The sequence below is a fragment of the Pongo pygmaeus genome, chromosome 10, assembly GCF_028885625.2.
Source record: "Pongo pygmaeus isolate AG05252 chromosome 10, NHGRI_mPonPyg2-v2.0_pri, whole genome shotgun sequence".
Taxonomy (NCBI): Eukaryota; Metazoa; Chordata; class Mammalia; order Primates; family Hominidae; genus Pongo; species Pongo pygmaeus.
In genome coordinates, this window is record NC_072383.2 from 100,876,858 (window position 1) to 101,021,036 (window position 144,179).

The 144,179-nt window shown below is 39.7% G+C and overlaps 1 protein-coding gene across 6 annotated transcripts; it reads right to left on the reverse strand.

The window, feature by feature from the left end:
- Nucleotides 1–36,073: 36,073 nt before the first annotated feature.
- IGF1 (insulin like growth factor 1) lies at nt 36,074–119,044 on the reverse strand. Of its 6 annotated transcripts, XM_054445687.2 has the most exons (5): nt 118,716–119,044; nt 114,051–114,207; nt 59,715–59,896; nt 58,158–58,209; nt 36,074–42,787 (listed from the first exon to the last, which is right to left on the reverse strand). In XM_054445687.2, exons 1-5 carry the CDS (start codon nt 118,776–118,778, stop codon nt 42,762–42,764), a joined length of 480 nt encoding a protein of 159 aa, XP_054301662.1. In that variant the 5' UTR covers nt 118,779–119,044; the 3' UTR covers nt 36,074–42,761. The 6 variants fall into 6 exon arrangements, with proteins under 6 accessions (XP_054301662.1, XP_054301663.1, XP_054301665.1 ...); XM_054445688.2 differs by lacking the exon at nt 58,158–58,209; XM_054445690.2 differs by lacking the exons at nt 58,158–58,209; nt 118,716–119,044 and adding an exon at nt 116,885–117,198.
- Between the last annotated feature and the right edge of the window lie 25,135 nt (nt 119,045–144,179).

Sequence of the window (144,179 nt, forward strand, 5' to 3'; positions counted from 1 at the left end):
AAACAGTGGAATGACTGAGGTAAGACTCAGTTATGATGCCAGCTTGAAGCTGAAATCTTGAAAGGTTGGGGTACCATTTTGGAGGTGAGACATGTTTTCCTGTGTTTGATACATGATGAAGGCTCTTGCTGAAAAGATAAATCCAGGGACCAAGGTAAGGAAATGGGAATGCCATTTCTTATGATCACATTAATGTTACACCTGTGACTCTGGACAATAAACGTATAGGATTTTAGTAGTTGGAGGAGAAATGCTTTAACCACAGGAAACAACAGATACTGCCATCCTGCTATTTCAGGCTCCTTTTACCACTTGGCAGGGAAAATATGGGTCATAGTATTGGCTGGGGTGACTGATCCTGTTAGCAAAGATTTCTGATACATGTTATGATACACAGTGGGAACAGAGAGGAATATAAATGAATCTAGAGGAACCTCTTAGGAACCCCTGTCTGGTGGTAAGTTAAGGGAAGATATAGCAATTCTCTATAGGCAGGAACCACTGAAAACTCAGATCCCTCAGGAGTCAAGTTTTGGGTCACTTCACAATAGAAACACTGGCCATCTGAAGAGAAAATAAAAGGAACATAGATGAGTAGTTGAGGGTGGAAATAATAAATTTTCACTGTGGTCTTTTTACCAGGGAAGCCATGCTTTGAGAGCAGACATGAAAAGAGCAGGACATATTTTCATTTAACCAGTTCTGTTACTGAGCACATAAAATCATAAAGCAAACCCTCCAAAGATTTTCTTCTCCAACCAGAATAAAATCCAAACTTATTTGAATTTATTCAGGCTTCCAAAATACTATGTAAATTGGCACTTGCCTACCTCTCTCACTCTATCTCATTCCACTTATCCAATTGCCTGCCATGTTTAAGCCTATGGGTAAAGCTAATTTCAGCCTCAAGGATTTGTTCTAGCTGTTCCCTCCACCTGGAATGTTTCCCCCAACATATCCAGATGGCTTAATCCCTCACTTCGTTTGGCTCTCTGTTCAAACACCTCTTGTTAGTGAAACCTTCCCTTCGCACCCTATATAAACAGCACTACCCCATGTTCTCTCTCTTCCCCTTATCCATGATTTAGTTCCCATGTTAGAACTGGTAACTGTATTACATATTAGACATATATGTGTTTCTTATCTGTCCCTCTCCAGTGGGATATAATCTCCACGAAGAGAGAGCCTTTTTGTTGGTTGTTGAATCCTCAGAGCCTAGAACAGTAGAGGTGCTCAAGTATTTGTTGAATACATGATTTAATTAATTTATGACAGAGAAAGGATTTGTTAACAGATTCTAGAAAGCCTTGGAAATCAGACTAAGATGTTTGGAACCTTAACATTTCAAATAAATTAGTAAGGAGTAAAATAGAAGCTATTTTAGAGAGTTTTTGAAATTGCTCAGGGACCTTTGCTGTCTTCCAAGTTCTTTGGTCATTCAGAATTGTGCCAATGGCTTGCTCTGTTCTGGGGATGCTTTTATGTTGATCCCTATTCTTCAATAAGTGCCCCCAACCCTCCCTGCTGGTTACCCTTGTTTCCTTTTCCAGCTAGCAACAGACCTCTCTCCCTCTTTCCCATTTTTTTGTTTAACATTTTCTTCTCTAAGTGGTATATTTTGATTATTCAGCAGCTGCTTCATGCAGATGGTGGGAAGGGGCCTTGTATATTTGTTATTGCCCGGTATCCTGATGAATGTGCCATTCGCTTCTGTGTATCAGCTTTTGAAGGCTATTCTAAAGCTTCTGCTTCGTACTTTCATTATCAGAATGTATGGGCTGCTGCTCAGATGGCTGGTTCTAGTGAAATAGATATAGTATGGAGTTAACTCTTTACTGTCCAGCAGGGCAGTTGAGGTGGCCTTCTTTTTCCACTTGTTCTGTCCAAATCATTCTGCTTCAAATCATTGCTGCTTCAAGGTTTGTCCAGAAACTCCTGCTGTTTCTTCAGGCCTTACTGGTCTTCTCCTTGAGCTCCTTTCATATGTATAGCTTATATCTCACATCTATGCCCTTAATTATGTACTGTTACACATTATTCCTTCAGGACTTCAGACATTCTTCTGCCTCCATGTAGTTATAAGTTCACACATTCCCATCATCAACACATTTCTTCATCAGTGATCATCAGTATTAGAGAGCTTGACATGCCCCACTCCATTCTATTTGAAAACCTCTGCCTATTATTTCATTTGTCTGAATTATCTTCCTCAATTAGATTGTAAATTCTTGCATCCTTGATTGTATCTCATGTTTCTATAGTATTCTTCTAGTTGTGGTTTGATGCCTAGAATAGTACTGGGCACATAATGGATGCTTTTTTCTACAAGAATTAATCGATTTTTTTTATTGAGTCCTAATTGATTTTTTTTTCACTGAAATATAGATAGTCACCGTGTATATATATTTGATGTTTTTACCTCCATTCCAAACTTTCAGGACAGCTGTACTAGTTCTAACCTGTTCTTAGATTGATCCTATGACTATGCAATGTGACTACAAGGAAAATCCAGTTTTGGTTCTGTAAGAATTAACTCCATTCCTAAGATAGCAAAGACCAGGCATACCTTCCCTGCCACCACTCAGGCCTCTTCCAGCCTGACCCCCAACATCCAAGAAAGCAGGAGTGCAGCTGAAGACAGGGTACAACCATGTGAGCAATCAATTGATTGATAATTAATGAATCAATCAATCATGCCTACATAATAAAACCCCAACAAAAACTCTGGACACTGAGCTGAGTTCCCCAAGATGGTAATACTCTGTATTGTTAAACATCAATGCTGGAAAGATAATTTGTACTGAGGACAATAGAAGCTTCTCATTTGGAATCCTAAACTCTATTCTGTGTGTCTTTTCTTTTCGCTGGTCCTAATCCTTTTCTATAATAAATCGTAGCTGTGAGTATAATAGTTTTCAGTGAGTTCTATGAATCTTTCTAAATAATTATCAAACCTGAGGTAGTTTAGGTACTTCCCCAAACTTGCAGTTAGTGTGAAAACTTAGGGCAGTCTGGGAGATTGTTCGCAGTTTGGCTAACTCCAGGTAATGAAACACCTACAACCACCCCCCCCCCCCCCGCCCTTCCTGGGTAATGACAACTTATCCAGTTGACTGGAATGACAACTTTACACTGTTGTAGCTTGAGAGAGACAGGACTGGATTTTCTTTGTGTTCTAATTTATTTTCTCACCCACTCCATTAGTGCTGGCTTCATTTCTCAGCTTCCAGACCCTCTCTGCATAATATGCCTCATCTTGTATTCATCCCTGCCTCAGCTCCAGGCTTCATGGAGGTAGGATAGAGAGGAAGACCTGCAATGCAGCTGGTGCAGCTCACTATTAAGGCTCTCTAAAAGTCAGAAGTGGCTTCCTGGGAACCAGGAATGACCCATGGCCACTGTCCCACAAACTTACAACTTCCCTCACTTCCAATCACACCTGGGACTTAGTACCACCAGGGCAGATCATTACGTGCCTGAGGATACTGGGTTTCCTCTGCATTAAAAACCTTTTCTGCCTCTTCCCCGTACTTCCTGATGTTGGCTTAGCCCCATGTATTAGTCCATTCTCATGCTGCTAATAAAGACATACCCAGGACTGGGTAATTTATAAAGGAAAAATGTTTAATTGACTCACAGTTCAGCATGTCTGGGAAGGCCTTAGGAAATGTACAATCATAGTGGAAGGAGAAGCAAACACATCCTTTTTCATGTGGTGGCAGCAAGAAGAAGTGCCCAACAAAAAGGGGGAAAATCCCCTTATAAAATTATCAGATCTCATGAGAACTCACTCACTATCACGAGAACAGCTTGGGGGTAACTGCCCCTGTGATTCAATTACCTCCCACTGGGTCCCTCCCATGACACATGGAGATTATGGGAACTCAATTCAAGATGAGGACATGGGAACTCAATTCAAGATGGGGACACAACTAAACCCTATTATTCCACCCTGGCCCCTACCAAATCTCATGGTTTCACATTTCAAAACACAATCATGCCCTTCCAACAGTCCCCCGAAGTCTTACCTCATACCAGCATTAACTCAAAATTCCAAGTCCAAAGTCTCATCTGAGACAAGGCAAGTTCCTTCCACCTGTGAGCCCGTAAAATAAAAAACAAGTTAGTTACTTCTCAGATACCGTGGGGGTACAGGCATTGGCTAAATACACCCATTCCAAATGGGAGAAATTGGCAAGAACAAAGGGGCTACAGGCCCCATGCAAGTCTGAAATCCAATAGTGAAGTCATTAAATCTTAAAGTTCCAGAACATATCCTTTGACTCCACGTCTCACAACCAGGGCATGCTGTTGCACAGGTGGGCTCCCACAGCCTTGGGCAGCTCTGCCTATGTGGCTTTGCAGGGTATAGCCCCCCTCCCTGCTGCCTTCACAACTGGTGTTGAGTGTCTGTTGCTTTTCTAGGTGCATGGTGCAAGCTGTTGGTGGATCTACATTTCTGGGGTCTGGAGGATTGTGACTGTCTTTTCACAGCTCCACTAGGCAGTGCCCCAGTGGGGACTCTGTGTTGGGGCTCTGACCTCACATTTCCCTTCTGCCTGCCCTAGCAGAGATTCTCCCTGAGGGCTCTGCCCCTACAGCAAACTTCTGCCTGGACATGCAGGTATTTCCATACATCCTCTGAAATCTAGGCAGAGATTTCCAAACCTCAGTTCTTGACTTCTGTGCACCTGCAGGCTCAACACCATATGGAAGCTGCCAAGGTTTGGAGCTTGCACTTTATGAAGCCATGGCCCGAGCTGTACCTTGGTCCCTTTTAGCCATGGCTGGAGCTGAAGCTGCTGTGACACAGGACACCAGGTCCCAAGGCTGCACAGAGGAGGGGGGCCCTGAGCCTGGCCCGTGAAACTATTTTTCCCTCCTAGGCTTCCAGGCCTGTGAAGGGAGGGGCCTTTGCAAAGGTCTTGGACATACCCTGGAGACATTTTCCCCGTTATCTTGGTGATTAACATTCTGCACCTTGTTACTTAGGCAAATTTCTCCAGCAGGCTTGAATTTCTCCCTAGAAAATGGGTTTTTCTTTTCTATCGTATTGTCAGCCTGCAAATTTTCCAAACTTTTATGCTGTGCTTTCTCTCGAATGTTTTGCCACTTAGAAATTTCTTCTGCCAGATACCCTAAGCCCTCTCTCTCAAGTTCAAAGTTTCACAGATGTCTAGGGCAGGGACAAAATGCTGCCAGTCTCTTTGCTAAAGCGTAACAACAGTTACCTTTGCTGTAGTTCCCAAGAATTTTCTCATCTCCATCTGAGATCACCCTGGACTTTGTTGTCCATATCAGTATCAGCATTTTGGTCAAAGCCATTCAACAAGCCTCCAGGAAGTTCCAAACTTTCCCACATCTTCCTGTTTTCTTAGCCCTCCAAGTTTCTAGGAAGTTCCAAACTTTCCTACATTTTTTCTATCTTTTTCTGAGCCTTCCAAATAGTTTCAACCTTTGCCTGTTACCCAGTTCTAAAATCACTTCCACATTTTTGGGTATCTTTACAGCAGCACTCCACTCTCTGTGGTACCAATTTACTGTATTAGTTTGTTCTCATGCTGCTAATAAAGACATACCCAGAACTGGGTAATTTATAAAGGAAAGAGGTTTAATTGACTCCCAATTCAACATGGCTGAGGAGGCCTCAAGAAACTTATGGTGGAAGGAAAAGCAAACACATCTTTCTTCACATGGTGGCGGCAAGGAGAAGTTCCCAGCAAAAAGGGAGAAAAGCCCCTAATAAAACCATCAGATCTTGTGAGAACTCACTTACTATCATGAGAACAGCATGAGGGTAACTGCTCCCATGATTCAATTACCTCCTACCAGAGTCCATCCCACGACATGTGGGGATTATGGGAGCTACAATTCAAGATGAGATTTGGGTGGGGACCATGGAGTCCCCACCCAAGTGGGATCATGGGATGATATGGTTTGGCTGTGTCCCCACCCAGATCTTATCTTGAATTGTAGCTCTCATAAACTCCATGTGTTATGGGAGGGACCCAGTGGGAGGTAATTGAATCATGGGGGTGGGTCTTTCCCATACTGTTCTTGTAATAATGAATAAGTCTCATGAGATCTGATGGTTTTATAAAGGGAAGTTCCCCTGCACACACTCTCTCTTGCCTGCCACCACGTAAGGCGTGACTTAGCTCCTCATTCATCTTCAGCCATGACTTGAGGCCTCCCTAGCCATGTGGAAAGGTAAATCAATTAACTTTCCGTGATAAATTACCCCGTCTCGGATATGTCTTTATTAGCAGCATGAGAACAGGCTAATACACACCATGTTTTACAAACTGCACTGATGATAAGAATCACCTGGGGCTCTTGTTAAATATTCAGATTCTCAGCATGTCTAATGGAGATTTTGATTGTAGGTCTGGGTTTTGGCTCAGGAGTCTGTTTTATTTTAATTTAAATATTAAGTGTCCCAGTTATTCTTATAATCATCTACTACATCCCTGTGCCTTAAGTTTTGCTTCATGTCCATTTCCAACTTTAAATTACCATCTTACGTATTTCCCCGTCCTTGCTGGTGTTAGAAAACAAACCTGAATCTGTTCTGCATACCCTCTGTGTTTGAGGAGTCATGCCCTAGTCCTCATCCTGGGGCGGGCAGTTCTCTTACCCTGCCTCATTATGGCCAACCCTCCTCTCTGGCACTAGGCTCTTTCCTGTGCCCCATTCCAGTGTCTGCAGTCTTGCCACATGTAGATGGACATCTGATACAGTGATCAACTCCACAAACAACTTCATTTAATTCAATAAACATTTACTGACTTGAGTTATGTCCCAGGCACTGTGCTAGGTGCTGGCGAGATGAAAAAAAGGAAAATACAGTTTAAAGGGTGTGACAGACACATAAAGAAACAGCCATAATATTGTGTGATAAATGCTTTAGCAGAAGCATGTGCAAAGTGCTATGGAAACTCAGACGAGAGCATGATTAATTCCTCCTGGGAAGGGTCAGGAAAAGTCACAGAGAAGAGTTTACATTTGGAAGGTAATCAAAAGTTCTCTCAGAGGTCAGGGAGAGGGGAGGGCATTCCAGGCAGAGAGCAAAGCCGAAACAAATCCAAGGAGAGTGAGAGTGCTTGATTTACTCCGGCAACTTGGACTGAGTCACCCAGTGGGCCAAGAGCAGTGTTTTTTCTAAGTGTGGTCGTCATGCCATCTTCATCCATAATTCCTTGGGGAGCCTATTAGAAATACACATTTCAAGATCTTAACCTCATACTTACTGATTTGTAACCTTGGGGTGCAGCCTGACAACGTTTATTTGTAACTAGCCCCCTCAGTGATTCTTTAAACTGAAAATAAAGCAGTTGTTCTCTACCTTGGTACATTATAATCATCAGGGAGCTTTAGAAAATACTGAGGCCTGATCTCATCCTCCAAGGTTCCCATTTAAGAGGTTTGGGATATAGCCTGGGCATCTCCATTTTTAAAGCTCCCCCACTGATTTTAATGCATGGAACCACTGCACCCAAGTTTGGGGACCGCAGAACGAGAGCATCAGATTCAAGAAGGCAAAGCAGGCACTTGGAGACCTGCTACAAATTATAATGGAGATGTAAAAAGTTCATGCAGAGTTTTCCATGCCATGTTGGGGAGTTTGGTTTCGATTTTGTAGATGGTGAAGAGACAATGCAGGAGGTGTCTCCCACGGGCTCATATTTCTGTTTAGGCCTCAATAAATGGTGTTAGAAAACAAGATCGAGTCTGGTTTGTACACCAATGGTGTTGAGGGAAGGGATGCTTTACTACTGCTCCATGAAGTGGGCTCAGCTGTGCCCTCAGAGTAACTGTTCTTCTTTCAGATAAAGGCTCTGAATACTCCTGTTGCTTTCTTAAGAGACACAGTGGGCACCTATCCTGTGCTCACTGTTGAAAAATCCTCAGCTGTATCCCAGGTAAATTCTGAGCCATGCAAAGCTTCATGGAGGGAAGACCTAAGGGAGATTGGTGGTGGGCATTATATATTCACGTGGTCTCCATTAGGCCCAGCAGTTACAGGTATTGACTTCAACCTTGAAGTTCAGGAATAGAAGAAAATGTGTTGCGTGGATTATTGTGCCTACAGAGCACAGAGAAGTTTTGGGATGGATTGCAATGGCATAGAAGAAGGAGAGGTGAGAGGTGAGGGGGGAAAGTATAGTTATAAGCCAATCACCACTCCACAGTGAGGTGCTGGGACTTTTGTGGACCACCTTGATTAAGATAGAACCAGATATGTTGTGGGTACAGTTGTGAAGGAAAAGGAAAGGAAGTCAGAAGTCTAATGCCGGAGCCACCTGAAGGCCCTGACTAGCAGCTAGTCACGCAGACCTCAGTGAAGTCTCTCCCTCTCATTGTCTCTTCAATTTTCTCCCCTTTCCCTCTTCTATCTTCTCAGTCTTTTCCCCTCTTCTTTAACCCTCTGCATCCTCACTACCCATAGTGCTCCCAGAAACAACAATAAAGCCTACCAGACTCCAACATTTCTTAATGGGCCCGTGAGTTAAAGCCTTTGTTGAAACTTAGAGCTAAGAAGAGTGTTGGTGATTCTTTGGTACAACCTCTTCAATTTGCGAATGGAGAAATGGAGGTCCAGAAAGGAGACATGATTGTCCACGAAAAAAAAAAAAAAGGTCATATAGCTAGTTAGCGGTAGAATTCAAACAGACCCATGTCTTCCGACTTTCTCTATTAGCCTGCATCTACCGTGCTATGCTGTGGTCACAATGGGGAATTCTCATGCTTTGCATGCTTTGAGGGGTAAATTGTACACTCTTCATGTTTGGTTCCTACAACCACTTTGTTAGAAGGCTATAACAATTAGTTCATCATGTGTGCTAAGTTCATAAAGAAGGAATGTGCTTTGCTTAAGAATGCAAGTTTCACCAGAAAGGAAGTAGAAATTTATAAAATAGGAAAATTCAGGTTTACATAATTTTAGGCCATATGAGTAGAATTTTTATATAGTAGATTCTAAAATTACTGTTTTCCATTATCATAATGTAGAGTCCCAGAACCATTACCCTAGGACAAGGAAAGACTTTGTCTGATAGTTGTGTGTTTGAGTGCAGGAAAAGACAGGATGTGGTTACATAACTTTGGTGTTTTGACCTTGGTCTTGCTTCATTTTGAAGGTTTCTAACCTTGTTTGCCGGTACCTTCATGAGTATGTGGAAGATGAGATCATTGCTTCTCTCACAAAACAGTGCAATGAGAACATTATCTGTGACATTATGGAGTCTGGGAATCCAGTGTAGCATCTGACTCAGTGCCTAGCCCAATAGCAGGCACTCATGGGTTATTTTTTGAGTTGAGTTGAGATGAGGCCTGCAGGTCTGCAGCAAATTACTATTGATGCCATCTTGAACAAGTCGTTTTCTTTCTCCAAGCTCACTCTTCTCTCTTACAAAATAACAGACAAGAACAAGACAAATTCTGACATTCCTTCCCACTCAGAGATTGGCATCCCTTTTAAAAAAAATCCCAGAAGTTTGGACTTAGGAGACCCTTTGAAGGTCAATTAGCCCAACCCACAGCTTGTTCAAGGCAGAGCCAGATTATTCAAAGAAGTAGAGATTTGGCAACTTCATGGCTTGTATAATAGTGGAAATAAGCCAAAAAGAATAATTGAGGTTAAAAAATTATTTGAGGGCCAGAATTACTCTGTTTGGTCAATATCCATCGCATTAATGAGGAATAGTTAAATCTCTATTTTGCTTTGGTTTTCTCCTTTGCTCTCTACTGATATATAACATATATACATCAGTAAAATGCACAAGTCTTACGTGTACAGTGTGAGGAATTTTTATGTATGTATCCACCCATGTAACTATCTCACAAATCAAGATACAGAACATTTTGACAACTGGAGAAAGTTTCCTCATGCCTTCACTACCCTCTCTCAAGGGATAGATCTAATTTCTATCACTGTAGGTTTGTTTTGCCTACTTTTGAACTTTATATGAAAGGAACCACAGCGTATATAACCCATTGTGCCTGACTTTTCACTCAACCTTGTGTCTAAGATTCATCCATATTGTTGCATATGTCAGGAGTCTTTTTGTTGTTGTTGCAATGTGTGAATTGTAAGACTACCACAACTTAAGAATTCATCAGTGCAGAGTATTAGCTACAGACGAGGAGAAAAAGTTAGAAGATTTGTGTCCTAATCTTATTATGAAGTAGCTACATGAACCTCTCTCTGGGCCCATTTTCCTCAACTGTGAATGAAGAGGTCAGGCTAAAGAATCACTAGCAATTTTTCTAATTCTAAAGGCCAAAGAATGTATGTGAATCACAGACCAAACAAGCATCTGGAAGATATGAAAAAAATCACATATCTGACAAAGAACTCATACTAAGAATATGTAAGTGACTCCTACAAATCAATAAGCAAAAAAGAAAAGTCAATTAAAAATGGGAAACATGAGTGTGTGCATGTGTGTGTGTGGTATTTGCTGCTGTTGTTGTTATAGTAGAGAAAAAAATTGTTCAGTGGGAAACCTTAGGGTCGTCATGATGACCGTGTAATAAATATTTTCAAATATGCAGAAATGTTGGGCCATCCACATGATGCAGAAGCTGATTTTTGAAAAAGGATCCCTTTGTATTATTTTCTGTAAGGGAGGCACCATGTTTAATTTTAGTGAATGCATGAAATACATGTAAAAGGGCTTCATAAACTGTAAAGCTCTCTGCAAATGAAAAGCATTATTATTATTATTCCAGATACAATATAAGTGCAGCTGACATCAACCACCATTTATCCCAGTTGCAGGTGTAACAACCAACAAGGGTATTTTCCTTTGTTACTTTGCCACAGCTGTGAGAGAGCATCTGAATCCAATACGTAAATAACAGCTGTGATTTTAATTGAGACTTTTGAGTGGATAAGCAAGGTGTACACTGAACGCATAGCAACAGATAGGTTTTCATTTGGGCAGCCACATTATTATTTCCTCAGACTTTGAAAAGGGAAAGTTTTAACAGGCCTCTTGGAAGTGACCCTTGTTTTTCCCCCCACCTGTTCGCAGTTACTGTCACAGAATGTGTCATCACTCTCCCACGCGCACAGTGGGAAAACAACTTTGCCATCCAGAGCAAAGGGAGTTTTTATGCTGTGTCAGGGATACAAGAGTCTGTGTATGGTTCATTGTCCATTTCCCAATTAGGCTCCCTCCCTAGGCGTTGGAGCTTCCTGCCCAGAGAGCCTGCCTGGACTCCTTATCATTTCAGCAGAAGTAAGTCAGCATGAGAAGCCACTGCAAATCAGATTTTTGCCAGAATGCTTGTGGTCTCTGCCTTGCCCTTTTTTTCCTCAAGATTTTGCAACTCTGGTCTTGTCTTAGGAGGGTGAGAAATTATCCCATCAATGTAATCAACCCAGATTGGTCAACCAAAGGGAATTTGCTTGTTGAATCACATTTGCTGCTAGTATGTTCTTGGACAAGGGTATCTCCATGTCCCTTGACTGGGGTGTCTAACTATTGGGTATTCTCTTTATTGTACTGGGCATAGATGTGTTTCAGACTTTGTATTTGCCCCTTCAAGCTGCCCTTATGATAGATTTAGCAGCTCTGTAGTAATACATACTGAAAACTAATCTAAACACTACATAGCTGTAAAGTGGAAAGAGTTTGAAAGCCCAGCAAATCTGAATTGGAATCAAAATTTATCACTATACCTGGGTGATAAGCCTCAGCTGCCTTATCTGTAAAATGGGGATTAAAATACCTCCCTAGCTCTGAAGATCATTGTAAGGTCAAGAGAGGCAATGCATGTACACCTTCCCAGAGAGGGTCTGGCCCATAGTAATTGCCTCATAATTAGTGAGTGAGATGATTGTTCCATAAACTGTACGGCTGGGGAAGATCCCCCAATGCAGACACATGGCTAGCCCAAGTTTAACAGCAGCTTAATGGCAGATCTAGGAGAAAAATTAAGATCCAGAGCTGCTTTCTACTACATCTAAGAATTGTTTCCTCAGGTTTGGGGAGGAGACAGCAAAGCTAAACACTTCAAGGTAAATTATGATGCTTTGATGATTTCTTAAGCTGAGTGGTCTATAGTTCACTGGCGTAGAAGGAAGGTTTTTGTTTTAGAAATATCATCTCTGCTTATGTTTACAGCATATCTTTCCTGTTCAGCTAGAGGCATTCATATTGCTTTGAGGAGTTAGCATTGTTAGATTAGGATAGCAAAAAGAAAGAAACTAATAAAATAGATTCTTGCACCCCACAATAGAAACATGGATTCGAATGCTAAAGTGTTGACTTGCGAGAGCCAGGTTCTTTATGAGAGAGGAAAAAGCTTGAGAATCCAAAGAGAAGGTCTTTAAGGAAGCAAGTTGTCTATGACATAAAGTTAGGTTACAAAGAGAATAGGGGAAGAACCAGGTCACCCCACCCCGTCTCTGGGCTAGTGGGTAGTTGATAGTGACCTGATTGGAGGAGGGAGAAAAGTGGTGGGCTGAGGGTTGGGATGAAGATGCCAGAGGGGACCATGGGGAGGAGACCTGGCAAGTATAAGTGGACAGTGTACCTTGCTTTGCCATTTAGGAGAGGGCCATGTTAGCTGTCTCTCTCAGCCTTTGCTGTTGAGAACCTTCTGTAAACATATGCTTACATATCAACCCATCGATTTTCAGCAGAAGTGATACCCCACAATGTCCCCAGATTTTGCTTAGGTCCGTATGAGTTATCTATTTGGATATCTCTTTTTCATTGACCAAGGTCACTAATAAATACCATGAAACATAGCATGATTTCCAGAAGATGCTTGGAGATGTGGAGCATAGGCCCTCAGCATTTGTACTGGATGCAGCAACCATCCTCATGTCCTAGGTTTAATTTTAGGAGTTAATACAGCATGGCAATTAAGAATGTGGTCTCTGGCATCAGACTGACTGCCTTAGATCCTGGTTCTCTCCTCTTATTAGCTGGGAAATTTTGAGGAAGTTTATGAAACCCTTAGATTCTTAGCTTCCTTGTCTCCCCGATCACAGTATCATAATTTCTGCAACATAGTTTGCAGTGACTAAATAAATTAATACACAGGAAGGACTTAGTTAGAACAATGCCTGCTACATAGTATAGTTTAATAATTGCTAGTTGTAGTTGTTTTTACTGCCTGTGCCCAGCCAAATTTGTGTGTGTGTGTGTGTGTGTGTGTATGGTACAGAGCTAACAATCTCTGACAGCTTTTTTTTTTTTTTTTTTTTTTTTTTGCAGTAACAAAAAGAGAAGTTATTTATTTACTATCTCACCTTTCTGGGGTTGTTAATTTGATTTTCTATTCATTCATTTGTATATGCTTTTAAGAAATATTTATGGAGCCACTTCTATGTGCCTATCAGGCACTGGGCTAACTGCTGGGGATAAAATGGCATGTAAGATAGGCGTATCCCTGCCCTCATGTAGTTTACAACTACAACTAGTCTATTCCAATAACTCTTTTCCCTTTATCTGATTTTGGGGCCTGGGCCAATCTCCTGAGCACATTTCCTAGTGCTGGCAATCAGGGTCCTGCAGCAGGCCATAAAATGCATGGTATATGGGTTTAATAATGTCAGGGGAAATTTTCAGTTAATCCCTTGGACTGTGGGTACACCCAGGATTCAAAGGCCAGACCAAAACGGCACGAAGATAAACAGAGAACTGGTAATTATCTGGTGAATTTGGGTCATGTGGAAAGCCAAACTAAATTACTTTCGCCAAGGAAAAAATGATTTTTTTTTCTCTTCAAATGAATTCGTTTTGGTAAGATTTTCATAGGGTCTTCCCTTCCTTGCTTTGCATTATTCAACCAGGTATTTCCTAGAAACCAGCACAGCGTGGGTAAAATATAAAGACAAGGACTTCGAGGGAAATGAAAACTGCTTGTCCACGGGGTATTTGGAGAGCCCTGGTCTTATTCCCAATATATAACATATCAGGGAAATTGTACTAAGTTGGCAGTGCTACCATAAATCCAGTCAGCTTGTAGGTGCTCTAATTTTGAACTAAGTCTGACAGCTTCTGTTTATTTGTGAAACAGATGTTTTAAGTTAAACGTTTCTTATGTCTTTTTGTTCGAAATTATATTATAATTTTGTATTTCTAAGGCAAAAGCTAATGAAGGGAACATGCTTAATTTTTAGGTTATGAGTAATTTATTATACTTTTAATAGAGGATTTCAATGTATTCCCCATCCAGGAAATGGTAATGGAAATTGCCTACTTCAACATGTAATCTATAAAATCTTGTTAAATAGTGTAATGAGAATTTGTCACTTTGTCACCTAGCTGACCTTTTTTTACAACCCTGAAACTCAAAGTGAAGTGACACCTCCCTCAATTCAGATGAAATGCCTGCATATTTTACTGTATTTTCACCAAGAAATCCCTTCAGCCAAAATTTCAGCTAGTCCAAGTCCATTTTTAAGCAAAGTCCATAACCAGAAATTGGCACAAACATTTACGTATCATCCTTTCCATATTCAAAAGCTGTCTGAGACTCATTTGATTAAGCATAAAAATAACTCTGTGAATGTCATTAGAAAGGCTGCTGAACATTCCATGTCTGGTCCCTTGCATTTGTATTCTGGGGATGCATTATTAAGTCACTGCTAAGTCATTTCTCTTATAAGAACCTGATCATGCTCTCTAGAGTCTGAAAAAATTATTTTCATTTTGAGTTTAGAAGGCTTAGTTTTTCTATTTCCATTCAACAGAAAGGAAACAGCTGGTAAGTTAGGGAAGGCCAGTGTATTTGGCTACTGTAATCTCCACTGCCTTCCCTGGTTAGCAGAATATCTTTATTCCAACCAGGGCTCCCTCCCTGCCAAATCTCCTTATTAAACTGAGTTGTGATTAGAAAAGAATAAATGACATTTTATTTCTTATGTGGCTCCTTTCAAACTTCCATACTCCTCTTTAAGTTTTCCTCTTACAAAACTTTTCCTTGGCCTTGGGCATTTCTTCTCCGTGGCAGACCTTCAACATTGCAAAGTTCCTGACAAGTCTTGTAGACTACTACTGAATGAAGCACCTCCTCATTTGTTCCTGTGGGATCAACTGTTATCCATGCACTGATTCATTCCATAAACATTAATTCTTACACACAAAATGGCCATGTGTATTCTAGACTCAAGTGGTCGTCTCTGAGGATCATGTATTGGTTCAAAAATGGGATGCTCTTTCTCTTTCTCAGATTTGTTTTTCTGTTAGGTGCAGGTGCTTTTTTCCAAAGTCAAGGAAGTCCAAAATGCAGGTTGCATATTGGTGGAATGGGTTCCAAATGTGGACAGATGTTGACAGAAGAAGTGTCAGTTGGGGAGCTTATTACAAATGGATATTTAGGGTCCCAGTTTCTAGAAGTTCTGAGCCAGTTGGGTGGGGCTCAGAGGTTTCTTATGTGCAGCTATATGTTGTCCCACTGATGTGTAGGGCTAGAGTGATAGCAGTGGATGTGGAGAACGAGGATGGATTGAAAAACGACCTAGGAGGCAGAGTGTGCAGGGCTTGATGGCCACAGATAGTTGTAGGAGTGAGAACAGAGGAGTTGAAGATAACCTGTGTATACATATTTGTTCTTAGTTCATTTGTAAAAACAAAAAGAATACTACTTATTTCAGCAATGGAAAATTACCCAGGATTGTTTCAACAAGGCAACACTAAAAATATTCCCCAAACAATTCTTTGGTATCAAAAAATAAATACCAGATGGAGTATACACTTTTTGATTGACTGCAAGGAATTTATTGAAGGTTGAAAGAAAGTAAAACTTAATGTTGCATTTAGCAAAGACTTTGACTTTTCTCCTTTGTACATTCAACCTGGGGCCATAGTGAAAGTCATATTGGGGATAAAGTGTCACTATATATTTGTAATTCAGAACTTCAAAAGGACCTTCTCTGTTGATGTAGTTTTCTACTAAAGTTGTCTTGCCTGCCACAATGAGCATTTTTTTTTTTTTTTCTGAGACAGGGTCCCACTCCATTGGCCAGGTGCAGTGGTGTCATAATGGCTCACTGCAGCCTTGACTTCTTGGGCTCAATAGATCCTCCTACCTCAACCTCCCAAGAAGCTTGGAGCACAGGTATGTGCCGCCACATCTGGCTAATTTTTTGTAATTTTTTTTTAAGAGACAGCATTTCACCATGTTGCCTGGGCTGGTCTCAAACTCCTGGGTTCAAGCGATCCACCCACCTCTACCTCTCAAAGTGCTGGAATTCCAGGCATAAGCCATCATGCCTGCCCCACAATGAACATTTTATACCTTTTACGCTCACTTCAAACTTCCACCCTCCAGCCCACTTCTTCGCCATTATCCTCACTTTGAGTGATGGCCTTGAACTCTACCTCATGGAGAAGGTAGACATTATCAAATAGGCACACTCTACTTTTTCTGCTAAATCTATAAACCTACTTGCAGCTGCACTTTTTTTTTCTTCTTCTCGCCCCGCCATTATCATCAAGGAAGTAACATTTCTCCTGCAAGATTCTGGATTTTATGCCTTCTCATCTTCTCAAGGACTTCATTCTTCAAGTTTTCTCTTTTCTTTCTTTTTTACCTTTAGCCTCTAACTTTATACTGGATCATTTTTTTTTAATTTCCATAGGTTTTTTGGGGAACAAGTGGCATTTGGTTACATGAGTAAGTTCTTTAGTGGTGATTTGTGAGATTTTGGTGCACCCGTCACCTGAGCAGTACACACTGAACACAATTTGTAGTCTTTTATCCCTCACCCCCTTCCCACCCTTTCCCCCTGAGTCTCCAAAGTCCATTGTGTCATTCTTATGCCTTTCCATCCTCATAGCTTAGCTCCCACTTATGAGTGAGAACATACAATGTTTGGTTTTCCATTCCTGAATTATTTCACTTAGAATAATAGTCTCCAATCCTATTCAGGTTGTTGTGAATGCCATTAATTCATTCCTTATTTATGGCTGAGTAGCATTCTATCATTTACATTTATATATATACACACATATATAAAATACATATAATACACACACACACACATATATATCTCACAGTTTCTTTATCTACTCGATTGATGAGCATTTGGGTTGGTTCCACATGTTTGCAATTGCGAATTGTGCTGCTGTCAACATACATGTGCCAGTATCTTTTTTGTACAATGACTTCTTTCCCTCTGGATAGTTACCCAGTAGTGGGATTGCTGGATCAAATGGTAAGTTCTACTTTTCATTCTTCAAATAATCTCCACAGTGTTTTCCATAGTGGTTGTAATAGTTTACATTCCCACAAGCAGTTTAGAAGTGTTCCCTTTTCACTGCATCCAAGACAACATCTATTATTTTTTGATATTTTGATTATGGCCATTCTTGAAGGAGTAAGGTGGTAACACATTGTGGTTTTGATTTGCATTTCCCTGATCATTAGTGATACTGAGCATTTTTTCACGTTTGTTGGCCATTTCTATATCTTCTTTTGAAGATGTATAGATTGTGATTTTCTCCCACTCTGTGGGTTGTCTGTTTACTCTGCTGACTGTTCCTTTTGCCATGTGAAAGCTCTTTAGTTTAACTAAGTCCAAGCTATTTATCTTTGTTTTTATTGCATTTGCTTTTGGGTTCTTGGTCATTAAATCCTTGCCTAAGCCAATGTCTAGAGGGGTTTTTCTGATGTTATCTTCTAAAATTTTTATAGTTTCAGGTCTTATATTTAAGTCTTTGATCCATCTTGAGTTGATTTTTGTATAAGGTGAGAGATGAGGATCCAGTTTCATTCTCCTACCAATTATCTTGCCAATTATCTCAGCACCATTTGTTGAATAGGATGTCTTTTCCCCACTCTATGTTTTTGTTTGCTTTGTCTAAGATCTGTTCGCTATAAGTATTTGGGTTTATTTCTGGGTTCTCTATTCTATTCCATCGATCTAGGTGCCTATTTTTATACCAGTACCATGCTGTTTTGGTGACTATGGCCTTATAGTATCATTTGAAATCAGGTAATTTAATGCCTCCAGATTTGTTCTTTTTGCTTAGTCTTGCATTGGCTATGCGGGCTCTTTTTGTTTCCATATGAATTTTAGGATTGTTTTTTCTAGTTCTGTGAAGAATGATGGTGGTATTTTGATGGGAATTGCATTGAATTTGCAGATTCCTCTTGGCAGTATGGTCATTTTCACAATATTGATGCTACCCATCCATGAACATGGGATTTGTTCAATTTGTTTGTGTCTTCTGTGATTTCTTTCAGCAGCATTTTATAGTTTTCCTTGCAGAGGTCTTTTACCTTCTTGGTTAGGTATGTTCCTAAGTATTTTATTTTATTTTTGCAGCTATTGTAAAAGGGGCTGAGTTCTTGATTTGATTCTCAGCTTGGTCGCTGTTGGTGTATAGAAGAGCTACTGATTTGTGCATATTAATTTCACATCCAGAAGCTTTGCTGAATTATTTTATCAGTTCTGGGAGCTTTCTGGCAGAGTCTTTAGGGTTTTCTAGGTAAACAATCATATCATCAGTAAACGGCGACAGTTTGACTTCCTCTTTACCAATTTGGATGCCTTTATTTCTTTATCTTGTCTGATTGCTCTAGCTAGGACTTCCAGTACTATGTTGAAGAAGAGTGGTGAGAGTGGGCATCCTTGTCTTGTTCCAGTTCTCAGAGGGAATGCTTTCAACTTTTCCCTATTCAGTATTATGTTGGTTGCGGATTTGTCATTTTACTTTGTCATTTCTGTTAACATCAATACCTTTTCTAGCATCTTCCATTAAAAAAAAAAAATCTCTTAATTCCACAGCCCTGTTTCTGTGATTCCTCCTGGTCAACATTCTTTTTAAAAGTCTTCTACACAATTTTTTCTTCATTTCCACACCTCTCACTCATTCTTTACTTCAGCCTCAAGTGATGTTTGTTCTAATTCACCAAAGCTACTCAAGAAAAGCACAAATATCCTTTACATTATAAAATACCTTACTGAATATTTTATTACCTTTCAATGCAGTAGAACACTAACTGGCTCCTTGCAACACTTTGTCATCCTGACATTAATTTGGGGAAATTCTCAGCCATTATTATTTCAAATATTTCTTTTGCTTTTTTCTCTTCTCCTTCTGGTGTTCCTATTGTACATATGTTACACCATTTGTAGTTGTCCTACAGTCCCTGGATATTTTGTACTGTTTTTATACTCAGTATTTTTTCTCTTTGTTGTTCAGTTTTTAAGTTTCTATTGCTGTATCCTCATGCTCAGAGATTCTTTCCTCAACTGTGTCCAGTCTACTAAGAAGCCCATCAAAGTCGTTCTTTATTTCTGTTATGGTGTTTTTGATGTCTAGCATTTCTATTTCATTCTTTCTTAGGATTTCCATCTGTTTGCTTACATTGTCCATGTGTTCTTGGATGCTATCTCCTTTATCCATTAGAGCCCTTGGCATGTTAATCACAGTTGTTTTAAATTCCTGGTCTGATAATTCCATTATCCCTGCCATATTTGGTTCTGATGCTTGCTCTGTCTTTTCAAATGATGTTTTTGCCTTTTGGAAGGGTTTATAATTTTTTGGCAGTTGGATGTGATGTATCAGGTAAGTAAGTCCCTTGTAACATGGGGTAAGCTGTGGGGAGCAGGCAAGCAATCTATAGTCATATACTTAGGTCTCAGTCCTTTAGTGAGTCTATGCCTTTGAACTGTGAACTTCAGAAGTATGTCTTAGTTTTTTCTTCCCTTTTAGGTGGAACAGAATGGCTAGAGTGGGATGGAGTTGGGTATTCCTTTCCCCCAGGTCAGTTAGTTTCTGATGATACCCTAGGAGGTTAGACTCTGATTAATTAGTTTATTCTGGGGAAGATCTTGTTAAGAGCAGAATTTCCTGGCCTATTTCAAAATGGTTCCCTTTACCCTCCCCCGATGGAAACATGAGGGGATTTTTCTCTTAGGCTTACTGTGGGAACTTGGTTGAGCTCCTGAGACCCCTAAAGTTTTTAATTATCTGGCTTGTCAGCACTGAGTCCCCAGTAATTAGTCAATTACAGTTCAGGTGTTCCTCCACAGCACTAGTTCCCATGGCAGTTTCTGCTCATGAGCCTGTCCTGGGAAGCCATGATTCCCTATATTTGCCTGTCTGTCTCCAGTCTTGTGGATAGCAGTTTGCCTTGTGTCTTCCCCTCTCTTATGGATCCAAAAAGAGTTGTTGATTGTTCATTCTGTTCAGCTTTTTACTTGTTTTGAGAATGGAGTGTTGACTTCTAAGATCCTTACCTGCAAGGCCAGAAACCAGAAGTTCCTGTGTTAAGAACAGACTGTAAAAGATGAAAGGACGGAGTATTATTTTTCTAGGGATGCCACAACATACTACCACAAACAGAGTGGCTTAAGCCGATAGAAATTTATTCTCTCACAATTCTGGAGGCCAGAAGTAAGACATCAAGGTGTGAGCAGGGCCACTCTCTCTCTCTGAAAGCTCTAGAGGAGAATCCTTCCTTGCCTCTTCCAGCTCTGGTGGTTTCTGGCATTCCTTGGCTTGTGGAAGCACAACTCCAGTCTCTGCCTCCCTCTTCACATGGCCTTTCCCCATGTATCAGTGTCTCTGTCCAAATCGCCCTCTCCTTTGTCTTAGAAAGACACCATTTATTGGATTTAGGATCTACCCTAGATCAAGAATGATTCAGTCATGGGATTCTTAACTAACCACATCTGCAAAGACTCTATTTCCAAACAAGGTCACATCAATAAGTGTGTGTGTGTGGGTGGTAGGGCTCAAATATATCTTTTTGAGGGATACAGTTCAACCCACTACAGCATTAAGTAACCAAATTAAATTTTAAGTGATCAGTGGCAGGGCTTATGATGACAGTGTATATATGAAGATTTGGTGTGTGCTTTTAGGAGAGAGATTATGAAATTTTCTGATGGATTTCATTTGGAGTGTGACAGAGCAGCATCAAAAATGACTTCGACTTTTGACTTGACGTAGGATGAATAGGACTTTTGACCTGACATAGGATGAATTTACTGGTCTAGAAAGATGCAAGTTTTGCGGGGAGAGGACTATGAAGACTTTCCCCAATTACTTTAATAATACAGCATAGAATTTAAGAGCAACGCCTCTGGAGGCAAATAGACCTCGGCTCACAAATAATGTTAACGTACCTTGGGGTATGTTACTTAATCTCCCTGGGTCTTGGGATTCCCATTTGCAAAATGGGTATAATAAAAATAATACCTCTCTCATAATATTATTGGAATGATTTCACATGATCATACATGTGAGCTATTAATAGTCAGTGGCAAACAGGCAGTGCTTCCCCTGTAAATCTTATCTATTCATCTCATTTTGAAAGGAGCCTACAGAGATTTGGAAGGCCCCTTCAAATGTACCATTCTTTTATTCTGACATCACTTTGGTGGATTAGGAAGACTGATGTGGCAGCAGCATATAGATTAGACTGGAGTGAGAAGAGAAGGAGGCAGGGAGCCTACTAAGTTGTCCATTGAGGGATGTCAGTGGCACGAGAATAGTGGGGAAAGAGAAAACAGAGAGGACGTTATTGAGGGAACTGCACAAGACCTGGCAAATGATGCACTGTGAGAAAAGATAAAGATGTCTGACTTTCTAACTCTGGAAAGTTGGAACACAGTAACTGATGAAAATGGCAAAGTGGAAGTGTAGAGTAACCTTGGGATGAGAAAGGGGAAGGAGAATATTCAGTTTAGACTCACCAGATTGAAGTACTGACAGTATAAGAAGTTAGGCACCAAGTAGAATCATGGCATACAGTAAGTGCTCCATATCTGAATGGTTGGTAGATCTAGGTCAGTACTGTCCAATAGACATATGAAAGCCACAAATGTAAGCCATGGGTCATTTAAATTTTCCTAGTAGCCACACTAAAAAAAGTAGAATGAAACTAATTTTGATAATATATTTTATTTAACCTAATATAGCCAAAATACTTTCATTCCAATATGTAATTGCCATAAAATATTGATTATGTTATATTCTTTTTTTCAGGCTAAGTTTCTGAAATTCCATATGTATTTTATACCCACAGCACATCCCAATTTGTACTAGCCATATCTCGAGTGCTCACTAGCTGCTGTATTGGACAGTATAATTCTATGTGGAGGTGATTGTCAGGCAGTAGATTATGATAACTGCACTTCAAAAGAGAGACATCAATCTATAATCACTTGTATGGAAGAGGAAACCAGGTAATAGGATGAACTTTGTAAGAGAGGGAATACTAAAACAGAGGGGAACCTAAGACAGAATGGGGGAACAATTCATTTTGCAAAGGTTTGGTTTTTCCATTAGATTGCCCAGCCCCTGAAAAAAGGTGAATTAGTAATAGTGATTCAATGCATGTTTTTAACATATTGACCTCTTGGTTTTTTAATTCTACTATTTGGAAGCATCTTGTTCATGTATTTGTTTATTGTCCATCTCCTCATGACCATAATGTAAATCTGTTTTGCTCACAGTTATATTTCCAGAATAACATCTGTCACACATTAGTGCTCAGTAAATGCCTGTGAGATAAAAGCCTAATCTCTACCTTCAGAAAATTTACAGTATGATGGGTAAAAAACCATTACATAGAGGAAAAATATACTAATGATAGATTCATAGAGAATTAGATTCCTGATGAATGATATTGCTAAGGTTGGGTCCAGGAGTTCAACAGAGAGAAAGAGTCATTGATTTTGGAGGAGCCTAGAAATACAGAATTGAAACATGGTCTATGCCTTAAATGATGGCTAGCCTTTGAATATTTGGGAAGCAGGGGGAAGCTTTCCAAGTAGGGTGAATGACTTATGCAAAGGTGTGGTGCATGTGAATATTTTAGTTGCAATAGCTATTAAGAAAAAGAAAGATATCAAATTGGAAATGGTGGCCACTGAAGTTTTTCATAAGGTATGCCAAACAAAACTTTAAAAATGCTATATCAAATGGATTGAGAGAGGAGCACTGGTGAGCAGCCATTGCAATTGTCCAGAAGGCAATAAGGGTTGGACTAATAAGAGTGATGCCTTTGGGGGTAGGCAGGAGGAAAGATATAAGAGATGTTTGACTAATGATCTTAGCATATTTTGATCTCTATTTTTAAAAAGAGGCTGTTATTTAGCATAAATGACCTTGAAGGATGACCTAATGAGCATTGGATGTTTGAATGTGTTGCTGAGGAAAACTCCAAGGTTCTGAACTTGGTTGACTGAATTATGGTGCCATAGACAGAAAGTTCCAAATAGCAAATTGCTTTTAGAGGTGGAGACTGAGAGAGGAAAATGGGTTGAAGTCAAAGTGTTGGAAGATATCCACGTGGAAATTTCCAGTAAGCCTTCAGATGACTAAGGGATTCAGAGAATGTAGGCTCTTTCCAAATCTTCTGGTCTTTTTGCCTATATAGAAAGTGTTTACTTTATGTGTTTCCTTGTGGCTCTGTTGATTACATTTTTATGTGTGGTTTGGAGCTCCTCTGGCTTCAGACCTGTATTTGTTTTGGGCATAGTTGGAGTAGAGTGCTAACAAGCTCAAGGTCATAGGTTTGATCCCCAAAAGGGCCAGTTAGTTTCATGGAGAGGAAAATTGCACTCCATGGTTCACAGACTTGACCCCTAATCCTGTCTGCTTGTCTCAAAACTGTCTAGCATTGGTCCCAAGGGGGACCAGTGAGAAAGTGTGAGCAGTTGTGTGTACAATCTATTTAAACTACTGGAAGAATAACTCCAAGTGGGTTTATCTAGGTTGCTTCTTCAGGAAGTTTCGTCTGCCGTCCTTCCTCAACTCTTGGGACAGAGATCACCTTTTCAGAGACAACACCATGAACAAATGCACATGAAACTGTCATGCTCATGTCTGCCTGCATCTGCATTCCTATGTTCATTTACTTCTCAAGCAAAGGGCAGTGTGAGCATCCAGGAGCATATAGTTCTTTGGTACAAGTGTCTACTTGTAAGTATTGGAGTATTATCAGTTTGACTTTGAGAATTGGCTTACCAGTGTTGTACAAAAAAGCCCTAGAGAGCATGAATGTGCCCAAAAGACTCTCTAAGCAAACCTTTCCCCAACAGATTTTCCTTATCAGACTGCTTTTGCTTGCTTCATACTTTTACTGGGAAATACAAGTCAACACAGAATTCTTGTGAATTGGTCATACAAGGATACATCATAGAATGCTCAGTGTTCTTGAGAAGAATGCCGGTATCCATAAAACAGCTCCTAAACAAACCCACAGAAGGCATCTTCCACACAAGTAGAGTTACCAGCACCTGCTGGGATGGCATCTAAAATCTATTTTTGTGGATACTGCATTTTTAAAAATCAGTCTTAGAGGTTCTCAAATTGCTTTTTCAGTTAACAGATATACCCTGGGTCCTACAAGAGTGACCCTGAAGAGGACTTGGAATAATGCTGTGCACACACTGAAAGATTCAAAATAAATCTTCATGGCTTAAAAAGGACTTGAAAATTCTTTTCAAGATCACTTCTCTTTCAGGGAATTGGAGATTGCTACACCAGGGATATTTCTCTTATTTGGCATTATGGAAAATTTTGAAGGCTGAGAAGTAAAAGACCAGACCATCAAATCTTATTTCATTGATTTCTAAGAATAATAGTGATGTCTTAAAAGAATATATTATGGAATAAATATGACTAAAAGTAAAAGGCAGAATAAAATTATATGCTGATGAATCCAGCAAAACTGGTTGAAAAATTCTTAGTGTTTGGTTTGTACACAGACAAGCAACATACTTATTTGCATTGTTCCTTCAAATTGATTACACTGAGGATAAATTATTTTAACGTTATAAAGGGACAGCCTGAAAATATCAAATAAGTAGTTAAAAATTATTACATGAAAACTTTGTATGTCTGCTGGCTGGGCTGGGCTGGAGTGAAGAAAGATAATTATGACACAGTAATAAAATGCTAGACTTGAAATTTTTACATCTGCATTGTGGTGCAAGGATCTGCACTAGCACTTTCTACCTGATTTTTCTGGTCAGAGTCAAATTAGAGGGAAATGTGGTCAGTGTCAGGAATGTTGAGGCCATGAGTTAAGAGTATATATAGAAAATGGTGTGACACACACGGGGGCCTGTCAAGGGGTAAGGGGCTGGGGGAGGGCCAGCATTAGGAGAAATACCTAATGTAGATGATGGGTTGATGGGTGCAGTAAACCGCCATGGCACGTGTATACCTATGTAACAAGCCTGCACGTTCTGCACATGTACCCCAGAACTTAAAGTATAATTAAAATAAAAAATAAAAAAAAAGAAAGAAAATGATGTGACAAAGCCAATGGAGAGAATTCTACTTTGGCTATCTTAGATCCTTAATTAATACTCTCATTCTTTTTATTTATTTATTTATTTATTATTATTATTATACTTTAGGTTTTAGGGTACATGTGCGCAATGTGCAGGTTAGTTACATATGTATACATGTGCCATGCTGGTGTGCTGCACCCACTAACTCGTCATCTAGCATTAGGTGTATCTCCCAATGCTATCCCTCCTCCCTCCCCCCACCCCACAACAGTCCCCAGAGTGTGATGTTCCCCTTCCTGTGTCCACGTGTTCTCATTGTTCAATTCCCACCTATGAGTTAGAATATGCGGTGTTTGGTTTTTTGTTCTTGCCATAGTTTACTGAGAATGATGATTTCCAATTTCATCCATGTCCCTACAAAGGACATGAACTCATCATTTTTTATGGCTGCAGAGTATTCCATGGTGTATATGTGCCACATTTTCTTAATCCAGTCTATCATTGTTGGACATTTGGGTTGGTTCCAAGTCTTTGCTATTGTGGATAATGCCGCAATAAACATACGTGTGCATGTGTCTTTATAGCAGCATGATTTATAGTCCTTTGGGTATATACCCAGTAATGGGATGGCTGGGTCAAATGGTATTTCTAGTTCTAGATCCCTGAGGAATCGCCACACTGACTTCCACAATGGTTGAACTAGTTTACAGTCCCACCAACAGTGTAAAAGTGTTCCTATTTCTCCACATCCTCTCCAGCACCTGTTGTTTCCTGACTTTTTAATGATTGCCATTCTAAGTGGTGGGAGATGGTATCTCATTGTGGTTTTGATTTGCATTTCTCTGATGGCCAGTGATGATGAGCATTTTTTCATGTGTGTTTTGGCTGCATAAATGTCTTCTTTTGAGAACTGTCTGTTCATGTCCTTTGCCCACTTTTTGATGGGGTTGTTTGTTTTTTTCTTGTAAATTTGTTTGAGTTCATTGTAGATTTTGGATATTAGCCCTTTGTCAGATGAGTAGGTTGCGAAAATTTTCTCCCATTTTGTAGGTTGCCTGTTCACTCTGATGGTAGTTTCTTTTGCTGTGCAGAAGCTCTTTAGTTTAATTAGATCCCATTTGTCAATTTTGGCTTTTGTTGCCATTGCTTTTGGTGTTTTAGTCATGAAGTCCTTGCCCATGCGTATGTCCTGAATGCTAATGCCTAGGTTTTCTTCTAGGGTTTTTATGGTTTTAGGTCTAACATTTAAGTCTTTAATCCATCTTGAATTGATTTTTGTATAAGGTGTAAGGAAGGGATCCAGTTTCAGCTTTCTACATATGGCTAGCCAGTTTTCCCAGCACCATTTATTAAATAGGGAATCCTTTCCCCATTGCTTGTTTTTGTCAGGTTTGTCAAAGATCAGATAGTTGTAGATATGCGGCGTTATTTCTGAGGGCTCTGTTCTGTTCCATTGATCTATATCTCTGTTTTGGTACCAGTACCATGCTGTTTTGGTTACTGTAGCCTTGTAGTATAGTTTGAAGTCAGGTAGTGTGATGCCTCCAGCTTTGTTCTTTTGGCTTAGGATTGACTTGGCGATGCGGGCTCTTTTTTGGTTCCATATGAACTTTAAAGTAGTTTTTTCCAATTCTGTGAAGAAAGTCATTGGTAGCTTGATGGGGATGGCGTTTAATCTGTAAATTACCTTGGGCAGTATGGCCATTTTCACGATATTGATTCTTCCTACCCATGAGCATGGAATGTTCTTCCATTTGTTTGTATCCTCTTTTATTTCCTTGAGCAGTGGTTTGTAGTTCTCCTTGAAGAGGTCCTTCACGTCCCTTGTAAGTTGGATTCCTAGGCATTTTATTTTCTTTGAAGCAATTGTGAATGGGAGTTCACTCATGATTTGGCTCTCTGTTTGTCTGTTGTTGGTGTATAAGAATGCTTGTGATTTTTGCACATTGATTGTGTATCCTGAGACTTTGCTGAAGTCGCTTATCAGCTTAAGGAGATTTTGGGCTGCGACAATGGGGTTTTCTAGATATACAATCATATCATCTGCAAACAGGGACAATTTGACTTCCTCTTTTCCTAATTGAATACCCTTTATTTCCTTCTCCTGCCTAATTGCCCTGGCCAGAACTTCCAACACTATGTTGAATAGGAGTGGTGAGAAAGGGCATCCCTGTCTTGTGCCAGTTTTCAAAGGGAATGCTTCCAGTTTTTGCCCATTCAGTATGATATTGGCTGTGGGTTTGTCATAGATAGCTCTGATTATTTTGAGATACATCCCATCAATACCTAATTTATTGAGAGTTTTTAGCATGAAGGGTTGTTGAATTTTGTCAAAGGCCTTTTCTGCATCTATTGAGATAATCATGTGGTTTTTGTCTTTGGTTCTGTTTATATGCTGGATTACATTTATTGATTTGCGTATATTGAACCAGCCTTGCATCCCAGGGATGAAGCCCACTTGATCATGGTGGATAAGCTTTTTGATGTGCTGCTGGATTTGGTTTGCCAGTATTTTATTGAGGATTTTTGGATCAATGTTCATCAAGGATTCTTTAGTTGTGTCTCTGCCCGGCTTTGGTATCAGGATGATGCTGGCCTCATAAAATGAGTTAGAGAGGATTCCTTCTTTTTCTATTGATTGGAATAGTTTCAGAAGGAATGGTACCAGTTCCTCCTTGTACCTCTGGTAGAAATCGGCTGTGAATCCATCTGGTCCTGGACTCTTTTTGGTTGGTAAGCTATTGATTATTGCCACAATTTCAGCTCCTGTTATTGGTCTATTCAGAGATTCAACTTCTTCCTGGTTTAGTCTTGGGAGAGTGTATGTGTCGAGGAATGTATCCATTTCTTCTAGATTTTCTAGTTTATTTGCATAGAGGTGTTTGTAGTATTCTCTGATGCTAGTTTGTATTTCTGTGGGATCGGTGGTGATATCCCCTTTATCATTTTTTATTGCATCTATTTGATTCTTCTCTCTTTTTTTCTTTATTAGTCTTGCTAGCGGTCTATCAATTTTGTTGATTCTTTCAAAAAACCAGCTCCTGGATTCATTAATTTTTTGAAGGGTTTTTTGTGTCTCTATTTCCTTCAGTTCTGCTCTGATTTTAGTTATTTCTTGCCTTCTGCTAGCTTTTGAATGTATTTGCTCTTGCTTTTCTAGTTCTTTTAACTGTGATGTTAGGGTGTCAATTTTGGATCTTTCCTACTTTCGCTTGTGGGCATTTAGTGCTATAAATTTCCCTCTACACACTGCTTTGAATGCATCCCAGAGATTTTGGTATGTTGTATCTTTATTCTCATTGGTTTCAAAGAACATCTTTATTTCTGCCTTCATTTCGTTATGTACCCAGTAGTCATTCAGGAGCAGGTTGTTCAGTTTCCATGTAGTTGAGCGGTTTTGAGTGAGATTCTTAATCCTGAGTTCTAGCTTGATTGCACTGTGATCTGAGAGATAGTTTGTTATAATTTCTGTTCTTTTACATTTACTGAGGAGAGCTTTACTTCCAAGTATGTGGTCAATTTTGGAATAGGTGTGGTGTGGTGCTGAAAAAAATGTATATTCTGTTGATTTGGGGTGGAGAGTTCTGTATATGTCTATTAGGTCCACTTGGTGAAGAGCTGAGTTCAATTCCTGGGTATCCTTGTTGACTTTCTGTCTCGTTGATCTGTCTAATGTTGACAGTGGGGTGTTAAAGTCTCCCATTATTAATGTGTGGGAGTCTAAGTCTCTTTGTAGGTCACTCAGGACTTGCTTTATAATCTGGGTACGTATATATTTAGGATAGTTAGCTCTTCTTGTTGAATTGATCCCTTTACCATTATGTAATGGCCTTCTTTGTCTCTTTTGATCTTTGTTGGTTTAAAGTCTGTTTTATCAGAGACTAGGATTGCAACCCCTGCCTTTTTTTGTTTTCCATTTGCTTGGTAGATCTTCCTTCATCCTTTTATTTTGAGCCTATGTGTGTCTCTGCACGTGAGATGGGGTTCCTGAATACAGCACACTCATGGGTCTTGACTCTTTATCCAATTTGCCAGTCTGTGTCTTTTAATTGGAGCATTTAGTCCATTTACATTTAAAGTTAATATTGTTATGTGTGAATTTGATCCTGTCATTATGATGTTAGCTGGCTATTTTGCTCGTTAGTTGATGCAGTCTCTTCCTAGTCTTGATGGTCTTTACATTTTGGCATGATTTTGCAGCGGCTGGTACCAGTTGTTCCTTTCCATGTTTAGTGCTTCCTTCAGGAGCTCTTGTAGGGCAGGCCTGGTGGTGAGAAAATCTCTCAACATTTGCTTGTCTGTAAAGGATTTTATTTCTCCTTCACTTATGAAGCTTAGTTTGGCTGGATATGAAATTCTGGGTTGAAAATTCTTTTCTTTAAGAATGTTGAATATTGGCCCCCACTCTCTTCTGGCTTGTAGAGTTTCTGCTGAGAGATCCGCTGTTAGTCTGATGGGCTTCCCTTTGAGGGTAACCCGACCTTTCTCTCTGGCTGCCCTTAACATTTTTTCCTTCATTTCAACTTTGGTGAATCTGACAATTGTGTGTCTTGGAGTTGCTCTTCTCGAGGAGTATCTTTGTGGCGTTCTCCGTATTTCCTGAATCTGAATGTTGGCCTGCCTTGCTAGATTGGGGAAGTTCTCCTGAAGAATATCCTGCAGAGTGTTTTCCAACTTGGTTCCATTCTCCCTGTCACTTTCAGGTACACCAATCAGACATAGATTTGTGTCTTTTCACATAGTCCCATATTTCTTGGAGGCTTTGCTCATTTCTTTTTATTCTTTTTTCTCTAAACTTCCCTTCTCGCTTCATTTTATTCGTTTCATCTTCCATCGCTGATACCCTTTCTTTCAGTTGATCGCATCGGCTCCTGAGGCTTCTGCATTCTTCACGTAGTTCTGGAGCCTTGGTTTTCAGCTCCATCAGCTCCTTTAAGCACTTCTCTGTATTGGTTATTCTAGTTATACAGTCTTCTAAATTTTTTTCAAAGTTTTCAACTTCTTTGCCTTTGGTTTGAATATCCTCCCGTAGCTCGGAGTAATTTGATCGTCTGAAGCCTTCTTCTCTCAGCTGGTCAAAGTCATTCTCCATCCAGCTTTGTTCCATTGCTGGTGAGGAACTGCGTTCCTTTGGAGGAGGAGAGGTGCTCTGCTTTTTAGAATTTCCAGTTTTTCTGCTCTGTTTTTTCCCCATCTTTGTGGTTTTATCTACTTTTGGTCTTTGATGATGGTGATGTACAGATGGGTTTTTGGTGTGGATGTCCTTTCTGTTTGTTAGTTTTCCTTCTAACAGACAGGACCCTCAGCTGCAGGTCTGTTGGAGTACCTGGCCGTGTGAGGTGTCAGTCTGCCCCTGCTGCGGGGTGCCTCCCAGTTAGGCTGCTCGGGGGTCAGGGGTCAGGGACCCACTTGAGGAGGCAGTCTGCCCGTTCTCAGATCTCCAGCTGCGTGCTGGGAGAACCACTGCTCTCTTCAAAGCTCAGATGGAAATGCAGAAATCACCCGTCTTCTGCCTCGCTCATGCTGGGAGCTGTAGACCGGAGCTGTTCCTATTCAGCCATCTTGGTTCCTCCTCCCCAATACTCTCATTCTTAATAACAGCAGAAGTAATGATAATAAAAGTAATAGTAAAAATACCAGAAACCACACAAAACAAGAGCTGATTAGCAGACTAGTGCTGGACTATGCCAGTGGTTTCATCTAGCCACAGAAAAATTAAAAAGATGAAAAAAATTAAATTAATGATGAGTTTTCTATAAAGCTTAGTTTACACAATTAAAGAATTTGCCCTTTTTTCTTAGATTATATTCTTGCTATGTTTTTAAAAAATTAAATCATTTTCAGTGATACAATGGTGATGATAGATGATTTTTTATTTCCTTATTTTAGGCAAATAAAAATTTTGACACCTTAGGTTGATTTTTCTCAATTTCTACTTTTATTTTTGGAAATTTCACTATTTTGAAAAATCTAGAAGTTTAGGAACTATTGTATGATAATGTTTAATCCTTAAATACTAATTTGAGGTAGATATTGCTGTTATTATCAAAATAAGAGGAAACTAAACCCCACAGAAGTCATTTTAATTTGTCCAAAGCACATATTAGAGCATGACACAAGCCCACATCTGCCTGATTTCAGCACTTGTTTCTTACTACTGTGTAATTCCTGTTTGTACTAGTTAGGGCCTAGTAAGGAGAGCAGAAACCCTTCTAGACCAGGCATTTTAAACAGAGAGGATTCTTTTTTTTTTTTTTTAAGATGTTTCGCTGTGTTGCCTAGACTGGGCTGGAATGCAGTGGCGTGATCACAGCTCATTGCAGCCTTGACCTGCTAGGATCAAGTGATCCTCCCACCTCAGCCTCTTGAGTAGCTGGGACTACAGGGGTGCACCATCACACCCAGCTTTTTATTTATTTATTTATTTATTTTTATTTTTAGGAGAGATAAGGTCTCACTCTGTTACCCATGCTGGTCTCCAACTCCTGGAATCAAGTGATCCTCCTGCCTTGACCCCCAAGGGTTCTGGGATTACAGGTGTGAGCCACTGTGCACAACCAACAGAGAGGATTTAATACAGGGGATGGAAGAGATGAGTAACTAAGTAAGGTAGGGGAGTCAACACAGAAAAAACAACATCCTAAAATCACTACCATCCCTATGGCTATACTCAGAGAGGGGAAAAACCATCTGCATGGATCTAGGTCCACTAGGGGAACAGAATGCTGCTTGCACTGGGAGGAAGGGGTTATGGAGCCAAGAGCTGCAAGTACTGCTGAAGACGCTGTTGGAGGCAAAGAGAAAAGGGGGATAATACCTGGCTTCTCCCTTCTTCTTGTCTTTTGTCTTTTGCTAATGCCTCCTTTTGGCCAAACTTACCCAGAAACCAGAGCTCATAGGTGCTGAGAAATGTAGCTCCTTGTGAAAATGAGCAAATCAAGGGAATGTTGGGAAATGGATATGAGAGCAGACAAGTAATCAGCCAGCACATTCTAGCACAAATCTGTATTAAATTATTCCACTGTACCTTTTACTATAGCAGTGAGGTCTAGAGATACTAGAGGACACTTTTCAATATTAACTATCTAAGAGAATCTACTTGGTGATAGTTGAGAGATGAGGATGTCTCTATTTCCAGTTCATCTTTAAAGCACACTGAGGCAGAAGAAATAAAAAGAAATTTGGCTCTGGGATAGCCTTATTTTTGAGTATTTTAGATCATATAAAGGTGGCTGAATTTGAAACTCTGAACTAAATAGGATGGAGAAGCACAATCCTGGGTCGTGTTTCTTTCTTACTGTTGTCTCCTTCCCTCTCTCCCACCTCTGTTTCCCTTTTAGAGATTTGGGTTTGGGAAAGACAGTTCCATATTCATGGGGTGGAGTGATAGCTTCAGCCATAGCATGTGTATAGGGACATTTCTATGATCCCCATTATCCCCTACATGTCCATTTGAAGGGAGAGACCCTACTCAGGGTTCTTTCTGAAGGAGGTTTGGACCTAAGCAGGAACCACTGAATTAAATAAGTGAGGTGGAGTTAGAAAATTACAGCACAGTTACTCAATTTTTAAATCTCCTCTTAAAAGGGAAACCTCCCTACCAGGCCATGTTTCCTACCTTACTTTAGTTCAAGGTCAAATTTTACTTCTGATGTACTGCTGCAATTGTCTCAAATCCAATTTACATCTGCTCCTGTTTTTAGTGATTGCTTTATTCTTTTACAAGCCATCTCATTCCATCACAGGGTGAAGAAAAGAACATTTAGAAACCAGATGTTGTATTAACTATAACCATTATCCTTTATGGGATCCCAGAGGTTTAATCTCTATCCATAAACAGGTGAGGAAGATACCAGCTTTCAGCTGAGCTTTACACTTAGGATGCTTCACTGAGAAGGGGGCAAAGGCTCTGCCATCCATCTGTCATTATGACTCGGGGAGGCTCATAATGGATGGGTGTAGCCAAGCAGTTTCAACCCTATCAGACTCAAAGCTCTCCTTTTGATAACATATATTTTATGATCTACCCTTTAATGTCCCTAAGTGAAATTCACAGATAATATCAACATACACAATTTTAACAAAAAGCAAAATGATGCCTAAACTGTACATAAAGGAGAAATAAAAGGAAAAGAGTTTGTAATAAAATAACATGCATTACAAGATAGAATGCTTAGGCACAACTCTCCTAGAAAACACACGGAAGTGGTCGGAAGTTTATACTCGTGGAGAATCACGCATGGGACAGCTGCATGTGTGGACTGATGCAGTTGTGGAGTAGAAAGATTCAAACAGCACAATTAGCATTGCCACTGATGATGTGATTTTCTAAAACAGTGAGAAAGACTTGGTAAAGTTCTACCTTTTCTTAATTTGTATGGTAATTGCATCCCTGAAGAAGTCGGTTTATGTTAAAATTGTGCAAAAACACTTCGAGTTTATAAAAATTGGAGTTATATTCCAGACTTAGGTGATTATAAACAGGATTATCTCCTACTTGAAATGTCTGGAGACCTGGTCCATACCCAGTAAATGTCAGAAATGCTCTCCCCAGTCATTGCAACAGTGCCAAATGTCTCCCAAATTATCTAGGACCAGCACCACTCCACCCTTTGGGAATGCCTGTGTGGGCTAAGACCACTTTGGAGGGCAGGGATATGGGAATGTTTGTCTCATGGAACTCTAGGCTCTAAGTCCACAGTTTTTCTCCAGAAGCCCTGATTCAACCATAGCACTTGAGACTACACTAACTTTAATAAGCTGTCAAGAGAAAAATAGTTGGACTGTTGCCAGAGGTCTTGGTAAGATTCTTTATAATCAGCTTCCAGTTTCACTTAGGTGGGAATGGTTTATTCCTGGACTGTATAAGAGCCAATACATAACCTTCTTCATGGAGATATCCTGAGATTGGCTCTATATCCCTGGGTGTTACCTGCATAGTGTGAAGCACTATCCAGAACTGAGGTGCACACGTGGAAGAATGGCAGTGGGGAATGACACATTATTAGATACATTGGTTACCGTGCAGAAATGCTTCTTTATCCAGATAAAATCATACTCAATAATAGGTCATCACTCAACGGTGCCATTAGCCATGTGTCGGCCTGTAGCGTGTAAAGCCAATTTTGAACAAGAAAGTATCAGTCAGTATTCTGAGCTGTCCTCATGCCTAGATTGGGTGTAAGTGGTGGAGTAGTAAAAGCAAATGTCTTCAGACCCAGATTTGATGTCCTCAGACCCAGATTCAAGCCTTCTCTGCTGGTCTGTGACCTTCAGTAAACTAAGTAATGTCTTTGAGCCTCCATTTCCTTATCAGTCAGTGTTTACAATAGTGCCTGATGCATAGGCTTGTTGGAAGGATGAGTGAGATAATATAGGTAAACCACTTGGCATAATGACTGACTCACAGTAAGTGCTCAGTAAATATTAACCACCATTATTGTTGGAGTGGTGGTAATTATCTCCAATAAAGATCTTACAGAAGAAAAAGATGTTCTTTTAAAAAAAGAGGCTGTTATTTGATGTAGATGACCTAGAAGGAAGATAGAATTCCTCTTAGGGATAGGATTGGTTTTTCCTTGAGGAAAGAACACCTTTTGTACATATTCAGTAATAAAAGGTGAGCCAGCCGTGCCCCCACCCCCACCACCGGCAAAGCTGGGATGGGGGAAGATTGCCCTGCATAAGAATACAATATAATTTTCTTATAAGTTCTTTCCAAAGGAGGGGATAAAGGGTTCGATAGAAAGTGGTTCCTGGGAGAGTTTGCAGAAGGGTGGAAAAGATCTTGCTAACATGACAGGAGGCACATGAGCCACCAGAAATTCCTTGGATTCATAGTAATAGTGATGTTTGCCATTGAAATGGAAGATATTTTCTGTCCTGTACTTAACTCATCCCCTTTTCATTGTCTACAAAATCTTTAGTGAAAGGCTGTGGCTAGATCACCCTAGTGTGAATGAAAGGAGAGAGGGATTGTCTGGAGTGGAGCGGGGAGAGAAGTAATACAGAACACCATGACTATAGGAGGCAAAATGCTGAGAGCATGAACAAGACATTTGGAGGAAGAAGGGGCCCGCACAATGTTAGTCCCAGGGAGATTCTTGGACATTTTGAGGGAGCAAAGGTGGGAATGAACGTGAGATGGGACACCAATGGCACGTGAGAAAATATTAAAGAAAACTTTACTATAATTTCCTTAAAACTAAGTACAAAACTTGTGAGACTTTTTTATATTTGGGTAACTTTCCAAATAGTTAATGAATTTTTAAAAAATGAAATGAGATGCTTTTAAACAAGAGGGAGATTACCAATCTTTATACCTTGTACTTCTATAAATGCTGTTGTGAGTTTGATATTCACAGTATCTATTCAGTAAAAAATTGGAACGATTTATTGAAACAAAAACTCAATGCTGAGAGGTCATATTCTTATAAATCTCTTGGTATGGGAATGTATTAGATGCCATTTATATATTATGTGCCTTATTTGATATGTTTGAACCTTCTGGCAATAGAATATTTTCCCAACCACTTTGTGTCAGGGATTATAAGTCACTGTTGGGTGACAGTGAGGGGATTTTACGTACAACTGCTTTATTGTTAATGCATATATCATACAATTCATACATCTCTTACATAGCTTTTGCAAGTCTTTTGAAACATATTTACTTTTAAATAGAATCTGTAAATTCTATGAGATATCTTCATTTTTGTGTGTGATTAGTTTTATTTTTCTGGGTATGTTTTCATGTTTATTTGTTGTAATGACCTTAATAAAAATGCGATATAACAGTAGAATTCTTAAGGAATGACACATTACACCAACATTATCCAAAAGAACTAATTAATCAAACATGACTAATTTTAATGTAATTACTAAAGAAAGATATACCATTTTATTATGACACTCTAGCCATACATTTTCAAAATATGCTTATTAAACAGTAAATGTAAGATAATGATTCAATTAGTTACATTTTTAGAAGTCATTAGGATTGATATTCCTCTGCCATAAGTGAATTGAATAATAATTTCAAATACAATCAGAATTAATTTAATAAAAAATATGCTTTTCAACTAAGACAGATGTAACGAATGGCCAGTCATTATTTTCTGGTTTCAAAGTAGCAGGGGAAATTAATTCAGTGTCTGTAAGTTTATTTATCACACTTGGCCTATAAGTGTGATAAAAATACATGAGGCAAAATACATGATGTAATCCCAATTCTCATAGTTCATTAACTCTTTTACCAAAAAGAGATCTGACATGGTATTTGGGGCCTTTATGTAAACTGAATATAAGCTGCGTGATATTTGAAAGGTTTTGATATTTTGAATAGACATTTTCATGATACATAGATGCAGATAAAAGATGTAAGTAGACAGCTTGAGGTTTCAGAGTCCCTCCTGCAGTGTGTTTAGCAGCGGGTACAAGATAAATATCCAAACAAAATCAGATTAAGGGATTAACAGAAGTGACTTTGCTATTAGTTGGTGAGTGGGGTCAATGGGTGGCTTGAAAGGGATTTTAGAGCTCTGTTTTTATTTTTCCTACTTTACATCAGTGCATTTTGGGCAAAATAAAATGAGTAATGTTTACTTTTAGGCCTCAGTAATATAAAAAAAGGCAGATTCTAAGGATTGTGGAAGGTCATGTTTTTGAAAGTGACAGGTAATTCAGCTCAGGTTATTAGGAGAAACTCTATCTCCATCTTAACTCATATTTCAGTTGAGCAGTAACATTTGGTTTTGTGTCCTCTCTTTTTTTTTTTTTTAATTTTAAAAAAGCTTGCATTTTTTTCCCCTTGAAAGACCCTATCAAAGATAGTTGAAGAATGAGGAGAGAAGGACCGTGTTTAAGATCAATGTAATCATACATTAAGAGGGAACACATGGGCAGGGTGTGGTGGCTCACGCCTGTAATCCCAGCACTTTAGGAGGCTGAGGCGGGCAAATCACAAGGTCAGGAGTTTGAGACCAACCTGGCCAACATGGTGAAACCCTGTCTCTACTAAAAATCCAAAAAATTAGCCAGGCATAGTGGTGGGTGCCTGTAATCCCAGCTACTCGGGAGGCTGAAGCAGGAGACTCGCTTAAACCCGGGAGGCAGAGGTTGCAGTGAGCCGAGATCGTACCACTGCACTCCAGCCTGGGGACAGTGCGAGACCCCATCTCACAAAAAGAAAAAAAAAAAAAAGAGGGAACACGTGAAATATACGTTTTCAATGAGGTTCCTTTAATTCTAGAGTTTCAGCTTGGTCAGCCCTCTATAAAATTCTGAGGCAGATACTAAAATAATAAAGACTGGGTTGGGATGGGGGCAGAATAAAGACAGCTTCAAAAATCCCCTGGGCCTCTGTCTTATCTGTGAGAGGTTTCTTTAAAAAACAAAAGCATTGTTCCAGATAGGAATTGGTTATTTAAATTGATATCTTTATCCTGTACCATATGCACTTAAAGCTTCTGACAGTCTTCTTTCTTTTTTAAATAGAAATTACACAAAAAAGATATCTATGTATCACTTTCTAATACCTAACAGGAAGGTCTTATAAAATATTAAAATAGCAATAAGCAAATATATACTACAGGATTAAACACTAGCATTGAAAACAAAACAAAATCCAAAACCAAGAATCAACAACATTTTCCTTTTGTTGTTGCCCCCCTACAAGATCTGGACTTTATGGTCTTTGCAAGGGAGGGGCATAAAATTCTTCTATTTTAAAATAAATGATGCCATTGCATAAATCAGATTTATCTGTTGAAAATATTGGTGGAAAGTCCATGTGATTTGTATGGAAAGATTCTTTCTTATGAGGAGAGCCAAACAGGTTCTGCTCTAATAAATTAGCACAATCTTTTAAGATTAAAAATAGCAAAATATTTTAAATAGTCTGATTATAGCTTCAACAAGTCAAACATACATTTCTATCTAGCCTATGGTTTTAAAGAGTCTATGTGGGTTTAACTTATTATTCCTCATTCCGATATAAAAAAAGAAGAAAAGAACCAAGTCATTTTGAACATTAAGAAATTCATAAAGACTGTATAAAGTAAAAAAAAAAAACCAAAAACAAAACAAAAACAAGAAACAAAAAATCTTCACAGATTGTTAGCCATCTCTTTCAACGATTTCTCATAAATTCTTTCTTTATCAGTAGATAACCCCCATCTCATAAGGAAATACTTTCCAACATTTCCCAAATGAGATCAGTGATTGCTTTTCATGAGAGCTACTGCTCTTTGAGATGTCTGGGTGAAGGGAGAATATCTTCTATAAACCAGTAAATGCCAAAGAATACCCAAGGGGGATTTGGCAGAAGCTATTTTTTGCAGGTAAATCTATGTATTTTTTCTCTTTGTTCTTATTTTCTCCACTTGCTGAATATCTGTTTTAGAGCAAAGAGCACAAAAATCAATAAGGAACTTACTTATCTTTTAAATTCTCCTATTTGCCTATAAGATCTTTTTTCCTGCATTTATTCTCCATGCTCTTGATCAAGTTCAGAAGATTGGATAATATATTGCTAATTTTGCTAAGTTTGAGAGCCAACAAAACAATGGAGCCTTCTAACTTTAAAAAATTTCCATCTCCTGCCCCTGCACCCCCAAATTCACAATTTGGTGAACAGTAAGTACACTACTTGTGAGTGATAAAAAGTTGAAAGGTGGTGGTGGCTAGATAGACCTAATGCTATTTTATTAAGCCATCTATCTATAGAATTGTTGTTTTTATACTTTAAAAAAATATGTCTATGCTTTCTTTTTTTTCTTTTTTTCTTTTTTTTTAGTCAAGTACTTTCTTAAAGAAACAATAGCACCACATTGGCATAGCTGGCCAAACAATAAATGGGAAAGCAAAATGTGCTACATCTTTTATTCTAAGCCTTCTCCCAAGTGCATAAAATAGTAACAGAAACCCTGGAGCCACAGAGCATGAGATGGTTTAATCTACGCAAACATTGACGTTCCAAGGAGAGGAAGGATTCTTAAGGGAGGACAGGCTTTTTGTTTGTTTGTTTGTTTTTTAATAAAATTTTCAAGGAAGTGATTTCTTTTCAGCATTCCATTGGATCCTTAGGGTGAATGTGTGTGTGTGTGTGTGTGTGTGTGTGTGTGTGTGTGTGTGTCTGTGTATGTAGGGTGGGTGTTAAGAGATTTTCATATCACTAGAAGAGTGGATTCTGATGGAGAGCTGCATTAACTTTTTCAGGGGAACTGCATCATCTTAAAAAGTTCAAATAATACTTTAATATTATTTGGGGAAGAGAGAACAGAAATTTGACCTAAGTATCGAGTATGGTCAATTAAATTGGAAATAAGCCTATGAGTTGAAAGCTCATTCTTACCGATGTTTACCATTCTTTTACAAATATCTTGAAATTGCCTCATTCAAGAATTGTAAAGCAATCTAATTCTGAAGCAAAGCTTGTAAAGTTTTGGGTTGTGACATTTTGGTTGCTCCTTTCTATGAAAGCCGAGTCATTCTGCTGTAGTATATAGTAATCAACTGACTTCCACGGTTTGCATCAATTTGTTTTCTAGTTTTAATTCATTAAAAAATAAAATAGTGAATTGGTATAATGAGTTATTTTCAATTTATTTATGATCCTGTTGGAGAGGATTATGTGTTGGAAAAAGTTAAGAAAGATAATATGGCAATGCATCTTTCAGCTTTCCTCCTTGGGGGATTTTTGACTGTGGATAGAATTAAGTGAAGGAAATAAGTCATAGACACTCTTAGAATTATCACATCTAACTATGACAGAAAACACGTAAGTCTGCAGAAGACTGCCTATAAAGTTTTGTTGAGAGGGAATAATTTTAAAAGGTACACACTGGGGACAAGAAATAAAAAGAAGTGCCATCTTGGGAAGAGGAGTCCAGTATCTCATTCCACAGAACCTGTATGTCTGGAAAACAGGCAGAGGGCAAAAATGATGTATAGTTTCTTTTACATCGGTCCATAGTGATTAGAACATTGCTAAGCATGCTTGAGGTGCTCAATTCAAATAATGTTGGACTGAGAGTTAAAATACTTGTTGACTGAACAGGATTGCTGGCTCCACTAAATGGGGCCTTCTTTTTGCATATATTCAGAGATCCAGGGAGTCTTTTTTTTTTTTTTTCCTGGCCTCTGATCCTTGAGGTGACCCAGTGGGAGAAAAACTGAAGATGTTATTTTTGTTTTTCATATAGACTCTCCAAGAATGTAAAATATAGAATTTGCATGAAATAATCAAGCCTCGGTACTTTTAACCAAAAAGTTCTAAGGTGAATAAAAAGATCTGAATGCTGGATAATTCATTGTTCTAATGAGAAAATCTTGATCTACAGATGGGGATCATTTTCTAGGCTATAATGGACTAGTACACTAACCAGTGGACTTTCTTGATACCAATTTTCAGTTGAATGGATAAAACACATTCACAGAGAGCTAGGGGCTACCCTTCTGAGCAGGCATGGGAAATTTCTTGTTTTGATGGAAGTTTTTGCCTTTCAACTGGAAACTCTAGTCAAGCATATTTTAACAAACTTTTAAACAAATGCATATACAGCTAAGAATAAGAGTAAAGTTTGTTAAAGAAGATAACTTTGTGACTTTTTATTAGATATTATTTTAATATTTCAAATTTTGGATCACTTTCCTTATATTGCCTAGAAAAGAAGGAATCATTGTGTTTTTCAAAATGAATAGAATATTATTTATAGTATTAAACGAGTTTTTACTAGGTATGTAGTAACTGCATAGAAGAGTCAGTGAGTGCTAACAAATAGAGTAATTAATTCCCCTTTCACTGGTAGAAATCTCTTTGTTTTTCTCCTTTTTCTTTTCCTTTCTCTCTTTTCACTTATCTTTGTATTCATAAAACCAAATGCAGAATTCAAAATCAAATTGAAAATCAAATGCTTCCCACACATTTTGAAAAGTGTTTTAAAAGAGATTGAGCTGTTAGCTTTTAACAACTAGTTGGCCAGTTATTTGGATAGCTTCACTAACAAGAACTGAGATGTCAGGAGCATTCAATTCACCAATCTCTAGCTATGCTATGAATGGGTTATTTATAGAATTCCTTGCATCTCAGCAACTCAAGTGCCCTGATGTTGCACCCTTACAGCAACCCAGGGTAAAAAAAATCTGAATCTTTATCTTTTTAAACCTTATACCACCCCTTTGAGGTAGGTAGATGACATATTGCCCCCATTTTGCAGATGAGGAAACTGAGGCACAGAGAGGTGAAGTGACTTGCCCAAGGTCACACAGTGGTGAGTCCATGACACAGCTGGCAGATGTTTATTTCTTCAGTGAGAAAAAGAAACCAGGACTGCTAAAATTCCTAGCCTTCTGCTTTTTCCATTCCACAGTTTCCTCTCTGGACTCGCCAGTCCAATTTGCATCAGTGGACTTTTGTGTCTGAAGTTCCTCTTGGAAGGCATAACTGGGGGGACTTTGCCTTCTTTCCCAAATGGATGGCGTTTTCAGTACCCTTCCCCTTGTGTCATCTTTGGCTCCAGGCTTCCCCTATTGTTTTGCTTTCACCTATTACCGTTTTGGCCAGACTCTTTCATATAACAAACTACAAAATAGCACCATTATACTAAAAAACAGAGTTTTACATACTGTTTGATATATCCTGTATAATTGATATGCTAAATTTACATAGTGCTCTATATGGAAAAAATAAAAAGAAGAAAGTTACTAATTAGGTTGCACATTAACTCATCATTTGAAGGAACTCTTTTGAGTTGAAGAAACTTTCTATGTTTAAAACATATGCCTAAAAATGATTGGCCTCAAAGTTGCAACTATTTGCATTATTCTTTTTTGTAAGCATGATGTGGAAAAATAAAGCTTTGTGTCTAAAATAAAATGCATCCAACTTATATTTGGTACAAATGCCACAGATGGAATCTTGTGGGTTAGAATTGGTGTGCTTCTTGACGACTTGCTGCTGCTTTTGAGGAGGCCAAATTCGGCAAATATAAAGGTTATGAAGGGAGGTGGTGGGTATAGACTAACAAGATTATCAGACACTGTAAAACAAACAGCCCGTGTTGTGTAGAAAGAAGTGCAAATAAGGAAACAATTCATAAACCACTTAGACAAGGTTGCTGAATGAATGGCTCCAGCAGCCAAGATTCAGAGAGGAATTTAGTGCAACTGGATCTATACAACACCCATGCATTTGTGGCTCTTGAGAGGCAGGGACTAAGATATATATATATATATATATTTTTTTTTTTTCTTTTCTATAGAACATTATTGATAAAGGATCAACAGCAATCTACCAACTCCAGGACCATTTTTGCAAGGTGCAAATCACTCCTAAAGACAATGTTGGAATGTTTACTTGTGTATTTCATTGGGGGAAACGCCCATCTTTTAAACGTTATCAAACTTATTTTTTGGTAGATGTTCCAAAGTTTAACAGGTAACTCGTGCAGAGCAAAGGATCCTGCGGTGGCATGTCACTCTTCACTCCTCAGGAGGATCTTCCTACATTCTGTAGTTCTTGTTTCCTGCACTCCCTCTACTTGTGTTCTTCAAATGTACTTCCTATAAATAAAGGAGAAAAAGTGACATTAACTTGATGAAGTTTTATGTAGCCATCTATTTCTAACATTGGGTCTCAACCTTCCATATCTTACACCTTACCAGTTGAGCTAATAGAAAGCTTGAACCTTGGTTTTCCTGAGAAGGGCGTGTATAGGTGGATAGGCCCTTAGTACTTTTGCCAAACCTCACTCAGGCATCTTCTATGTGCCCCTGGTGGCGTGAATACCACAGACAGCTTTGTAATCAAACAAAGATGAGATTTGATTCATCTGCTTCTATCACAGATTCATTGATTGAAAGGAGATCCTGAAAAATCCAGCCTTCTGGCCTCTAGATCCTTTCCTAGTAAGAAAAAAAATCAATCACATTCTGGGTTCATCCTCTGTTGTTTTATTGCAGTTTGTTCTGTTTTAATTTTTGTAAAAAAGAGATATTTATTTTTCATTGTTTTTCTTGTTTTCCTCTAGAGCAAGGCAGAGTTTTAGAAATTGAAGATTAGGAAATCTTATAATTAATTTTGAGTCTGTAAAATCATAGACATACTGGGCTGAACTCAACTCGTAGCTCTTCTATTTTCTAGCTATGTAAACTTGTATGAGTGGCAATCTCTTGTTTTTCAGTTTCTTCATCTATAAACTAGGGTAACAATAATATCTACCTTATAGGATCAAAGATTAAATAATTAATATATATAAAAGTACTTACAATAGACCTGGCATATGGTAAGCACTACATAAGTATTAGCTGCTATTATCATTATTAACTCATTTTTCCTCTTCTTAGTATTGTCATCTTTATTGGAAAGTAACCATGCCAAGACTAAAAGTCCTGGGTTCCTAGTTTGGTGTTGCCATTCACTCATCAACAAGCAATGATATTATCTTAAGGATACTGAGGGTTTTTTTTTTTTTTTTTTGGACAGGTTCTGTCTCTGTTGCCCAGGCTAGAGTGCAGTGGTGCCATCTCAGCTCACTGCAACCTCTGCCTCCCAGGCTTACACAATCCTCCTGCCTCAGCCTCCTAAGTAGCTGGGACCACAGGCACATGCCACCATGCCTTGACAATTTTTTTTTTTTTTTTTTTTTTTTTTGTAGAGACGGGGTTTTGCTATATTGCCCAGGCTGGTCTTCAACTAGTGGGCTCAGGTGATCCACCCGGCCTTGGTCTCCCAAAGTGCTGGCATTCCAGGCATGAGCCACTGCACCCGGCCTGGATATTGAGTTTTGTTTAGAATAGAAGCCCTGTGAGAGCAGAGATGTGTCTGTCTGTTTACTGTTATAGTCCCAGTGTCTAGAACAGTGTGCAGATTATTGCAGGTGCTCAATAAATATCTGTAAAATGAGTGAAATGAAGGAATGAGTGTGAGGGACCCCCTTGTGATGTGCAGAACTAAGTCATTATATTATAATACTTTTCCTACAGTTATTACTTTATCCTTGAATGTATTTAAATTGCAAAGTATGTAGACAGGAGTTTTGAAATAAAATCAAGGAGGAACTGGCATTTATATGCATAAACCTGAGGTACTCCTTTTTTTGGTTTTACCTCTAGCCAGAGAGCCCTCTACGGAAGGATGTAATGGATAATTATTGTTATAGAGTGAGGTTCATAACCAAAAACAAAAGTTCTCTCCATGAGACCTGGAATCTGTAAACTGTCTTCTGGCTAAGATAATGAACACCCACACAGTGACAATATTGTGAAGAGCTAAAGCACATTTGAGATTACGCAGACCTGAGACCTGGAGAAGGTGAGAGGTTTTAATATGAAGGCTGGGGAAAAAGATCAACTGCCACCCCTTGGGAATAATACCTATTGGCCAAGGCCTATAGGGATCTGGCAGTTTTTCTTACACATGTTTTCCAGTTCTACTTGGAACATTAGAGTTATCACCAAGTCCTTCATGAAAGGTAGCTAGCGTTTTATGAGTCGATGGTCAACATCTTGTACTGACTGAGTAGAAGGAAGATGGCATCATTGTGTAAAAACATTCATTAAAATAGCTCAGTGACCACTGCAAAAAGGAAAAAAAGATGGTAGAAAGAAACTGGGCATTTGTATAGAATAACTTGAAATGCGTTTGTTTTAAATCCTGGCACTTTCCCTCAAATATCACAAAAGACCACTTAAGATACATTTGCAAAGTAAGATACATTTACAAAGCATCTACTGCTAAGTTCCCGGTAAACTTGTGTTCTTTTTTTTTTTTTTTTTTGAGATGGAGTCTCGCTCTGTCACCCAGGCTGGAGTGCAGTGGCGCATTCTCAGCTCACTGCAACTTCTGCCTCCCGGGTTCAAGTGATTCTCCTGCCTCAGCCTCCCTAGTAGCTGGGATTACAGGCGCCTGCCACCACGCACGGCTAATTTTTGTACTTTTTAGTAGAGATGGGGTTTCACCATATTGGCCAGGTTGGTCTCGAACTTCTGACCTTGTGATCCACCCACCTTGGCCTCCCAAAGTGCTGGTATTACAGGCGTGAGCTAAACGTGTGTTCTTAATCTTACATTGGGTTCTGCTTTCTTTCTTTCTTTTTTTTTTTGAGTTGGAGTCTCACTCTGTCACCCAAGCTGGAGTGCAGTGGTGTAATCTAGGCTCACTGCAACCTTTTCCTCCCAGTTCAAGTGATTCTCATGCCTCAGCCTCCCAAGTAGCTGGGATTACAGGCACACACCATCATTCCCAGCTAATTTTTTGTATTTTTAGTAGAGATAGGGTTTCGCCATGTTGGCCAGGCTGGTCTTGAACTCCTGACCTCAGGTGATCTGCCTGCCTCAGCCTCCTGAAGTGCTGGGATTACAGGCGTGAGCCACCATGCCTGGCCGTGTTCTGCTTTCTTATAGGAGTTCTCTAGAAAAATGAGAGAAGGACACGTGGGGCCACAGAATAGCATCACTAATGTTCCCAAACTCCTTGAAATGTTTTTGTTCAATTCTCAATCAACACTGTTGATGGTCTGTAGCTCATCAAACCCCTAAAATAGATATTATTAAGGATGCCATCTCTCTGCCTAACTACTAACCAAATTAATTAACAGGCGGAGAAACACACTAATTTGAATTTTACCTTTTGTTTTTCTGTTTAAGAGGCATACCAGCTCAAAATAAGAAGATCTTTAAATATCTGCAATGCCCAAACTAAGAAAATATTCAGGAATGAAATGGGAACAAATTAAAAGAAAGCCTCATAAAGCGTTTAATCTCCATTCTTCCTCTCAAGCCAAATTAATCCCAGATTTCTACAAGAAAACATTAAGGTACCATCTATGCTTCACTCTTTAAATTAGCAGGGGGCTATAGCAAAAAGAATTGAGGTTAGATTGGCCAACCACATACATCCTACTTTTTGTCTCCAATAGAAAGATTCTTTTTCTTTTCTCTCAAAGCACAAGGTATAAAGTGTAAAGTCTGAGCGGAGGGATCCCCTGGTCTGTTTCTTCTGGGTCTGTCTCAGCATCACAGCAAAGCCATGGGCTGAAACTCACTTGAGTGAAGCAGATGCTGTGCCAAGTAGCATGATTCCCATGTACACACGTGCACGGTGGAGGCCATTCAAGCCAGCTGGGATATCGTCTGGTTTGCATTTGGCTGTCTTCCCAGGCTGTCACATGTGACTTCTTTGTTGCAGACAATGACAGTGACAAAACAAAAGCACTCAGGGACTAGGTCTCAGTTGCATCTGTTGCTTTGCTCATTGTCTTAACTTAGTTATGCCGGCCACCCTTGACAATGGGCGGCAAGCGGAGGCATGTTAGAAGCAGCCGTCATCAGAGCTGGCACCGACCTTCAGTGCACTTCTTGAAGGGTTATGAAACTGTCCCACATTCAGTCAGGCAAAAACTTTTCACTTCAGCAGCTTGTCCAATACAAACCAGCTGAAACTGTTTCTAGTATGCAACTAGACAGATTTTTAAAAGGAAAACAGTCGTGAGTAAATACTGTTTCCTACTGACACCAATGAAGGTAAGACTATTAAGAAAACATTGATCCTCCAGCTCACTGGGGTTGGTTAAAGAAGTTTACCCTTCAGAAGGAAAGGTTAACCAACACATTAGGAAATAAGTTTGCAGAGGGTTTAATTTGTGATATATGTGATTACCCATTATGGACAGACACACATATTTAGGGTGCTAGAAAAGGCCCTGAAGAGGCCATTCACCTTCTCTCATTATCTCTTGATTCTTATCCTAGCTCCAAGCTTTCCTTTGCAAAGCTATCCACAGACTTTTCAATTAAGATTACTGTGCCAGGTGTGGTGGCTCACACCTGTAATCCCAGCACTTTGGGAGGCCGAGGTGGGCAGATCACTTGAGGTCAGGAGCTGGAGACCAGCCTGGCCAACATGGTGAAACCCCGTCTCTACTAAAAATACAAAAAATTAGCCTGGTGTGGTGGTGTGTGCCTGTAGTTTCAGCTACTCAGGAGGCTGAGGCAGGCGAATTGCTTGAACCCAGGAGGCCGAGGTTGCAGTGAGCTGAGATTGTGCCACTGCATTCCAGCCTTGGCGACAGAGTGAAACTCTGTCTCCAAAAAAAAACATCACTGAGGACTAATAACAATGGGAATAATAATAATCTTGCTTAACATTTGCAAAGGCTTTACAGTTTACAAAATAATATCACTGAATCCTTACAATCACCACATGAGGTGGTGCGGTGTTATTCCTGTCAGTCCCACGTACAAGCCGAAGCTCGCTAACATTTAGTAATGTGCTTGAGGTCACAGAGGAACAAACTGATAGACAAAGGGCTAAAATAATAACAGTTCCCATTACTTGAACATTTGTTATTGCTGGGGATTGTAGTATGTATGTAAATTGCATATATTTTCTTGTTTCCTATACTTCTTTCAGGGATAAGTACTACTGTCTTGACTGTTTTATCTTTAAGAAATCTGAAACTTAGGATAAACAACTTGCCTAATTTCTTATGATGGAGATGTAATAGTGATTGGAATTTGGACCTATTCCTTCTGATTCTGGAGCTCACCAGTTAACCACTCTGCTAAACTGCCTCCCCAAGAGGTAAAAAATATCTAGCACTTTCAAGTCCAAATCACTTTCCAATAGCAATAGTTGATAATATCATGAGCTGCCCATGCTCCCAGATGGGGGTAGATGCTGGTTTAGAGGGCAAGGCTGTGCCATGGGACAGAAGACTCAATGAGGAGGATGAGTATTACCACAAGCTGGGACCCATTTGTAATGGTATTTATAGAAGTCTAGGAGCACAGTATTCAATTAGCAAAAGCAAACTCCCTAGATATTATAACCCCCTTTTTTTCCTCCCCACCTATCTTTATGAGATTTTGCCTGAGAGATAGAATCTAAAAGGATAAAAATAGGCTCTTTAAACTTCAGGGAGGAAGCAGTGATGGTTTCAATAGACTATGTTTCCATCTCCACCCACTCCAAACAAGTTAAGTATTGTATGACATGAAGTGTAGGAAAAGCCTGGCACTCTATAAAAAATACTGGGAAAATTCTGTACAGCATGGAATATCAGCAGCTTATTGTACAGCATAAAGTACTAACTCAGCATTGACCTTCTCCCAAAAAGGGCAAAATGAGAAGAAAAGAGCAGTGAATGTTTGGAAAGAGGGCTCAGATATCAGCCCTTTACCTGTTGAAAGGGATGTGCTATAGCAATTTTGCTGGCTTGGCCTGGGGACATGTGAAATGGTGGAGGATGATTTAGATGTCTCAGTATCAACTTTGATATCTCTTTACTTCAGGGAATCACAAGTTCAAATTCCAGGAGAGTTGGATCAGCCTTTCCTGTCTGGCAGCCAGGCAAAGCGAGGGTCATATGATCTACTCAGCATTTTGGGATGTGACTTTAAAACCAAAGAACAAGGTGCATATTTTGAGAAACCTGTACTCCTTATTTATGTGGCTGCTTCTTTAGCAGAGTGAGGGATATGTACTTACTGGACACAGTTTTGGTCAGCCCAGCGTCATGTTTTTTTCTGGAAACCTCACCCCACTTTTTATGTGGTTGTAGGAATTCCCCCGCCCCCTGCCAGTGCAACGGCTCTTCTTTGGCTCTAGTGGATTGGACCAGGGCAGGCCCCTCCCAAGAACCAGTGACCAAGTGTGGTGGGGACATCGAGGCAGACCTATTTCTGAGAAACACAGAAATCTGTTGGGCAACTTTATTGCCCAACTTTGGCTCAAAAACTCCATGATGACTTTGCTGAACTTTCCTTAGACCATAGACCCACCAAAAATGTTTCCAACCAATCTGCTCTCCCTCTCTCCTTCCCTTGGGGTTAGGCTTTCCTTGCAATCTGATGGCTCTGCATATCCTCCCCTATTTCTGTTCACACATTAATTCCTCCTAATAAAACCCCTGCTCATTTAACACCTTCTCATCTTCTGTTTCTTGGAGGACCTCGTCTTACGCATCTGGTTTAAATCCTAGCTCTCCCACACAGGAGTTGTGTGACCTTTGATAATCACTACATTGTGCTGTCCTCAATTTCCTCTTCTGTAAAATGAAAGTGTGGGATAAGTGCACCTACCTCAGAGTGGTGTTGTAATTGGATGTAATAACCCTCAGTCATTTACCTGGCATGCTGTATAGTTGTATGCAGGAGAGTCTACTGTTTAGAAAAAACTTGAACCTAATTGTTAGCACCATCAGTCTGTTCTGGCTTGTGTGCTGTAAGAGCCCTCTCTGGGTCTACATTTGCTCAAGCATTGATGTTCTGTAGAGTAAATTCTGCATGTTTGTCTCTCCACTAAAACATAAGTTCCTTGAGAGAAGGTAGCATATTTCCTTCACTTCTATATCCTCCCCAGACCCAAGCAAAGCGTTTGAGCAAAGTGGCAAACCAGGAAATGCTCATTAAATGGATGCGATTTCCTGCAGGAATGATGGAATGGAGTTCAGGTCAACAGCAAATATTGCATGGCTGCTTACTTTCTTCCTGTGGTATTCTCTATAAGGACAAATAGCACAGAACCCCCTGCCATCTCATACAAGTGACAGATTGTATATGGAAAATATCAACTAAGAAATGCAGGAGAGAGTGCAGTGCTTGATTAACGCACTGTGGTCTATCTATCTCGGGTTTGGATTCTGCTTGACCACTTGTTAGCTCAAGACCCTGGCGAGACACCTAGCCATACTCAGTGTGAGTTTTCCTATCTATACAATAGTGATAATTGTGGTACTCACTCTGCAAGCTTCATGTGAAGATTAAATGAGGTGATTCCCTATAGCCCTTGCCACAGGGCAAGTACCTAATCAATATCAGCTATTATGATTCTTTTTAATTTACTTTTTAATTGTTACTATTGTCAAAGCAGTTTGCATACTAGAGTGCTGCCCTTTCTCTAGCTGAATGTGGGGAAACAGTAGCTAGCTCCTTGGTTTCCAGAGCTCCCTTGAGTGCTGGGAGAGTGGACTTACAGCTCTGTTTTCTAGTGACTGGGGCATCCCTAGGAATCCCCAGGAATCAGAGGACTTTATTCCAAGATTATCTTGACTTAGCAACTTTCTTACTCTTTTAAAGACTACCACCTGACTCTATTTCAAATATTTCTGCCTGTGATGTAAAAAAATCTCTATCAAAATGGTTTAAAAGCCTGGGGAACAAAGAAAAAAAAATGCCAAGGGTAGTTTCCTTTGCTGAAAAGAGGTGTTTATGTTGCCTTTGATAGTCATGAAGGATGTTGTAAAATACTTCAGGATCAGGGCTCCCCAGACTGTTGATTTTATGGGCAGCTTGTTTAGTTAGCTCTTTGTTTGTGTTACATTTTTAAATTTAAAAAATGTTTAAGCTTACTATCTTTCGCAGAGGGAGTTGATTTTGGAATTGTTGAAAGGTTCAAATGTGGTATTTTTAAAAGTGAAACACCAGATTCTAGCAATTTTGCTGCTGTGTGCTAAAGATTCAGCACATTCGTACCTAAAAACTGGATTTGATTATTCTTTTTCTCTTAAGCCTCCAAAATGCCATTGTTTCATCTGACATACAATTTATGCTAGAGTTACTTAAACTGGTGTATGCAGTAACTCCTATTGCAGTGTTCTTGGGAGATGTGAGGCCTAGGGTTTTTACCTTTTGGTGTCATTTCAATGCAATAGTGATGAGTTCACAGGGTTAGGAGGAAAGGGTGTTGCCCTCTTTCACTCATTCCTTGTGTGTGTGACAAATCTGGGCAGAACATTCAAATGCTGTGTTCTGAATTTTCCTCCTCACTGAATTGAGAGAAATTTTGGAAGTTTGGAAGGCTCTCTTGAACTTTTAGGATGAACAAAATAACGCTATGACAAGTTAAATTGATTTGCCTCTGTTTGAGGTTGATGGGGGCCTTCAGCATATAAAAGTAAACATGCAGACTGCCAGCCAGTGCTATTCCAAGGCAGAGAATGGCTCAAGAACATTTTATGCAGGCATACAGTTTTAAAAAAATCAGAATTGTGGCATTGTGCCAAAAGCACCTCTACCGTCATCCTAGTGTTCTTTTGAAGAAGAAAACATATTGTTATTTATAGAGAGACAAATCAAAGCATTCAATAGTGACCTAGGTAAAACAATACTGACAAAATAACAGTAATTATGCATTTATTGATTCATTCATATTTTTCATTCCTTCTAGTCTTCCAGTGCCTCACGAGCTAGTCAAGCATGCCACATACTTGCACCATGACATAAACATTGCACATCCCCAACTCTACAACTGTCAGCTGATTGAGAACCTTACTCAACCGTCAACCTGCCATGGTCTTGCTCCTAATCATTTGGAACTTTTGTCTTGCCATAATTGTGAACTAAAGCTGTGAAAATAGCACACCATATTTTCACAGATGGCAGGGCTAGTTGGTCCTTGATTACTTGACCTCTTGGTGCTGGCTAGACAGAAAGCCCCAAGTGAATGTTTATACATTGTACCCAGAATTTTGTGGAAACTTTAGCCATGGATCCCAGCTTGGAAGCTTGGACCATTTGGCTGGTTTGGGTTTGATGTAAAATTTCTTGATCTTTCACTGGGAACTTTGGAGTTATTTTATGAGACAAGAGCTGCCATCACACTCAGCTTTTCATAAATCTTGCTCTTAACAGCTTATCTTCATATGGACATTTTGACCATGTCAATTAGAGAAGCCCAGGAGGACAAGGTAACCCATTGTCATCTTTTTTCCAGAGTGATCATAACAGATGCCTGCTCAAATAAATGAATGTTCCTTTTTCTGACCCAATGGGCATGAAAGCATATGACAGACTGAATAGAGGAAGTTAGAGACTAATGGTTAAGAAACAGGAAAGTGATAGAAGAGGCATTTGATGGATTTTGCCCGTAATCCCAGTCCCTAATAGAAGTAAGGGCAGGGGATGATAGAAGGAAGATTGGCTGGATGCATTGACCTTTGGTTGTAATGGGTCAATAATTAGACCTAGAAATTTCTAAAGTTGCAAATTGGTTCTATAGGAAAGTTATTGCAATCTATAGATAGGGACCTAGAGAATCCTTCTCTGTATGTTAGATGGAAAATGGTCGAAGTCCCTGGATCCTCAAAAGATACAATAAAAAGAAAACCAACTTATTTCCGCCCCTACAATAATGTCCTTTCTATTTCCTGAATAATTTTTAATTTAGGATGAGAAACAGGCTTTTGATAAGACAAAGGAATCCTGCAGTTTTTACTGAATGATGATTAGTTTTTACAGAGGAATTTACCTTCACTGAAAGAAAATCCAGGAAACTGTTCTCACCTATAATTTTGGAAAATAGTTCCCCCCAGCTCTGTAATGGGTGCAACAATGCTAGAACACAAAGGTGCACACAAACACACACGCGTGCACACACACACACACGAAGAGGAGAAACTAATCCCCTTCCCCTCGAAACTGTTTGGTATAGTTTATTACAGATTCTAAATTGCTGCCAAGGACATTTAGAATTAAAATCAGTTTGATGCACCTTTAGCATTCTTATTTCTAACCATCATACTTCCACTTTTTAAAAAGTTAGCTTCTTGACCAATGGTTCTCAAAACTATAATCATATTAGTTAAAAAAATAAAGATGGGAATTTCCAAAATGTTTTCTAGCTCCTGCTACTCATCTAACAATAGGCAATGAAAGTTATAATTGAGTTCCTGGTATGATAAGAACTTTCTTAGGGGCTGTCTGGAAGAATCAGACATGGACTCATAAACCTCTTTTCCCATAGCTCTCATCATTTCCCTGTTGTTCTCAATCTCCATTTCTCTCTTCTGGAATTTAAACATATGTTTATATTTTTAAATCATTTCTTTTGGACACTGAGTGAAAATGGGATGGCACCAAAGGCATTAAGGAGTCCCATTAAAAAAGGACCTCCAAATATGTGGGCATCAGGGAAAAGTTCTGATTCCAGTTAGGCCTTTGGGGATGACAGAAAAGCTGATTTTCACCTTGCAGGTCTGGAAGTTTTGTGGACCTGGAGAATTTTTGCTAACCTCAGCTACTCCCTCTTTAAAAACTGACCTGTCTTGCTTATGCCAAAGGAATCAGTAACTGGGCTTTAAGTATTGAGGTGAGCATACAAACTGGATATTTCAAAACTCATAAAAAGGGATTTGGATTCTGCTTCATCTAAAACTATTAATCTTTTCATTGCTCCTGAAGGCTTCCCCTTTAACTAGAGACTATCAATGTTGCCCTTGGATTAAAAGTCAACTCTGCGTTATCTAGTGAATATTGCAAAAAAGCCCTATTCTTTTCCTGTGGGCAAATAAAAAGAATAGACCTCATCTTGCCCAGTGGATGTTAATGGACTTGAGAAATTGTGGAATTTATTACCTAAGAAAACAATGTTTCCCTTTAGTGGGAAGGAGGTCGTCAAGGGATGGAGGCGAGAGAAGGGGAATTGCTCTTTGGGAGCTCATTTCTTTGCCTCCTTTTCCACCCTTACATTCGAACAGTGCACACATTAGAAGCTGTGTGAGGTTTTGTTTGTTTTCAAGAGATGTTTGAAAAAAGATGAAATGCTTGTGAAAGGCACTGGATTGGCAGCCCAAGAAACTAAAGTGTCCCGGAAGCTGTGTGAGCCCAGAAATATCCTGCATTTCTATTTATTTTGGCAATTTTACTTAAAACTACCAATAACTGGAGTTCATGCTACAATTAAATTTTCCCCAGGCACCATGAAATGAAAGCATGTATTACATTTAATTTTAACTAGTTGAGAAAAATGGTGGTTTTCTGAAAGTTCATTATATGACCCGGAAACAGAAGCAATGGCTCTCACTTGGGAGAGCCAAGCTTCCTATTTAAGTTGGAATTATTCATAGAACCAGGGGTTCTCTGGGTTGGAATGGTCCCTAGGTCATTGAGTTCTCTTATTCTCCTACCACATGCTTGAAACTCTACTACCACATCATGGAAAAGGGTTGGCAAGCTTGGGCTTGAAGTTTTTGGTGACACAAGACTGGCTTCTACTTCAGGAGACCAACTTCTTTTTCACAAAGCTCCAATTTTCAGAGGTATGTAAAATAATGTTAACTAAAACTTGAATAATGCTTACTATGTGCTAGATACCATTTTAAGCACTGTAATATGTGTCTTTGAATATACACCTCCCACTCCTTGCAGAGACACACACATGCACACACTACATTCACACACATACACACACATACACAATCTCAATAAACCCTCACAACTGAATAATGTAGCTTCAGTTGTTACCCCTATTTAACAGATGAGGAAACTGAGGCACACATAAGTTACATGATTTTCCCAAAGCCACAACGCAAGTAAGAGCCAAGATTTGAACCCAGGTAGTCTGAATCTACATTTTGTACTTTTAATGACTGTATTTTACTATTTATTTATTTTTTAATTTTTTTTTGAGACAGAGTCTCACTCTGTCACCCAAGCTGGGATGCAGTGGCAGGATCTCGGCTCACTGCAACCTCTGCCTCCCAGGTTCAAGCAATTCTCATGCCTCAGCCTCCTGAGTAGCTGGGATTACAGGTGCGTGCCACCATGCCCAGCTAATTTTTTTGTATTTTTAGTAGAGATGGGGTTTCGCTATGTTGCCCAGGCTGGTCTTGAACTCCTGAGCTCAGGCAATCTGCCTGCCTTGGCCTCCCAAAGTGCTAGGATTACAGGCATGAGCCACTGTGCCCTGCCTTAAAGACTATATTTTAGCCTCTCCAATGCTTATAACTCTTGTTCATGCCTAGTACAGAGGTTTGCACATTGTAGATGCTCAATAAAAAATACTTTTCACCAATTTTATTTCAGGATGATTATTCCATACATATTCCAATTAGTTTTACACATAATTATCAATTTGCCCTAGGAAACAATTGAAGTTGAAACACTGGAATTTTAAATGATTATTAATATTCTGCCTACTTCAAAGAAACATTAAGGGGAGTAATAGGTATATAATATTCACTATGAAATTCTTAGCCAGTTGCCACCTGTAGCAATAGGTCCTTGAACAATTTCAATTTGGCCAGCGAAGGAAATTCCAAACATGCAAGACTTGTATAAGCATAGCTCCTATGCCTTTCCTTTTTTTACTCTGTACTTGCCTCACTGTCTTATGTAGGAGAATAGGAATCATTTCATCTCAGCAGTGCCACTTGTTTTTATGGTGTGTCTTTCTACCACTATTCATCAGCCTATGTTACTCATTTGTCCATCCAACCATCCATCCATCCATCCATCCATCCATCCATCCATCCATCCATCCATCCAACATTATATGCCATGTATCACTAGATGCTTGGGTATTGATACTGGAAAGAAGGAAATGGAAAGATAATATAGATTCTTTCTGTTTTCTTGGTTCATATTATTCAGTAATCACATGTAGGCATTCAAGATCATTGCTTTAGAGTTGATAAAACTCATTCCGAAAAGAACTGTCTTATAGTACGTAGTTTGCTAGTTAAGCATTCTTTAACTAGAAAGTCTTTTTGTTCTTCCTTCTCTTTCCTTCCTTCCTTCCTTCCTTCCTTCCTTCCTTCCTTCCTTCCTTCCTTCTTTCCTTCCTTCCTTCCTTCCCTCCCTCTCTCCCTCCCTCCCTCCTTCCTTCTTCTCTCTCTCTTTGCCTTTGCTTTAGTTCTTCTTGAATGAAGTTTATGATTGGGTATAATTATAGTTTATTCAAACCTTTCCACAGGACATGAATTCTTAGTTATTCAATGGAACTGTGGTCCCTTGAAGAGCCATCTGTGTTTATATGCTACTCTAAGGTGATGGTTGTAGTAGGAATTGGCTTCTGCCTGCAGCTCGTCCCAAAGCATGGGTGTCTTAGCTGGAGAACTTAGCATCTCCTGAATAAGATGACTGGCCACTTGGGCTAAGGCACCAGCCTGGCTTCTCTCTGCTCTGATAAGCCAGGATCCACTTTGCAACCACAGCAGCAGTGGTTTGGCTCCCATGTGGAGCTTTTGCATGCTTTCAGTTTGACCTTTTCCTCCTGGATTGAGCTGTGAACATGTCCATCATATTTAAGTAATCCTGGGTTTTCAGTGAACCACTAGAAAGGGTGATCCTGGAGTAAAAAGCATGGCAGAGGCATGGAGGACCAGGCAGAAAGGAGGTTCCTTTATACCATGACATCTTCAAAATAGACTACTTAGATGAAATGCTTCACTTCTGGGTTAGTCATATTCTTACCCCAAAATGTCACCATTTGTTTGGTTGAGAACTTCTGTCTTGTACCCGTTCTCAGCTCTTCTAATTCACAAGTTGGAGGATGGCGAGACTTTTTGCTTCATTGTCTATGAAGACCCCAATCCTACTGATTAAACCAAGGGATCTGAAGGAGAAGATCTCTAAAATCTGAATTCTGTGATTCTATTTAGCTTTTCTTCACCCTCAGGGAAATCCAGCACTTTTGCTCTCATTCGCTCCCTTCATTTCTGCCCTCTCTTTTCCTTCTGGAATTCTTTCTTAGTTGACCCACTTTGATTATATGCTGTTGTCTCCTGACCAAAAGAAGAGCAGCTTAGAACCCAAGCACATCTTTACCCACTTCTGGATCTCAGTATCCTAGTCTTCAAAATAAGGGGATTTCTGAGGCCTCTTCCAGATCTAACATAGTATGTTCCTGGGGTTCTCATGGAGCAGAAACTCAGGATTTCAGATATAAAAATAGATCTGTGGTGGGGTGGTGGAGGGGAGTGTTTTCTAGGAGCTGTAATCAAAATGCAGTGGTTATCATCAGAGATCAGAAGTCTTCTGTCACTGGCTGAATTGTGTCCAAATTCATGTGTTGAAGTCGTAACTCCCAGTACGTCAAAATATGACTATATTTGGAGACAGAGTCTTTACAGAGATAATTAAGTTAAAATGAGGTCAGTGGGGTGGGCCCAAATCCAATCTGGCTGGTGTCATTTCACATAGAGGATGTTTAGACACAGAGATATGTATGGAGGGAAGATGAAGTGAAGACACAGGGGGAGAAGAAGGAGGCTACCTACAAACCGAGGAGAGGAGCCTATGACAGAGCCTTCTCTAAGGCCCTTGCAAGGGCTGATACTTTGATTTTGGACTTTCAACTCCCAGAACTATGAAAAAATCTATTTCTGTGGTTTAAACTACCCAGCCTATGATACTTTGTTATGGCAGCCCTAGCAAACTTATACATCTTTTATATCTGATTCCAAAGTGCAAAAAAGATGAAGAAAAATGCAGTGACCTCTTCTCAAAAGTTACCTCACAGACCTCACAGGGTTTTAGGCAATACCGGATGCCCTTTGGCCTAAACCCTGGACTTGACTAAGAAATGCAGTCTCCAATGACATTGCGGGAAAAGGGAATCTGGGAACTTCTATGACACAATTTAGTCTTGCTGAGCATTTGGGGCTAATATTTAACTCTGAACATATATTGACATAGGCAATTCTTCCATAACAGATTCATACAAAATTTAAAATGCATATAGAAGCCTTAATTTTTATTTAAATTCTTTTATTTAATTGTGTTTTAGAGGCAGAGAATAGTGTGTCTTTTTTGCCTCTTAAATACTTTTTATTCTTTTTTTCATTTTTGCCACTGTCTTTCTTTGGGCTTTCTAGGACATTACATTTTTCTTTTCCATTTTCTCCATGTTTCTTGGTGAGATTCTCTAAAAGGTTACTTCTATTTCCATCACATCATCATCTAGCTCCAGCAGGCCTACTTTTCTTCATTTCCTCTATTGCATTTTCTGCTTTTCATTCTTGCTGTCTGCTCCTCTCTCATCATCCTTGCCTCTGTCTGTTTAGTCCTCCTGTCCTTCATTTTCCTTTTTTGCCTCTGCATTCAGCATTTCTACTTCCAATCTCCCTCCTCTGCTCTTTCTTCTTTCCTCTGATCTGCAGACTTGCTTCTGTCCCCTCCTTCTGTTCCCCTCCTGGATGTGTCTTTGGCCCACCTTTCCTTCTCCTCTGAGACTTCGTGTTCTTGTTGGTAGATGGGGGCTGATACTGTAAACATCACAAAAATAATTGCATTGAGAACAAGTGGTTCCCATGGTGTCCCTTTGAATGAGCTCAGAATGCCCAGGCTCCATATGATGCAGGAGACAGCACTCGTGCTGGAGAGGGGTCTAGACCTCAGTCACAAGACCCACCATTCCAGAACTTTGGGACTCATCTCTTGACACCTACCCCCTCCCCAGTTAGAAACCAAGAGGTGCTGGGTCACCTGGGAAGAGAAAGAATGAATCTGCCTTTGCCCCAGCAAGCACGCTTTCCTGCCACATTCACCTAAAAGTCTTTTCTGAGATCCTTGTTTCCTGCCTGGCCAGTGGCTACTGTGTTCTGTATGTGTTGGGTCTTGCCCAGTCCCCTTCCATCCATCAGAGGGGCTCCCTGGGGTCACATCTCCAATAAGCCACCATGGTCCTCTTCCAGCCTCAGCTGAGATTTAAGACCAGGAAGCAGCGAAGGTGTCATGGTGAACTTCTTGATCTCTCATCCTGTGCTTTTGCACAATATTATTAGTTCTAGCTCCAAAGATTAAAACCACATGTTGGCATTTCTTTTTTCAGCAGAGTCCCCAAAAGACTTAAATGAGAGCTATTTCTTTCCTTACTCAACTTCCTTGGCTTCTCTTTTTCCTCCTTTACCTTCTCTTTAGTTCTTATTCTTTCTACTTAATGGCTAAAATTTTAATCTCTTATATTCATTTGTTCATTCATTCACTCATTCAAGAGAAATCGATCAAGTGACTAAATGTGCATCAGATGTTTTATGTACTTCTGATGGCATAGATGGTACCTCTGAGGTTTGTTTACAGTCTAGCTCTTAGAAAATGATGCCTGCAGATTTTGATCATTACACACTTCTAGGCATTCTTATAGCCAAACAGAAATTTCTATTTTTAATGTTTCATGTTTAATTATGCTTGCTACTGAATATGAATTTTGAATAGTTCCCATTAGCCTTTTATTTTCTTTGCGAGATTATAGAATCTCAGAACTTGAAAGGTTACAAGCTTTGTTATTAAGTACAATTATGGCAGACATTAACGATGGTCCAACAATTACTTTATGCAGGCATGTGAAAAGCATCTCAAAGTATATGCATGAGCTACTTAATTTTGACAATAAACTGATGTGGTAGATATTATTATTGTCCCAATGTTACTGATGAAACTGAGGCTTGGATACATCACATTATTTGGCAAGGGCTCTAAGCTGGTGTGTGAGAAAGCCAGGACTTCACTTTTGTCTGATACCAAAGCCCACGTTTGTTTAGCCACTGTTTTGTGACATCTTCCAATCATCACATCGTCCATAGTGGTGGGAGGGGAAATTTGCAATGCAGAGTGACCAAAGAGATGGGGATGTAATCCATCCCTTTGCCACAAAGGAGCTTTTTTGACTTGTAAGCCAGGAGACTATGGGGCAGGATTTCTGCTTGGCCCACCCACATGCACAAGAGAGAGACCACTTGAGGATGGCTGGATCCCAACCAGGTGGGCTTACCTTCTGGGTCTTGGGCATGTCGGTGTGGCGCTGGGCACGGACAGAGCGGGCTGATTTGGCAGGCTTGAGGGGTGCACAATACATCTCCAGCCTCCTCAGATCACAGCTCCGGAAGCAGCACTCATCCACGATGCCTGTCTGAGGCGCCCTCCGACTGCTGGAGCCATACCCTGTGGGCTTGTCTGCACAAATCAAACAGAGTGGCCTCATGTTAGGGTGGAATCTGCTTTCTTCAGTCTTCCACCCAGCTCCTGCCTCTTCCCACATCTAGTCAACCTACGTATTCTGCAATCTCTCAACCTCTTCTTGAAACTTCCCCAATGATTCCTGACCCCACAGATATTTCTGAATGCCAGTATGTCTCCCGGAGTCTGTACCACACTCATTAGCACTAACTCATTCACCATGGTATTTGTGATAACTCTCCCCAAGTTTTGCAACCTGTAGGCAAGGATCTTGTCTATGCACAATTCTAGTCTTTTCTTATATATTGGCTTCAGAGGATGATAGAAATATTAAAAGAAGATCATGCATTGTTTTCTTAATCTTGTTGGCAACTCTGCATTGTTTTTATAAGCAGGACAGCTCACATGTTTGCCTTTTTGTTTAACTGCTTTGACTATTTAGTCAGGTTGAACATCAAAGAGTTTTTAAGTTTGGAAAGGGCTCCTCATTTTACTAATGTGAAAACTGAGACTCAGAGGTGGCAAAGACTTGCTGAAGGTCATTCATGCAGTAAATCGTGGAGTCAAGATGCATACTCACATCTACTTGCTGCAAAGCCCAAGTGCCTCATTGAGGAGCCCAGGAGAACTGTTGTATGACTCTGGAAAAGTCACTAAGCTCTCTGGGCCTCAGTTTTCCCATTTATGTAATGGAGTTAATAATATCTTCCTTGTAAGAATTGTTTGAGGATTAAATGAAATCAAGTATGAATAATGCATAGCACAGCACCTGACGTATAGTGTAGGTCCTAAATAAATCATAGCCAGCTTTCTGTGAGTACCGTTTCCAGGATCCTATGTGGTTTGTGAAGAAGCATTGTCACTATTGACCGTGTACAGAAGTCTTGGGACTTGAAACTAATTACAATACCAATCTAGTAGGGCTCCCTCTCTTATCACCCCAAGAGGCCAGAACAATGAATTCTATTTCTTATTAACTACCAAACTGAAACAGTGAACGAAATGTCCATCTTTCATGTGATTCTGTTCTAGCTCAGGCAAGGGCAGAGGGACAGAAACTTGCTTTCTCTTCTCTTCCCTTATCTCTCCTGGTCTTCTCCACGGATGCTCAGGCTTTATGGAAGAAATTGTATAAATCATGGGCACAGAAGAATCCAATTTATTAATCTGAAATGTATTCAATCTTAATTCCTGACAGAAGAAAACATTACGTTTTAAATCACAAGTCTATCTTTGTGTAATAATGACACCATTACTTGAGGATAGGGTTTTGAAAGTCAGAATCCTCATGTATTTTGCACTCCCTCATTGGGGGAGATCAGGCCCATGGTAATGGCCTGCTACCAAACCAGTTTGGCTGCCTCCCTGCTGAAAGGGCCAGCATTCATGGCATCCTCTAAGAACCCAAATGCTTTCCTGATGCTTGGCACAGGACCCTGGTGGCTGCTTCCTCCCGTAAGGCAGGTTTATTGTCATTCTTAGGGCAGCTGGAGGTAGTAACTCAGTGAGGGTTCATTTGTGGCCTTTCTGGGCGGAGTCTGCTGTGCAGGTCTCAGAGCAGACCCTGTGGGCTCCCAATGGCTGTGGCATTTGGGAGGGACTGGGCCCTGGCAAGCCGTGCCTCAGCAGGTCCCCTGAGCAATGTAAACAATATTTTTTTGTTTTTTTGTTTTTATAATCTTTTCCTGGAACTGTAAATTAGAGGAAAGACACAAATGGGCTTACACTGTCCTTTGTAATCCACAAAGGACTTCTACATACTTTTTGCTAAGTGGCTAGCCAGTAAAGCACAGCTGATACCCTTTGGCTTCTCTCTTGCGGGTGGGGAGCAAGGAAAAGGTGACTCGGCCTATGTTGTGATCATTGTATCTTTTGCCCATTACAGGTAATGATTGCCCTTTGTTGAAACTATAAATTTCTTAATGGGATGTAATTGAGATTCATTTTGTTGATTATGAAATAGTAACTTGATGTTTGGGGGTGGGCTGGCAGGAAGAGGTCCAGAAACTTTCAAAGTTAGCCAACTCAGAAACAACTGATTTCAAAATTCCTGGTTAGCCTTTGAAGACAGACAAGGGCAGGCTTTGGGATTCCAGGACCTATTTAGTATTTCCCTTTCAGGCTCCTCTAACTTAATTCTGCTTCTGAGGTCCCACAGGTGCTGGAGCTCCTTGTCTGCTATAAGAGGAAGACATTAACCTTCATCTTGGGATGGCAGAAATAGTTTCTATGATTGTATATTCACTTCTTGGTGACTATAAACAACCATGAAACTCACCACATGTCTATTTCCTCTTGTAAAATAGAAAGTCATCATCATCACAGCAAAAAAAAAACTAGGAAATACCAGGCATCCGGTTTATCACCTTGCTTAAATGAGCTCAGAGTTTGACATGACTCAGTCAAACTCTAAGCTCATCTAAACTCTGAGCTCATGCTTTTTAGTCTGTAGATCGATGGGTTTAGGTACAGAGAATTTTAGGACTTTTCTGCAATGTTCCATAGAGAAAGTTTATCTTATGTCTACATTTGTTTTTTTAAAAAATATTGTTGAAATAGTGGTATACAGACTTAGATTTTGCCGTAAATATAATTACCAATTATCTCTAGCTACCACAATCCTAGAGAGATGTTTTTCTTTGTCTACTCATAATGTCTACAATGGACTCATTGTACGTCATTGGGAATATATGAATATAACAAGTGTTTACCTATTGCCTTTTGAAGTTTAATTCATCTTTTGAAGTGCCCTGTAAGCTTGATTTCTTCTGGCTCTACATCAAAATGTGTAACAAACAAAAAACTCATTTCTCACCAATTGAAAGATCACAGTTGAGGGTCAAAGTTTTGTTCCATATCTTCAAATGCTACATATTGTTTATTTTTCCAGAACCACAATAAAGATATTTGCTGCTATGGTCTACAGGTAGAAGCCTGATACAATGTAATTTATTAGAAAGGTAATAAAACAATTGGCTTCAGTATTTGACATTTTCCTATTTGAGATAAATAGTTATTTTTAATGACTTCTAAATTATAACTATTGTCATTTCGTCTAATTTTTAAATGAGATGGAACTAATTGTTCTCTCTTTGCCTTGAGAAACTCTTCATTAGGTGCTGTATAATTCTGTTCCAGTGGGAAGAATCAGAGCTGGTAGGTGAATGAAAAACAAATATTGGCTTAATATAAGAAAAGCATTCCTAACAATTTGAATTTACAATGTTACATATGAGACAGATTTCAATGAAAAGTAATGAACTCCCCATTGCAGGAAACAGTTAAGTAAAGGCTGTAATAAACATCTGTCAGAGATCCTAGCAGAAGATTCCTATGTTGAACACAGTGGATGACTGCTATGGTCTTTTCTATTCCAGACATTCTATAACAAGTGAAGAGATGAAGGAGAAAACTGGCTTGGGCCCAATATTCAGTATGGTTGGAAACCACTTCGAGGAAGAGGTGCAAATATATTCTAACTTAGAAGGTGAAAAGTTGTTTTCTATCTAATTGAAGTTCCCCAAGATGCTCTAAACACTTTTTAATTGTCCTTACTCGATGCTACAAAAAAAAAAAAAAAAAAAAGACAGGTGCCTGGTATAGTCCCTTCTACAGCAAGGTGTGGTCCAACAGTTCTGTTGTACTGGCATGATGAAGTGTTCATGCACTTACTCAACTGTTAGAATGAATAGGCATGTATAACATTCCACATAATTTTTCTTGCTGACAAAGTCTTGACATTAAAAATTTATATATTTATTTTGTCAGTTTTGCTTCAAAGGTTTCATAGCATGTAGACCAAAGATTGCTTACCAGACAAGTTGGCCACCACTTAACCTAGACTTTGACTCCTCCATGACTAGACATAATGTTTAGTCACAATGTACTGCCGTATCTTAAAAGTTGGCCAACAGACAGAATTCCAATGGTTAAACAGCTGGCTTCTATAATAACAGCACTTCCCTTTAAATAATGCATGGTCAGGGGAGTAATTCAATAATCTTCAGGGCAAACTTGCTAGTTACAAGGGTTTTGGGCAGAACTGTGGCATCATCAAAACCACACCAATTAGCTGAGTCTCACATTTTGTCATGGATGCAAGCAACTCACTCCCCTCCATCTCTGAAGGGAAATGTGTAATGCTGAGATTTAACCCGGGTCATCACTTCTAGAACAAAGGACTCTGGTTGTTCATCACTGGCAAAAATGGTACTACCTCCTCTACTGATGCTGCATAAGTTTGTGTTTCTTATAGATTTCTGGGAGTGCAGTTGGAACAATGTATTCAGCTTTAATTTCCTTTGAAACTTCCCATCTTGCTTATTGAGAAAGTTTTATTTTAACTATTTCAACTCTATCATTGGAAAGGGAAGACATTGATTTGAAGAGTTAGTATTTAAATAATAAAAAAATGCAAACGTTTTCAAGTTGGGAAGCAACTAGTTCTTAAGATATGCATTTGTTATTCTTTGAGTTCTAAGGAATAAAACTATTCTTTAGAAATTTGCTAACAGGAAGAGTTTCCAAAGTTGATCACTTTTTTTTTTTTGAAAGGAGGAAAAAAGAGGTAAGACAATTAACCTGGATTTTAAGGGCTATTTCTAGAAAATGCTCAATTATATGTCTGATAAAAACCACAAATGAAATTATTAGCTAATAAGAAATGAATCTGCATTTCACTTAGATTAACTAAGGATTGATTACACAACCAAATATTACAGTTAAGATCTGAAGAATCTGGAAACTTAGGTTTTTCACACCAGTTATTTATTTCAGAACTCCAGACACATTGCCAATTTAGAATAACTTGGAATGGTTAGTTTTTTAGGGCAAGATTTTCTCCCTGGGCCGCCTTATTTAATATAAATTCATTTGGTTTGCATTATTTTGCATGGGATACTAGTAGGAAAATTGTATAAGATATGAATAATCTTAAAGTAGTCTTCATTTTAGCATTTTAATTACTATTTTCATTTGTGGAAAAGGGAGAATCACCTCCCAGTATTTCCTACATCTCTGATGGCTTTATAAGGAAGACTTGAGTCCTTTCATAAATTTCTAATATAAGGAAAATTGTGATTATATTATTACCAAGACCCCAATGTAACACATCAAATGGTTGATATTTCCAGAATTCATAGGATTTGCATTTACTTTAAAACCTTTTGACAGTCAATATTTTGCCTTTAAATTTTTGTCTATTGAAATTACAACTTGAATTAAAGCAATTATTGAGTTATACATTGTCATGTGCTTAGTAAAGATATGGAAAGAAGCTTTTACTACTGTCAACTGGCCGCATGTTTTTACATTTAGAATAACATGAGTATGTATACACATATACTCAAACACATATTAGGGAATTAAGTGAATTACTGTAGTATCAAAGCTGCTGTAAAACACTTTGAAATTAGGATTTTTAAAAAAGATTTTCTAATATATCTATTGCCTGCCTTATACTTTGCTAGGAGACCCTGTACATTTCTGCTTTTCTGTGGAAGGATCTTTCCAAGTAAGATTGACCTTTGGCATCTGTAAAAGTGAACACTGAGAAAATGTTCTCTTTTCTATGAACTGCATGTCATAAACTTTTCTTGAAAACCTATCAAATTTAGGCATCGATTTCACTTTTGGCCTGTGTTAATTTTTAATTGCCAGTGTTTGCTGGTCTCACTACCTCTCAATTGGACGAGCTCATCTTTTTCTAGGAATTATGGCCCTCTATGACCTGCCCCCACCCTCACTACTCAGCAACTCTTTCTCAGCTACCAAATCCCCATAACCCAAAAGACCAAAGTCTTCCGTTACCCAATCAAGTCAATGTTTTTGTTTCTCTGAGTCTAAAAGGAATGAAGCAGAGTTCTATGGGGCTGCCCCTTTGTTGAGAGCCTCCTTTCTTTTGGAAGCCCAAGTCAAGAGCAGGTGTGAAAAGAGTGCTATTCAGCTCACCTTGGTTTCCAAGGCCAGGAAGCTAAAGTGCAAGTCCTAGGGGCAATAACAGCATGAGATTCAAAGCAGAAACATTACTGTTTTAGGACTCTTTGGAGAAATGGGCAGACAGAGTGGGAAGCAACATGATGTATTACTTTAGCCTGATACAATGCCCTGGAGGATGAGCGTCTTGCCAGGACAGCACAATTTACTAGCTTAGGTCTGATTCCAGGGCTTGGAGGAGATAGATGTAGCCAACAAAATTATACTTTGGCAAGAGAAATGCTTTGCTGGACAGAAAAATGTTGTCCTAAGGGAATGGTTTGGTTTATCAACGTCTAAGGTGAAGGATAATCAAATGCCAAGAGGTCATTTTTATGTTTGAATTATTTCAGTGGGGTCTGTTATATAAGTTAGCTACCATTTTCTAGTTATATTGTTTGTATTATTTAGAACATATTACAGAATTTGAGTATGATCTGCCTGTGACATCTGTCATACCAATGACAGAAGCAATATGCGAAGTGGCTAAAAGCACAAGTTTTGGAACCAGACAGTCTGGATTCTACCATTTCTTTACTGTTAAGCTTTCATTTGGCAAAGCACTCAATCTTCTAAGATTCAGGTCCTCATATATAAAATGGATATATAAGAGTACCTCCCAGGACTGGTATGAAGATTAAGTGAGAATGTACGCAAAGTGTTTTGCACAATGGCTGGTGTATGGTAAACTATATAAATGTTAACTATTATTATTATGGTGTTGAATTGGTTAACATAGCTAGTTGGGCAGGTATCCTCTTCCTCCATTAATCTTAAAAATGCATCTTTTCCAAAGTTTGGTTGAAGCAGATGGCCTTTCTAGATATTGTTATTCACTAAAGTAAATGAATAACTGTTCTCTTGAAAGAATATCTAAACTTTATGTTGTATAGACTGGTCTGAATAGTTTTAATCTAGAATAGACACTGTGAGAATGAATCTTTCAATCAAGTCAAATAAGGCGTATGGGCTTATCTTGACCCCTTGTTACCTTTGATTTGTCCCAAATAATCCACTGGTTAAAATCATTGGCTTTTTGGTATTAATACCAATGCTTCTTATTTTGAAACAATGCTGCAAGGCCTGGGATGAGTGTGGTGAAATACATGGTCAGAAATGGTTTCCTAATCACTTTCACCCAGCATAGTATTTCTCTCATCTCTCACTACCTCATGTCTCATCTCATTCTGTTCTCTTCTTTTTCTATTTCCTTTCCTCTTCTGCTACTGACAGCCTTTGACATTCTTTTTATTCACTGATGTACTTTTGAGCAAGGCTTATGCCACTGTGGAGTTTACAGTAGGCTAGGTATTAGCATTTCATTTCCTCCCTGGAATTACTGAAAACCAGGGCTCCCTCTCCTGCCAGCCATGCTTTGGGAATAAGCAGTTACCCAGTATACAATGTCACCAGGCCGCTTAATCACTACTCCATCTTGGACCCATGCCTGAATGAGATGAAAACAGCCAGAGAAAGAATAAGAAGGGATGTTGAGGAATCGCATACATGGGCCTTAGCTATCTCATTTTTTTTTTTTTTTTTAGAAAGACTGACAAAAACTGTAAGCTGAGACTGGCTCCAGCTTGGAGATTGTAGCTGTGCCACCAGCATTATCTCCTGTACTTACACTCTTATTGTTATTTTACTCTTTCAGATGTGGGAAGAGAGGCCTTGTAACAAAACATAAGGCATTCGTGAGTAGAGGGTAACGCCCTCTTTCTGGTGCCACAGAAAGATGAATCAGCCAAAGGGATATTAAAACACATTCTCTTTATTTTTAGTTTCTCTCTAAAGTCTTTCATTTCTTTTTTTCTTTGCAACTTGGCACCTGCCCTCTGTTCTCAGGGGCCCTGCTCCCCATTAGTCTCCTCACTCAGGAATCTGTTTTTTGCTCTGGGCACATCTGGACATTGTCCCAGGGGTGGGAGTGACATGGTCAGGATGGCAGGTGAAGGGGTGGCGGCTGCCAGGGAAGTCTGGCGTGTCTGGAGGGAGAGTGTTGGGAGGTGGACGCTCCTTAAAGAGAGGCACCCGGGCCTGCATCAGGGAGTAAACTGTTGGAAGACAGCCTCTACAGCAGCAGAAACAGCCCTTGGCACTGTCGCAGAGAAGGGAGCCGCCAGAGTCAGCGACAGATTGAACACAGGAGAGAGGGAAGGAGGGAGGGCGAGTGGGAGGAGATGGTTTGGTGTTACATGATATAAATAACTGCATGGTGCAGACTTGAGTGCCAGTTGGGTTGTGTGTGATGTCCCTTTCATGCTGGTGTATCAACAGTGTTGTTCTTGGATTGAGAGGTCCTGGGGAATGTTTCTATAGCACCTAGCACCGTGCCATATGCAGAGAGGGAATGAAAACAAGGCAATATGGTATATTGAAAACAACATTGGATTACAGCCCCAAATCCTCTGTGTGGATGCACAAGTCACCCAAATTCTCTGAGATTCAGTTTCTCATGTAAACAACCAAATATGCTAGATAATATCAAGCACCCCTTCTAAAAAGATGACCCTAAATATCCAGATGGTCATGCACGACTCACTTTGTAATCAATATTGTATATGTATATATATGGCATATTAATGTTTCTAGCTAATAATAGGGGAGTATAGTAGTGAAGAGAAGTTTGATGAGAAAACCAAGAGTTTTCTCTTTGTTAGATTTAATTTTGGATGTAAACAAAATTTATAAGCTGAATTTAAGGAAAGCAGGGATCAGTGTTGAGTTTGATGAAGGAAAATGTCTAATTTGGAGTTGGGCTTGATTAGGGGAAGGAGACAAGCCCATTTGTATGGATTACAGAAGCCCGCTCAAGGTAGGGCACAAAGAGCCCTTAAGAGAGTCATTTGAGGCAGGTGATAGAATCAAACTACATTTTGAAAACTGTAGTCCTAAGGAAAGAGAGATGGCCCTCACTTCTGTGGGCACTCAGAAATGAGAATTAGTATGAGAAGAGTCTTTCTAATAATCCTTGGGCATGGCCTTTTACTTTTATTCTTCACAAAGCCGCATCTTCATAAGGTAAACAAATGACTCTTTCGGCCCCAGGAGGACTGTTAACATTGTTGACCAGATTGCTTTATTTCCTGGTGTTCAACATAGGCCAATGTTTTATTTCACTAATTTCCTTGGTGTCTGTCAATGGTACATGAGTTCTGTATGTGATATTCACTTATTTTCAGGTGGACAGGTGCATAGTTTCCTTGGAAATGTCTAGCCATAACTACTTGTTATCTCTGATAATATGAATGGGCTTCCAGACAGGACATCATCTATGCCATTGGTACCCAACATCTGCCCAGAATATAAAATCAGAAGATAAAGATTAAACATAGTTTTTCAAACGCCATCCTCTTTTTGTGGTAAAATAAATTACTGCTAAGTTCAGTAAAATTTAAGTCTATATGAAGAGTGCTCAAGCATGTTGTGGTATTATTTTTTTCAAAATACCAAGCAAGTATGCAGACTGAGGCTGAATGGTTCATTTAGGGTGTGATAACATTATTTCAGGAATTTCAGATAAAATCTGGACTCATCAGACCATTATTTCTTTTCTTTCTGCAGGATTTTGCTGCTATTATTTCTTTCCCTTTTATTCTTAATATATTATTGCTTAAACATGACCATGAAACTGTAAGTGCCTTCCTTAAATTATTGTATTTTAGAATGCCGTATATCTTTGGATATTGTAGCAAACTCAAGGTCAACTGAAGAGGTTTCTTAGTAATCTTCTAGTCTTCACTGAGCCTGTTTTTTAGCCATTGCACTCCTCCCAATCCCCTCCCCCTGAAAACTATTTTTCTGAATTGAAGAAATGAACTATGAATAAGGAAAAAGAAAAAGAGAGGTGTGGTTAAGTTACAGTTTGTCTCCAAGCTAAATCATGTTCTCATCTTTATTTCATCTGGGACCAACATCATGCCCAGATTCCCAAACCTCCTTAAATGCGTTTTAACAAATATAATTATCCATCGAGAAAAATCTCTGATTTATTTTACTGAATTCAGCAAATAAAAATATTCTCAGCTTATGATATTGGCAGGAGAAATCATACTCTTTCTTATTTTTCTTTTTTCTTATGTACTCAAACATGCTGTGAATGGCCACATCACTCTGCTTTGGGATCCACTCTGAGGCAATGGCCTTTTGGCCTTCTGGCCAACCACTCACTTCTGTGAATTTCCTTTCTGAGAACTAGAGACTGTTGCCCCAGAAGTCATTTTCCAATTTATCACAGGACCTATCCATGGTTACAGAATTAGTTGGCCTCCTTGAGAATACGCAATGTGAGACCTAATGTGACACACAGCTGGGGAAGCTCCTTTGGTGCAGGGACAGCGGGCCAGGATAACTGCTTGTGGGCCATTTTATTTCCCTGGACACTTGCCTTCTGTCTGCTCTCTTTGTCTCACATCTGGGTTTGAGAAAGCTGTGTGGAGGCATCACTTATGCCAATACTTAGGCATAAGTAGCCCTGCCCTGCTCTAGCAGAAGTGAGGGCCTAAGTTCAGGATTTAAACATTCCTTTCTGATACACAGTCTTTCAACAGGGCAGCCTCCATTCTCTCTTCTCAGCCTTCCAGCCAACTACCTGCTACTTTGTAACCCCAATGGGAAGGCTCTTCCCTTTGGGAAAAAGGAGAATATCAAAATCCACTGACCTCTTGCTGGGTATGGTCTTTGTAATCTCCACTATGTTAACTGGATGCCTGTTTATATAAAAGCTACATTTAGTAACCTTTAGGCTGACGAATGAAATGACCCTCAAGGTATTGTAGCAGCTTCCATATGATAAGGATAGAAGGAAAGAAGTGAAACTTTTGACTCTGAGTAGTAGGGGTTCTGATAAGAGAATGTAGACAGAGCTACACACATCCTCTTAACTGAACTGTAAGTTCAAGCCATTGAAGATGACTTAAAAAAAAGAATTTTAGTAAAAAGCAGTCTGCTGGTTCAGGAATATTTTAATCTACTTCTAAAGACTTGCTAATTTATTTTTCTTCTCAGACAACTTGTTCATCTTCTCCTCCTCATCTCTCTTCCTTGCTCTGGGTCAGGAAGACACTCTGGTAAAGGTCACTTATGAAGTCCTAGCCTCCTCATGTCTTCTCATCGAGCCAGTGCTCCCACGGTCCACTGAGATCTGCCTTTGGCAGTCATTTCCCTCAGTTGGACTCTGAGCCATCATACATTCTTTGCATTTTTCAGAACATCTGTGCCTTCTTTTGCCACATCTTTTTTCTTGGTGCTCAACAGGTCACAAATCAGCCTGTACTTCTCTTTCCAGGCTGTTGATGTCTTAATACTCTCTTTTCAAACCAAATTCCTCTCTTGTGTCTGGCTGTGGCTCTTAGCTCCCCAGCCTTCTCATCTCCCCCATCTGGGTTAGTCATCTGTGGCATCACCAAGGGGTCTCTTTCTCTTAGCCTTCTATCTGGCCTGAACTTTTGCATTTCTCTAAATGTCAGAGTAACTACACATACCACACTACTAGGCTTGAAGCTTAGTTAAGTTCTTTAATGTGATTTAAACACTGGAGTGCAAAAAACACTTCCATGGAAGCATGAATGCTTGAGAAGACTCAAACTTAGAGGATACTAATTAGCTACTGAGAGAGAAGGCACTATAACAAGACCCAAAGATATAATCAAATGAAGTTGAAAACTATTCCATTAAACACAAGTTTCTCCTTGACACTTAGAAAAATCAGGGCGTTTGCAATAATACATTACCAATAGCTTCCCTTTATTGAGTGCATCCTACTAAGCTACTATTACTTTTCTTGTCTTATTTACACATGTGCAGTATCTACGTGGAGGCAGCATTATTACTACATCCATTTTACATTTTAGAAAGCTGAGGCTTAGCAAGGTTAAGTACCTTGACACAAATCATACATCTAGTAAGTTGCAAAGCCAGGTCACCTTACTTGGGGATACTTTGACAGTGAGAGAATTCCCTGGTGATGAAGAACTCTGAAGTTGATACCTTTACTGGGATTCTTGTGGGCACATGATGCTAATATCAATGAAGAATATGGGTGAAGGCATCTAAGTGGACCCACTAACCCCAGGATTTGAGTACATGCAGTGCACAGAGTTTTATCCTAGGTATTCTAGAGAATGCCAGAAGGAATGCCATGCATGGCTTTTTCCCTTGAGAGAGAAGTCTGTGCACTTCTGCAGTTTAGGACATAGCTCTTGCATGCTCACATCTTACCCAGTGCATTGTGACCCTTTCACTTTCAGATGGGGCAGTCAGCCTTGTTTCATAGCCGGCCAAGACCCTTGAATTGCATAAAGTTACAACAACTTTAGCAGAAACTGAAATAGAGAAGTTTTTACCCATAATCTTGATATCCCAGCAAATCACTTTATCTTCATTTTTCAAAATTGTTTCTGTTTCTCATCCAGATACATATATTATTTTGGCATAGCGACAGCCATAACCTAAATTTAATGCAGTATTGTATTTTTTCCCACTTAACATGACATTGTAAGCATTTCCCACATTGCTATATAGTTTTCATAATTATAATTTTAAAACTGCAGAATATTTTACTGAGTAGATATGCCATCATTTGTTTATTTAACCATTTTCCTATTACTAGGCATTTAGGCTATTTCTAGTTTTATCATCATTTTAACTAATGCAGCAATAAATGTCTTTGTACACGTAACATTCTACTACTCATAGATCATTTATAAGAATAAATTCCAAGGAATGGAATTACTGAGTCAAAGGGTATTATCAGACAATCCTATTTTGATGAAAACCCACAATTTTGCATAAGGACCAGAGGAATTTAATCAACAAAGCCGAGAATTATATCCAGATTTTCTCCTGGGATTAGAAAAGAGACAGCCAAGGTGGAGCACAGACAGGGATCTTACCTGTGTCCTGTGAGTTAGAATAAATGAACCAATTTCTGTTTTCAATTACTAGTGCAGTTTCCTTTGAAGGAAACATGGGGCATAACCAAGACTTGAGTTTGGCATCCAAAGGTTTTCTAAGTAGAAGTAAAACCAACGAAAATGAAATTGATGAGAAGAGACTCTGGTCTCTCAACTTTGAAAATCACCAAGTACTTGTATACATATGTAACTAACCTGCACGTTGTGCACATGTACCCTAAAACTTAAAGTATAATAAAAATAAATAAATACATACATACATACATACATAAACAAATAAATAAAAATAAAAAACTTAAAAAAAAGTCAGCAAGTACGTATGAGGTTTCTTCTCTAGGGTAGGGAGAGAGGTTCAACACACAGCTGCCAAGACAGCACCACACCTCAGTGTATGGGAGTGGGAGATTTCGCATCCTAAATAACAAAGGCTCTGCTCCTGTGCTCCTTCTGAACCCAGGTCCTCTCTGGAGAACTGGCTCCTCCCTAATCTGGTGTCTCTCCACCTTTGTTTGGGTCATGATATCCCTGACAATCTGCCTTCTCATCCAATCCAAAATTTGGCTGAACACTCCCGTCCTTCTTTCACCACATTATTATTCTCCTTTTTATAAACATTCGATCACATGTAAACTTGAGCACCTACTGAATTCTAGACGCTATTCTCAGTACCAGGGATAAGAAGTTAACAACACAGAAAAAAACAGGATAACAGGTCACTATCTCCTTATAATCAGGATAACTGTAACAAACTTAAAGGAAACTGCAATGCAGGCATGCTGAACTCAACAGTTCAAGGATAATTGCTCTGAGAAATTGTTGAAGTCTCGGTCTAGCAACACAAAATTTCTTCAGGCCCCCATGAGAATTCTTGTCTGATGACTTCATTCCCATTAACCTTCTAAATATGGAAAATGATTACTTTGTTTATCATAAACAAGCTCTTAACTGTGTATTAGCCTTTTTTTTCTGTTTTGTGAAGACTGGCCTATTCTTTCCTATTTGATTTTGAGCATCTTGAGGGCAGAAACTGTCATCTCATCCTTCTGTGTTTAGAAGCACAACACTGGGCATTTGGACACTTCACAAATGCTCACTGATTGGTGGATTGACAAGTTGGGTGCACAAAAAGTACAAAGAGAGAAGCAATAGAAGAAATTTGTACTTTGGAAAGAAGAAACCTAACACCAGGGCCAGTCTCAAGTCTCCATTTCCTTTCTTGTTAAAAGAGGATGATCATCGTATTTCCCTCTACAGGGTTTTTGTGATTTAAGGCACAAAGAGAGCTTGAGACAGCTTGTGGCACAGAGCAAGCACTCCCAGAATGTCATCTCACATCACCCTCCTCAGCATCATTATGAAGAACTGATTGTGACGTTGTGTGGTGAAGTGCTTAGAACACAGGCTCTGGAGGAGATTGCCTGGGTTCAGATGCTGGCTAAACCATTTCTTTTTTTATTTGAAAAACAAGTTCTTTGATTTCACATGTTTCATCATTTGAGTTCAGAGGTCATTTCAAAAGTACAGTCATTTCTCTATTTGCAGGTTCCATGTCCACAACCATGGATAGAAAATATTTGAAAGAAAATTAAAAATAACAATATAACAATTAAAAATAATACACATTTTAAAAATACAGTATAACAGGTGTTTACATAGAATTTACATTATATTAGATGTTATAAGTGATCCAGAGATGATTTTAAAGTGCACAAGAGAAAGTGCATAGGTTACATGCAAGTATTAATACCACGCCATTTTACAGAAGAGCCTTGAGCATACCATTTCTAACTATGTGATGTGAGGAAGCTCCTTAACCTCTCAGGTTGCATCCAAAAAGAGGCACATACTCACCTCACAAGGTGCTTGTGATGCATGCATGAGTGAACACTTACCCAATATTAGTTAAAATTATTCAGCAAAGACTCAGTGAATGGCCACTATCTGCCTGGGCTTAGTGCTCAGAATATAGAAGAGGACACAGGATACACAGTCTCCCCACCTCCCCCAGCATGCCTGCAGTCCATAATGTGTATTGGCATCATCAATCCATATAGCTAACTCCAGAGATTGCCTGGCAGTTCAAAAATCATTTTCACTTACATTTTGTGCATCAGCCATTTCAACAACCTTATGGTGCCAATGGAATTATTCTCACTTTTATAAATGAAAAAACTGAGAGTTTAAGTGGCTTATGAATCTGGAAGTTCCTTTGATTTCAAATGGCAAGACTTCTCCACCCACATACTTGTCCCCAAACCTCATGAAAGGATGAAATTCAGGCCCATAAATCTGTGGGGGTTCCTGAAGCAGGTAGTGCCCAAGATAACTAACACATACTAGTGGTTTTCAAACTTGAGCCTGCATCTTTATCACCTGCAGGGCTTATTAAAACACGATCAACAGGCCCCACTTTTAGAGTTGCTGTTCAAACAGGTACTGGGGTGGTGCTCAAACACTTGCATTTTCCACAAGTTCTCAGATGATGCCAATGCCTGTGTGCAATATCAACTCCTAATATGTGTGTATATAATATACGATCAAGTCCTGTGGCACTGGAGAGAAGGGAAGAACTGCAGTCCTGGGAAAGACCTCTTATACTTTCTTACACAGAAAGCCTTCATATCTCTTGTGATAATCGCCCAATAAAGGTATCTATATGCCAGTCTGGTAGCAGAACCAGTTTTATTGCAAAACAGAAAGAAAAAATATTAATACCCTTCAAAGTAACAAACTGAACTGAAACAAAAAACACATGTTGACCTTTTTCCCTTCCCTGCATTTTTTATTTGCACAGTCTGTGTCCCTCTGAATTCCAGCTAGCACCTGAAGACAACAAGCCAGGTCTCAGGGAAGGAAATTAGAGCTTCACAGATTCCCCAGCCAAATGGAAAGCGAGAAACACAAGCTAGTCTTCTGATATTGAAAGCTGCCTTTTCTAAATACCGAGTTCAATTTATTTTTAAGCTTTCCAAATTGTCAGATGGCCAGTCAAGCCAACTTGCTCAATTGTAAAATTCAGCTCAGAAGACAGACTTCCCAGGAACCCAAACCTAACCTTCCTATGCCTTTGCCCTATAACATCCTAGGGTAATGGAGAGAAGCCAAAAAGGCAGTGTGGGTTTGGGGCACCTTTAGTACCACATCATCAAAATATCTTTTCATGGATCATTCAAAATTCGTAGCAAAGGAGCGTGGAAGGGAATACACCACTGATGATTGCCCATAGAACCACGGTAATTATACAAAGCAGAGGACATTTAATTTTGGAAAAAAAAAATTATAATTTGTTATTTATCAGTTAGGTTACACCTAATCATCAGAATTTCTCAAGCAAGTGATAGAATCAATCTCACTGAGGAAACAGGGTTAATTAATCCAACTAATTCCATACATAAGTGGCAGGAAGAAGGCACATGAAGCTCTGTTTCTTTTCTGAGCCCTTCTGATGAGACTGTGTATGAGGCTCTCATAGCTTTAAATCCAACAGTGCCCGAAGGCAGGAAATCCATATTGGGAGCACTGGGATGGAAGGCAGGGGCCACTGCTGGCTTCCCAATTAGAGCATTCCTCCAGGCCCCTGTTTCCATTTTCCTTTAAATAAGAAGTTGGGTTTTTAATGATTCTCTTTCTAGTCACTTCCTTCCTGCTGCCTTGCTAGGTCATTTCAGCATATGCCTTCTCAACGAATCTATTTCTGGAAAAGACAGAGGAAGAATGACCTCATTCACTCATTGAGAAGTCAACGTGGCATCCCCAGGGCTGGCTGGTACCTCTTTGTGGAGGGGTCTCCCCAGCCTCCCTAGCAGTCTCTCATGCAACAGCCACCTCAGGACTCTGCAGAGGAACCTGGCACAGGTGCAGAAACACATATTAGCACCACTTGTGTGGTGAAGGCTGAAGGAAGCTTGAGAGGTGGTAGGATGCTTGCTTTTGTCCCCAGGAGCACACAAGCTAATCAAAAACATGGACCAAGATTGATTTTTCACTCTGTTAATTGTTCCTTTGCTGTGCAGAAGCTTTTTAGTTTGATGTAATCCCATTTGTCTATTTTTGCTTTTGTTGCTTTTGCTTTTGGGGTCTTGTCCAAACTAATGTCAAAAGACAAATACTGTATGATCTCACTTGTATATGGAATCTAAATAAGCTAATCTCATAGAAGTAGAGAGTAGAATAGTGGTTACCAGAGGCTGCAGAGCATTAGTTAGGTGGGGAGATAGAGAGAAACTGTTCAATGGGTACAAAGTTACAGTTAGACAAGAGGAATAATTTCTGGTGTTCTATTGCACAATAGGGTGACTCTGGTTAACAATATCATATTGTATATTTCAAAATAGCTAAAAAAGAGGATATTGAATTTTCTTACCACGAAGAAATGATAAAGGCATGAGATGATCAATATGCTAAATACCCTGTTAGACTTTTACACAATGTATGCATGCATCAGAACATCATGTGTACCCCATAATTATTTACAATTATTATGTGTCAATTAAAAGCAAGCATACAAACCAAAACACCAAGATGTCAATACGACCAGAGCAGAAACCTATTTGAACTTTCACACTGGACAGACAGATCCTTAGAAATCCTCCAGTTCAGAGATGCATTTTGGTAGGCGGCATATCAACCCTCTGCATGATGTATAATTATGTATGTTTGTGGATTTTCCTGGAAAGAGAACATTTAGACACTCAGAAGATTCTCAGAAGACTCCATGATCTGAGAAAACTAAAGAAGCATAGGTCACACGTGACCAGGGTCACAAGAGAAGCTGAGGCAGTCAGGAAGGACTCCCTGCCTTCCTCTGCAGTCTTCTTTCTATCACACTCTTCAGAGACATCGACGACTGGCCTGCACATTGGCTGCTGGTGATTTGGAATCACATCCCAAATGCCAAATCCTATGTCAATCCTATGTCAAAGGACACCTAAGGATCCAAGAGATCTTTTCAGCTCAGCATTCACCGAAGAGTTGTTCAAGAAGTTCCGTGCAAAAAGCTTAGGAAACGGCAGTAAACGTTATCTTATTTTGCAGAGTCTTAAAGTTCATCAGCCTATTCAAGATGGTCGGGGAACAGCCTATTCAAATTCCACAGTGAAGAAATCTGTTTCATGGTACTAAAGTCCACTTTCTCCACACAATAGACCACCGGACTCTCATTTTCCAGGAATGTCCATTAACTTCCTGAGGAGCAAAGGCGCCTGTATACTTAAATTCCTTCTTTTATCTCTTCTTTTCATTAAAGAACATGAGGGAGTCCTTTGGGAATGTAAACAATTACTGAGTAACAAGGCATTATAAACCATGAACACCCCAGAAAAATTAGTGCTGGGTCTGTCAGAAGAAAACATGAGGAAAGTGGGTTTGCTTTAGGGGATTGGTTCAGAATAACAGAACTCTGCTAAACTGAAAGGTCTTCAGGGTCTCCCTCTGAGGGGGACCTCCCCCATCCAATCCATCTAAGGCAGTACCATCCTCAGGTTCATCATCCTATGATTTCTTTCAAAACGTTTATCAAATTTGACATGGTCTTGTTTATTTGTTGCTTGACTTGTGATTTGTCTTTGTCCTGCCCCATACCCATTAGAATGTGGGATCTATGAAGCCAGTAGCCTTTTATTCCCTATTCACTGCTGTAGCCACAACACTTGCAACGGTTTTACACAGAGTAAGTGCTTAAGCAGTACATTTTGTACACGTGTAGGAACACATTAGTGAATGGATACAGAAACTGTTCATCACTGTGTGTCCAGTGTCTACCTTGTGTTCAAAAGATGTTTCATGAATAAATGAATGGAGAATGGGTGGCCTGCATTGTTTTTCATGCTCAAACCATGCTTGTGAGTATTGGGAGAAATGAGTGCTATTCAGGCCCTTCTTGGATTGATACAAAACTGAGTTTCCCTCCTCAATGGTGAGTAATAGACTAGAATGTTTTTCAGATGGCACTAAGTCAGGTAAAGAAATATTAGAAGGTAGGATTTGAATTTAAGGAGACCTTTAACACTTTAGAAACGAGAAGTCATTAAAAACAGAAGGATGTTTAAAATAGACAAAAATGGGCTCCATCTGGCAGAGACAAGTACTATAACAAAATAGCTGTGGGCCCTGAGTGAGCAGGAAAGCACTACAACAAATTGTAATATGAGGCGGGTGTATGTAGAGAATTATGAAACGAAAGCCTAGAGAGTAATCTTTCCACAAAACTTGGCATTGCTGAGGTTTTAATTAGAGTGGGAACTCAGATTTCATTCTCCTATTTTAAGGCTCATTTGGAGAACCTGGAAAAGATCCAGCTAGGAGGAAAAAAAAAAAAAAAAAAGATTAACTGGGTGGAAAATGAAGTTAAGATCTAGCCCAAAAAAGAAAAGGCTAAGAAGTGACTTAATCACCAGCACCAGGCATAAGAAGAGTGATTATTACACAGAAGATTCTTCCTCATCTCTTCTGAGGACTAGACAAGGGTAAACAGACTGGGGCCACATTGGAAGCATTTCCACTTAAACATCGGGAGGAATTTCTTGATTATAAGGGGAAACATGCTGACCCCAGGCACTGTGGGAAGCTGAGCAATTGCTACTCTAGAGATCTTTAAACGTAGGATGACAACCATCTGCCTTGGAAGGCTTAGCTAGAGGCAAGGGACCGGACCTAAGGACCTCTTGGCTTTCCTTCCATCTTTGATTCTTACGGCCACTAAGCATCCCCATTCTACAGAAATCCTCCATTCCTGTCATAAGACAGACCCCACACTGTCCAAATCCACATGGCTTCCCCTGGGAGGAGCTCGATTGTTCTCTTCTGAACGGGAAGGAAACTGATCGTGTTGCCTCAGCTGCTTCCCTTCTCCAGCCCCCACAGAGAGAGGACAGCTTTGGTCCTGATGGGCCTCCCCAAATACTGGGATGGGCCTGCTTCTCCATCTTGTGTGGGATTGGAAGATGTGGATTCAGTTGGAGACAGCCAATTTCTCCAAGAATCATGGAATGTCAGAGCTGCAAGACATTTCAGAGTGAATCCAGACCCATCTCCTTGCTACTCAAATCAGGAAACTGAGAACTTGGAAGACTAAATTATTCTTTCCGGGTAGTGTGGCTGGTTCTTTTTCCATGGGACTAAAATCCAGGCCTCTGGCTCCTTATTCTACACTGTCTCCTTGCTACCTGTGTTTCTGCTGCAGTTAGAAGGAACAATTTTAATATAGATAGAATGTCTAAAATCCTATCTTTGGTAGCTGGACTGCAGGTGAAAAATGAGCAAGGGAGAGAAGAAATTCTAACAATAGAATTTCTGGCAGCATTATTCAACTTGAGTGAACAAGGATAGGTCACTCAGACTCTCCAGCAGGTCAGTTTCCCCATATTTAAGTGAGGCATTTGGGCCAGGAACATTTTAAGGCTTAAACAAACTGCAATATGTTATGATTCTGTGATTTGAAATTTTAGCTGCAAAAATAGTAATGAATAGAAACTCATCTCCTGGTCTAAAGGAATGAGTTTTTCGGGAGATCATTTGTGATGTAATTGGATGGTGCTCAGTCCTTTTGAGACTCTAAAATGGCAATTTTCTATTTTTAAAAGTAATTTACAAATTTAATGTTGTGATGGGGAATATGCTTCAGCTATCAGCTATACAAGGAAATCTCCAAGCCTCTTCTTCTAGGCAGTCCCTTCACTGTGCTTTGGACAGGCACCCTAGTGACTCATGGGAATTATTTTCTAAAAGCTCTATTATACATCAGTATCTCTGAAACCAAAGTCAATCTTTGCCATTGACCAAAGTCAATGTCAACCAAAGTCAAGTCAACAAAGTCAAATCCTCCTCTGGACTTGCTGGTATCTGCACCATTATCTTCTTGCTTACTCAGACTCAAAATGTTACAGTCATCTTTGACTCCTCTCTACTCCTTTAACCAGGCAGGCAATATATTGCATCATGTCTTTCACTATCATAGATCTCAGGTCCTCCCACTCTTACTGCCTGCTGCTCCTGCAAAATTTCAGGCACTCGTGACTCTCCTGCTTCCAGCTTTTTCCTGCCCTTTAGATGAGCTGAAGCAAAGCAGGCAGGGAACATAGAATAATGGTTTCAGGAATGACAGGTGGGAGTGGGCCATATTTGGGAAGCAGGCTATAGAGTGAAATAACTTGAGAGAAGCATGATACGCCAAATCTTCAGAGCTCTTGGGCAGAGCATGGGCTTCCCATGGAATGTGAAAAGGGGTTGCAAGTTATTTTATGTAGATGTTGGAGAAAGGTGTGACCCAAGGAGACTGGAAAACCTGAGTGCATCTGGTTTATACATATGCTATATCATTTACCTTTTACAACAATCCTATGAGATGGACACTGTCGTCATCTTCACTTTACAGTTGAAAATATTGAGCCATAGAAAAGTTTATTTATTTGTCTCAGGTCACTCACTTATTAAATGCCCAAACCAGGATCCAAACTCAAGACTTTCTGAGCACTAAATCATTGTATTACACTGCTTCTTCTTCTTCTTCTTTTCTTCTTTTTCTTTTTTTTTTTTTCAGACAGGGTTTTGCACTGTTGCCCAGGCTGGAGTGCAGTGATGCAATCATGGCTCACTGCAGCATCAACCTCTCAGGCTCAAGAGATCCTCCCACCTCAGCCTTCCGAGTAGCTGGGACTACAGGCATGCATTACCATGTCTGGTTAATTTTTGATTATTTGTAGAGACAGGGTCTCATTATGCTGCCCAGCTGGTCTCGAACTCCTCAGCTCAAGCAATTTTCCTGCCTTGGCCTCTCAAAGTGCTGGAATTTCAGGAGTGAGCCACTGCATCTGGCAACACTGCTTCTTAACTTTAGTAGAAACTTCCTGCCTAGACAGAAGTCAATGGGAAAGCTTAGTGCATCTTAGAGTATCTTCTAAGAGAAACTTGGTGTGAAACCATGGGGAATAAAGCCTAGTACTTGACATGGGATTTTAATTCATTTACTTGATATGACATAGTGGGTGATGCAAAATAGGTACCTTTTTCTTCACCTTTTTCCACAGTGACTTTTCACTTTAGTTTGCTTGGCCTGATAAACAGAGTGAAGTGAAAATGCATGCTCTTTGCATTTTAAAAACCCCACTACCTCAACCCCTGTGATTTTAGGCTCCTTTTTAAGCTCTGCTGATTCTAATTTTCATCTCTTATGATACTGAGAAGTTTATTAATTGCTTCTGTCTTGTTTGACACCATCCAACAATAACAGGAAAAAAAGGCAAGTGAGGATAAAGACATTCTTTTGAGCAGCCGCTCATTTGCTCTAACACATCTGGCTAATGGATAGAGTATAAAATTGCTCAAGAAATATGGCCACCAGGAACTTTGTTAATGTTTTTGTGCCCAAGTTGATCTAAACTCTGGAGCCGAGCCAGTCTTATATGCAGACAGAATAGTAAAAATAAATGTTGACTAAGTATCTACCATATATGCCAGGCACTGTGCTAGGCACCACTGGTTATCTTATATCATCCTACAGGAACCTAATAGGGAGGTGTTATTGCTGTTTTTGACAGCATGGGAAATGGCTCAGAGATCACAAAGCTCATTAAGTGATGCTAACAGGACTGGCATCTAGATCTGGCTGACACTAGATCAACCATTCATTTTGTAGTGTCTTGATTTGGGGCACTCAAGTGATAGAACGTAAGTAGCTCAGGTATAGCGTCTTTGGCGGAGATTCCTAGTAATTTCCCAATAGTTATTTTCCCTCTTTCTGCAGTAATAGAAACCCTAATTTTCAGCTAACTGTATTTTCCAGCCTAACTTAGAGCTCTGTGTGGCCATGTGTTCAAGTTCTAGAAAATGAAATATAAGTGAAAGTGTCACATGAATGCTTCTGGGATCCTTCATTAAAAGACAACCAAAATGCATCCTTTGCTTTTTTTATCTTCCTGTTGGCTAGAGCATGGGTATAATGTTGAAACTCCAGCAGCCATCTTGGGCCCTGTAGATGAGGGCCACCATGCTGGGATGGTGAAATAGAAATATAGAAATTGCTGGGTCTTGAAGATTTTGTGGCACAGAACTACTTTGCACAGCAGATGGTTCAGCAGCCCTGAACTATGTATCTTGGGACTACTACATGAGAGAAACAAACTTCCATATTGTTTAAGCCAATGTAATCCTGGAACTCTGTTTCTCACAGAGTATTTTCATGATAACCTCCTCTTTAATGAACAAAACAACAGGTCACTGGCTGGCTACTAATGCCTCAAATGTCTCCATTATGGCTTCGTTCATTGAATTAAGATATATTTACACAGAGTTTCTGGAAAGGAAGGTAACAGATCACTGAGAGTACATAACTGAAGCAACAGTAGGCAAAAAACAGGCAACCTTGAGGTGCCTGTAACTTTTTATTTTTATTTTTTATTTTATTTTATTTTTTTTTGAGACAGAGTCTCACTCTGTCACCTAGGCTGGAATGTAGTGGCACACAATCTTGGCTAACTGCAACCTCCGCCTCCCGGATTCAAGTGATTCTCCTGCCTCAACCTCCTGAATAGCTGAGATTACAGGTGCCTGCCACCATGTCTGGCTAATTTTTGTATTTTAGTAAAGATAGGGTTTCACCATGTTGGCCAGGCTGGTCTCGAACTCCTGACCTCAAGTCATCCGCCTGCCCCAGCCTCCCAAAGTGCTGAGATTACAGGCGTGAGCCACCACGCCGGGCTGAAGTGCTCATAATTCTGTGGCAGGCATTGGTGCTGCTATTGGGTGTAAGGAGTCAAGAGGGAGGGGGCAGAGTGAGGTCCTCTCTGCCCTTGAAAATATGGAAAAAAGAGACCCAATTTCCTTTTTTTCCTACCTAACAGTTTTGTCCAGGGCAGTTCTTTTCTAGGAAATGTACCCCATATCTGTAATTACACAGAGCAAAAGTTCAGATTACATCAGTTTGGGATTAATGGTAATGATGACACCTTTGTATTGACAATACTAGACTGAAACAGGAGAGTTAGGATCAGGAAATTAAAGCGTTCTCCCAACACCACCTCAACTTCATGGGCAAAAAGGGGGGTACCCTCCATGAGCAGTCAGTCATTGATGTATTTACCCATAAGTTCATTCAACAAACTTATTTACAGTCTACTATGTGCCAGGAATACTTTTTATAGATTAAATATTAAGAAAATATTAAGGACATTTTAAATTTATGATGACAAAATCATATCTCATCTAGTCTTCTTGCAGAACTAAGCTGCAAGTAAATTTAAAAACAACTACTTTAAAAGCAAGCAAAACAATTGGTTACCTGATACATTGAAGGCACTGCCCTAAGTGCTGTGTAGAATGTGAAAATGAATAGGCAAGGCAAAGTTGCAACCTTCAAGGAATTTGGGACCCAGTAAGGAGATGTGTTAACTCATAAATAACTATGATATAAAGCAGAATATACTTGAGTGCCTCAGGTGGTAGAAGATACAAGGACTGTGCAGAGGACAAATTTTGCTGAGTCACTGAGGGGTGGCCTCCACTCAAGAGCCAAATGACCATCTCATAAATTGGTGTGATACCCCAACATCATTTATTAAATAGGGAATCCTTTTCCCATTGCTTGTTTTTGTCCGATTTGTCAAAGTTCAGGTGGTTGTAGATGTGTAGCGTTATTTCTGAGGCCTCTGTTCTGTTCCATTGGTCGTTATATCTGTTTAGGTACCAGTACCATGCTGTTTTGGTTACTGTAGTCTTGTAGTATAGTTTGAAGTCAGGTAGCATGACACCTCCAGCTTTGTTCCTTTTGCTTAGGATTGTCTTGGCTATACGGGCTCTTTTTTGGTTCCATATGAAATTTAAAGTGGTTTTTTCTAATTCTGTGAAGGAAGTCAATGGTACCTTGATGGGAATAGCATTGAATCTATAAATTACTTTGGGCAGTATGGCCATTTTCATGATATTGTTTCTTCCTATCCACGAACATGGAATGTTTTTCCATTTGTTTGTGTCCTCTCTGATTTCCTTGAGCAGTGGTTTGTAGTTCTCCTTGAAGAGGTCCTTCACATCCCTTGTAAGTTGGATTCTTAGGTATTTTATTCTCTTTGTAGCAATTGTGAATGGAGTTCACTCATGATTTGGCTTTCTGTTTGTCTGTTATTGGTGTATAAGAATGCTTGTGATTTTTGCACGTTGATTTTGTATCCTGAGACTTTGCTGAAGTTGCTTATCAGCTTAAGGAGATTTGGGGCTGAGATGATGGGGTTTTCTAAATATACAATCATGTCATCTGCAAACAGAGACAATTTGACTTCCTTTCTTTCTATTTGAAAACTATTTCTTTCTCTTTCCTGATTGCCCTGGCCAGAACTTCCAATGCTGTGTTGAATAGGAGTGGTGAGAGAGGGCATCCTTGTCTTGTGCTGGTTTTCAAAGGGAATGCTTCCAGCTTTTGCCCACTCAGGATGATATTGGCTGTGGGTTTGTCATGAACAGCTCTTATTATTTTGAGATATGTTCCATCAATACCTAGTTTATTGAGAGTTTTTAGCATGAAGGGCTGTTGAATTTTATCGGAGGCCTTTTCTGCATCTCTTGAGATAATCATGTGGTTTTTGTCATTGGTTCTGCTTATGTGATGAATTACATTTATTGGTTTGCCTATGTTGAACCAGCCTTGCATCCCAGGGATGATCGTCGTGGATAAGATTTAATGTGCTGCTGGATTCAGTTTGCCAGTATTTTATTGAGAATTTTCATATTGATGTTCGTCAGGGATATTGGCCTGAAATTTTCTTTTTTTGTTGTGTCTCTGCCAAGTTACGGTGTCAGGATGATGCTGACCTCATTAAATGAGTTAGGGAGGAGTCCTTCTTTTTCTCTTGTTTGGAATAGTTTCAGAAGGAATGGTACCAGCTCCTCTTTGTACCTCTGGTAGAATTCGGCTGTGAATCCATCTGGTCCTGGGTTTTTTTTTTTTTGGTTGGCAGGCTATTAATTACTGCCTCAATTTCAGAACTTGTTATTGGTCTATTCAGGGATTCGACTTCTTCCTGGTTTAGTCTTGGGAGGGTGTATGTGTCCAGGAATTTATCCGTTTCTTCTAGATTTTCTTGTTTCTTTGCATAGAGGTGTTTATAGTATTCTCTGATGGTAGTTTGTATTTCTGTGGGATCGGTGGTGATATCCCCTTTATCATTTTTTATTGCGTCTGTTTAATTCTTCTCTCTTTTCTTCTTTATTAGTCTTGCTAACAGTCTATCTATTTAGTTGATCTTTTCAAAAAAATCGGCTCCTGGATTCATGAATTTTTTGAAGAGTTCTTCGTGTCTCTATCTCTTTCAGTTCTGCTCTGATCTTAGTTATTTCTTGTCTTCTGCTAGTTTTCAAATTTCTTTGCTCTTGCTTCTCTAGTTCTTTTAATTGTGATGTTCGGGTGTCGATTTTAGATCTTTCCCGCTTTCTCCTGTGGGCATTTAATGCTGTAAATTTCCCTCTAAAAACTGCTTTAGCTGTGTCCCAGAGATTCTGGTACGTTTTGTCTTTTTTTTCTTATTGGTTTCTAAGAACTTATTTATTTCTGCCTTAATTTTGTTATTTACCCAGTATTCATTCAGGAGCAGGTTGTTCAGTTTCCATGTACTTGTGCAGTTTTGAGTGAGTTTCTTGATCCTGAGTTCTAATTTGATTGCACTGTGGTTGGAGAGACTGTTTGTTATGATTTCCATTCTTTTTCATTTGCTAAGGAGTGTTTTACTTCCAATTATGTCGTCAATTTTAGAATAAGTGTGATATGGTGCTGAGAAGAGTGTATATTCTGTCGATTTGCGGTGGAGAGTTCTGTAGATGTCTATTAGGTCCACTTGGTCCAGAGCTGAGTTCAAGTCCTGAATATTCTTGCTAATTTTCTGTCTCTTTGATCTGTCTAATATTGACAGTGGGGAGTTAAATTCTCCCGGTATTATTGTGTGGGACTCTAAGTCTCTTTGTAGGTCTCTAAAAACTTGCTTTATGAATCTGGGTGCTCCTGCGTTGGGTGCATATATATTTAGGATAGTTAGCTCTTCTTGTTGCATTGATCCCTTTACCATTATGTAATGCCCTTCTTTGTCTTTTTTTATCTTTGTTGGTTTAAAGTCTGTTTTATCAGAGACTAGGATTGCAACCTCTGCTTGTTTTTGCTTTTTATTTACTTGGTAAATATTCCTTCATCCCTTTATTTTGAGCCTATGTGCATCTTTGCATGTAAGATGAGTGTCCTGAATACAGTGCACCAATGGGTCTTGACTCTATCCTATTTGCCAGTCTGTGCCTTTAATTAGGGCATTTAGCCCATTTCCATATGCAGAAAATTGAAACTGGACCCCTTCCTTACATCTTATACAAAAATTAACTCAAGATGGATTAAAGACTTTAATGTAAGACCTAAAACCATAAAAACTCTAGAGGAAAACCTAGGCAGTACCATTCAGGACATAGGCATGGACAAAGACTTCCTAACTAAAACACCAATAGCAATGGCAAGAAAAGCCAAAACTGACAAATGGGATGTAATTAAACTAAAGAGCTTCTGCACAGCAAAAGAAACTATTATCAGAGTGAACAGGCAACCTACAGAATGGGAGAAAATTTTTTCAATCTATCCGTCTGACAAAGGGTAATATCCAAAATCTATAAAACACTTAAATTTACAAAAAAAACACAACTCATCAGAAAGTGGGCAAAGGATATGAACAGACACTTCTCAAAAGAAGACATATACACAGCCATCGAACATGAAAAAAAAGCTCATCATCACTGGTCATTAGAGAAATGCAAATCAAAACCACAATGAGATACCATCTCATGCCAGTTAGAATGGCGTTCATTAAAAAGTCGGGAAACAACAGATGCTGGAGAGGATTTGGAGAAATAGAAATGCTTTTACACTGTTGGTGGGAGTGTAAATTAGTTCAACCATTGTGGAAGATGGTGTGGCGATTTCTCAAGGATCTAGAACCAGAAATACCATTTGACCCAGCAATCCCATTACTGGGTATATACCCAAAGGATTATAAATCATTCTACTATAAAGACACATGCACATATATGTTTATTGCAGCACTATTCACAATAGCAAAGACTTGGAACCAACCCAAATGTCCATCAATGATAGACTGGAAGAAGAAAATGTGGCACATATACCCCATGGAATACTATGCAGCCATGAAAAAGGATGAATTCATGTCCCTTGAAGGGACATGGATGAAGCTGAAAACCATCATTCTCAGCAAACTAACACAGGAACGGAAAACCAAACACCACATTTTCTCACTCATAAGTGTGAGTCGAACAATGAGAACACGTGGACACAGGGAGGGGAACATCACACAGTGGGGCCAGTCGGGGGGTGGGGGCAAGAGGAGGGATAGCATTAAGAGAAATACCTAATGTAGGTGACGGGTTGATGGGTGCAGTAAACCACAATGGCACATGTATAGCTGTGTAAGAAACCTGCACATTCTGCATGTTTCCCAGAACTTAAAGTATAATAATAATAAAAAATTGGTATGATACCCCATTGCTATGGCTTTCTGTTTGCAGAACAGGAAGGCAGTAAAGTTATTTGTTCCCCGTCCCGCCCCCCAACTAGAGGAATGTCAGCACAGGCCTCTCTCAGGATGTCAGAGAAGGGACATCCTGAGAGAGGCCTGTGCTGACATTCCTCTAGGGGTGAATCCTAACCCCTTCTTTGTGGAGGGATTTTGTGAATTCAAGGTCTTTTACAGCCCTATAATTCGATGGTTCTTCTACCTCTATTCTTGACACAAACTCTTGCCCTCTGGATTACCTGGGCTTTCTAAGCCTTGTCATATTATATTCACTTGGCAGAAGTGAAGCACAAATGTGCGTAGGTAGAGAGGCCTCCAAAGAACACCGGGCTCATGGATTCTCCTTTCGTCTCATCCAGTAGCATAGAGAGAGGGTGAGTTCTCAAGAAGTGCTCAGACATGTCAAACGTGAGGTTACGAGATGAAGACTTCAAAAGTGTTTTATTAAAGTGATGGACTCTTCCAAATGGAGAAAATCCATCCTGAGTATATCTGTTTTAGAGGAGTGACTTTTCATATAGTAGATTCTCTACAGGGGAAGTGCTTTCTTCCCAGGGTTTTTATATTATTCCCCTGTCATTCTTTTTCTTTTTCCTCACTAAATTTCATGCTCTCCTTGCCCAGTTCACTTATTTGCTGCTCAAAGCTAAAAATCACCCTACATTTATGCGACTCTCCTAGAAATTGCTCCATGACAAAGAGTAAGAGAGTAGCATAAAGAGCTAAATGAACTATTTTGGATGTGACAGGAATTGTATTTGCCTTTTGGCGCTGCTTTCCAACTTTCTTTGTGAAGCCTCTCTTGCTCCGATGGCCCCAGCAGCTCTCTGCCATGAATGGAAACAGCCATCGTACACTGCTCCGCTTGGAGACAAATGGATGCCCAATTGCTGTGGGACTAAATTCGACCTGATAAAATGCTGCGTTTCCAGATTTTTCAATCTCTTCTTCGCCTTCCATCTGAAGGCTAAGGCCTTCGTCATCTAATTTGGAGATGGTTATTCTTACTCTTTCTGTGTTGGGAAATACAGATACGGGGCACATTTGCCTTTCTTTCAGACTCATTTGGGAGACTTAAATAAGTTCTCTTGCTACATTTAATTTCATTTTCTCAATATCTACGTGCTGTTTGTCAATACAATAATATACTTCCATCTCTGTCTCTAGTTTTAAATCATTCTTTCCAATTTGAATAAAATTCCAATAATACTTTGGGTGGGTTTTCAGAAGAAGGATCTCGGGTCATTTCTCCTACACCTCTGTTAATTGAAGACAGGATTTGGGATCTAGGAATGCAGAGTCACAGAGGTTCAGCCTTGAAGAGGATTTAAAAGATCTTTATAGTAGATTAGTTATAGTTGCTTAGTCTGTTAACCTGTTATAGTAGTTAGTCTGATGGTGTCAGTGGATAACAAGGAGAAAGATTTTGGAAAACCAGAAAGACTACTGGTAAGAAAATAAGCAGGTGTCAAAACATACACTCTAAAGTTATATCAAGTGAGTCACAGTTTCATATACAGAATTTCAAGAATGGTTCTGCACACCTAGTGTAGCTTTTCTATTCTCAGGACTCTTCTACATAGACCAATTGACTCCTGGGTAGGAATTAAGTTCATCAATGAAGTTTTTATCAAAACCTGTAACTCCTTGATGCATTTGATCTTCAAGGATAAGAGAGTATTGTTCTCCTTTCTATAGATCATTTCAGTATATCTCAAACAAATAATGTGAGAATTACTGAGCGCCTTTTATTACTCTCTATTTCATTTGTTTACACAGAGTAAGTAATGAACTTCCGGGAAGCCTGAACTTCTAGAAGCTCAAGATCAATGTGCTAAGATGTAGGCCTGTGGACAGTGAGGCTTTCTTGCCACAACAAATCTAATACCAGTTTTTGTAACAGTGGGTGTGTAACAATGCATGCTGTAGATGATGAAAAGAAGAGAAAGTGAAAAGAAGAGAAAGTGAAAAGAAGAGAAAGTGAAAAGAAAGATGGGAGATCGATGAGAAAGATATTCCAACCACTGGGAAGGAAAGAAAGCTTGAGGAATATACTGTATAGCTCACCGCTCAGATGATTCCAGGGCACAGGGATCTCTCCCTTCCTTGCTATTGTTTGGCACTGGCCATGTTCACCTTTCTGGCTAACCTCTAAGCATCTGAGGCAGGAACCCTGTCAGTTTGGTTCAGTGTTGACATGGTTTGGCTGTGTCCCCACCCAAATCTCATCTTCAACTGTAATTCCCATGTGTGGAGGGAGGGACCTGATGGGAGGTGATTGGATCATGGGGGTGGTTTCCCCCATGCTGTTCTCATGATGGTGAGTGAGTTCTCATGCGATCTAGTGGTTTTAGAAGGGCCTCTTCCCTCTTCGCACTCTCTCACCTGCCACCATGTAAGATATGTCTACTTCTTCTTCTGCCATGATAAGTTTCCTGAGGCCTCCACTGCCATGTGGAACTGTGAGTCAATTAAACCTCTTTTCTTTATAAATTACCCACTCTTGGGCAGTTCTTGATAGCACTGTGAAAATGGACGCATACAAATGTCATATCCCTAGCATCTGTTATAGAGCCTGTCATAAAATAGATGCTCAGTAAATATTTGCACACTAATCAATCATATTTTAGCACTGAACTTTGCAGATCTATAACACTCAATCTGTGTTAGGGGGGGTCTTGCCAATTACAAAATTGTAGGCCATTCAGCATGCTTATTTGACATCCTTCCAGAAGGCATGGTGTTCCTCTTACTGTGGTTATTGACCCTCTGAGTTTGAAGATAACTAATGAAGACATTGAAAGCGTACTTTTTAAAAAGATAAGACGTTCTCTTCTTATTGGCTAACTGCACCTATGGGAAAAAGAAATCTTCTGAGCCAGAAAGAGCTGGGTCAAAGAGGAATGCTTGGGCTGGAATCTGCCAGAGAAACTTGGCCCTTTGAGACATCTGAGCAGCAAAGCAATTTGAGGACATGGGCCCTAAAAAGAAAACAGCACCTGCTTTGCTGAGCAGCCTTGTCTGGAAATTGCTGGGTTAGCAACACGTTGCACCCTGTGAAAACTTGTGACTTCAATGTGAGAAAAAAAAGGCTTTAATTAAATTGGGTGTTTTTGAATCTTCCTCAGGGAGTTAGGGTTTGGGGGTTGAGAAGCTGAGAACTTTATTAGAATGAAAGGAGTCTTCTCAGAAATCCTGGAACCCCACAGTTCTTAGTGAGATACATCATTCATGTGTGGCTGCGCTTTTGCCTTTAGAAGAACTGCTGCCATTAGCATTCTTTTACAGTCAAGCAAGGCTAAAGCTGGAATAATGTGTTAGGTGTGTGGCCTAGGAGGGTCTACATTGTGCTTTTCCAAAGTGTTTTTTATAGGATATAGGTTTTCAGGAGTGGGAGAATTCCCTATAGGGCTTGGCATTTCTTAGATTTGTTTGTTTGTTTTGCTTTGTTTTGAATTTGGAAAGATGATCTTAAAGAGGTATGGTAGGATTAGGAAACCTTTCTTCAGGCCTCAGTTGGTGGCCTCTGGTATTTAATTATATTCAGGCAATGTTAATTGAGCACTTTCTACATGCAAATCACTGTCCCAGGTTCTGAGGACATACAGAGGAATATGATGCCAATTCTGGTCTGAAGAAGTTCACAGATGAACACATTCTTAACTCTAATATAAGTAAGGTTGGGAAAATTACTGTATGTACAAAAAAAGAGAGGCCTGTAGCAGGGAAAGATAAGTTTCTCTTATGATGAAGTTGGAAGAGGCATTGCTAGGAAAGAGATGAGCTTGGCCTTAAAAGTTACTCAGCATTTCCATGGCTAGGGATGTGAGGATGGAAGCAGAAGCAAAGAATAAATGTATGCTCTATAGAGCATGCTGTCAAGGTTGTCAGGTACCATGCGTACTTGGGTAGGCTGCCTGAGTTAAAACCCTGGATTTGTTGCACTTAGAATCTATGTGCCTTTAATCACATTCTGTACTTCTCTATGTCTCAGTGTCCTCACTTGTAAAGTGAAGATAATGATAGTACCTATTTCACACAGTTGTTTGGTGATTCAGTGAGTTAATACATGTAAGTGCTTAAAACAGTGTCATGCATATAAGAGCTTGGAAAGTGCTAGCTATTATAATTCTTCAATATAGATGTGCCAACCTATCTTTCTGGGCTTATCTTGCACTGCTCTGCACTAGCCTAACACCCAAACAACTGGCTGGGTGTCTCATGCACCTGCAAACATACTCCTTACTTTGCTGTCTATGTGCTCTTCTATTGAGTAAGTTTCTGTGTCCAGAATTTCTCCATCTATCAAAATCCTCCCTGTTCAAGGCCTACCTTAAACACATGATGTGACTTCCAGAGAAACATGAGTACTCTCACTGTACTTCACAGGCATTGTGGCAAGATTTTGGAAGCTCTCCCCTTTTGAAGCTTGCCATTAACCACGGCTACTACCAACCCTCCAGAGTGATTCATGAGGTCTAGGGAATGACAGGGTTTTCTCTTCCTACTCCCTAGAAGGAAATACATGCCCCATGGGGAAGTGAAGATTCATCTTTCTGCTATTCCTAGATTTTCCTGAAAGATAACAGCAATACAGCGGAACAAGATAAACATTAACGTCTGGTGGCCACTTGCATGTGCCAATGTTTGTCTTAGCTGAGTCTGAAGGCCATTGCCACCTTTGCGAATAAGCCAGGGCATGACACTCTCCATGAAGCTCCCAAGAATATTTAGGCCATCCTATTTAAGAATGGAAAAGGGCCTTATTTCCTCAATTTTGAAAATTGTTCATAGATTGAGCCAGTAGAGTTATCCAATGTGGATGGAAGATTCCCCATGAAGGGGTCAATTGAGTCAGAGGCAAATGTTTGCTGCAGAGCCAGGCTGTTGGGTAGAGCCCCAAATATTTGGGAATGCAGGGATGAGAGGGAGGAAGAAGGCTTTCCTATTTGCTGTTTACCTATCAGTCTGGGGACAAATTGGTGATTTCAGGCTCATGCCTCTATATCACAATGCGTTAGCCTCCACCATTAATGTGGTGCTTGGCAGAGAGGTTCAGGGCTGAACACACAAGGGCTAGAGCTGCTTTTCCACATCAGCTCTCTCAAGCCTGGAGAATCTTGGCTGGGAGTGTGGGGGAAGGGAAGGGGAGGAAGGGAGGACATGGCCCCAGCCACCCACCGTGCCATTCCTGGGTTTTGATTAAAGAGGGAAATATTGGCTCTGACATTCTCGATTTGCAAGATCCAAATGTATTTTGACTTTTTAGAAGAACTAAGGGTTCAGGTTTCACAAGAATGATCCTGCCTAGAACTTCTGACTCAAACTTAAAGCTGTTTGGCTTCTCAGTAGTTGAATGCACAGCAAGTGCAGTTAGCAAAGTGACATTGCTATGGCTGCAAGTTGCACAACAGCATAATGTCAGCCTTCTGATGAGAGCTGGGCTGTTGAGCAATGCCACTTGGAAGAGAGAGGTCACACACAGCAACAGTTCTAAGAATGTTATATCTTTATAAATATTCAATATATTTCTTTATGTGTTAGGACCCAGACTTTCCAAACCTCTGATTCATGTTTTTCCAGAAATATCAGGTCAGGCAGTACATTTTCAGTTGACAAGTTAAGTTCATTTTGAAATATCTCACAGTGAAACCAGAGTAGGGCATTTCAAGTGGGGGAGGAGTTCCACACAGAGGTCTCCCCTCATTGCATCTACCCTATCTTCCAGTCTCTACCTGCACCCCTTTTCCTTAATGCTTAGTTTGCAGTAGCTGAAATCAAAAGCCTCCATGAGGCAAGGTGGGCAGACTCAGGCAAAATTCCCCATCCTGTCATCCTAGCAGGGAAGAGACCAGCATTCCAGTATGTCCAGTAGAGGACTGAGGCACCCTGCAATCTCTCCTCCCAGGATGAACCTAGCAGTCAGCTTGGATGGGAAGTTGCCATTTCTCTCTCTGGCCCTGGGAAGAGACAAGTCATGAACACAATCAAGGACAAGAAGCTGGCTAACCATATGTAAAGAGTTGGGATCCCATTGGATATCGCTTCCTGGAGAATGAAAAAATATGGCTCCATATCAGGCAGGTGCTCAGCAGCGATGGCTTATGGCCCTTCCTCTACTGATCTTTTCCTTTATCTCTTTGGTCATTATGCTCAGTGTTAATATGGGTTGCTAAGGATCCATATGTACATGGTAATTTGGTAAAACATCTCCCTCATAGAAAGCAGAACTTTTGGAGGAGGGCATAGTGGCCATCTTAGGAGCATCTGAGGAGAAAGTTTTGCCCCCTTTTAAATTCCTAACACAGACATTCAACTTATTCAATTTTTTCCATTTAAAAAAGGTGTGTGTGTGTGTGAGTGTGTGTGTGTGTGTGTTGTCTAATCTAGATATCCTGAGGAGCTAAGTATGAACAAATGCACTTCAAAGACTAAACTGGACATAAATTCAAATGAGAAGAAAGTCTTCATTTAGGGAAAATCAGAGAAAATACCTCAGGGAGGAAAAGGTATCAAATCTAACTGTTAGCATGTAATAATATTTTGTCAGGAGTTTTTCCCTCATTTCTGCTCAACTACAGAGTTTCAGCTAGCATTAATCTTCTAATCAAAAGGGAACAAATCTATTTATAATTGACATAAATGATAGTCCTATTTATAGTTCTCTTTGGCGTTCCATGTTTCTCTGTGGGAGATTTTCCCTGAAACAAAAGCCTACTTTTTGAAGCAACTGTGTTCCAGGGACAGCCTTGATCATTTCTGCTGCCCGAGAGATGTATTTAATTAACCTCTTATCCCTACTCATGGGATGGCGGAATGTGAAAAGTACTGACCAATATTACAGCAATTCCTACATTTGCCCTTGTAATTCCAGTCCACAGAAATCATACATGACCCAAAAAGGAATGACAGTCCCCATGTTCCAAAGGAAGGGGCATGAATGCATCTTGGCTAACCCACTTTCAACTTCAGGATGTACTCTAGCCTAGCCCTCTCTCAATTCTAACAACACTTTTCTCAAATTACCTCTGGAAACTGGTAGCAGGTCCTGATTTTCTAAGAATTTTGTGGCAATTCCACAGGTGTTATCTCACCTGGTACTAAAAAAACTGCTTTGGGTAGGCAGGCAGGGCTGACTGTACCCATTTGACAAGGGAGAGAATTGCCTGACGGAACCCAGCTAACCAGCGAATTCAAGGCTTTTCAGGGTGTCCAGGTCTCCTCACCTCATATTCAGAACTCTTTTTGATATCCAATGTTGTTGTGCTGATAGCAAAATAAATATTATTCAAATATACCCAGACACTCACTTAAATTCTCACTCTGCTTAAATTCACTCAAATTCTGCTTAATTTATTAACAAAACTCTGTTTTGAGGAATCCTCATGCTAAAAGAAAAGCAACCAACAGTGCCCATGTTATCTGCATCAAATCCTATCTGGACCAGGGGATACAGAGGATAAGATGGGAGGGGAACCTCATGACTCCAGGTAGAATTTTGACACATCATTGAACTTGAGTTGGAAAGACTGGCCTGGCAGCTCTACAAAAGGAGGGATTTTTTTCCTAAGCTTTTCATCAACTCAAAGTCAAAGCAGCTTGTTTGCCCAGTATTTCTGGCCTCTCTCAGGCTATAGAACACAACCATACCTCTACCTAGCCAAGGACCCAGGCAGACAGAGAGTACATGAAGGTGCAAATTCCACCTACTTTTAAACATTAGTGGACGATTTCACAAGACTGTATATATAGAGAGAAGGATGAACATTTGTTGTATTCTTTCAGAAATTCAGTAAACATATTTTGAGATCTGCCATATCCAGGAAGAATATGAGAAAAAATGTTATTTTTATACATTATTACTTACTTTAATTCTATAGATTTATGATGATTATTCTGACATATGGGTAAGAATTGTTTTCTTAACCAGATTGAAGGTAACCTTAAGGCAGATTTGTATGTTACTTTTTGGGAGCATGATGGGTGTTCATGAACATTAGTTTCCTGCTCTGGCTTTTTCGTTTCAGCTTCGCCTTGGTTTCTAGCACAATTCTAGGTACACAGTTATCCATAAAACATTGCTGAATTTAATGACATTGAAAAACAATGACTTTCTTCTTCTTGGTCAATATTTTGCAACTGGTCATCCCAGTCAAAATTCACTAAGTTGGATCCATTTCTGGTGCCTGAGATTTGATTCTATAATCTTGTAACTTGTTGACAATCCTTCTGCAGGGCAAACAGGAATGCGAGCCCCTTTCTAGTTACTCAGAAACTTTAGAAATTGACACTTTTGAATGCAGCATACGGAGCTCTTTCTGTTTCATTTTTTCTAGCGTATTTGTGCTCTACCTGGCATTGACTCAATTCATTATCTCAGCCCAGCCCCCAGGAATAGACTGACTCCTGCAATTCTAACACAAGTTGCGCATACTAAAGGATTTGCTGATGCTCCTCATGAGGCATGCAATAGTGTTTTAATCTGGAGATCACAGCCAGCTTCCAACAAAAAGGATCATGTTCTGTTTACCTAAATTCCCTCAGTAGTTTCCTTTAGATACAGCACTTCTCACTCCGTACTTGAAAATACCGAAAAGTCCATGGAGGCCTTTCGACTCAGCCATGTCTACATTTCAAATGAGTTACTGCCTTCCTAAAAGCACACATAACTAATCTAGGCCTGTAAGGCCAAAGAAAAAATGAATAACAATTAATTCCATGCAGACATGGATAGTGCAGTGTTTGAGGGAGTAAGTGGGATCTTACAGAGATTAATAAAACATAGCCCTCACCTTTGCGGAGCTTATAGTTAAGCAGATGGTAGGAACACTGACCAAAAACAAAAAAACAAAAAAACAAAGTGCTGTAAGAGTAATATTATTGCTTCTCTCTCTCAGAGGAAAGAGGGTTGACATCCGATAGAAGATTTTACAGAGGAGGTGACATTTGAGAGAAGAAGAGAGGAAAGTCCAGGAAAATAAAATAGGTGGTAATAAGTCACATAGGTTGGATGTTGGAATATGTAGGGGGCATTTGTAAACTTGGTGAGTCAATCAAGTCAATGTCTCAATGACTACAGCAAGTCATGCAGGCAAGTGAAGTGGACCAGAGCAAGGCAATAGAGAGTGGTGGGGGGTTTTTGGTAAAGCAGAAAGCATGTGCCAATATGAAGGGGAGAGTCATTTAGTAAATACTGACAGATAATTCAAATTTTAGTAAAAACACTGTATTCACTACACAAAAACACTTATGAGGACTGGATACAACTTACAGACTGCCAGTTTGTGAGCTCTGCTGTAGGGATACATTAAGAAAGTCAGAGACCTTACGTAAAATGCCTTACTGTCAAATTGGGGAGTTTGGACTCACTCAATTTACATAGCCATGAATGGTCCCTGGATGTTGTTTAGAAAAGGGATAAAGTGATAAGAATTGCTTTGGAAAGATTAATCTCATGGGTGGGATGGCTGGCCTCAAGCAGTCTTGCACACAGCACGATCATGGAGGAGGCTGTTGCAATAGTTTTGGTGGGCGAGGAGGAGGATCTAAATAGTGATGGGACTGGAAGGATCTTCCAGTAAATAGGTAACAGCTGTTATGGATCTTGGTGCAAAACAAACTGTAAGGCTACAACTTGTTTTGTCTGAAGAGTTGAGTTGATGGTCTCCACTGTGCTCAACACTTAGGGTGATTGTGCAACCCATCCATTGCATTGGCTGGGAACCTGGCCTTTCCTGCTTTACAAGGTCACCGGTCAAAAACTCCATTTGCTCTTGAGGAAATATCCCTTTGATGATGTCTAAATTTTTGAATGTTCAGTTTTTAAAATCTGCCTTCTTCCTTCACCAGAATGACTTGATTGCTTTTAAATTCTAGCTGAGCTGTACCCTTGCTCTGTTTGGGGAGGGCTATACAGTTCTATAAAGATGAGGTTTGTGTCTTATTTATATAAACCAGCAGCAGTTAGTCTGGTAACTATGTGATAGCACAAAGGCAATAGATATGTCTTGAATGTAATAAAATAGACAGGTGTATAGTTAATATCCAACGAGATCTTGCATATTTGGAGCAGGAGTGGCATAGGTCAATGTATGCTGAGCCAGATAGGTATATAATGAATAAATTAAGCATGCAAGGGCACACACTTCACATAAAAGGGTGACCAAAAACTGCCACTCAAGAATGCAGGCTCAGCCATGCTGGATTGCACCATTTTTTTTATAAGAGAAGTTGTTAATCTTTGTTTTTGCTTATAATCTCTTGATTTTTATATTTCCAAAATTAAAACAAATACATATCGGGTGGACCAAACAAAACGTGTCTGTGGACTAGATGCAGGTGGGGTGGGAGTGGAAACATTTTGTGACATTGCTCTAGAATATCAATTCCATGTGCATAGAGCTGTGCTTTACTCATTTCTTTCATCATTAGTTTTGGCTAACCAGAAGACACTCAATAGATGGTGTGGACTGGGATACCATAGGGGAGAACTATTCCCATCTGACACAAGCCTGCGGTTGTATGATTGGAATTTCATGGGTCCTCCCACAAAGAAACCTCTTTGAAGGGATGACGTCATTCTCCCTTGGGTATTGCTAAACACAGAGCAGGTGCCCAGCTGATGATTCTACAATTAAATGGGCAGAGCTATAATTTTACTTCCATACATTTTACTAAAGCACCCAGCAAGAGGAATGAGAGAATACTAACAAAGAAACAAACAATAATCTCCATATCCAGTCAGATTTCTTAAGGGATTTTAGAGATTTTCATGAACAACAGTAAATATTCATTCTGGAAAAGGTATTAGAGATTATCTTGTCAACATTAATTCAATGGATAGAGTGCCAATGAGTCAGGGATATCACTGTATTAAAATAATATGCATTAAATCTAAACAAATCAAATATATAATTTTGGTCTAAGTCCAATACTATCTTATCCTTGTCAAGAATATAGTCAAGAAGTGGCATGTTCTTAAAGTTCAAGTAAAAGATGTGTGGAAAAAAATGTGAAAACTATATTAGTGACTTTTTTTCCCTGCCAAACTGGGAAGAGAGATCATAATTATCACATTTCAAAGGTGGAATGTCTTGGTTCATTTACATATCATTTTTCAATGGCAACAGGTTTTGAGACCCAGGGGACTAATAATCAAATCTACCAAGTTATTTAGTGGTAGAGTTCTGAGTAAATCCAAGATTTTCTAAGTCTCCAATCCAAAGGCCCCCCTTTCTTCTTATTGTCATTTCAAGAAATACAAGTTAAAAACTGGTCTTCTCTCACTTTACCTGCTCTGCTGTGGGACAATGTCCCTTTGAAGAAGCACACCCTTCAGATATCAAGGCCTTCATTAACGACCTTCATTAATGGGTTCAGGCTGGGGAACTTGAGTTTCAGAATGACCCTCTTGAAGACCCGAAGCCAGCTGTATCTCTTTGAAAAGCAGTTTTAAAGTTTACCCTTCACCTTCTGATAGGTGACCAAAATAGACTTTTCTTACCTTAAAACCATTTCTCTAAAATCCCAGTGGGAACCCTAATAGAACTAATTAACTCAGACCCATAAGAAATAATATTAGAATCTGGCTGAGCATAACAAAAGATGAAATTTGATATGAGTAAAACACACATTCGTCCACTTAATGCAATTAGATTTTTTTTCTTTTTTTTTGAAGCACTCTTGCTTGGCTGTTCTTGAAAAATGTAACTATTGAAAAAGAAACTGGCAAGATCTTAAGGACTGGGGCTCAGTTCCTGGCCCCAGTGATGGGCTTGGAAATTGCAGCTACAGCAATTAGAAGTTCCAATTTCCAGTTCACAGAAGGTCAGGCCATGGGGTTATCCTTGGAGCAGTTCTATAATTCCTCTGAGGAAAGGTTCCACCAACTTGAAAGAATCTGGACCGAATACAAGTGAATCAGCATATGTATTGTTAATGGCCACAAGCAGGTTTGACCTCAACATCATTTTTGAAATCTGCAGTGAGAGTTGATCTTTTTGTATTGTCTTATCAAATGTGAGCCATGAATTAGCAAGTACCTCTTATTTCCTGCCATTCTCTAGATGGGGCTTCTCAAACCTTAACACGCATCCAGATCCTGTGGGTATCGGGTTAAAATGCAGATTTTGATTTAATTGGTTTGGGGTCAGGGCCCCTGATTCTACATTTCTAAAAAGCCCTCAGGTTTCTTTGAGTAGCAAGACTCTATGTCTATGTGTATTTTCACACACTAAGGTTTGTTTTTCCTAAGTAACATTGATACATTCCCCTTAGACAATTTGTTAATCAAACCAATTAGCCCGTTGTAAACAAGAGATACAAGGGATTGTTTCTTGCCACAAAACGCTTTCCCTAGCCAGTATTCAAATCTGGTTTTTTCTAAGAGATAGACTTTTCTGTTCTTTATTATTACTGTTGTTTTTGATATGTGTGTTGGGGAGGGAGATCAAAATCATTTATATTCATTGAAACAAATCATCCACTGAATGACTTTAAAACACTAAGTGGCCAGTGTCTACTTCAGAACTAGCCAAAAGTAAGCCTTTCTGTGTCTTTAGCTTACACATCATGATGCTTTTGTGCAATGTTACTGAACCCCTGTCTGACTTATCTGGTAAGAGAGATTTTCATAATTGCATGCAAAGCACCGATAATCTACAGAAATGCCAGCCAGATTTGTGGCACTAATACCTTTCACAAGTCTTATGATTCATATGACTCAGGGCCCACAGACTGTCTAACTTAAGGGAAGCCTGAAATGATGCTTATTGTATGTGTGTCATTGATCTTCTCAGAATTCATCCTCAAATATCTGTTCCATACTAGGAGGTAAGAATCAGCAGAAAAGAAGGAATCTTTGGAGAGCCAAAAACATCTCTACACCAAATTGAGAGAGTGGAATTATAAGGTGAATGCAATTAACTGGCAGTTGCATCTATGTTGAGAACACAGTCATCCCTTTAATAGGGAACATTTGCTGTGCTTGACAAACTCACAGTGAAATGGTTGGATCCATAGGAAGGAACATGCTGAAAATGGTTTCAATATGATCCTGTTTTTTCACTCAATAGCCATTGATTGAGGGTGTCCAGCCAAAAACAATGAGAAAATGAGCCAACAATAGTCTTACCCTTTGACCATATTAGATAAAGTTGCAGCTGAAATTTGTTATATGTTTCAGGAATAACAAAGCATCCATATGGAACATATATTTGGCAGTGTGGCAGCTGATGAAACCAGGAAAATTAGACAAATTATCAATTGCTCGCTCCCAAATTACCCCAAAAAGAAATTAGATCCATTTTCAGTAGCTTTGCCTTCAAATTTCTTCATTCCGTGAGTCACCACTACCTTCTGCCAAACTAAATATGTCTATGAACGGCTGGAAACTTTAATGGAAAGAAACATAAAACTCAAACTACGTAGGAAAATTTAAGCTTCTTCATGGAAGACCTTCATGGAAGACTAGCAAGTTAGGAATGTGTGAAGACAGACAACACATCGATAATTCCTTTTGTTTGGGGTCACTTCTGAGTTAGCGAGCAATACAACGTGCTGGCTTGACTTCAAATTAAAATCAGCTCTTTCCTTCATTTCTTTTGTAAGCCTCCAATCCCTCAAACTACTAGGGTTTATTAAGGTACATATTCCTATAGCCAGGTCGATCAGATTTGGGATAAAGAGACTTCATGATGTTATCCAATGGATGGTAGAAATTAGTAAATGAAGATTTCATGAATGGCTAAGAGCTTAATTTTCTAGAGACTATTCTGAGGTGTTACACCAGAAGAATATGATATAGCAGTTCACTTTGAGTTTATGGACTGTGGTTATGAGCACTACCCTCATATGAGTTTATTGAGTTTAAGTTTAAAGGGTCCAGCTGTGCAAAGAGCTCTGGACCAAGCATGAGGTGACTGAACTGTAGCCTTGGCTTTCCGACCAGTAGCTCTGGCTTTTCCGAGCAACTTTTGTGACCTCATGCACATCATGTTTTTTCTGGACCTTGGTCCCCTCATCTGGGAAGTGAGAGCACTGGATCAGATTGCTCTATATGGTTCTTTCTAGCTCTCTAATTTTTCAATTCTGCATTGGCAAATAGAAACCACTTGTAGTGTTCTCTAAGGGCTGGTGCTCCAGCTGTGATTCATACCTTAGCCAGGGATGTACCAATTGTTGCATACCTTCCCTTATCCACCACTACTCCTTTTAAATAACTCAGATAGAGGTAGAGAGGAACTGAGTGGAGGTTCTGTTCTCACTTTCATAAATAGACCTTATTGGTGAGGGTCTAGTAGCCTTTGAAAATTACCCGTTGACTAGAGTTAGCTTAATCTTGAGCTAGGCATTTTCAGTGGAGCAGAGGTGAAGGGGTCCTAAGAGGTGACATCTCGAGTAGACTTGTTGACTTTTTTCTCCTATATCTTCAATCTCAGATCCAAAATGATGGAAGTAGCAAATTGTAAGTCATGGTATATATTCTGGGGACTGGAAGAAGGAAATAGCTTTTGGAATGACATTTTCAATATCAAATCAAGAAATTTTATTAAGTGCTCCATACTAGATGCTGTGAAAAACAGGAGGGGGGGGAACCCTTAAAACTTAGTCTGTGTTCTTCTGAAAAAGCTCAAGATAAAATAGAGAGAATGAAAATTTACAGTAGCAGCAGTAGCCAGTATTTGATTGTGTGGTTCAAAAGTGTTACAACGGCGTCAAATGTTGTGTCTCTGGAAGCCATGGGATGTGAGGCCCCTGGGATAGAAGAACCACAGGGTCACTGGTCCATATGGTGATAAAACTCACAGTTTTGATTTCATCAAAGCCATTCTCAAACAAAAAAATTTAATTCCCCTAAGTCAGGCTGTGATAAGAAAACAGTTTGGATGTACAACTTGAGAGTGCGAAGATACTTTTTCTGATTAGTGAGTACATTTCCTCTGCTGAATGCTGCTTTTTGAGGCTAAGCAGAAATCACCAATAGCTGACTTGAGAGAATAGAAATCTTTTGCCTATATGTGATATCTCTCAGTGACTACCCAATCACCTCGTGGGGAACAAAGTCTTTAAGCAAGCTCAGTGTGGTCAAATGATAGGCCCCATCTCTTTGCTGCTTCTTCCAATGAGAGGAAATAGTGATACTGGGTGAGCATTCTGAAGATCCATTAGTTAACTCTTGGGCGGTTTCAATGTAAAGTGATACGTGAACAGGAGGCAGCAACATGCTTTTCTTTTTTAATTAATGAGGTTGAGAAGATACACTGCCAAATTAACTTTTCCAGATTATAATTGTTGCCTAAGGTTTTACAGAAATCATGGCATTGATCTAATTTGTGAGCCATGATTAGGGATACAAGGCAAAAAGCATCCAATTCAGTTCATCAATTGTGACTATTTGGATGGCCCTTTGTTTCCAAAGCACTTCTACAGCTGAGCCTCAGAACAACTCAGAAGTATATTTTTATTCCCATTTTATGATAAGCTATGTAAGGCTCAAGGATGTTAAGTGATTTCTCTAAGGTCATAGAACTGTTCAGTAGGGGAGCTGGGTCAGGCCCAAATGTGGAACTTCTGACTGTTTCTGAGCAATTGAATGACTGTGATAGGACTCAGATAGGAAAGGCACAAGAAAAAAGGAGAAAAATTGTGGTCATTACCTTTGAACCAGGCTTTTTCACTTTTGAGGAATTGAGAGTTTATTTATTATGTGCCTGACAAGGGAACAGCCACGTATGTTAAGGTCAAAGACAACCGGCTGGGTGCGGTGGCTCACGCCTGTAATCCCAGCACTTTGTGAGTCCAAGGCAGGCGGATCACCTGAGGTCAGGAGTTCGAGACCAACCAGGCCAACAAGGTGAAACCCCGTCTCTACTAAAAATACAAACATTAGCCGGGCAAGGTGGTGCATGCCTGTCATCCCAGGTACTCGGGAGGCTGAGGTGGGAGAATTGCTTGAACCTAGGAGGCAGAGGTTGCAGTGAGCCGAGATCGCGCCACCGTACTCCAGCCTGGGCAACAGAGCAAGACTCTGTCTCAAAAATAAATAAATACAGAAATAAATAAAAAAGATAACCAACTTCTTTTTAATTTGCTCCAGGTGGTCTCAATCAAACTTCTAAGCACAGGGTCCTACTCTGAACCATTTCTGCCTGCCCTTCCTTCTCTTACTAAAATACATGAATTCCATGGCTATAAGGCAAGAAAGAAAAGGCCTGCAAAAGGTTTAAAATAGCCTATAGGAAGAACCTTTATTTTTCAGAGAAAAGCTTTCAAAACCACAATGACTCTTCTCATGGCTTGCTCCAGGCAATGGACCATAGGCTCCGGATTAAACAGTGACTGAGAATTGATGTGTTACTTTCACTCATGGTTTTCCAATCTCTCTAGTTGCCTCTCTTCTGGAGATTTGTCTAGTCTAGGAATCTCGACTTGGGGGTGATTTTGCTCCCAAGGGTACATTTGGCAATGTCTGCAAACATTCTTGATGGTCGTGACTGGGAGGAAGGGACTGCTGGCACCTAGTGGGCAGAAGAGGCCAAGTATGTTATTGGATATCGTATAATGCACAGGGCAGCTCCCTCTCCCAGCAAAAAATAGTCTGACCCAAAATGTCAATAGTGCTGAGGCTGAAAAACTCTGTTGCCAATGGCGCTTGGGGAAAGTTGAGTGAGGAGTATGAGGATAAAGTAAGATTTTAAAACAGTCTGGGCATGGTGGCTCATGACTGTAAATCCAGCACTTTGGGAGGCCGAGGCGGGCAGATCACTTGAGCCCAGGAATTTGAGACCAGCATGGGCAACATGGTAAAACCCCATCTCTACAAAAAATACCAAAGTTAGCCGGGTGTGGTGGCATGCGCCTATGGTCCCAGCTACTGGGGAGGCTGAGGTGGTAGGAGGATCACTTGAGCCTGGGAGGTTGAGGCTGCAGTAAGCTTTGTTCACACCACTGTACTCTAGCCTGAGCAATGGACCGAGACCCTGTCTCAAAAAAACAAAAACCAAAATGAAAAAACCCACATCACTTGGTCTCATATAGAGGTTGGGGATAGGTTCAGCAAGGAGGGAGAAGAAAAATCTATAGTGTCCTTAAATCCATTTAATCCAGAATTCTAACTCTTGGTGCTCCTTTCCCCAGTTTTGCAGGTAATCAGGAGTTGGCTGCATGTGGGTTGGCTCAGTGCAGACTTTCTAAATCACTTGCCTCTGATGAAAGACCCATTTCATCAGGGTAAATGGCACAGAGGTAGTGCCATCTTCCCAGCAATACTCTCCGGATTGCTTCTATGTCTGACAAATTTTCAAAGTTTAAAAAGGTCCCTCAAATAGCCTTTTAGTACCTCATAAAGACCAGAGATGAAAGAAGAAAACCAGAAGAGATTCATAGAGTATTTGCTTGGGAGTCTGCAAAAAAATCAGGTGTAAATTTCTTTTGGCTTGGGACAGTCAGAGAAATCTCCAGAAAAAAAAAGCTGATCCAAAAACTCGTCAGACTGTTTCAGATTTTCCAGGAGCGCAGCTTTGCTAAGTCATTCCAAAGCAGTTCTACCAAAGTTGACATTGGAGAGAGTGACCATAGAGTCAAAATGGTATAATATACAATAATAGTCAAATTATGACCTTAAGTGGACGGAATGCCCAAAGTACATGTGAAGGCTTTGCACACCATGTAGGAGACAGGCAGGGAATCACTTTAGTTTGTAGAAATTTCCACAGCAAGGGAGCAAAAGTGTTAACCTAAGTCTCAGGTGAATTTATTGAAAGGAAGGAACCAACAAGATCTGTGCTCATTTGGATGAATTTGATTGGAGGCTTCTCCTGGTCATTTTAATTTACCAGGTAACTTTGACACAGACATGGCTAATTGTTGCTAAATGGAGGAATACTGCAGTGGGACGAGAAAACAGAATCACAGTATCTTCTCCCTTTGTCACTAATTAGCTGTGTGACCTTGCACATGTCACTTCTCTCTGGATTTCAGTCAGCATTTGGCTAATTCTTATTATTATCATTTTCATGTACATGAATATATGGGGTAAAAGTGCAATTTTGATACATGATTTAATTACATAATATTGACAAGATTATTTTTCAAGGACTTCTAAGTTTGTAGCAATCTTCAATTTTATTTTCTTTGAACCATCAGGTAGTTTTAAGAGGGAGAGATTACAGAGATGTATACTTAATCAATAATCAGGTTCTTGAGTATTTCCTCCCCTCTTTTTGACCGCTCTTTTTTTTGGCATGGAAATCTTTATTCCTGCAGAATGCCTGAGCATTTAATGCAAAAGATTTTAATTTAAAAGAGGCTGTGTGGTCTCTGCTGGTTGCACAATTTCTCTTTGTGTCTGTGCTGCTGATGATCAAATATTGCGAAGCCATTAATTACCTTAGGACAAATGCAGAGGGCCACATGCAAAGGTTCTGGCCAGTTGCAGAAAGCGATATGCCAGATGTAAAGTAAGTGAAGGGTTTTTCTTGGTATTTAAGGTTCAGTGAAAAAGTAAGAGGGGCAGCTATGCCAAGAATGAAAAGCCAGAGCTTGCCAAGTGCTTCTTTAAGTGGCTTTAGCCAATGTGAGACTAAACAATGCATTAAATAGGCATAGAACTTACTGCAGTTAGGGAATTGCATGTCAAATAACACCTCTTTGCTATGTTTTAAACATGATCTCACGTATAGATAAAGACAAACAAAATGCTGTGTTGTCATCTCCTTAGTCTAACAGCTAATAAGGCCTGGGGGTTTGAACTTTCCAGGCAACCTAAAGTAATTCTTTGGGATGTCTCATGGAGAGGTGTAGGATGGAACTCCGCCAGGGCGGCAGCTCAATGCGAAAACGATTTTTTGCCACCATGGGTTGTCAAAGATGTCTGGCTGCACAAAAGAGCAAAGCCTTTGCAGGCTGTTATTGAGAACAATGAGACATCTCCTTGGGAGAGACCTTGTGGCTATTTTCACTGTGTCTGAATCTTTGGTGTGGGCTGTAAAACCAGAAGGAAGGCTGCTGGAGAGATGAAGTCAGCTCTAATGGAGACCTTGGGCAATGATGGCACGACACAAGATGTCTGGTCAAAGTACTGGAGGCCCATTGAATTAGCGGAATGCCAAAATTCTCTCCTGGATCCAAAATGTCTCCCCTACCAGCCACCAGAGATAGGATACATTTCAATACCAATGGTCTTCAAACAGCTGGTTGAGTAATACCAGCAAAGGTGGCGGTCTTGCATCCCAACCACTGGCTGCTCCCACATCTCCTTTTATAGTCAAGTTGGGGAAATTTCTTCCTGTCTGGATTACGGTGTCTGAGACCACCTCCCATTACTACTACTCTAATAGCACCCCAAGAAAAAGTTTGGTCCGATTAAACAGCATTTTTTTAGTAGGTCTTTGAGAAAAACCAATGAAACAAATAGTTGCAAGTAATGAAGCACTTGAGGTTTGCAGGAAGAGGAAGAAGATTTGAAGTTGGCCAGAAGAGAAGCTCCCCAGATCCTACTGCATATCCTGGTGTACACAGGTGAGTTGCAGTGTTCTGTCTGAATTCAGTCTGTGAAGGGTCTTGTACAGCAGCAGTCTCTAATTAGCAGCCTCTAATTAGCCTCTTCTAAAAGAAGACTTTTCTTGTGCATCCTGAGGAAGTTTTCTTAGCATTTCCTCAGTTTTTCCAGAAGCTAAAATATAGGATCATTACATAGATATCTCTCTCATGCCTCTTTTCAAGGAAGTGTTCAAAATCAATTTAGTCACCCTGGGATTCTTGCTCCTTATCTCCCAGAAGACTACCGGGATTTTGGAAGCATCTCCCTATGCTACACACTTCTTGGAGGCAAGAGAACCTAGCTTTGTTTCTGGAACCATTCAGTGGGGTAAGTTACAAAATGTTCATGTCTCACATTTCTCATTTGTCCCATGAAGCAATAATCTTTGCCCACCAAAACTGGAGTCAAGACAAAGTGAGAGAGCTGATACAACTGGATTTTGAAAAAGTAAATATACTAGATAAACATAATATTCTTCATGTGATTATTACTATTAGTACTACATAATTCTTACTACTCATAATAGGTTTTTAATCAGCTGCCTCCAAGGAGAGAAAATGAGTGTGTAATTAATTGGGCAGTTCATATACCTCAGCATTGGCAATAGATTCTGCAATTGATCTCAGAAGAGAATAATTAAGTGTAATTAGCTCCCATATGTGGTGCTTACTGTGTGCCAGGCAGTATTCTAAGTTAACATAATCTAATATAATAACTAATTTAATCCTAACACCAACTCTGTAAGGCAGGCCCCATTTTACAGATGAGAAAATTGAGGAACAAACAGGCTGAGTAACTTGCTCAAGATCACTCACCAAGTAAGTTGCAGAGCTGGGGTTCAAACCTGAAGTGTTTGGCAATAGAGGCCATGCCCTTGGTCTTGAACCCTTCACTCTCCTGTTTATAACTCTCCATCAGGAGGGAGATGGTCTTGTCAGAAAAAAATGCAAATTATTTTGTAATTTTGCATCATTTTCTTAGTGGTCCTATGGTTGCAGAGACTGGTCCTTTACTATTTAAAGACAGGAACAAGCATTTGGGGTCAATATAAAAACACATTGCTTTTCTTTAATAATATCTGTGGCCTATTAGCTTAGTGGTACTAATGAGGCCAGGGTCATAAGGTCAAACCCCACATGTACCAATTAGTTTCAAAGAGAAAAGCTTTCCCACAGCTAGTGACTGTACCCCTAACTTTGACCAGCTGTCACACAGATGCATAGCAGGCAGTCTAAGGGGTACCAATAAAAGGAATGAAAATGGTGCAACTCAAATCCAGCCCCACTCAAAACAGCGCTAATGGTGGATGAGTGTGATGTCAACTTCACCAATTATACACTCTCTTCTTTAACTGAAAAGGTAATAGGCTGGGAAGAGACTTTTGGTGAAGGTTTAGAAAGCTGTAGATTCTTATTTGTCCCCTCTAATTTAATACAGGGCATCTAAAAATGTATGTACTCACTTGACCTCACAGTAAGGAGAGTGAGAGAATGTAAAGATGAGAACTGTCAGTGGGTCTATCCTAACAAAGAAAAATGACAGTCTGTTTTCATGAGGCGTGTGCTTCTTTGGCTCCTTGGTCCAAAAGACCTGCATGTATTTGGTCATATCTAAGCTTCTATTCCATCCCCGAGGGGTTGAAATCCAGCTTAAAGCAAAACAAAAGGAAGAATCTGGCTCCACTTACTTTAAGTGGGTGGAATCTCCTATCTCTGGGGACCAACAGAAACTATGTAAATAAGATAAAAGAGACTAAATGTTATTTGGTCACTACTTAAATCCAAGGTTCTTCTTTCTTGAATAGCACCAGAGCTTTGTTAATTACAACCTAGACTATGAGTCTGTTAAAGTTAGAAGAGGTCATTTATTTTAATAAAATTCCCTTGTTTTACGGACAAGGACGTTTAGACCCAGGAAGTTTAAATGCCTGCCAAACTCCTACAACTAATGAATGACAGGTCTGGGAGTAGTTTTCTGGGCAGTATATATCAAAGGAAAGAAGCTTGACTTAATAATAATAACCTAGATCTAAGAAGGTTGTTGCAATCAGTAACAATGAAAGTTCATTGTAAAGTTTCACTTAAAGCCCTTACAAAACAGTCTAACACATGAAGAATGCCATTCGTTTATTCAGACCTGTTCTTAATAACTATACATTGGAAGTATGTTTTACAAAGCCTATAAATCCTGAAGAGCTGAAAGAATATCCAACTTTCTTTTCTAATTGATTTACTTCTCCATTTCCCCAGACCGCCAAGGTAAAGCATATACAGTTTATTTAAGGGACTGTTTATAGACTCTTAAAACTAAAAAAGACCCCAGAAACTCTCTTTCTTTCAGTCGCTCTTAATTGAAACCATCCAAGATGGTTGGTTGTCTGTCAATTTTTTAAGAATCTCCAAGGAGAGAAATTCCACAGGCCCATAGCAGCATGTTAAAATGGTTAATCACCATGGCTGTCAAAAATTATATCTATGGTAAGCTTCACTTCTCCTATTTCATTTGAAGCTGTTTTTCTCTTGGTGTTTTTCATGCAAAGTGAGGTTGTAACGAGCCACCCTTTATAAGGGCTCCATCAATCCAGTAAGAAAATCTCTAGCTCCTTCCCAATGTGCTTTCATCTCCATTATGCCACCATTTTTCTCACAGGACTACAAGAACACAAGGCTGGCTGATAGGCTCTCCTATCTTCCCTATGATGCATAGGAAAGAATGAGTAATTAGCTCTTCATTGGGTCTTTCATTTCATAAAATGTCTAGGGAAGCTGCATTAATTATACATGAACTGTTCCATTTATGATGGGATAATGTTCACAAACAGATATCTAGAAGGTTGCTTTCACTGTGCTGTAGTGGAACTTGGGCTTGAAGGGAAATATGAGCTCAATTCACATCATTGGGTCAATCTACACACAATAAGCATTACAAAATATTTTATTCAGAACAGTTCTAATAGAGTTAAAAAAAACTCTCCTTGTTAAATATTGCAGATTGACAAAAATGATAGATATGGAGGCAATTTTCTTTTAGATGTTTGAATTTCAAACTAAAATCAGAAACTGCCTTCTACTACTAAAAAAATTGTACTTCCAAAATGGATTTGAAGCAGTTTAAAATAAAAGTCACAGCCACAATAAAACTTTGAAAATAAGCGTAAAGAGAATAATAAGAGTCAACTGACAGTGTATAGAGGTGGGGAAGAATGCTTCCCTCTAAAAAGTATTTCAAAGACTGTATGTGCTTAGAGCTGACTTCTCCACACACAGTAAATCTCAGCGGATGAAAAGGAAACTGAATGAAATTTGTTGACAACAGTTAATGCCTGTAGGAATAATTGGCTCAGACACAAAACAGACATCAGTGTAGCTTGGGGATGACCAAAATGCAGCAGCCTCTAAGTCATTGTTAGTATATATTTTTTCAGTTCAAAAAAATAAAAGCAGTTTTATTAAATAACTAGATAACCATGAGGTGAGAAGTATTGTCCACAGTACTTGACAACCTTAATTCTTGATGGTTCTTAAGACCAAGATCCCAAACAAGTAATTCCATTCTATTCAATTGGATTCAACGGGACTCAATTAAATTCAACTCAATCCTGTCAGTTCAACAATCAAATATGGGCAGCTACTATAGCATCCAGGCTATGAGCTAGACACTTGGATTCAAAGGTAAATAAATATGTCCTTTGGCATCAAGAAGCCCATTGACAGGGTATTATTCTTGGCAGGGTAGACCAAAATATTCAGGAAAAACATAAAGGATATAATTTATTCTCCATGGTTATTTTTCTCTTATGACAATAATACTTCGTTGCATTTTTCTTTTACCACTCAACTGTAAGCCTCTTGAAGACAAGGTCAATCTCTCATTCATTTCTAGGCATCTCATTCATATCTCATTCAATGCTTACACATAACAGATGCTCCAACAATGTTTTGAATTACATTAAAATAATCTAAATGGACTAATTTCTTTTGGGCAAATAAGATTGTCCAGTTGACTAGAAAGTTAGAAAGAATACTTTTGGGCATGAGGGTATGTTGGACACTTCTGTGCATGAGGGTATGTCGGATTAACATAAGTCATGGAATTCTATAAGGCAAAACTCATGACACACATACTTTCAATGACAATACTGACAAAAACATATGATTTACAAAACCACTTTCTGGCTATAGTCATACAGTAAACATCAAGATTTGCTATATATAACATTTCCTTTTCAAGTTATTGAGATACAATTTTTAAAAATTTGCTGAAATTTGATTGTTGCAGTAACAGAATAAGAGAACCTGGAAATTGGTTTCCATTTTAGTTGTCCAATATCCTTAAGTGTCTGTGCAAACACATAAGTATCAGGCAGTTACTTAGGAATAATCATTTTTTCCATTCTCATTTTTCATCATTTAGTGCAAACATCATAGGCATAGAAAGATCCAGTTTTCATGCACTGCGCTTGGAAATTCTGGAGCAATGTCATGTTGAACATCACAATTCAACCTGGCACGTAACAGAGGACACTTCTAGGCTTGGCAATTACCTAGTGAACTGGATCAAAGGAAACTGCACAAATGGATTATCAAGGAAAAAAAAAAGTCCTCTTGGGCATAATAAGTGAGAACCACTTTTTCATTTTTTTAAAAAATGAGGACCAGTAGCTGCAAATTATAGAAAAATTATGACCCACTGTTGGATCATGTGATGTCCCACAGTTATCTTCCACAGGATATTTTAAAGGTAAAACAAGTCTGCTATTGGAAAATCACTCACCCAATGCACTCATTCATCTGCTCTGCAACAGAGAACTGGATAGAATTGCTTTATTGCCAGAAAAATAAATTAGTTCATTCGATTAAAGGACTGGCTGGAAGCAAATAGTGGGAATTTGCCTATTCAAATAGTAGAAGGCACTTCTGATTCTTTGTCACTAGTGATTTAAAAACTATTTGTTACCAAATCCACTGTAAGTACTGATCACCAATCCCCTCACAAGCCTCTTTCTTCCCATCTCCCTTACTGATCTCCAGACTGGTATACACAGGCCACCCTCTACCCTGCCAGTCATACACACACATACCCCACCTGCCTAGAGAGAGGCTGACATTTGGGAAGGATGAGAGAGACTTCAAGTGTGTGAGTCATCACAGGAGCTATTCAAAGCATAGTGGGTAACTGAGGTAAGCTGTCTACACTGGAGTGATATGAACCTTTAAGAATGACTCATGCTCAGTTTCCTGGAACTCTCTAAAACTCCAAAGAATTATAAGGAATGAGCATCTGGCTTTAAATCTTTCGCTGTCCTATAATATACAGTGAGATAGATGCATGGGAGCTAGATTCTTTAAGTGATCAGTTCCCACAGGAATCATTGACTCTTGCTTGTGTGTATTATTTATACGCCTTGACTTGGCTGTCTACTTTTTACTGGCTGTTGACTTTCTAATCACCTAAGAGCTACTTAAGAGATAAGTGATTCTGTACTTGTCAGAGACCCTTTTCCAGATGGTGATATCATTGATGGGTCCCAGAGAAGAACTATGCCAAAAGAGAGCAACAACAAAAAATCAAGGTCAAGTGGCATAGAGGGCAAATCAGTATGGCATTTCAGTTTGCATTTAGAGACAGTCTATGTATTTGCAAACAGGCCTGCCTTTAAGTGGAGTTAAGCTTCTGTCTGTTCATGGTGATTTCATATTGAATGGAGACATCTAGGATATGCCCTTTAATTTTTTTTTTCCCAGATCCACATGACTGGAGAGTCCTTACTATTTTACTCCAAATCACGTAGCACTTAAAGCAGCCCTGCATGTGTTCCATATGTTTACATGTGCACCCATAGGTTTTGAAAACAAAAACATCAATACCTCAGGCTTATTTTGTCCTGTCCTTTCATTGAAAGGAATGGAATAGTGAGGGTGGATCATAATAGTTGAAAGAAGGCTTAGCAGGAAGTAGTTAAAGATGAATTGTTAAGGAGGAAAATTCCATCCTAGATCTGCAAAACCTGTCAAAGTCCCGCCAAAACACTATGCTTACTTTAAGGTGAGGAATCTCAGAGGCCTAGGATGGCTGCCAGACACGGGCAGTCATTCAGTTATTCACACACTCCCTGCGGTTGTAAATCCACAGAGCTGTACACTTTAGACTTGAGCAGCACATTGAGAGGGAGGGCTACTTACTGAAATAAAAGCCCCTGTCTCCACACACGAACTGAAGAGCATCCACCAGCTCAGCCCCGCAGAGCGTCTCCGGTCCAGCCGTGGCAGAGCTGGTGAAGGTGAGCAGGCACAGCGCCAGGTAGAAGAGATGCGAGGAGGACATGGTGTGCATCTTCACCTGCCCAAGAAACAGAGGGAGGGTCAGGTTTCCTCCTTGATCCTTGCAAGGGGAGTGGGGTGGGACAGAAGTGCATTGACTCCCACGATTCCACGACTGTCATTAATCAGGACTACCCAGCACAGAAGTCAATAGAGTACATGAGAACCCAGTGGGAGTTGTGGATGGAGCCTGTCTTGGCATCCAACAACCTGTGTTTATTTCCCTGGCTACTGTGGATCTCTGGAGGAGTTCTCCCTGAACCCTTTCTTTATGGGTTCCTATTTCAATGAATTGAGATAAAATATCTAGAAACGTTTACTACGGAAATGAAAGATGCTATTATTACAGTGGCATCCCATATCACTCTGAGACCCTGGTAGAACTTTTGAATTATCAAAGGTTGAATTGTGCTCAGTACATATTTGGGGCCAAATAAGATTTGTTAATTTAAATTCTCTCAATATTGGCCATCCATAGATGGTATATGCATTCATTATTGAGCAGAATATTCTTAACCAAAACATCATTACCTATTTTTGACTAAAAATAATTTACTATGGCCAAAAAATGGCTTTTGACAATACTATATATCATCATAGGGTTTTTTTTTTGTTTTGTTTCCTCAATATGAGAGAGAGAGAGAGAGAGACTGATTCCTTACCTGGGGCATATCAGCAGTTGACACAACCACAAATAGAAGAAAATAACAGAAACAGAAAAAAATATGAGAATCGAGGAATGAAATTGGCTCAAATAGAAACCACTCCTGTATTCTAAAGTCCCTGGCCTCAAGTCCAATATCAAATCAACGCGTGTTGAGAATCCCTTCTGTGTATAGGGCACTGGGCTCAAACCGGCAAAAATATTTTATTTTATTTTTAGTCGCAGGAATTCTGGCTTCATCTCTTGGAGGGACTTATGTGTCACTGTATCTATTTTATAGCAAAATATACCAAGGGACCCCTGGTTGGCATGACTTAGTCAATGATAGACCGCCAAAGGGCAGCCTTGCCAAAAGCAGCAGTCCTGTGGCTCAAGTCTCCATCCTCACTCTAAGCAGTAGAAACCATGCTAAGATGATCATTAAGTTTTTCCATATTGTTACTTGTGGCACAAAGATGTGGCTTTTTCCAAGAAGCCTCTCAAGGTGAGTGGCTTCACTTCTCTCAGATGCATCTACTTTCAGCATCATGGGAAGAGGCCCTGGCAGGGTGTTAGGTGAGGGGCCCTATTAAAAGGGTGTGGAGTCATGCTGGAAGCTATAATTATAAAAAGAGCCTTTTTTGAACCTCAGAGTAGTGGCAGGTCCATTCAACCCCATCACTTTTGGAGAAACAGTCATTTATTTTCTGACTACCCTCCTTGCCCTCCATGGACTCTCAATTTAGTGGCTCTATATCAGTGGCAAAATTTCCCCCATCATTCTAATGATGATTTCCATTTTTGTAGTCAGACCTTCACCTCAGCAACTGAGGAAAAAAAAAAAACAAACCCAAACCCCTGTCTCTCGTTAACAAAATGTAAATATTTAGTTAATGGTTATAAAGCAGTTGAAGATGAAAAGCACCCTCTATTTGCAAATCATCATAAATAATGGACATAAAATAGAAGAGGAGGTAAAAGCTCAACTGAACATTTACTGCATTTTTTTCAACATGATCTCTGCATGGAAATCTTCCACCCCCTACACAGCCCAAAAGACTGGGACTGGAAGAAGCATGTTATCATCCAGTTCTCATTTTTTTTTTTTGGTTGTAAAATTAGTGGGGTTTTCCTGTTCAATATTTCCATTGGAAACCTCAACAAATCCAACCCACCTGGACCTCATGGCATTTTTCAAAAGAACAAACCTGTGATTGATCTTGCAGAGCATACCCCCACACTATGGGAACGGGCCAGTTCTAGAAAGTATGTTATTCTACCAAATCCTATTTCTCCACCCCTCCCTTCTTTGTTGAGTTTATAGCAATGCTGAAGGCTAAGCACCTGCAACTGTAGATGGCTTCAAGTTCTTCAGTTTTTGTGAAATCCAGGGAAAAAAATTACTCAAGTTATAGCCTTAGTGAATTTCAAACTTCATTAAATGTCAAAACTATATTTTTAATAGTTAGTTCTAGTATAACACATTTAAGTGCAGCAATACATATAAGTCTCTGGAACTTAAGAATTTAAGATTTTTTAAAAATAGATTTTTCTTTTTCTTTCTTTTTTTTTTGCTGAGTTATATTGTCAGATAAATCTCAGTACTTATAGTTCTAGGACAAGATAGAACCTCTAGTGCATTTTCCTTTAGTTTAGGGAACAGTCCAGTACACCCACAGAGAACCAGAGAATTTATCACATTATGTTCCCACAAATGAAAACAATACCGAACTTGCTTAGGAGTTTAAAGTGTGAAACAAGTGGTCCCATATGTTCATTATTTCCTTGGCCTTTTATTTTGCCAAACACAAAAGAAATGAATAGAGAGAAAGGAAAGATATGATAGAAAAAAAGGGAAGAATCAGAAAGACATGAGAAAAAAAGAAAAAAAAATCAGAAAACACTTTCTCAAAAATCATTCACAAGCCCAAATTTTAAAAGTTCTTTTTTTTTTAATCTTAAATAAATGGAATATTAATTGATTCCAGATGTCTGGGCCACAATGAAAATGCCCTGTAAAATTTGAGGGCAACAGTCATAAGAAAATACTCACTGTAGGTGTAATCATTTTTGTTTGTTCCAGGTCTTTTACAGCAGGTCAGGGTGGGTATTATGAGGCCGATGTGAATAGAAAACTGAGGTCTTAAAAACATGTGCTGCTTTGTGGGTGGGGTTTGTGAAAGCATCTAGTTACATTTGGACACCCAGGCAGGTATGCTATGAGCCTGGGTAAACTGCCTTTTGTCCATTGAAACAATGAACAAATTGCACAGTTGGGATTTAAGTCAATCTTTTTCCCCCAATCAAGCCATCTATTTCCATTGTATGCCTATTGTAGCCGCCCAGATAGTGACCCAAGCTCCAGTCCACTCCCTTACTCCCTTCCCCCGACTCACTCACTTGGAAATACCTTGAGACTCAGAGTACAATCAGCCTGTGAGCTCTGCCTCTGGGCAGGACACCTTTACTCACTGAATTACATGTGAAAGACCACGCAGCTCCCTCAAACCACTTCCTGCTTCAAGTATAGAAAAAAGTAACAACTTATTAAGAGCTCCACTTCTGAAGTGTTCAGCATACACAGCATGAAAAGTGCATTTGGAAACAATTTTCTTAACTTGTAATTAATGCAGAGATAACGTTCCACAGCCTCTTTTATGATCCCCTAAGTAGGGAGACAAAAACTCCAGCTGCTAGATCACATAGTATGTATGCACAGTGACGTCATTTCTTTGAAAGCAAGGTGGCCTGCATGTGTTGGCATCTCAGGAACAGCAGAATCAGGTGCCTGACAAGGGTGTATCTTTTAACTCCTGGAGCCACTTACTTGACTAGGGAAAGTCGTAGTGGGGAAGTGTTTGAAAGCAGCAACTGAATGCTGCACTAAGTGGCAGAGATGTCTTATGAATTGGGCCCTCAGGCAAATGAATCGGTGGATCAAGTGACAGCAGCTTAAAAGCGCTTGCAAATTGAAAAAAAAACACAAGTCTTGAAGGATATAATTTTGCTGAGAATGGAAACTAGAACTACGGCCAGCAATCTGAAACAAGAAGTCGGTGCACTGACAGCAGCAGCCAGATTTACCTAAAGGGACTTCACGACACCGAATATAAAATCAGAGTTTTATAACACAAAACCCCAAGTCCAAACTTTGCCCATGAAAGTCCTCTTCTAAACAGAAAAGTTGGGCAACCAGCTCTTAGAAAGTTTCTGCTTTCCATATACAGTATGTATTTGTTTAAATTATACAAATATGCAAGGTCAGCGAGAGTTGTCAAGGAGTTCTTTTTTGGAAGAACAAATTACACTTTACTCTAACTTTAACTCTCTCTCTGGGCATAAGTGCAGAGTTCTGGGACCTTAGCTCCAAAGATCATATTTAAAAGCTTTAATATCATCTAAAATATAACCCTTCATATATAGCATGCCTTGTAAATAAAGTCCTGATAAGTTACACACACGGAGACACACACACAGAGACACATACACACATGCACAAGAACATGGTCTTAAAAATAAAACATCTGCACCTGCAAAAGAAAAAAAAAAAAATCCCCAAGTTCATATCCATGCTCTATAGCCCTTAGCCATAGACAGGATTTAAAGGAATCTTCTGTAATGACACCACGGAAGCCCTGCAGAAGTGGAGGATTTAGCATAAGTACCTTGCAATAGTTTCTACTCACATAGATATCTGTGCAAATGCATCCATCTCCCCGAGCTATTTTTCAGATTCTACAGAATTGCATATTCAGCAATTTATAAATAACTCTCAGTTCCGAAACAATGAAAATTTTAAAGTGAATAACAGTTCTAGGCAGAAGCAAACAGTACACAATTTAAATAAAATTCCCCAATGACTTCAAAGAGTGAGAAATATTTACCTTCAAGAAATCACAAAAGCAGCACTTAAATAATTGGGTTGGAAGACTGCTGATTTTTCCCATTGCTTCTGAAGTACAAAGTCTGAAAATGAATTGGTTAGCAGGAATAATGAAGCAAAAAGAAATCCAGAGAGATTGGAGATGTTGAGAGCAATGTCACATTTCAATTTTGAGGACTTTATTCCATTGCGCAGGCTCTATCTGCTCTGAATTTAGCAGTGACAGTGAGATTTAGCAAACAGAAGAGGGATTTAGAGAAAATCCTCACATTTATCTACAAAACACAGACACTGTAGACAGGAAACAGCTGGGGGAACATTTGCCTTCTCTCTCTCTCCCTCTTCTGGCAAAGTTATCGAGTAAGGACTTTTTTGGGCATGGTGACAAATAACATCATACCTTTGCATTTTAAAACTAGAGCACAGAAGCATTTTTTTCCCTTAAAAGAATGTGTGTTAGTGACAGGGTTAGCAGACATTAAAGTACTTATGCTGCCATAGAAAATAAGGATCTGTTTTCTGATTAACTTTCTGCTGGGCACGAAGACAGACACGTCTGCTAATACACCTTACTAGTATTAAAGGACTATACAAGGGGGATGGGAGAGCAATTTTACATTCTAGAGTAAATGCATAATTTAAAACAAAAAAAGAAAGAAAGGACGATAAGACCCTCTCCAGCAAACTCTACAATTTTAACCCTGAAGTGACTGGGGTAAAGTAGATTGGAAGACAGCACTCGGGTGACCCCTTGTCCTAGTTGCCAAGTGAGGGGTGTGATCTCATTTCCTAGAACCTATGGAGGGGCAGGCAGCATTGGATTGGTCCCTTTAGGACACTGTCTCACACTTTTTCTCCTGCGATGAGGCAAAGACTATGCCGAGCTGTAAAAACCAACTGAAATAGAACATTTTTCTTTATTCTTCTACTAGGCTGCCTGTCACTGTCCCCTCCCCACCCCACCACTCTGGGAGAAGGGTACCTGGGGGGCAAACAATTTTCCTGTTGTTTGAATTTTCCACATAACTCAAACCTGTGTGTGTGTGTGTGTGTGTGTGTGTGTGTGTGTGTGTGAGACAGAGGGAGTCTGTGTGCCAGAGTGTGTTTTCTTTCTCTGATTTTTGTGTATTCTAAATAACACCAGCTGGCTAGCAATACCCTCTCGAGGGTTATGATGTCATTCAAATCCCTCAACTGGGTGACTGGCCGGCAACATGGTCCAAGCCAGCTGTTTTGCTATTTATAATGTACACTTGCCTTTGCCATTGAGAATTCAGTTCTGATCTTTTGTCAATACAGTTTGCACCTATTTCCCTTTGGTTCTGTGAAGCAGTAGATAAGAAAGTGAATTATAAAATAAGGTTGCAAAAGTCCAGAGCAGACGTACCTCTTTCCCTAGAGAGCTCTCCAGGCCTGGTTTCCCAGGAGTGGTGGAAATAACCTGGACCTTGAATTTTTTCTTTTTTTTTTTTTTTCCACATGACTCTCAGGGGACTGACACATCAACTGAAAACACAGGTCTGCTTGAAATCCTACTCTGGCTCTTTATGTTATCCTGGGGCCAGAAATTTGTTTGTAGAAGTGGGTGCCCTAACAAAAAACAAACAAACCTGCTTTGTTTGGAAGGGGGTTGGGTTTGTTTGAGTCTCCTGTGTGGTTAATACCTTGTAGCAATGTTTACCTTTCAGAAATCAAAGTTAGAAATCTGGAATTATGTTGTGTCAATGGTGCACTATGTTCAGCAACATTTTGTGAGCTCTACTATGTGCCCAACTGCACACATCCCTAGGAAAACAAAGAGGAATAAGATATGGTCAAGTCCCTTCAGGGGCTTTCAGCTGAATGTTAGAGACAAAGAGGAAAACTTCATAGTCATGTGATGGGCATGTGCTCTTTTAAAAATATGAACAGTACACAATGAGAGGGAGTGACACATTCTCTGGGAAGACAGGGAGTAAAATCTTTTGGAAAATCCAAAATGAGGGAGGCAGATTGTGTCATGAGAGGCTTTGGGGTACCATGTTGGGAAATTTCAGTGGATGGGATTTGACCCAAAGAGCACACTAAGAGGTATCATCAAGAGGTGGCCCGGTAGGTGGCCCTGGATTATTCTTAACACAGGGATTATCCACATGTGCAGATGTGTGAGTAATCCTTGCATTTAATAATAATCCGTGGCTTCCTTTAATAAGCTCTCTTTGTACACTTGATTTACGACAAATCTTTTTCTTTTCTGCAGTTTTTGTGGGTCACGCCCTTTCTGAAAAATGTCTGTTCTCTTACAGACTTTGAGGCTGTAGATTGTATAAAACAAAAGAGCTGATCTCACCTGTCTTCCAGATGAGAAAAAACCTCTTTAACCAAGTTTGGAGACTCAGATACTGGCTGGAGTCTTGGTGCTAAGTTCCTTGTTCCAACATTGGACACCATTACAGGTGAAGGCCAGGACTTTGTTTAACCCCTTCCCACTGCAGTTTTAGTGTACTTTAATTGTTCCAAGATGTCCTAGAAGCTAACTATATGTCTCCAAGTCTATCACCCATTTTGATATTCTCTCTTGGCATGCTCGGTGCACAGATAACCTTATCCACAAGCATTTCATATGAAAGGCTCTTTTGGGGACAGATGCTGTACTCCAGCGATATTGACACACTGACTCACAGTCTCTCAGTTTTATAACCCCAATTACCCTTAAAGGATAATTGGGTTTTAATTTATGTCCCAGTTTTTATGTCACAATCAAAGAAAACTGAAATTTCAGTGAGTCGTAATTGTCATCAGCTGTGCTTTGGAAACATTCCGATGAGAGCTATCAGTTTCCAATGGGGGAAGCAATTTCCTGAAGTGATTAATGTATATTTCAATTTGGAGAATGGTCTATATTTTTGGACAGGGTGAGCCAGCAATGGAGCAGGGCAATAATTCGTAGAGAAAAGGTCATTTTCTTGGCTAATTCCAGGAGTCAATATGAAAATGAAAGAGCAATAAACGTGCCACCAGATTACTTTTTAATGGCTAAGTGATGTACCTGTTTAGGAGTAAAAGAAATGAATGCACCTATTACTACAAATCCAAGGTAGTAGTAAATCTAAAGCCCAAGAGGAGTTCAGGTTATGAAGTCCCATTGGAGAGAAACATCTAGGGTCATTATAAAATTATGGAATGATTATGTAGTCTCCTGCCTGCAAAAATCGGACAGTGAGATATGACCACCAAAATAGCTAACTGCAAGGATGTGCTCATCATAAGAACATCCACTCCTGGAAATTCAGAGATTCACAGTTTCACCTTTTGCATGTGTAATGCCTGTGGGATATAAATAACTCTCCCCTAAAGCCTTCTTCTTGAGTAGCATATTTGCATAAAGCTACAGCCTCAGAAACCTTCTGACACCTTTCGCACACACACAGAAAAAATTGTTCATTTCCTTAAAGGGCAAGCTGGCTAAGGTTCACAGAAAGCAGGGGTGGGGTGGGCAAGGAGGCCCTGTCTTCCCCCCAGCTTTTTTTTTCTTCTCAAGCCATGTTCCCAGTCTTTCCTGTGTTAACTGGAGAGGCGTTCATCCAAAAGGTAATTTCATATCCATGTACAATAGGGCATATTTACAATTTATTTCATGAATGTCTTTGCTGACTCCCAAGGAAAGCTCAGAATGGACATTTGGAGGTAAGGGAATTTTGGAATCAAATAAAGGGTGAGGCTTAAGGTTCTAGGGCAACCACCAGGCAAAAAACTTGGGGGAAACTGTTGGATGTTTCTCTTGGATCATGGTTTGTGAGGAGGGTTGGTCATGGGTTGCTCAAACTAATGTTTGAGGTCAAGAACTTGTCAATTCAGAATATAAAACTCAGAGGAAAGACAGGGCCTCAAAAATTCAACATGCTGCCGAGCAAGGGGCCTAATGTCAGCTCCAAAACATCTGCTCAGAAAGATTCCTGTGATTCCCCAGGAAGATTTGCTCAAAGGAGCTGCTCTAACTCCTTAAAGAAGTGTTTCGCCCACGACTAGGGAAAACAGAAATAGGGAGGAGAAATCCTCTCACTAAAGAAATCAATGCTTTCTTTTCAACATCAAACTTGGATCTTATTTCTTCTAAAATGTCAAAAGGACAAATGCTGGAAACAGAAACGAAACTGTTGTGGTTGTGTGAGCAAAGTTATGCTTCGTTATGGCAGAGGAGAAGTCACGGCATGGGGTAAGGATGGGTTGGTGGAGTGAGAGAACTTGAGGACTCGTCACACATGCCCCACGTTGCATAAAATGTGGGGAAAAGAGACACCAACGCCAAACTTCAGGGGCAGGACCCACATAAATGCTTTCTTGGGGAATCAGAAAATGTGCGCGCCCTCTAGTGGACTTCTGAGAAACTGCCACTGCCCTCTTGACCGTGGCTATGCGTTCTGGCAGGAGTGGGGTTTTTTTTGAAAGCTCTGGATTTAAATACATTTTCAGCTACTCTTATCTTTAGTTTTATTAAGCCTTTTGAAATAAGTAAGATAGATATTCAACTCACTGTAGTTTAAAAAGGGGAAGATTGATAAGGGGGAAAGAAAGATCATAAACTTCATCAGGGCATGGATGGATTCCTCATGGCCATATTCCCAGCACTTAACTCCGGGTGCATGAGCTCAAAACATTTTGTTGAATGAATGCAAGTCTGGAAAACAAATGATGATAAAGGTAAAATATAAAAATTGCATAAACTCTTTGAGAGTAAAATAACCAACCTCCTCATTTTATAAGAAAAATAAGACCAGGAAGAGGGGCGGTTGGAGGATAGAAAAATGACTTCTCAAGCGAGACAAATTTAGGTGCTCACAAAATAGAATTCAAACCCAGTCTCCTTGTCTGTTCTGCAGTATTTCTATCATGTTAGTTTTCAAAATGTGGGTTATAACACCCCTGGTCAAAGACGTGGCATTAAAGAATCACTTAAGTATAGAGATGGTTCCATTTACAATTCCCTTTCTGATCCTGAATCTCCAAAGGAAAAAGTCTCAGTTTGGCGCTAGTCTGTCTTCAGTGCTTCCCTAGCACTCATTAGTCTCTCTTTATTTTATTTTTTAATTTAATTTTTAATTTTTGTGGGTATGTAGTAGGTATATGTATTTATAGGACACGTGAGATATTTTGATACAGGCATGAAATGTGAAATAAACACATCATGGAGAATTGTGTATCCATCCCCTCAAACATTTATCCTTTGTGTTACAAAAACCTCTCGTTTTAACAACCAAAAAGTGAATCTCAAGTCCAAAGTGTTTCCAGACAGAAGTTCCTATTTTGTTTTTACGGAATTTTCTTTTAAGCAACCTTCTATTTAAGGCAAATGATGCTATATTTAAAATAGATGTTTTAAAGTTTAGTTTTAAAATGTATGTATATAAGTCTTAAGAACATCAAGTCAAGAAAAACATATATATTTAAAGTAAATAAATAATTTGACAGGTGGCTGACGTTATGACACACAATTGTAGGTGGTGTTTGAAAGCCTGATGTTTGGAAATCACTACAATAACATGTCATTGTGTTAGAAAAACAAATACACAGCCACAACATAAAGGCAGGGAACAAAGACCCTCTACATAAAAAGATGCCACCATATAAATGCATTAATTACATTTCTAGATAATTTTGATCTCCATTAAGCTCACTCATTTTTCACTTCAGTCTTTCATAGAGACTGGAAATGTTGAAGAGGGGTTGGCAGACAGAAAAGCATCTGAGTTAGGCCTTGAAGCATGGGTTCACCTCCAAGATGGAAAAACAATGATAAAGGCTATTCCAGGCAGAGGGAACAGCATGAGCAAACTTATGTAGGCATGAGAAAGTTCACAGTGATGGGGGGATGTGGGAGATGAGGCTGTGGCTGTGAGCTCAGAGTCCTACCCTGTTGGACCCTTTTACCTCCCACTCCCCGTCAGTAGCCTCCTTCACACACAGTTGGATGACTTGAAAACAGTCTTAATTTCCTCATGTTCCCTTGTACACAAAGATTTGTGTGTAACTAAGTCTGTGATTAACCCTGGGAATGGCAGAGTGCCTCAAGGTAAATATGTAATAGCAGACATGGGTTACATCAGCGCCTAGGCCCACGAGAGGCAGGCCTGGGTAAGAACTGAGGTACATATTGATCATCTATTCACCTTTCCAGATATTCCATTTGTAAAGCTTAATTGCAGTGTTTATACTTTGGGAGGTAGATTTTAATGATTACACTTGATAAAGATTTTCCACTGTAAGAGTTGAGGCAAGATCTTGTTTCTGGAGAGCAGTGAACTCTCTAGGAATGCAGGTTCATCAGAACATCACATACTTCATGTGGGCTGATTAAGGAAGTTTTATTATGCTCCGTGAAAGCAGGGCATGGAGCCCCAGTCTCAATCTTTTACCTCAAGGTGGCTAACTGGGGAAACTTCTCAGGGTGCTTCCTGTTGGGGTCCCCTGCATAAACAGAAGTTAGGGCACTCAATTGCAGCGGGGATGCTGCATCCAGAAGGGCCTTTTGTGATGCTCTACCTGGGAAGCACATACCCTTCAAAATAGTATCTTGTCCTGTCTGGGTGCGGTGGCTCAAGTCTGTAATCCCAGCGCTTTGGGAGGCTGAGGCAGCCGGATCACCTGAGGTCGGGAGTTCAAGACCAGCCTGACCAACATGGAGAAACCCCATCTCTACTAAAAATACAAAAAGAATTAGCAGGTTGTGGTGGCGGGTGCCTGTAATCCCAGCTACTTGGGAGGCTGAGGCAAGAGAATCGCTTGAACCCAGGAGGCTGAGGTTGTGGTGAGCCAAGATCGTGCCATTGCACTCCAGCCTGGGCAACAAGAGCAAAACTCCGTCTCAAAAAAAAAAAAAAAAAAAAAAGTACCTTGTCCTCTGCCCAGCACAAACCCTTTAACACGAGTTAAACACCTTGCAGACACTCAGGTATTCCTAGGGCACCCTTTGCTCCTTTTCATAATACCTTGGTGAAGACCTCAGCTTCTTTCGGAGCTCCAGATAAAATGTTAAGCCCAGTTGTATTAGTCATGGTTCTCCAGAGAACCAAAATCAACAGGATGTATACAAGTATATATAGAGAGGTTTATTTTAGGGAATTGGCTCACATGATTGTGGCAGCTTGGAAAGTCAAAGTCTGCGGGGTAGACCAGCAGGCTGGAGAACCAGGGAGGGGAGCAAAGGCAGTCTGCTAGCAGAATTTCTTCTTCTGAGGAAGAGGTCAGTCTCTTTTTATTAAGGCCTTCAACTGATTAGATGAGACCACTCGCATTATGGAGGTAATCTCCTTTACTCAAAGTCTACTGACTTAAATGTTAATCTCACCTTAAAAAGTCACAGAGACATCTACAATGATGCTTGACAAAGTATTTGGGTACTGCAGCCTAGCTAAGTGGGCACATAAAATTAACCATCATATCAGTGCCTCTCAAAAGGTGCGCTCACTGGTCCTCCCTCACTAAAACTGAATAGTAATAATAATATTTTCCAAGTGGCAAAAAAGAAAACCCAAGTTAATAAATGATATTTTCCAATTCTAAGTTTTCTTCTCATTCATTTTTCTTACACCTGTGGCTCCTGCACTTACCGTTTCTTGATCATTGCCAAAAAGAAGTTGTGGCCACTTGGCTTGGCTATGTCATTAATATTTTATGAAGATTACACTCATTGGCAATAAGAAAATAAACAGTGTTTTTTTGTCTTATTCTAGAACACACACAGCACTCAAACACATGCAAACAAATACAAAAATAGGCACCTGTGCTTAGTTTCTCTAGATAATAAGAAGTACACTCATTCCCTTTTAAGAAAGTTAGCTGTTTAGACCAATGGAGAGAAGTTTCAAGCCTAAGGTGATATTTAAGTTGGGATGATTTCCTGCCCTTTAGCAACATTGGGAGAGAGCTTTTACAACATGTTTATGCCTCTAGAGACTGACTCTGTGCCTGACCCTATGTGGGACTATGAACCTTTGTATAACATGAGGCAAGTGATTTTTAGCACCTCTAATACTTTTTTGCATTTTTTTTTTTACATTAAGCAGGTATTTTACAGTCAGGAAAAGTCTCCCAAAACAATTATTGGAAACATGATTGATAGGTGCTATTTGTACCATCTGTTCTTAGTGTTGACTGAAAAGGTAGCATATACGTGTGTGTTTATGTGGATGTGTATTTTTTAAATTATACTTTAAGTTCTGGAATACATGTGTGGAAGGTGCAGGTTTGTTACATAGGTATACATGTGCCATGGTGGTTTGCTGCACTCATCAACCTGTCATCTATATTAAGTATTTCTCCTAATGCTATCCCTCCCCTAGCCTCCCACCCCCAGACAGGCCCTGGTGTGTGATGTTCCCATCCCTGTGCCCAAATGTTCTCATTGTTCAACTCCCACATATGAGTGAAAACATGCGATGTTTGGTTTTCTGTTCCTGTGTTAGTTTGCTGAGAATGATGTCCCTGCAAATAACATGAACTCATTCTTTTTTATGGCTGCGTAGTATTCTATGGTATATATGTGCCACATTTTCTTTACCCAGTCTATCATTGATGGGCATTTGGATTGGTTCCAAGTCTTTGCTATTGTGAATAGTGCTGCAATAAACATACGTGTGCATGTGCCTTTATAGTAGAATGATTTATATTCCTTTGGGTGTATACCCAATAATGGGATTACTGGGTCAAATGGTATTTCTGGGTCTAGATCCTTGAAGAGTTGCCACACTGTCTTCCACAATGGTTGAACTAATTTACACTCCCATCAACAGTGTAAAAGTATTTCCTCTATTTCTCCAAATCCTCTTCAGCATCTGTTGTTTCCTGACCTTTTAATAATCGCCATTCTAACTGGCATGAGATGGTATCTCATTGTGGTTTTGATTTGCATTTCTCTAATGACCAGTGATGAAGAGCTTTTTTCATATATTTTTTGGCCACATAAATGACTTCTTTTGAAAAGTGTCTGTTCATATCCTTTGCCCACTTTTTGATGGGTTGTTTGTTTTTTTCTTGTAAATTTGTTTAAGTTCTTTGTAGATTCTGGTTATTAGCCCTTTGTCAGATGGATACATTGCAAAAATCTTCTCCCATTCTGTAGGTTGTCTGTTCATCCTGACGATAGTTTCTTTTGCTGTGCAGAAGCTCTTTAGTTTAATTAGATCCCACTTGTCAATCTTGGCTTTTGCTGCAATTGCTTTTGGTGTTTTAGTCATGGAGTGTTTGCCTATGCCTATGTTCTGAATAGTATTGCCTAGGTTTTCTTCTAGGATTTTTATGGTTTTAAGTCTTCCATTTAAGTTGTTAATTCATCTTGAGTTAATTTTTGTATAAGGTATAAGGAAGGGGTCCAGTTTCAGTTTTCTGCATATGGCTAGCCAGTTTTCCCAACACCATTTATTAAATAGGGAATCCTTTCCCCATTGCTTGTTTTTATCAGGTTTGTCAAAGATCAGATGGTTGTAGATGTGTGGCACTATTTCTGAGGCCTCTGTTCTGTTCCATTGGACTATTTATCTGTTTTGGTACCAGTACCATGCTGTTTTGGTTACTGTAGCCTTGTAGTATAGTTTAAAGTCAGGTAGCATGATGCCTCCTGCTTTGTTCCTTTTGCTTAGGATTTTCTTGGCTACACAGGCTTTTTTTTTTGTTCCACATGAAATTTAAAGTAGTTTTTTTTTTTTTTCTAATTCTGTGAAGAAAGTCAATGGTACCTTGATGGGAATAGCATTGAATCTATAAATTACTTTGGGCAGTATGGCCATTTTCACAATATTGATTCTTCCTATCCATGAGCATAGAATATTTTTTCATTTGTTTGTGTCCTCTCTGATTTCCTTGAGCAGTGGTTTGTAGTTCTCCTTGAAGAGGTCCTTCACATCCCTTGCTAGTTGTATTTCTAGGTATTTTATTTCTTTGTAGCAATTGTGAATGGGAGTTCACTCATGATTTGGCTCTCTGTTTGTCTGTTATTGGTGTATAGGAATGCTTGTGATTTTTGCACATTGACTTTGTATCCTGAGACTTTGCTGAAGTTGCTTATCAGCTTAAGGAGATTTGGGGCTGAGATGATGGGGTTTTCTAAATATAAAATCATGTCATCTACAAACAGACAATTTGACTTCCTCTCTTCCCATTTGAATACGCTTTGTTTCTTTCTCTTGCCTGATTGCCCTGGCCAGAATGTCCAATACTATGTTGGATAGGAGTGCTGAGAGAGGGCGTATTTGTCTTGTGCTGGTTTTCAGAGGGAATGCTTCCAGCTTTTGCCCATTCAGTATGATATTGGCTGTGGGTTTGTCATAATTAGCATTTACTATTTTGAGATATGTTCCACTGATACCTAGTTTATTGAGAGTTTTTAGCATGAAGGGCTGTTGAATTTTATTGAAGGCCTTTTCTGCATCTCTTGAGATAATCATGTAGTTTTTGTCATTGGTTCTGTTTATGTGATGGATTATGTTTATTGGTTTGCATATGCTGAACCAGCCTTGCATCCCAGAGATGAAGCTGACTTGATCATCGTGGATAAGCTTTTTGATGTGCTGCTGGATTCGGTTTGCTAGTATTTTATTGAGGATTTTTGCATTGACTTTCATCAGGGATATTGGCCTGAAATTTTCTTTTTTTGTTGTGTCTCTACCAGGTTTTGGTATCAGAATGATGCTGGCTTCATAGAATGAGTTAGGGAGGAGTCCCTCTTTTTCTCTTGTTTGGAATAGTTTCAGAAGGAATTGTACCAGCTCCTCTTTGTACCTCTGGAAGAATTTGGCTGTGAATCCATCTGGTCCTGGGATTTTTTTAGTTGGTAGGCTATTAATTACTGCCTCAATTTCAGTACTTGTTATTGGTTTATTCAGGGATTCGACTTCTTCCTGGTTTAGTCTTGGCAGGGTGTATGTGTCCAGCAATTTATCCATTTCTTCTAGATTTTCTAGTTTGTTTGCATAGAGAAGTTTATAGCGTTATCTGTTGGTAGTTTGTATTTCTGTAGGATCAGTGGTGATATCCCCTTTATTATTTTTTATTGTGTCTATGTGATTCTTCTCTCTTTTCTTCCTTATTAGTCTGGCTAACAGTCTATCTATTTTGTTAATCTTTTCAAAAAACTACCTCCTGGATTCATTGATTTTTTTGGTGGGTTTTTCGTGTCTCTATGTCTTTCATTTCTGCTCTGATCTTAGTTATTTCATGTCTTCTGCTAGCTTTTGAATGTGTTTGCTCTTGCTTCTCTAGTTCTTTTAATTGTGATATTAGGGTGTCAATTTTTGATCTTTCCCACTCTTTCCTATGGGCATTTAGTGCTATAAATTTCCCTTGAAACATTGCTTTAGCTGTGTCCCAGAGATTCTGGTACATTGTGTCTTTGCTCTCATTGGTTTCAAAGAACTTATTTATTTCTGCCTTCATTTTGTTATTTACCCAGTATTCATTCAGGAGCAGGTTGTTCAATTTTTATGTAGTTGTGAAGTTTTGAGTGAGTTTCTTGATCCTGAGTTCTAATTTGATTGCACTGTGGTCTGAGGGACTGTTTGTTATGATTTCTATTCTTTTTCATTTCCTGAGGAGTGTTTTACTCCCAATTATGTGATCAATTTTACAATAAGTGTGATGTGGTGCTGAGAAGAATGTATATTCTGTTGGTTTGGGGTGGAGAGTTCCGTAGATGCCTATTAGGTCCACTTGGTCTAGAGCTGAGTTCAAGTCCTGAATATCCTTGTTGATTTTCTGTCTCATTGATTTGTCTAATGTTCACAGTGGGGAGTTAAAGTCTCCCACTATTATTGTGTGGGAGTCTAAGTCTCTTTGTAGGTCTCTAAGAACTTGCTTTATGAATCTGGGTGCCCCAGTATTGGGTGCATATGTATTTAGGATAGTTAGTTCTTCTTATTGCATTGATCCCTTTACCATTATGTAATACCCTTTGTCTTTTTTGATCTGTGTTGGTTTAAAGTCTGTTTTATCAGAGACTAGGATTGCAACCTCTGCTTTTTTTTTGCTTTCCATTTGCTTGGTAAATCTTCCTCCATCCCTTCATTTTGAGCCTGTGTGTGTTTGCATGTGAGATTGGTCTCCTGAATACAGCACACTGGTGGGTCTTGACTCTTTATCCAATTTGCCAGTCTGTGCCTTTTAATTGGGGCATTTAGCCCATTTACATTTAAGGTTATATTGTTATGTGTGAATTTGAACCCATCATTATGATGCTAGCTGCTTATTTTGCCCATTAGCTGATGCAGTTTCTTCATAGTGTTGATGATCTTTAAGGTACCAGTTTTTCCTTTACGCATTTAGTGCTTCCTTCAGGAGTTCTTGTAAGGCAGGCCTGGTGGTGACAAAATCCCTCAGCATTTGCTTGTCTGTAAAGGATTTTATTTCTCCTTCACTTATGAAGCTTAGTTTGGCTGAATATGAAATTCTAGGTTGAAAATTCTTATTTTTCAGAATGTTGAATATTGGCCCCCATTTTCTTCGGACTTGTAGGTTTTCTGCAAAGAGATCTGCTCTTAGTCTGATGGGCTCTCCTTTGTGGGTAACCCAACCTTTCTTTCTCTGTCCTTAACATTTTTTCCTTCGTTTCAACCTTGGTGAATCTGACAATTACGTGTCTTGGGGTTGCTCTTCTTGAGAAGTATCTTTGTGGTGTTCTCGGTATTTCCTGAATTTGAGTGTTTGCCTGTCTTGCTAGGTTGGGGAAGTTCTCCTGGATAATATCCTCAAGTGTGTTTTCCAACTTGCTCCCATTCTCCCTGTCACTTTCAGGTACACCACTCAAATGTAGGTTTGGTCTTTTCACATAGTCCCATATTTCTTGGAGGCTTTGTTCATTCCTTTTTATTCTTTTTTCTCTAATCTTGTCTTCAGGCTTTATTTCATTAAGTTGATCTTCAATCTCTGATATCCATTCTTCCGCTTGATCGATTTGACTATTGATACTTGTGTATGCTTCACAAAGTTCTCAAGCTGTTTTTTTCAGCTCCATCAGGTCATTTATGTTAGTCTGTTAAGTGGTTATTGTAGTTAGCAATTCCTCTAACCTTTTATGAAGGTTCTTAGCTTCCTTGCATTGGGTTAGAACATGCTCCTTTAGCTTGGAGGTGTTTGTTATTACCCACCTTCTGAAGCCTACTCTGTCGATTTGTCAAACTCATTCTATGTCCAGTTTTGTTCCCTTGCTGGTGAGGAGTTGTGATCCTTTGGAGGAGAAGAGGCATTCTGGTTTTTGGAATTTTCAGCCTTTTTGCACTGTTTTTTCCTCATCTTCATGGATTTATCTACCTTTGGTCTTTGCTGTTGGTGACCTTCGGATGGAGTTTTTTGTTGATGTTGATGCTATTGCTTTCTATTTGTTAGTTTTCCTTCTAACAGTCAGGCCCCTCTTCTGCAGGTCTGCTGGAGTTTGCAGGGGGTTCACTCCAGATCCTGTTTGCCTGGGTATCACCAGCAGAGGCTGCAGAACAGCAAAGATTGCTGCCTACTCCTTTCTCTGGAAGCTTTGTCCCAGAGGGGCACCTGCTAGATGCCAGCCAGAGCTCTCTTGTATGAGATGTCTGTCGACCCTTGCTGTGAGGTGTCTCCCTGTCAGGAGGCACAGAAGTCAGGGACCCACTTGAGGAGGCAATCTGTCCCTTAGCAGGGCTCAAGTGCAGTGCTGGGAGATCCGCTGTTCTCTTCAGAGATGGCAGGTAGAAGTGTTTAAGTCTGCTGAAGCTGTGCCCACAGCTGCCCCTTCCCCCAGGTGCTCTGTCTCTGGAAGATGGGAGTTTTATCTATAAGCCCCTGACTGGGGCTTCTGCCTTTCTTTCAGAGATGCCCTGCCCAGAGATGTGGATGTGTATTTAGTTACTCAGTTTTGTGCTTTACTCTTCAAAGCTTTTAAACCTCTGTAAGTATTATCTTGGTCTTGGCTTGCTTATTTGACACCTGTATTCACTTGCTCATCAAACCTCACCCTCATTCTTCCACTTTATTTTATAATGTCTTTCAGGTCCATCTTCTTCCTTTCCATTTGCCTGGCATTGTTCCATAATGGATTGATGAAATCCTGATTATTGCATGAGCTTCTAACTAGTCTTCCCTCATGGCAATCTAGCCATTGTCTGGTTGCTGAAATCATCTTCCACACATAACATGTTCAGCAACATGCAATGGCTCCTCAGAGTCCTTTGATCACATCTAAGCCCCCCTCCTGCCAGTCAAAACACTCTCTTCCTCAGCAACCTCATCGCTTGCTAATGTTCAGCATGGCTTCTTCATAACTAACCTGTTATTGTATACCAGTATGTCCTTAGCTCCCAGCTTAGTGCTTGGTTTTTAATAGGTGCTCAATAAATATTTATATATTAATAATGATATTAATAAATGCTACCATTACTGAGTTTGTATTATGTTCAATACTTTATTTCATATTAGTTTCAATAATCTCATTTAGTTATCACTCTATTTCCATTTTTAGTTCAAAGTGCCTGGGGGCAGTTCTTGGAACATACCAGATACCCAAAAATGTTAGGTGGATAAATGAAGAGAAAATTGGGCTAGAAGTTAAATGATTTGGTTGATGTCCTATGGCTAGTAAATTACAGATTCCAGATTCAAAATCAGGTTGTTCTAATACACAACACTATGTGCTCTTCCAACCCAGCACTACAATTTCATGCAGAGTTTTCACTATACTATATTACCTATAACAAAATAAAACAAGCAGCCAGAGAAGCATAAATAGACAATTAGTCTCTGTAAGCAAGAGTTGGAAGAGTCCAAGCCAGAATCTCAGGCAAAGTCCAACTCTGTCAGGAAGCCACTTATACTCTTCCAGTTATAGTAAGAACAAAGGATAGGTTTTCTGGGGCATGTCTTACTGGAGCCTTATATGTGGGAAACTGAAGTAAAGCAAATCATAATGCCAAACTTTTGTCTACTGTGTCACACTCTGATTTGGATAGGCTTTGTTCTGATGAGACGTAAAAGCCTTAACATTCCCACTTAATAGCCTTGAATGCTCTATTTCTTACAATCCTAGAGTCTAGGGTAAACTCAGTCTGTACTTCCTAAGGTTAAAGAAGCATCTACATGTTGTCCTAGGGTAAATAACATAGCAAATTCCTTTCAACCTGCCCCAGAATCAGCACAGTTTGGGGGTTTTCAGAGGCTATTACTTTCCCTGTTTGGCAGTTCTCAAATGGGCTCATGGTAGATTAGAGACAGTTTCTGAAGTCATGCTGACTTTCTTGAAATTCAAGATAGTATGGTTTAACCAGGTTGTATGCTTTCTGACTAGCATTTTGGCTTTTTGCTCCCAGTTCTTCTTTGTGGGTTTTTTCCCTCTTTTCTTTTCCCACTTTCCCTGGCTAATGAATACTAGCTGAACTAGTTCCCTTTAATCAACTGCTCTCTGGCTTCACATCCCTGACTCTTCACAAGGAAAATGGTGACTTCAGATTTGGATCTTGCAGGGGTTAGAGCACTGCCAACCCACTGGCAGGCTCTTTCCCAGCTTGGGTTCCCATCGAGGTAGCAATACCACATCCTGGACTGGTGAGCTTCTCTGCGAGGTGCCAAGTTGTTAAATTCACTCCACTGCTTTGGAAAGCGAAGACATCCAGAGGCAATTGTAGCATTTTCAAAGTTTGGAGAGAAGTTAGGGCTTCTCAGTGAGGGCATCTATTTTTCCCAAGAGGGCCTCTATTTTTCCCAAGATGTTTTCCCAACATCTGACCTTTTCCAACCTCCTCACTTTTGTGGATTTTGCAGATAAAGCAAATGTTTCCAAACCAGTGACTATTCAGCAAGTGCTGTCCCCAAGGACAGGCTCAGTGGGGCAAGAAACTCCTGTGATCCAAATTTGAACAACTCTTAGGACCCAAACACAAAACGTAAAACCCAAAGCTGCTGGAGATTGAAGGGAACCTTTCCAGCGGGAGGGAAGAACTGATAACCTATGCTAAGTGAAATCAGGAATAACTGGACAATAACAGTTGTTACCATTCAACACCAGTGGTGGCAAATTTGCATTTTTGCTGTTTATAAGTACCAGTTCCACAGGATCTTCATTGAGCCCTTTTGAGAACTTTCGGTGGCACTCATGTCCCAAGCATGCCAAACCCAGTATTGTGTTTACCCTACAATACCAGAGAGCATTTCTTTGTGAAGGGAAAACCATTACTGAAATACATGACTGCAAGATGCAACTCTTTAGTGGGGGCAATCCAACTACTCACATGGAAGCCATGTCACCCCAGACTGGAGAAAACTTCATTCTCTTGGAACTACTAAACTACGTTGCCTGGAAAATACGTTAATACAGTTCGTTGTCAAACAAGTTGGTTAAGTCCAGAAAATGGGCAGGAAATACCAGGCTGGGTTCACATAGGTGCCCTGAACTACAGCATCTCTTTGAATGAGACTATGATTTACTTTCTTAAATAGATGTCATGGGTTAAAATCATGCCTTATACAAACCAGCTGAAATGTGTGATGTAACTATGTTAACACGTTTTTATAGCCCTGGAAGAATGCAGTGGGGTGGGGTCTATCAGTAATCATCTAAAGACGCCGAGTATACATTCCAGATGTTCATTATGTCCCAACCATTTGTTGGGAGTAAAGTGGAGGCTTTCTCCTTGTCCAGGAAGTCTGATTTTAGTAATTGAAACAGAGACTAACTTGAAATATCGTATGTTTGGAATTATAATACTAAATCGCATAGTTCCAGTTAAGTAAGTGTATATGTGCAAAATAAAACAAACATAGAAAAAGCAGCGGGGGGAGAGAGAGAAAAGGAAGAAAGAAAGAGCAAGAAAAGGCAATACTATAGGACCTTTGCACCTAGCTCTTTCTTTCCCATTTCAGCCTCACAACACCTTGTTCGTTTCTACTGTCAAGCTGAGCCTTTACCGATAAGGTCCAGGGACATGGGAAATAAATGCACATGCATATCAGATTGACTGGATCACTGAGTAATGGACCTGTGCAAAATCAGACTGTTCAATGGCCTGCACTATCGGAAAAAGACACTCACTTGTTGTGCTGCTTAAATTGCAAAATCTCCTCCAAAAGGAATTAATTCTGAGCAGTCTTTAATGAGTTCCCTTAAAAAGTATTTAGACTTTTAGACTGTAGAAATCTGCTTCAAACTTTCTTTATCCTGGAGGGTGATGTGTTGAATCACATCAACTTTTTTTGTTGGAGATATTATGAAATCAATATAACAACCCACACCCTTTACAATTCAACCTGGCTGACCTTTGCAAATGAATATACATACATACTTTGCATTACATAATTTCACCCATCCTTCTGGTCAAACTGGACTACGTTTTACACTCTAGACATGCTTCATTCCATGTGTAACCTCAGGTCCTGCTAAAGAATCCTCATCCCTACCTCAATCCCAATGCTTTGGGCTGAAAAGTTGAGCACATTTACCACCTGTCCTTCATTAATCCTCCTGCCATCTCTTCTGTGCCCCCAACCCCTGCACCAGCTAGAAGTGATGATTCACCTCTGTGAACTCCCATATCATTTGAGTCATGCCTTCTTCTTTCTATGCATTTATGTAAATATGTACACACTTATCCATATATTTATTGATTCCTTCATTCATAAAATATTTATTGAGCATAATAGCCAACATGCCATGAAATAGAAAGTTGATGAGTAAAACCACACCCCATCTCTCCTTTTATGGAGTTTACCATCTACTGCAGGGAGACCGCTATTCATTAAATAATTATACTAATTAATGTATACTTACAAGCTGAGCTATGAATCATACAAGAAATGTATGTTCCTTTTTTCTGTTTGTTGTTTTAAAGAGTGTAACAAAGGTACTTGATCCAGCTATGGACTGAAAAGGAAGGAGGCAAGGAAATCTTCCTTAAGGAATAGATATAGAGGCAGAGGGTTAAGTGATCTCAATTTCTTAAGGGAAGAGTTTACTCAGTACTCATCTATGTCCTAGAGCTTCAAGCAGAGCTGGAGGGACTCAATTCTTCTTTTTTTTCTTTTTTTTGAATGAAACAGCATTTATAAATGCAGGTCAGAAGAAGTGAGATGCAGAGGCTCAAAATACCTTCCTCCCTGTCTACTTAAGGAAAACAGCCTCTCTTAAAAATACAAACAATTCCTGGAAAGGTTACGTTCACTGGGAGCTTAATAGGAATTGCTTTGGGATTTTACATAAGACTAACAAAGCTTATGCTTTTCATCAACACTATATGCCTTCCAACATGTCCCACCTCCTCACTGAAAACTGCTTCCAAGACTAGTCTCAAAAAGGAGGTTACAGTCAGAACTGGTTACTCACTTCCTTCTTAAAGACCACATGGTCACCCTACAAGCTTTTGATCCTTCTTGACATCCCATCATGGGGACTCTCTAGACTGCTCTGTCCGTCTCTCAAACTGACTTTATCTTCTATACCCCTCCCCCAGATCTTTCTATTGTGCCCTCTGGAACTCACAGCAGGTCGTCAGCAAAATTCCCCATTTCCTCATCTTCTTTTGCTTCCCCTTTTTTCTTTAACTGAAACCCATGTGCCTCTGGAGGACAGTGATTTTGTCTAGTCCTCTCTGTAGAGACTGTTTCTTTTTCTCTTGTATTTCATGTACACCAGGGTCTGGAGATGATGGATAGATGTCCTCCTCATTCCCTGTGACTATTTTCAGATGATTTCTCTCCCTCTTTCCCAAACTCCTCCATCTCCAGCTCCTCTGGAGCACAAGTTATCAGAATATACCTCCTTCTCTCCCACCTTGTTGCCATTATCCATTGTCGTTATTGTCAGTCCCCTTCATTCATTAAAGATTTCTTGTCTGGATCACTGCCTTCTTTCCACCACTGAGTTTGTTAGCATTCTTAAGTACTTTGGCATCTATGTAGACAGTCTCTTTGACAACCTGGCTTCTCAGCTTTTTTGCCTCCTTGAATTCAGTCATCTGTTCTTCCACCGTACCTCATATATCAACCCTAAAATACCCTAGACTTTGGGTAACTTGCATTATCTCCAAGGTCTCCATTCTAAATATTCCACTCCCTGTATGCCATTTTCTATTTTTCCAGCTCACCTCTTCTAGTACTCCATCTCTAACCATTCCTTGCCACTACTGGGATCTCAAATCCTTTGATTCTTCTATGTTTCCTTATTCTTTATCCCATTATGCCCTCAATTTCCATTTTACCAAACCCATCATTCCGTGACCCATTCCATGACCCATCGCTTTACTCCATCTCCTGTGTGTATGTACCTTATCCACATCTTTTCCCATCACATTTGTAAGGAAAAACCACAGTTTTGAATCTCCATCAACTCCATGCCTACACCTGTACAGCTGAATGTGGTTGGAGAAAATGCATAACCAAGCTGAATGGCCTCACTTTAGATTTTTGACCACGAACATCAAATCAGTCCTCAGCACTGTCTGGAAATGCAAGACCTTTCCAGAAACAATGTGAAGAACACTGGGGGAAAGGACAAGACTAGGAGCAACAAGACTGGGTAGACTTCATATGAAAGATTCAGATAAGAGATGATGGGTCCATGCATTAGATAAGTGGTCATAGGAATGTTGGTCACACTTGTTATCAAAAAGACAAACGATAACAAGGGTTGACAAGGCAGCGAAGAAAAGGGAACCCTTGTATACTGTTGATGAGAATGTAAATTAGTGCCAGCCATTATGGAAAACTGTAAGGAGGTTGCTCAAAAAACTAAACATAGAATTACCATATGACCCAGAAATTCTACTTAAAATATTTGAAATCAGTTTGTTGAAGAGATTCTGCACTCCCATGTTCATGGAAGCACTATGAAATCAATGTGTCTACAATAGATGAATGGATAAAAATGTGGTATATATACCACAGAATATTAATAGCCTTTAAAAAGAAGGAAATTCTGCCATTTGTGACAATATGGATGGAACTGGAGAACATTATGCTAAGTGAAATAAGCCAGGCACAGAAAGACAAATACCGCATATTCTCACTTACATGTGGAATTTATACAATCAGACTCATAGAAGCAGAGAGTAGAATGGTGGTTACAGAGGTTACAGGGAAGGGTAAATGAAGAGATAATGGTCAGAGGGTACAAAATCTCAGTTTGACAAGAGGAATACATTTTTGTAGTGCTATTACCCAGTGTGGTGAATATAGTTCATAATAGGGTATTGTATACCTTGCAATTGCTAAGAGTAAATTTCAAATGTTCTCACCACAAAAAATGTTAAGTATCTGAGGTAATGGATATGTTAACTATCTTGATTCAACTATTCCACACTGTATTCATAAATCATAATATCATTTTGTACCCCACAAATTTATACAATTATAAATGATTGATTTACAATAAAAATTTTTAAAAAAGAAAAGTTAGAATACTAGTTTACAGAAACCAAGTGGAGAAAGTGTTTTAAAAAGAAGCAGGAGAGGTTGACAATATTAAACTCAAACTCAAAGTATAAATCAGAGTCACCTAGAGGACTTGCTAAAACATAGATTACTGGGTCACATCCCAGAGTTTCTAATTCAGCAGCTCTCGGGTGGGCCCCAAGGATTTAGTCTCTAATATGTTCCCAGGTGATATTTGTTTTATGATGGCAAACAACTGCTGTAAGGATTTTGAGTGAGCTGAGATTTGAAAAGAGTTTATTGTTTTGAAAATGAGGAAAAGAAAAACGGATCTATGTTGTGTTGGGTGGAAAAAGATGCAGGGAGTTAGGAACAATCGGGAGGAGAAGATGTGAAGAAAGTGAGGATGGACAACTCTTTCAAGGCATTAAATTATCAAAGAAATGAGGCCAGGTGTGGTGGTTCACAGCTGTAATCCCAGCACTTTGGGAGGCCCAGGCGGGCAAATTGCTTGAGTTCAAGACCAGCCTGGGTAACATGTTGAAACCCCGTCTCTACAAAAATTATGCCTGTGGTCACAGTTACTCCAGAGGCTGAGGCGGGAGGATGGGTTGAGCCCAGGAGGTAGAGCCTGCAGTGGGCTGAGATTGAGCCACTGCACTCTAACCTGGTGACAGAGCAGGATTCTGTCTCAATCAATCAATCAATAAAATATGAAAGAGGAGTCAGATAGGGGGACTTACAGGGAAAGCCTTTTCATTTAAAGTTGAAAGAGATTTGGGCATGTTTATTTGATGATGCCAAAGAGCTGTAGTGAAGCTCTGAGAAACAGAAGGGAATGGGAGGGACAGGAGGCAAATGCTACCTTAATGAGCTGGAGGGGACCAGAGAAAATAGGCGAGATCCGCAGATGGAGGGGCAGGTAATTTAGAGCCATGGATGGCAGCAGAAGTGGAGAGGTTTGTGAATGGAGGAGCTCATCCTTTTTTTGTTTTGTTTTGTTTTTTTGAGACAGAGTCTCCCTCTGTTGCCCAGGCTGGAGTGCAGTGATGCAATCTCGGCTCACTGCAACCCACGCCTACCAAGTTCAAGCAATTCTCCTGCCTCACCATCTTTGAATTGTCCAGCTTTTCCCTTAGGATAGAAAACAAGCTCATCTGCTTAGAGCAAAAGAGAAAGTAGCAGAGCAGGAGGTTTAAAGAGAGAGGAGAAAGCCTGAAGTAGCTGCTGAGAAGAAAGGGAGAGTTGACCATGGACAAACACATGCTGTATTAGAGCAGCAAGGGCTCAGCTGTGGTTGGACTCCATGATTGCAGAATAGACAGACTTCTCCCAACACTTGGCAGCCGTGGTTTAGAGGCAGAGAAGGCAGACTGGAATTTACCCAAGGTAGCGGTGACTTTCTCTCTTGCTCTTTTGAGAACAATAATAACTCCATTAACGAGCGCTCTGGGAATAAAGCTCTTTACTATGAAAACAGGCAGTCTGAAAAACAAAAACATGTCCATAAATCATGAAAGCAGAACATTTGTAACCTTGTGACAAAATTGCTCAGCATGCAGTTTCTTTTTGTCCTGGATCAGACCCTAGTCTAGATCAACATGTAAAATCTTTGAAGATTGTCTTCTGTCCCAGGTCCCCTTGACCTGCTTCAGGGGTCTGACATCTCCTGTTCTCTTCAACCCCACCCTTTAGCAAACCTGGGAAGGATTTGATAATCAATCTTGTTACTGCTGATTACAGATTGTTGGAATCCCTCACTCATGTGTCGCTTTAGTTGAGAATATGTATTTCAAATGTCTTTTCTCCAGCTGTGGAATGATATTGGATTTTCCTTCTTTAAAAAACATTTAGCAATGGAAGGAGTACAGGAAAAGGAGATAGTATATCTGATTTCCAGTTCCCTGTATTGTATGCAACAGCCAGAAAGGTATCTGATACAGAATATGCTTAGCAGGCATCTAGTGAATGGATGAAATGAACAAATGAATAAATGAATGAATAAATGATGATGATAAGTTGGGGTAGGGATAAAACTGATGTGGAAAGAGAAAACACACATTGTTGGTGGAAGTACAAATTATTACAACCTTTGTTGGAGGGCACTTCTTAGTTGGGTTTCCTTAGAAGTCAACGAAGACAGAAATTTTGAAGGTAAGTACTTGCTTTAGTCCATTTTGTGCTGAGTCTGGGTAATTTTTAAAGAACAGAGATTTATTTCTTGCAGTTCCAAAATCAAGGTGCTGGCATCTAGTGAGGCCTTCTTGCTGTGCCCTCATAGTGTGGAAGGTGAAGGGCAAAAGAAAGTGCACCTACTCCTGCAGCACTTTTTATGTGTGTATGGATTGTAGTTAATAAAACAAAATGCAAACTTCTTCCCCTGCTTCTATTCCCCACCTTCTAATCTCAAGGGAATTGAATCTTAAAGAATTCCAGCAATTATCTGGGGGCTCTTAGAAGCCCTGATGTTGGGATTATTCCATCCCAAGCCAATCACAAAAGTGAGTCCTCGAGGCTTCTTTCCCTGTTGCATTTTTTACAGGTCTCTGCTTTTCTGCAACCAAAAGACATGATGGCTGATGAGTGTCTTTTTAAGACAAACACAAAAAACAAATACGTTCTGCTTCAAGCTGTACTAGATGTCCTTGATAATTGGTTGCCAGTTGAAATGTTCTCATCCTTAAAGAAAGTCCCCTAAGTGGTTATGACACTCTTTTAGGCAGGGAAGGCACTCCTTGGGGGTACCTTGAGAGTACTCAAAGCTTTTCAACATTTGGCTGAGGAGTGGTGTGTCACAGAAGTGTCTGATTAATGTAGATCTTCATTTTGAGGAACTGCTGCTTTTTCTGGTGTGCTGGGGGACAGAGGAACTAATTTGCCCTCATGAAACTCGTGAACTGCTGCTGTTTCTTCTGCTTTCACAGCCTCTCCATGGAGGAGAGGATTAATCAGCTAATTGCTCCATGTAATCAGTATAGGAAGCCACATTTAGAATAGAATGCCCAGCTTAGATGGTTTAATTTTGGGCAGGGAGTAGGGGGAGAGGTACAGAATCCCCATTTCTCTTTGTCGGCACTAGTGAATACTAATAATGACAAAGATCATAATTTCTCATCTGAATGATCACAACAGCAACCCTGAATGCTCTTCCTGTCTCTAGTCTTGCCACTTTTAAAATAATCTTCCAAGATGTGGCTGTAGTGATCTTTTTAGAATGTGTACTTAACTCTGATGATCCATTTCCTGAAGACTTTCAGTGGAACTCTATTTTCTTATAAAGCAAAATACATACCATTAACCAGGGTACTGAAAGCCTTTCATGGTCCAATCCTTGTCAAATTATCTAGCCACATCACTTTCCACTTTCCATATGTTTATGCTTTCTGCGGTGTTTACTGATATTTACATGAAGCTTATGTTCTCCTGTATTTGCAAGGTCAGAGATGCTGGCCCTCTGGGTTTCCATGGCCCTGTTAGAGTCTTTCCCTGTCATAGTATTTACTACCGTGTATTGTAATTTTATGTTTTATTGACCACATCCTTTATTAGATGGCAAACTTTTCTAGATAAATATAGTCTCTTATCTTTATAATCACAACATGCAGTAGGCATTCAATAAAAGTTGTTTACATAGATTAGCTCCCCTCTACTCTTTTCCCATCAAATACCTTTGCTTGAATGCCTCTAGTTCACCCACCTTTGTAAACACCTCATTCCACTCTTACTATTTTAAGTGTAGTTAAGACTAGCATTGCAGATTGGGTTCCCCAAGCAGAAGACACTGCAATGGAGATTCATGTGCTGAAATTTTGGGGGAGGTTTCTCAGGATCAGCACCTGGGGAGGAAGTGAAAGAAGCAGATTGGGAAAAGAGAGAAGTTGGGCTGTGGTATGGAGGCAACAAAGCCTTAGCTGACCCCATGGAAAGCTCTAAAGTTGGGGTAGTCCTTGAGGGTTGCCCAAGTTGGAGCAGAGAGGCTGAGTTTTTATATCCCTACATCAACCAAATGTTGGGTGCAGACTGCCCCTGGAAAGGGTTATAACCTTGGGTAAGGTTATAAGTTCTCTCTTTACCCAAGAGCAATTGGTGTAGAGGCCTGAGGACTGAGAGCTGTTGAATGGCAACACTTGCAGCATTCGAGGTAATAATCAGGAATTTCAGTCTCAAATAGGGATCTGGACAGTGAAGCATTCTGTATCAATTGTAAATATGAACTCTGGAGTCAGAATGCCTGTGTTTAAATGTGAGTGCTACCATTTGCTAAGTGTTCCAGTTATCTATTGCTATGTTACAAGCCACCCTGACACTTAATGGCTTAAGAAACAAGTCATTTATTTTGATCACAGATCTGCAATTTGGGTAAGGTTCAGTGGGGATAGCTTATTTTTCTGCACTTTGGGTTAGCTGGGATGGCTCATCAAATGTTGAAAGAACCACCTCCAAGATGACTCACTCATATGGCTGTCAGTTTCAACATGGACAACATGGCTTGAGTTTCCTTATGGCACGGTGGCTGGATTCCAAGGATGTACACTCAAGACAGCTAGGCAGAAGTTGTATCACCTTTTATGGTCTGGCCTCAGAAATCACAGAGCATCACATTTTGATAGAGGGGTGTTGCTATGGTTTGAATATTTCCCACCCCCCAACTCATGTTGAAATTTAATTGCCATTGTGACAGTATTAAAAGATGGGAGCTTTAATAGTAGCAATTAGGCCATGAGGGCTCTGCCCTCATGAATGGATTAATGCTGTTATCTTGGGAGTGGGTTCATTATTGTAGAGTGGGTTCCTTATAAGTTTCTGTTCATTATAAATTACCCAGTCTCAAGTATTTGATTATAGCAGCACAAAATGGACTAAGACAAGGTTCGATACTACTTTGTAAGAAGAGTATGTGAGATTGAAGTTATTGTTATGGCTATGTTTGAAAAATACAGTCTTCCACAATTTGCCCTCTGGCCACTATAATTCATACCAATTTTTATGCAAAATATGCTCGTACCCTTCACCCAAGACCCCCAAGTCTCATCCTATTATAACATTGGGTACAACCACTTGAGTATCATTCTGAAGACCTATGACTAAAGAGTCAAGTTATCTGCTCCTCTCATACCCA

Coding starts and splice junctions, on each gene's coding strand:
- IGF1 (XM_054445684.2), bottom strand. CDS start 118,778: ATGGGAAAAATCAGCAGTCTTCCAACCCAATTATTTAAGTGCTGCTTT. Junction 114,208..118,715: donor GCTTTTGTGATTTCTTGAAG/GTAAATATTTCT, acceptor TTTCTTGGGCAG/GTGAAGATGCACACCATGTC. Junction 59,897..114,050: donor AGACAGGGGCTTTTATTTCA/GTAAGTAGCCCT, acceptor TGATTTGTGCAG/ACAAGCCCACAGGGTATGGC.